General features: G+C 44.1%; 1 protein-coding gene across 1 annotated transcript; it reads right to left on the bottom strand.

Annotated features, from left to right (window-relative positions):
* Positions 1-28,208: 28,208 nt before the first annotated feature.
* capn15 (calpain 15) lies at positions 28,209-133,766 on the bottom strand (the record flags this gene model as incomplete). Its single annotated transcript, XM_080747871.1, has 16 exons — positions 28,209-28,433; positions 29,952-30,130; positions 31,653-31,822; positions 32,544-32,791; positions 35,019-35,180; positions 43,167-43,319; positions 51,840-51,965; positions 53,674-53,897; positions 56,848-56,937; positions 58,093-58,186; positions 66,406-66,614; positions 91,607-91,889; positions 94,844-95,007; positions 95,982-97,205; positions 98,943-99,153; positions 133,585-133,766. 16 exons carry the CDS (start codon positions 133,764-133,766, stop codon positions 28,256-28,258), a joined length of 3,897 nt encoding a protein of 1,298 aa, XP_080603997.1. The 3' UTR covers positions 28,209-28,255.
* Positions 133,767-144,179: the final 10,413 nt, after the last annotated feature.

Below are 144,179 nucleotides of genomic sequence, written 5' to 3'. Positions count from 1 at the left end.
TGTTGGCTGTGTCTGTGACTGGCCACTTGACATGGCCATAGCCTCTTTTCAACAGCAGGGGGCGCCCCTGAAGCAAGGACGAGTCACCACCATATAAAACAAAATCAGTGTAAAGAGAAGAAGATTCACAAGACAACAGGTAAAGCCAAAAAAATAAGTATCGACAATCGTGATCAAAAAACCTAAAACAAATCAAGCACGTGTAAAATGTAAAGTGAAAAAAAAAAGACAAAACAAGACACGACGCTTCATTTTGAGGTGCTTTTGATTTTTGCAGGTTATTCAGTGCAGGTTCAGTTTTTTCGACAAGCTAGTCCCTCGGGGCGGTCAACAATAAAAAGCCATAACTTATCACATTACATTTGTTTCTGTCATCCGTCAGTCCGCACTGCTGATTCAGCTGTTCCATCCACACACACCAGTCTATACTCCCCTGTCTGCAGCCTCTGACGTGCACTTCTCATCAGACAGCAGGGTACCACACACAGAAAAGATGTCCTTCTTTTGTTTTCCTTTCTTCTTTTCACAAATAAATATCAAGACAGACAGCGAATTGGCTACGACCGCATACAAGGGTGAGCCGTTCTGAAACTGGTCACTACACCATACATTTCTCTGTAAAACAAAAGTAAAGAGAATGAAAAGAAATAAAAGAAAAGAAAAAACATATCGACTCTGTCGGGTGAAAACCCTGTACGTCCAAAACCGTTCGTTTTTGCATTTATCATTTTAAAAATGATTTAAACTAGTGAAAACAGCCGATCTTCAAGCACACAACGCCTCGCGGTGCGAGGCGTTGTGTGCTTGTAGATCGGCTGTTTTCACTACTTTTGTGCGACGGCCTTGTATGATGAAGCAGGGCTTTGCTTTGCGAAAGAATTTACAAATTTGAAACTTGGAGATACAAGGTTTCTGCCCGACAGTGACGATTTACTTTGTCGGCCGCCCAGCCGCCAAAAAATGGAACGAAGGTAGACATTTTATTTTAATATTTTCTTCCTAACGGCCGGCCTGGACCGGCCGGGAATGAACCGGCCGTTCGGGAGTTGTCCCGCTTTTCCCAATGGCCAGCACGTCCCTGTGTGCCACTCGGGGTTGTCACACTTGACGTACATGACCAGGTTGCAGTCCCCTGCATCATGCACAGGCGGTGAACGTTGGGCCCCCGCCGTGTCTGATGACCACATGGGCTTCCAGCCGTAGATGACCAAATTACCGTCGTCCTGTAGGTTCAGAATGCATTCATTCATTAAAACCCATTCAGAACGGGTACACATTATTTTACGCTTTAACTATTGAAAAACAGCAGATATACAAGCTCGCAGCACGCCACAAGTGCCGCCCTGCGAGCTTGTAGATCTGCTTTTTTAGAAAAATCATGAAAATCTGAATTTTGACACGATTCTATAAGTGTCTTTTGAATCCTTCTAAGGTTTTTGGAAAAAACCTATGTCAGCAACCTGGCCAGCCATCGTCAAAGAAAAGGTCCTTTTCACTTAATCTGGAGCTCAGTTAGTCTTTTCTTGAGGGACTACTATGTCAGTGGTTCTGAAACTTTTTCATGTGAAGGACCCCCAAAATGATATGTATTTGGCCACGGACCCCCATCTCAAAATATTTAGTTCCAGGGACCCCCCAGAAGCAAATTTTGAGTTACAAACGTTCGCTTTGAAAATACATAATACACTCAGAATATACACAGACACAGCCTATAGATAGCCTACTGTGTATAGGTCATTACATTTTTCTCAAAAGGATTTTTGTTTTTACATTGTGAAATGATTTAAAAAAAATGATTTAAAAAATGTTATATAATAGGACTTGTTATTGCATTGGGTTCCGCCCTCTGTTCAACTCAGTGAGTTGAGAATGGAAACACTGCCCTCATGTGGATTCTTTCATATCACACTGTAACACTGTTAGTGAACAAACAAGAATGATTCCTGTCACAATATAGAGCCGTTTAACACTGTTACTGAACACTCTATAGCAAAGATTACTGTCACATATTTACCAGTGTGAGTGAAGACGTACAGGCGACAGAGCCACTCTCCTCTCCTCTCCTCTCGTGGTGTAAACACAGAGACAGAGAGGCACTTCCTGGTCAGGTGGAATTCCTTGGCTACAGCGCCGTCTGTTGATGGGGACCTACTGACCTTCTAGAGGCTTGCAGTCTACCGCACTTCCAGGGGGTTGAGGGGGTTGAGGGGGTTGAGGGGGCTGGGCACGCTGTCTCCGGGGGTAGACGCTGGGTAGACGCCGTGTCTGCCTGGAGGTTGGAAAGAGGAAAAAAAAAAAAAAAAAAAAAACAGCTGCTGGGCTGATGCATGCGTTCAATGCAATGTGAATGCATATGTGTAGAAAGAAAGACAGACAGATAGATAAATCCAATGCATTAAAATAGGAACAGCCAGAGTCTCATGACAGTACAGTTCACTGGTACAAGGTCAACTAAAAGGAGATCCCAGTAATGTTTTTGGCTTATTTCCACAGGGAAGTCATTCATGAATGAACGAATTATTGATATAGGACCATATAGGTACAGTGTCATTGACAGTACAGTTCACTGGTACAAGGTCAACTAAAAGGAGATCCCAGTAATGTTTTTGGCTTATTTCCACAGGGAAGTCATTCACGAATGAACTAATTATCGATATAGGACTGTCATAGGTATACAGTGTCATTGACAGTACAGTTCACTGGTACAAGCTCAACTAAAAGGTGATCCTAGAAAAGACTAAGTCAGGGGGAAACAATTTAAAAAATAAAACAATAAAAACAGCCGATCTACAAGGCTGCATGTGGGCTTGTAGGCGGCGGGTCAATAAGGCCAGGGTAGGCTGTGCCTTCCCAAATGCTACGCTGGGTATTTTGCAAATTATATAATATATGAACCGCGGGGCCCGGCCGTCAGCCTCCGACTGACAGTCAGTCTCAGTCCAAATGAACGTCAATCTGCCTGACCGTCATCGCGCTGCCTCTGTTAAGGCCCATTCCCACTGGGCCAGATAACAGATATCTGGAGATATTTCTCCAGATATTTTTCAATGCAAAGTGGATGGTAGATACAGATAAAAAAATATTTGCCACAGATAAAAGTATCTGTGGCAAATATCTGTGGTAGATTTTTTTTTATCTGTATCTACCATCCACTTTGCATGGAAACATATCTGGAGAAATATCTCCAGATATCTGTTATCTGGCCCAGTGGGAATGGGCCTTTACACCTATTTCCTGTTATTTTTCTGAGTAAAATGTCACGCATTGGGAAGAAGTAAAGGGGGACACTTTATTGTGAAGGACAACAGGAAGAGCATTCACAGACAGACAATGTTGTTTTGTTTACGTTTAGTGAGAAGTGTAGTGATGATGGCTGCAGTGGACCGCGCACTTTCAAAACCTTTTGTAATTTGTATCAACTAAAATATACCACAGACACTTTCAAATGAGACAGGCAGCGATGCACAAGCAAACAAAGGCATTAATCATGACGTCGACATTGGACAATTACGCCAGCGAGGAAACTATACAATGATATTATCATCATCACGGATACTTTCTGATTCTGGAAGTGGAACACTTCATCTGTGAGTATTATTGCAGGTCAACTGTTAGGACTTCTCCTCTCTATCGCGCAGCTGAAAGCCTGTATCAACAGAATAATTGTGTGTGTGTGTGTGTGTGTGTGTGTGTGTGTGTGTGCGCGCGCGCGGCTGCGCCGTCACCGTGCGTAATTTGGTTGCATAAGATGTGATGTGTGTGCATACTGTTGTCTATTGTGTAGACCTACAGATTGTTGTCATTGTGTCAGATAGGTCTGTAACTGTTTGGGTCGCTGTATTCTTGTATATAAATGGCATGGAGGCAGTGTCTGACACAGCCGGTGGAGGCGCGGGGGGGGGGGGGGGGGGGGGGTTCGGCGGGGTGCAGCCTCGCCAAACGTTTGGCTCACCCGCCGCCTATTGTGGATCAGCTGTTTTGGGTAAATGTGGGTTATTTATCTAATGCAGTATTGATCCCTTTATCGAGTGATTGATTGAAGACTTTATGACAAGTTTCATGACAGTACAGTTCACTGGTACAAGTTACTATCGAAACCTCGACCAGCTGTCTGTCTAATTGATTCATTTAATGAATTATTTCCCTGTCTGCACCAGGCCGAAAGGACACATTGGCCCCGGCATTGGCACTGGTACAACTAACTTTCCCCCGACTGCGTACGGATTCTTTAATTAATTACTTAATTAATTAAATTAATTTTTAAATTAATTTAAATTAATTATGGCCCCGCCCCCTGCATTGGCTGGGCTCACTGGTACAACTAACTTTCCCCCGACTGCGTAGGCTACTGATTCTTTAATTAATTAATTAATTGCCTCCTCTTTCTTTCATTCTTTCTTTCTTTCTTTCTTTCTTTCGAAATAAATAAATAAATAATTAAATAGCGGGGGTCCACGAGGGTGTAATCGCGTGCGGGGCGGCGAGCCTGATTATTATGTATATGAGGCTGCATTAATTATGCTAATGAGGTTGGGGGCGTGGTCTGCATTAATTAGGGGCGTGGTCTGTGTTAATTATGTTAATGAGCAAAAAAAAACAAGTGGTCTGCATTAATTATGTTAATGAGCTTGGGGTCTTGGTCTGCATTAAATATGTTAATGAGGTTGGAGGCGTGGTCTGCATTAATTATGTTAATGAGGGCCATGGTCTGCGTTAATTATGTTAAGGAGCAAAAAAAAACAAGTGGTCTGCGTTAATTATGTTAATGAGCTTGGGGGCTTGGTCTGCATTAAATATGTTAATGAGGTTGGGGGCGTGGTCTGCATTAAATATGTTAATGAGGGGCGTGGTCTGCGTTAATTATGTTAATGAGCAAAAAAAAACAAGTGGTCTGCGTTAATTATGTTAATGAGCTTGGGGGCTTGGTCTGCATTAAATATGTTAATGAGGTTGGGGGCGTGGTCTGCATTAATTATGTTAATGAGGGCCGTGGTCTGCGTTAATTATGTTAATGAGCATAAATGCAGACGACCCTATGTAAATGAAGGGGAGGAGCTTAGTCGAAGTATGCAAATTTGGGGCGGGGCGTGGTTTGGAAATGCGTTTGGGTGTGGTTCGCATACATTATGCTCGCATACATTATGGTAATGAGGGCGTTAAGGTGGGTTTTCCAGCGCGTAAAAAATGCAGACGACCGTATGTAAATGAAGGGGAGGAGCTTAGTCGACGTATGAAAATTGGGGGCGGGGCATGGTTTGGAAATGTGTGTGGGTGTGGTTCGCATAAATTATGCTAATGAGGCTGTTAAGTGGCGTTTCCCAGCGCGTAAAAAATGCAGACGACCGTATGTAATTGAAGGGGAGGAGCTTAGTCGACGTATGCAAATTGGGGGCGGGGCATGGTTTGGAAATGCGTGTGGGCGTGGTTTGCATACATTATGCTCGCATACATTATGCTAATGAGGGCGTTAAGGTGGGTTTTCCAGCGCGTAAAAAATGCAGACGACCGTATGTAAATGAAGGGGAGGAGCTTAGTCGACGTATGAAAATTGGGGGCGGTGCATGGTTTGGAAATGTGTGTGGGTGTGGTTCGCATAAATTATGCTAATGAGGCTGTTAAGTGGCATTTCCCAGCGCGTAAAAAATGCAGACGACCGTATGTAAATGAAGGGGAGGAGCTTAGTCGACGTATGAAAATTGGGGGCGGTGCATGGTTTGGAAATGTGTGTGGGTGTGGTTCGCATAAATTATGCTAATGAGGCTGTTAAGTGGCATTTCCCAGCGCGTAAAAAATGCAGACGACCGTATGTAAATGAAGGGGAGGAGCTTAGTCGACGTATGCAAATTGGGGGCGGGGCATGGTTTGGAAATGCGTGTGGGCGTGGTTTGCATACATTATGCTCGCATACATTATGCTAATGAGGGCGTTAAGGTGGGTTTTCCAGCGCGTAAAAAATGCAGACGACCGTATGTAAATGAAGGGGAGGAGCTTAGTCGACGTATGAAAATTGGGGGCGGTGCATGGTTTGGAAATGTGTGGTTCGCATAAATTATGCTAATGAGGCTGTTAAGTGGCGTTTCCCAGCGCGTAAAAAATGCAGACGACCGTATGTAAACCCGGGACCCCAATTTGCCAGGTATGTGCGCTGACCAGTCAGCCAAAGTGCCAGGCACGTTAGCGAGAGCCAACGCACATACCGTATGGCCTACAGTCGTCCCCTCTACCTGGAAGCGCAACCACGCGCGCCGGCCAGGATTTAAGATTGACTTTGAAACCGGGGGGTTCAAACGCAACTCAGGGGGGGACAGTCCGTCGTCGACTACCAGCCGGCCAGGTGTACAACGCTGTTAATTACTCCTACTTGTACCGCTGCCACCAATGTAGCGTCACGGCCGGGAGGCGAACCCAGGACCCCGATTTGCCAGGTATGTGCGCTGACCAGTCAGCCAAAGTGCCAGGCACGTTGGCGAGATCCAACGCACATACTGTACAGCCTGCACTTATACTTAATTTAAGTACAGAATGGGAGCACTTCTTCCACCCCTGGCAAATGAATCAGTAGTAAATGGAACGTCATCGATGTATGTACATTAACGGAACACTTGCAAGACGGGCTATAGGTGAGGCATCTCATCTCTGTGACGTCTTAAGGCGTACCTTTGCGATCCAGAACAGCAGCGAATCCCTTCTAGAGGATCCTTGAGGGCTCCTGGTCTCAAGCAGGTCTTCCTCTCCCTCTCTCACCCTCACAGCTCAGACTGGGACCACGTTGAGTGGCTTGATCTCGAGCTGTGTGTTGGCCTGGTGCTTGGGGTCAGTGAAATCGACCCCTGAAAAAGTAGAAGGGGGCTGGGGGGCAGTTGTCGCCTCATGGAAGGTCGCTGGCATCTGAGGCTTTTGCTGGTAGCAACCCTACCGGCTTGCAGGGGGGAGATGGAGAAGGGGAATATGGTGGGAGGGAATACTGGATTGGCTTTGTAAGGTGGGTGGGGTCAGATGGAGAAAGGAAGACAGAGGGGTTAGGGGATTTGGAGGCAGGGGCATCACAAGGGGGGGGGGGGGGGGGGAAGTGGGACTGAGTTACTAGGGCCCAAGTTGGAAGGGCCTTAATTATTTTATACTTCAGCTATTGAAAAATAGCAGACCTACATGCTCACAGCTTATAGATCTGCGATTTTTGAAAAGTTCTCAAATTTTGTGTAAATCTTTGAATATATGTAAACTGAAATTTTGCTTCTGGGGGGTCCCTGGAACTAAATATTTTGAGATGGGGGTCCGTGGCTAAATACATATCATTTTGGGGGTCCTTGACATGAAAAAGTTTGAGCACCACTGACATGGAAACATCGGTTTTTCAAAAAACCTTAGATGGATTTGAAATATTCAAAGACTTGCACAAATGTTCACGATTTGTCAAAAACCGCAGATCTAACCGATCACAGTGCGGCGTGAGCTTTTACATCTGCTATTTTTCAATAGTTGAAGCACAAAATAATGCGTAATGATGATGCGTTCGTTCCCAGTCTAAATGGGCTAAACCCCCTCCCCCTATGAAGAACATTCATATGTACCCAGGGCCCAGAATCTGGTGGGACACCCCTGTTTGGAGGAACCTGAAACGGGATGGTGTGTAAACCAAGATGGCAAGTCGGGTGGGACAAAAACAAGCCTTTTCTTTTCATAATTGGGCTGTAGTCTGCCGGGCGCTATTATTCCAAACGTAGGAGACGGTGTTTGAAGGAGCGCTTCTTTTCCGTTCACGCGCGCCGAGGTTAGGGTTAGGTTTAGGCATAGTTTTACTGAGGTTAAGGTTAGGGTTAGAGTTAGGCATAGTTCTACTGAGGTTAAGGTTAGGGTTTGGGTTGGTTTAGGCATAGAGGTTAACATTCACACCCGCGCAGTCCAAGTGACCACAGCCGAGCGCTCCAGACCTCCGCTCCAGCCAATCACAAGCCGCACCTTCTAATTTATGTAACCCCGTCTCCTACGGTAGGAATACTTGCAATATGTTATTGATACACGCAACAAATGTTCTGACAAAACCCAATAAAGAAACATTTAATGTTTTGCAAAAAAAATGTTTGTTTTGACTTTGCAGGTTATTCTCAACCGAACACGTCGTTTTCCCAGCCTAACACAAAGCTAGCCAGTGGCGTCCGTTCAGCCGGCAAAAAGCTAAGGTATGGCAACATGACTGGTGTCTTGCAGTCATGTTGCCATACCTTAGCAACAGGCATGATGAATTTATTTTAAGAAGTACATTTTATTGTTTTCCCCCTGTAGCCAAGGTATGGCAGCTGCCATACCGTGCCATGCCCAACTGATGCCTCTGGAGCTAGCAGAGACCTCCTGTATTCAGGGGCGTCACAAGGGGGGGGGGGGGGGGGTAAAGTGGGACTGAGTTACTAGGGCCCAAGGTGGAGGGGCCCTAGTAACTTAAGCTATTGAAAAATAGCAGATCTACAAGCTCACAGCGCGGCACTAGATCAGCTACTTTTTTTTAAAGTCGTGAAAATGTGTGCAAATCTTTGAATTATGTATTTTTTAAGCAAACATTTGTAACTCAAAGTTTGCTTCTGGGGGGGTCCTTGGAACTAAGTATTTTGAGATGGGGGTCTGTGGCCAAATACATATCATCTTGGGGGTCCTTGACATGAAAGAGTTTTTCTTCCTATCGCCAAAATAAAAGTCTGGGTTTCCGAGGCTAGAGCACCACTGACATGGAAACATAGGTTTCTTGCACACATTTTCACAATTTAAAAAAAAAATAGCAGATCTACAAGCTCGCAGCGCGGCACTCGGTGCCGCGCTGTGAGCTTGTATATCTGCTATTTTTCAATAGTTAACATTCATGGAAGTGAATCCTTGTACCCAGGGCCCAGAATTTGGTGTGACGCCCCTGCCTGTATTCAATGACGCTGGCGGTGGGGCAGTCGCTAAGAGGAGGCGGCGAGAGAATGCACGTTGTAGTCCATGGTATTAAGAACAAATAGTTTCCAGCGCAAACAAATATACTGTGTCAGGGCCCCAGGGGGGAGACGAAACAAAACGCCTGAACGCTTCTCGGGAGCCGACTGAGTGAATTCAAACTGCTCAGTAACACGGCAACACTCACAGGGTGAGAAGTGGAGTTTCTGAGATGTGGAGAGAAGCAAATACTTTTTTTTTTACATTTCTTTCCAGATTTGTTTCCACTAAAGTTTTACCAGGGTTAAAATGATCATTTTTATGGGGGAACGGTGGCTCAGTGGTTAGCGCATCGCCTCACAGCTAATAAAGGTCCTGGGTTCGATTCCCCAGCCGGGGGGACAAGGGCCGTGTTCTCTCCCTCACGTCATCAGCGCCCACACCCTAGGTGGGGTTGGCAAAAGAGCCTTTCTGTGTGCAGTTTGCATGTTCTCCCTGTGTCTCCTCGGGTAGGTACCATCACAAAAAAATGCAATAATCCTGGTCACTATAATGCCTCCCCCTGGCCAGCCTGATGGAGGGGAAAGGAACTGGTTGGAATAACGTGTTCCTTCCACGTGCTTACGTCCAAACCGGAGAAATACCTACTGTCTGGAGAAAAGAAGCAACTTGGACTCCTCATGCATAGAAGGAAGCATGAGGTCAGTCTGTTCTCTCCCCGGTCGCGGCAGAGGGAGAGCAGAGCCCAGGATTACAATAGGCAATTGGCATCCACAATCGTGGGATAAAAAAAAAACACACTTTTATGTTGTTCTGCATTGGTGGTTTAAGAGACGGTATCCTTTCCTCCGCCAAGTCATAGGCCTTAAAGGGATAGTTCACCAAAAAAAATAAAGATTATTTTTCTATTGATTACTCATCCCATGGGAATTTGTGGATATTTCTTTGGGCTTGTCGCATTCCTAAGTCATTAATTTGATGACTAGCAGTGGTTCCGTATGGAGACACACATAGCCTGCTTTGTTCCCTATGGAGACACAAAAAAGAAATATCCATGAATTCAAGTCTCCATGGGTTGAGTAATCGATAGGAAAAAGAGTCATTTCGGGGGTGAACTATCCCTTTAAGGATGAGAGCCGCTCCTCTAATAGGGCTGTCACGATTATGACATTTTACATGACGATTAATTGTCACTTAAATAATTGCGATTGACGATTTAATTGTGTTTTTGTCGTTGACAATTACATTTCTGTTTGGCTTTTAGGCTTTGAAGTTGCACATGGTAGATATGACACATAACCTAAATATACAAAGACATTACTGACATATTTGACAACTTCATACTTCAAAAAGAACATTGATAGTGGAAATAGCCGATCTACAAGCTCACAACGCGTTGCGATGCAACGCGTTGTGAGGTTGTAGATCGGCTATTTCCACTATTTTTGACTTTTTTTTAAATATATGAACATTTTTCAACAACATAAAAATAATCACAATTATGTCAAAGAATTGCGATTAGACGATTATGTAATAATTGTGACAGCCCTATTCCTCTACTTTACAATACCTATGTATTACTGTAGCTGACAGGAACACCATGTCATTGTACAACACTGTTAATAATAAGAACACTTTAGAGTTTTTCGTTAAAAAAAAGAAACAAAAAAAAAAAACTTTATTTGGTCCAATGGAACCTGAGATTGAAAATTAAACATACACAGGTTTGTATACATACTCATATATTCCCCCCTGGAGAAGATCAATAAAATACTCTATATATCACATTCTTCTCAAACAGAGTTCCATTTTGTTTCAGCATTAGGTTTGATTTATTAACTTTTTTTTGTTTTATTATTCTTTTCTTTCCTTTTGTACTCGTTTATTCAATCTTTTTTTTCTTCTTTTCTTTTTACAGGGTTAAGAAGGTCAGTTCACTGCTTTTTTGGGTGGCATAGGCAGTAGAGTCCGTCTGTACAATTTACAAGAATAACAGGACAAAGGGAGAAAACGGAGAAGAGGCAATGTGTTGGCTGTGTCTGTGACTGGCCACTTGACATGGCCATAGCCTCTTTTCAACAGCAGGGGGCGCCCCTGAAGCAAGGACGAGTCACCACCATATAAAACAAAATCAGTGTAAAGAGAAGAAGATTCACAAGACAACAGGTAAAGCCAAAAAAACAAGTATCGACAATCGTGATCAAAAAACCTAAAACAAATCAAGCACGTGTAAAATGTAAAGTAAAAAAAAAAAAAGACAAAACAAGACACGACGCTTCATTTTGAGGTGCTTTTGATTTTTGCAGGTTATTCAGTGCAGGTTCAGTTTTTTCGACAAGCTAGTCCCTCGGGGCGGTCAACAATAAAAAGCCATAACTTATCACATTACATTTGTTTCTGTCATCCGTCAGTCCGCACTGCTGATTCAGCTGTTCCATCCACACACACCAGTCTATACTCCCCTGTCTGCAGCCTCTGACGTGCACTTCTCATCAGACAGCAGGGTACCACACACAGAAAAGATGTCCTTCTCCTTCTTTTGTTTTCCTTTCTTCTTTTCACAAATAAATATCAAGACAGACAGCGAATTGGCTACGACCGCATACAAGGGTGAGCCGTTCTGAAACTGGTCACTACACCATACATTTCTCTGTAAAACAAAAGTAAAGAGAATGAAAAGAAATAAAAGAAAAGAAAAAACATATCGACTCTGTCGGGTGAAAACCCTGTACGTCCAAAACCGTTCGTTTTTGCATTTATCATTTTAAAAATGATTTAAACTAGTGAAAACAGCCGATCTACAAGCACACTGTGTGCTTGTAGATCTGCTGTTTTCACTACTTTTGTGCGACGGCCTTGTATGATGAAGCAGGGCTTTGCTTTGCGAAAGAATTTACAAATTTGAAACTTGGAGATACAAGGTTTCTGCCCGACAGTGACGATTTACTTTGTCGGCCGCCCAGCCGCCAAAAAATGGAACGAAGGTAGACATTTTATTTTAATATTTTCTTCCTAACGGCCGGCCTGGACCGGCCGGGAATGAACCGGCCGTTCGGGAGTTGTCCCGCTTTTCCCAATGGCCAGCACGTCCCTGTGTGCCACTCGGGGTTGTCACACTTGACGTACATGACCAGGTTGCAGTCCCCTGCATCATGCACAGGCGGTGAACGTTGGGCCCCCGCCGTGTCTGATGACCACATGGGCTTCCAGCCGTAGATGACCAAATTACCGTCCTCCTGTAGGTTCAGAATGCATTCATTCATTAAAACCCATTCAGAACGGGTACACATTATTGCGTATCATTATTTTACGCTTTAACTATTGAAAAACAGCAGATATACAAGCTCGCAGCACGCCACAAGTGCCGCCCTGCGAGCTTGTAGATCTGCTTTTTTAGAAAAATCATGAAAATCTGAATTTTGACACGATTCTATAAGTGTCTTTTGAATCCTTCTAAGGTTTTTGGAAAAAACCTATGTCAGCAACCTGGCCAGCCATCGTCAAAGAAAAGGTCCTTTTCACTTAATCTGGAGCTCAGTTAGTCTTTTCTTGAGGGACTACTATGTCAGTGGTTCTGAAACCTTTTCATGTGAAGGACCCCCAAAATGATATGTATTTGGCCACGGACCCCCATCTCAAAATATTTAGAAGCAAATTTTGAGTTACAAACGTTCGCTTTGAAAATACATAATACACTCAGAATATACACAGACACAGCCTATAGATACTGTGTATAGGTCATTACATTTTTCTCAAAAGGATTTTTGTTTTTACATTGTGAAATGATTTTAAAAAAATTATTTAAAAAATGTTGGCAAAAAGAGAGGGAAAAAAAATGCTGACATTGACGTGACTCCTTTCTAAATAATAGGACTTGTTTGTTATTGCATTGGGTTCCGCCCTCTGTTCAACTCAGTGAGTTGAGAATGGAAACACTGCCCTCATGTGGATTCTTTCATATCACACTGTAACACTGTTAGTGAACAAACAAGAATGATTCCTGTCACAATATAGAGCCGTTTAACACTGTTACTGAACACTCTATAGCAAAGATTACTGTCACATATTTACCAGTGTGAGTGAAGACGTACAGGCGACAGAGCCACTCTCCTCTCCTCTCCTCTCCTCTCCTCTCGTGGTGTAAACACAGAGACAGAGAGGCACTTCCTGGTCAGGTGGAATTCCTTGGCTACAGCGCCGTCTGTTGATGGGGACCTACTGACTGGTTCTAGAGGCTTGCAGTCTACCGCACTTCCAGGGGGTTGAGGGGGCCTGGGCACGCTGTCTCCGGGGGTAGACGCTGGGTAGACGCCGTGTCTGCCTGGAGGTTGGAAAGAGGAAAAACAAAACAAAAAAAAAACAGCTGCTGGGCTGATGCATGCGTTCAATGCAATGTGAATGCATATGTGTAGAAAGAAAGACAGACAGACAGACAGACAGACAGACAGACAGATAGATAAATCCAATGCATTAAAATAGGAACAGCCAGAGTCTCATGACAGTACAGTTCACTGGTACAAGGTCAACTAAAAGGAGATCCCAGTAATGTTTTTGGCTTATTTCCACAGGGAAGTCATTCATGAATGAACGAATTATTGATATAGGACCATATAGGTACAGTGTCATTGACAGTACAGTTCACTGGTACAAGGTCAACTAAAAGGAGATCCTAGTAATGTTTTTGGCTTATTTCCACAGGGAAGTCATTCATGAATGAACAAATTATTGATATAGGACCATATAGGTACAGTGTCATTGACAGTACAGTTCACTGGTACAAGGTCAACTAAAAGGAGATCCCAGTAATGTTTTTGGCTTATTTCCACAGGGAAGTCATTCACGAATGAACTAATTATCGATATAGGACTGTCATAGGTATACAGTGTCATTGACAGTACAGTTCACTGGTACAAGCTCAACTAAAAGGTGATCCTAGAAAAGACTAAGTCAGGGGGAAACAATTTAAAAAATAAAACAATAAAAACAGCCGATCTACAAGGCTGCATGTGGGCTTGTAGGCGGCGGGTCAATAAGGCCAGGGTAGGCTGTGCCTTCCCAAATGCTACGCTGGGTATTTTGCAAATTATATAATATATGAACCGCGGGGGCCCGGCCGTCAGCCTCCGACTGACAGTCAGTCTCAGTCCAAATGAACGTCAATCTGCCTGACCGTCATCGCGCTGCCTCTGTTACACCTATTTCCTGTTATTTTTCTGAGTAAAATGTCACGCATTGGGAAGAAGTAAAGGGGGACACTTTATTGTGAAGGACAACAGGAAGAGCATTCACAGACAGACAATGTTGTTTTGTTTACGTTTAGTGAGAAGTGTAGTGATGATGGCTGCAGTACCGCGCACTTTCAAAACCTTTTGTAATTTGTATCAACTAAAATATACCACAGACACTTTCAAATGAGACAGGCAGCGATGCACAAGCAAACAAAGGCATTAATCATGACGTCGACATTGGACAATTACGCCAGCGAGGAAACTATACAATGATATTATCATCATCACGGATACTTTCTGATTCTGGAAGTGGAACACTTCATCTGTGAGTATTATTGCAGGTCAACTGTTAGGACTTCTCCTCTCTATCGCGCAGCTGAAAGCCTGTATCAACAGAATAATTGTGTGTGTGTGTGTGTGTGTGTGTGTGTGTGTGTGTGTGTGTGTGTGTGTGTGTGTGTGTGCGCGCGCGGCTGCGCCGTCACCGTGCGTAATTTGGTTGCATAAGATGTGATGTGTGTGCATACTGTTGTCTATTGTGTAGACCTACAGATTGTTGTCATTGTGTCAGATAGGTCTGTAACTGTTTGGGTCGCTGTATTCTTGTATATAAATGGCATGGAGGCAGTGTCTGACACAGCCGGTGGAGGCGCGGGGGGGGGGGGGGGGGGGGGGGGTTCGGCGGGGTGCAGCCTCGCCAAACGTTTGGCTCACCCGCCGCCTATGCTTGTGGATCAGCTGTTTTGGGTAAATGTGGGTTATTTATCTAATGCAGTATTGATCCCTTATCGAGTGATTGATTGAAGACTTTATGACAAGTTTCATGACAGTACAGTTCACTGGTACAAGTTACTATCGAAACCTCGACCAGCTGTCTGTCTAATTGATTCATTTAATGAATTATTTCCCTGTCTGCACCAGGCCGAAAGGACACATTGGCCCCGGCATTGGCACTGGTACAACTAACTTTCCCCCGACTGCGTACGGATTCTTTATTCTTCTTTCTTTCTTTCTTTCTTTCGAAATAAATAAATAAATAATTAAATAGCGGGGGTCCCCGAGGGTGTAATCGCGTGCGGGGCGGCGAGCCTGATTATTATGTATATGAGGCTGCATTAATTATGCTAATGAGGTTGGGGGCGTGGCTGCATTAATTAGGGGCGTGGTCTGTGTTAATTATGTTAATGAGCAAAAAAAAAACAAGTGGTCTGCGTTAATTATGTTAATGAGCTTGGGGGCTTGGTCTGCATTAAATATGTTAATGAGGTTGGAGGCGTGGTCTGCATTAATTATGTTAATGAGGGCCGTGGTCTGCGTTAATTATGTTAAGGAGCAAAAAAAAACAAGTGGTCTGTGTTAATTATGTTAATGAGCTTGGGGGCTTGGTCTGCATTAAATATGTTAATGAGGTTGGGGGCGTGGTCTGCATTAAATATGTTAATGAGGGGCGTGGTCTGCGTTAATTATGTTAATGAGCAAAAAAAAACAAGTGGTCTGCGTGGTCAGCACGTAAAAAGGTTTATGTTAATGAGCTTGGGGGCTTGGTCTGCATTAAATATGTTAATGAGGTTGGGGGCGTGGTCTGCATTAAATATGTTAATGAGGGGCGTGGTCTGCGTTAATTATGTTAATGAGCATAAATGCAGACGGCCGTATGTAAATGAAGGGGAGGAGCTTAGTCGACATATGCAAATTGGGGGCGGGCGTGGTTTGGAAATGCGTGTGGGCGTGGTGCGCATACATTATGCTCGCATACATTATGCTAATGAGGGCGTTAAGGTAGGTTTCCCAGCGCGTAAAAAAAGCAGACGACCCTATGTAAATGAAGGGGAGGAGCTTAATCGAAGTATGCAAATTGGGGGCGGGGCATGGTTTGGAAATGCGTTTGGGTGTGGTTCGCATACATTATGCTCGCATACATTATGGTAATGAGGGCGTTAAGGTGGGTTTCCGAGCGCGTAAAAAATGCAGACGACCGTATGTAAATGAAGGGGAGGAGCTTAGTCGACGTATGAAAATTGGGGGCGGTGCATGGTTTGGAAATGTGTGTGGGTGTGGTTCGCATAAATTATGCTAATGAGGCTGTTAAGTGGCGTTTCCCAGCGCGTAAAAAATGCAGACGACCGTATGTAAATGAAGGGGAGGAGCTTAGTCGACGTATGCAAATTGGGGGCGGGCATGGTTTGGAAATGCGTTTGGGTGTGGTTCGCATACATTATGCTCGCCTACATTATGCTAATGAGGGTGTTAAGGTAGGTTTCCCAGCGCGTAAAAAATTCAGACGACCGTATGTAAATGAAGGGGAGGAGCTTAGTCGACGTATGAAAATTGGGGGCGGTGCATGGTTTGGAAATGTGTGTGTGTGTGGTTCGCATAAATTATGCTAATGAGGCTGTTAAGTGGCATTTCCCAGCACGTAAAAAATGCAGACGACCGTATGTAAATGAAGGGGAGGAGCTTAGTCGACGTATGCAAATTGGGGGCGGGGCATTGTTTGGAAATGCGTGTGGGCGTTGTTTGCATACATTATGCTCGCATACATTATGCTAATGAGGGCGTTAAGGTGGGTTTTCCAGCGCGTAAAAAATGCAGACGACCGTATGTAAATGAAGGGGAGGAGCTTAGTCGACGTATGAAAATTGGGGGCGGTGCATGGTTTGGAAATGTGTGTGGGTGTGGTTCGCATTAATTATGCTAATGAGGCTGTTAAGTGGCGTTTCCCAGCGCGTAAAAAATGCAGACGACCGTATGTAAATGAAGGGGAGGAGCTTAGTCGACATATGCAAATTGGGGGCGGGGCGTGGTTTGGAAATGCGTGTGGGCGTGGTGCGCATACATTATGCTCGCATACATTATGCTAATGAGGGCGTTAAGGTAGGTTTCCCAGCGCGTAAAAAAAGCAGACGACCCTATGTAAATGAAGGGGAGGAGCTTAGTCGAAGTATGCAAATTGGGGGCGGGGCATGGTTTGGAAATGCGTTTGGGTGTGGTTCGCATACATTATGCTCGCATACATTATGGTAATGAGGGCGTTAAGGTGGGTTTCCGAGCGCGTAAAAAATGCAGACGACCATATGTAAATGAAGGGGAGGAGCTTAGTCGACGTATGAAAATTGGGGGCGGTGCATGGTTTGGAAATGTGTGTGGGTGTGGTTCGCATAAATTATGCTAATGAGGCTGTTAAGTGGCGTTTCCCAGCGCGTAAAAAATGCAGACGACCGTATGTAAACCCGGGACCCCAATTTGCCAGGTATGTGCGCTGACCAGTCAGCCAAAGTGCCAGGCACGTTAGCGAGAGCCAACGCACATACCGTATGGCCTACAGTCGTCCCCTCTACCTGGAAGCGCGACCACGCGCGCCGGCCAGGATCTAAGATTGACTTTGAAACCGGGGGGTTCAAACGCAACTCAGGGGGGGACAGTCCGTCGTCGACTACCAGCCGGCCAGGTGTACAACGCTGTTAATTACTCCTACTTGTACCGCTGCCACCAATGTAGCGTCACGGCCGGGAGGCGAACCCAGGACCCCGATTTGCCAGGTATGTGCGCTGACCAGTCAGCCAAAGTGCCAGGCACGTTGGCGAGATCCAACGCACATACTGTACAGCCTACACTTATACTTAATTTAAGTACAGAATGGGAGCACTTCTTCCACCCCTGGCCAATTAATCAGTAGTAAATGGAACGTCATCGATGTATGTACATTAACGGAACACTTGCAAGACGGGCTATAGGTGAGGCATCTCATCTCTGTGACGTCTTAAGGCGTACCTTTGCGATCCAGAACAGCAGCGAATCCCTTCTAGAGGATCCTTGAGGGCTCCTGGTCTCAAGCAGGTCTTCCTCTCCCTCTCTCACCCTCACAGCTCAGACTGGGACCACGTTGAGTGGCTTGATCTCGAGCTGTGTGTTGGCCTGGTTCTTGGGGTCAGTGAAATCGACCCCTGAAAAAGTAGAAGGGGGCTGGGGGGCAGTTGTCGCCTCATGGAAGGTCGCTGGCATCTGAGGCTTTTGCTGGTAGCAACCCTACCGGCTTGCAGGGGGGAGATGGAGAAGGGGGATATGGTGGGAGGGAATACTGGATTGGCTTTGTAAGGTGGGTGGGGTCAGATGGAGAAAGGAAGACAGAGGGGTTAGGGGATTTGGAGGCAGGGGCATCACAAGGGGGGGGGGAAGTGGGACTGAGTTACTAGGGCCCAAGTTGGAAGGGCCTTAATTATTTTATACTTCAGCTATTGAAAAATAGCAGACCTACATGCTCACAGCTTATAGATCTGCGATTTTTGAAAAGTTCTCAAATTTTGTGTAAATCTTTGAATATATGTAAACTGAAATTTTGCTTCTGGGGGGTCCCTGGAACTAAATATTTTGAGATCGGGGTCCGTGGCTAAATACATATCATTTTGGGGGTCCTTGACATGAAAAAGTTTGAGCACCACTGACAGACATGGAAACATCGTTTTTTCAAAAAACCTTAGATGGATTTGAAATATTCAAAGACTTGCACAAATGTTCACGATTTTTCAAAAACAGCAGATCTAACAGATCACTCGGTGCCGCGCTGTGAGCTTTTACATCTGCTATTTTTCAATAGTTGAAGCACAAAATAATGCGTAATGATGATGCGTTCGTTCCCAGTCTAAATGGGCTAAACCCCCTCCCCCTATGAAGAACATTCATATGTACCCAGGGCCCAGAATCTGGTGGGACACCCCTGTTTGGAGGAACCTGAAACGGGATGGTGTGTAAACCAAGATGGCAAGACGGGTGGGACAAAAACAAGCCTTTTCTTTTCATAATTGGGCTGTAGTCTGCCGGGCGCTATTATTCCAAACGTAGGAGACGGTGTTTGAAGGAGCGCTTCTTTTCCGTTCACGCGCGCCGAGGTTAGGGTTAGGTTTAGGCATAGTTTTACTGAGGTTAAGGTTAGGGTTAGAGTTAGGCATAGTTTTACTGAGGTTAAGGTTTGGGTTTGGGTTGGTTTAGGCATAGAGGTTAACATTCACACCCGCGCAGTCCAAGTGACCACAGCCGAGCGCTCCAGACCTCCGCTCCAGCCAATCACAAGCCGCACCTTCTAATTTATGTAACCCCGTCTCCTACGGTAGGAATACTTGCAATATGTTATTGATACACGCAACAAATGTTCTGACAAAACCCAATGAAGAAACATTTAATGTTTTGCAAAAAATGTTTGCTTTGACTTTGCAGGTTATTCTCAACCCAACACATAGTTTTCCCAGCCTAACACAAAGCTAGCCAGTGGCGTCCGTTCAGGCAGCAAAAGCTAAGGTATGGCAACATGACTGGTGTCTTGCAGTCATGTTGCCATACCTTAGCAACAGGCATGATGAATTTATTTTAAGAAGTACATTTTATTGTTTTCCCCCTGTAGCCAAGGTATGGCAGCTGCCATACCGTGCCATGCCCAACTGATGCCTCTGGAGCTAGCAGAGACCTCCTGTATTCAGGGGCGTCACAAGGGGGGGGTAAAAGTGGGACTGAGTTACTAGGGCCCAAGGTGGAGGGGCCCTAGTAACTTAAGCTATTGAAAAATAGCAGATCTACAAGCTCACAGCGCGGCACCGAGTGCCGCGCTGCGAGCTTGTAGATCTGCTATTTTTTTTAAAGTCGTGAAAATGTGTGCAAATCTTTGAATTATGTATTTTTTAAGCAAACATTTGTAACTCAAAGTTTGCTTCTGGGGGGGTCCTTGGAACTAAGTATTTTGAGATGGGGGTCTGTGGCCAAATACATATCATCTTGGGGGTCCTTGACATGAAAGAGTTTTTCTTCCTATCGCCAAAATAAAAGTCTGGGTTTCCGAGGCTAGAGCACCACTGACATGGAAACATAGGTTTCTTGCACACATTTTCACAATTTTTCAAAAAAATAGCAGATCTACAAGCTCGCAGCGCGGCACACGGTGCCGCGCTGTGAGCTTGTATATCTGCTATTTTTCAATAGTTAACATTCATGGAAGTGAATCCTTGTACCCAGGGCCCAGAATTTGGTGTGACGCCCCTGCCTGCATTCAATGACACTGGCGGTGGGGCAGTCGCTAAGAGGAGGCGGCGAGAGAATGCACGTTGTAGTCCAGGGTATTAAGAACAAATAGTTTCCAGCGCAAACAAATATACTGTGTCAGGGCCCCAGGGGGGAGACGAAACAAAACGCCTGAACGCTTCTCGGGAGCCGACTGAGTGAATTCAAACTGCTCAGTAACACGGCAACACTCACAGGGTGAGAAGTGGAGTTTCTGAGATGTGGAGAGAAGCAAATACTTTTTTTTTTACATTTCTTTCCAGATTTGTTTCCACTAAAGTTTTACCAGGGTTAAAATGTATGTCAAAGATCATTTTTATGGGGGAACGGTGGCTCAGTGGTTAGCGCATCGCCTCACAGCTAATAAAGGTCCTGGGTTCGATTCCCCAGCCGGGGGACAAGGGCCGTGTTCTCTCCCCCACGTCATCAGCGCCCACACCCTAGGTGGGGTTGGCAAAAGAGCCTTTCTGTGTGCAGTTTGCATGTTCTCCCTGTGTCTCCTCGGGTAGGTACCCTCACAGAAAACATGCAGTAATCCTGGTCACTATACTGCCTCCCCCTGGCCAGCTGGGCGCCTGATGGAGGGGAAAGGAACTGGTTGGAATAACGTGTTCCTTCCACGTGCTTACGTCCAAACCGGAGAAATACCTACTGTCAGGTGAAAAGAAGCAACTTGGACTCCTCATGCATAGAAGGAAGCATGAGGTCAGTCTGTTCTCTCCCTGGGCGTGGCAGAGGGAGAGCAGAGCCCAGGATTACAATAGGCAATTGGCATCCACAATCGTGGGGAAAAAAAAAACACACTTTTATGTTGTTCTGCATTGGTGTTTAAGAGACGGTATCCTTTCCTCCGCCAAGTCATAGGCCTTAAAGGGATAGTTCACCAAAAAAATAAAGATTATTTTCCTATTGATTACTCATCCCATGGGGACTTAAATGTGGATATTTCTTTGGGTTTGTCGCATTCCTAAGTCATTAATTTGATGACCAGCAGTGGTTCCGTATGGAGACACACATAGCCTGCTTTGTTCCCTATGGAGACACAAAGGGTCTCCGCAAATTATTGGCTTAGACAAAAAAAAAATATCCATGAATTCAATCTCCACGGGGTGAATAATCGATAGGAAAAGAGTCATTTCGGGGGTGAACTGTCCCTTTAAGGATGAGAGCCGCTGCTCTACTTTACATTACCTAAAATATGCATTACTGTAGCTGTCAGGAATATCATATGTTAGTGTACAACACTGTTAATAATAAAAACACTTTAGAGTTTTTCGTTAAAAAAAAGAAACAAAAAAAAACTTTATTTGGTCCAATGGAACCTGAGATTGAAAATTAAACATACACAGGTTTGTATACATAGTCATATATTCCCCCCTGGAAAATATCAATAAAATACTCTATATATCACATTCTTCTCAAACAGAGTTCCATTTTGTTTCAGCATTAGGTTTGATTTATTAACTTTTTTTTGTTTTATTATTCTTTTCTTTCCTTTTGTACTCGTTTATTCAATCTTTTTTTTCTTCTTTTCTTTTTACAGGGTTAAGAATGTCAGTTCACTGCTTTTTTGGGTGGCATAGGCAGTAAAGTCCGTCTGTACAATTTACAAGAACAACAGGACAAAGGGAGAAAACGGAGAAGAGGCAATGTGTTGGCTGTGTCTGTGACTGGCCACTTGACATGGCCATGGCCTCTTTTCAACAGCAGGGGGCGCCCCTGAAGCAAGGACGAGTCACCACCATATAAAACAAAATCAGTGTAAAGAGAAGAAGATTCACAAGACAACAGGTAAAGCCAAAAAAACAAGTATCGACAATCGTGATCAAAAAACCTAAAACAAATCAAGCACGTGTAAAATGTAAAGTGAAAAAAAAAAAGACAAAACAAGACACAACGCTTCATTTTGAGGTGCTTTTGATTTTTGCAGGTTATTCAGTGCAGGTTCAGTTTTTTCGACAAGCTAGTCCCTCGGGGCGGTCAACAATAAAAAGCCATAACTTATCACATTACATTTGTTTCTGTCATCCGTCAGTCCGCAATGCTGATTCAGCTGTTCCATCCACACACCAGTCTATACTCCCCTGTCTGCAGCCTCTGACGTGCACTTCTCATCAGACAGCAGGGTACCACACACAGAAAAGATGTCCTTCTTTTGTTTTCCTTTCTTCTTTTCACAAATAAATATCAAGACAGACAGCGAATTGGCTACGACCGCATACAAGGGTGAGCCGTTCTGAAACTGGTCACTACACCATACATTTCTCAAAAGTAAAGAGAATGAAAAGAAATAAAAGAAAAGAAAAAACATATCGTCTCTGTCGGGTGAAAACCCTGTACGTCCAAAACCGTTCGTTTTTGCATTTATCATTTTAAAAATGATTTAAACTAGAGAAAACAGCCGATCTTCAAGCACACAACGCCTCGCGGTGCGAGGCGTTGTGTGCTTGTAGATCGGCTGTTTTCACTACTTTTGTGCGACCGCCTTGTATGATGAAGCAGGGCTTTGCTTTGCGAAAGAACGTACACATTTGAAACTTGGGAGATGCGAGGTTTCCGCTCGACAACGACGATTTATAGCCATTACAGTTACTTCAACCGTGATTCATCAAGCAGACATTACATTGTGGTACGTTGTAGTAGGATTAATAGGAAGTGTCCGGATGCATGCCAGTCTTGATAGAAGTAGTCACATATCACAAGACTTTGTGCAATCCGCGACGCAACGTGACACCGACCAGGCTATTCGTCATGAGCGGTGAAAGGGCCCGGCGCAAAGGGACAATGAAATATTATAGTGCTTCCTTCAGCATGTTTAACACCTGCAGCTCTCAGGGCAATGAGAAGTACACGATTCAGGCGGACTTGAATATCATCATTATGAATGGATACGGAAAAATGTCAATCCGCAGCCAAAAATCATTCGGCGCGCGTGCCTCGGAGATTTCGCTTTTCGGGTGTCAAGCTACTCCCGTCGACGCCAGTAATCTTAATCAATACTAGGATCCACGTTCAACCTGGCATTCCTATTTTGGGCGTGTCATTATGGGTGAAAAGTCTACATTTTCTTTAACAAATTGCAGATCTACAAGCTCACGAGATGTGACGTGTTGTGACTCGTGAGCTTGTGGATCGGCCATGTCGTACGAAGACGTATAAATTAGGGTTAGGAGTTTTCTGAAGTTGTTAACACAATTAGTGCCTCTTAATCTGAAGGTTGCTTGGTGCCTCGGTGCCACGCAGTTTCCTCCATAGGCCGCCGCTATTATTTTGAAGGGCTGGAAGGGGGTTGTTTTTGTTTTTTTGGATTATCACTTGACGGCAACGATTACGTCATCTAGTCACATGACAGTGTGGGACAAGAAGAGGAAGATGGCTGCGCCCTGCCTTGTGCCTTGTTTACATTTAGATCTGCTGCAAAATGTCTCAAAATGGCTATTTTGTTTAAATTAAGTTTCTTTATGGGCCTCTCCATTGACTTAACATTGAGGAGCTTCACTTCGCGTGCACGGCCAACGTGCGTTGTAAACAAATCGCCGACATTACCGATGCGGGCGGGACCGGAGCGACGTACAGTAAGTAATAATATCTTTACTGTATATACAGTAAGATTCACAGTCCTCACCGTCAACGGCGCCATGGTATTAACCCTTTCAATGACGGTGAGCGCCGTCAACAGCAGCAGAACAGTTAAGAAATGCATCAATTCCAATTCCAGCCAGTTAAAGGAGAATTTTGGCCTGGAGGGCTATCTATCTTACCATTAGAAGTAGGGCGGTCACGATATACCTAATCCACGATTCGATTCCACCTTCGATTCTAAGGTCACGATTCGATCCGATTTTCGAAACAATATAGGATATACTCTTTTTTTTTTTTTTTTTTTAAACCTCCTTTTTTTCTCAGCACTGAGAGCTATATTGATTTAGGCTATTGTCTTGATTCATAAAGAAAAACACTTGTTTATCAAAAGTAATTTTCACAAATATGGACCATATGGACCATTCTTTCGGGGAGCAAATGAGGACTTCTAAACGTTATCCTTCTAGTTCTAGGCTGAAATTCTCCTTTAATGAAGTACCATGTTTTAAGTAGTTTCTCTACTATTCACCCCTTTCTTCACTAGGAGATCCGTGTTGTCTCTTGTGACCTCGAGTGGCAGCTTTTTGACACTGGGGGGGACATCAAATGAGGACACATGGGGGGGGGGGGGGGGGGGCAAGCATATGCCCTAAAACAGTGTTTCTCAACCACTGTGCCTGGGGACCTTTGGTGTGCCCCTGAGAAGGGTCAAGTGTGCCCCTTGAAACTGCTTGAAAGCCAGTATTGTATTTATCATTTGTGCGACAGCCTTGTATGATGAAGCAGGGCTTTACTTTGCGAAGAAACGTACAAATTTGAAACTTGGAGATGCAAGGTTTCTTCCCGACAGTGACGATATTTACACCCCCGTACTATGCTGGTGTCCCCATGGATTCTTGGGACCTGAAAAGCGTGCCCATGCAGAAAAAAAGGTTGAGAAACACTGCCCCTAAGAGACCCCTCAACCGCGACGTCTCGCTGATCACAGTGCATCCTGGGAGATATGGCACACAATGCACCAGGAACGGGAACCCGGGATGAAACATTAATCTGCGTTGCCACAACAGGTCTCCAGGGGGCGCGTGCTTTCTGCCTGTCCCTGCGTGCGCGCACGCGAGTCAGACAAATAGCTTGTTTGTTATTCAAAAGACGAGGCTTTGTTCTGCAACGTGCCGTTGGGTGTATCCTCAGGGGGGGAGCATGTTCCAAGTGCTTATGATGAACACGCACGCACGCACGCACATTTTCCTCCTCCACCTCACAAAGCTCCACTTTAAGAACTAAACCAATGACAAATCCACTGTTCCAACAACCAAGTCCTCTGCTGCCCCAAGTGAAAGCCGACATGCAGGTGAACGGAGGCATGACACTTAGAATGAATACAACGTTGAGCGGTACAAACTCGACGCGGAAACAAAAGTGCGCGGTTTAATCATTATGATTCTGAAACCTACGGTATATTCACAAGCAAATTCAGGGTTTTCTCCCTGCAACGACGAGGACTGAAACTGCGGAGGTTGCTGGCGTTAACGAGCTCTCTTATCTGCCAAGGCAGATTATCCCCAAAGTGCGAGTTCACGTTTCAACGCGCAAGCCAACAGACCGACGGACAGGATGTGAAAAGTTAATGTGCCCAAGGTAAGTAACACCTCGGCAAGTAACACCTCGGCTCCGCATGTGCGAAGACCCGAAAGGAGATTGGAGACTGAAAATCTTTTCTTCTTTTTTTTTTTCTTCAAATGGAAAACACGTGAAGAAAAGATGAGGTACAATGGTGGTTTTCTGCAAAGACAAAACAAAAAAACTAAAGGCTACTGTAGTTTGTATTCCATCCTATCACCGTGTAAAGCAGGGGTTTTCAAACTTTTTGGACTCGGGGCACCCCTGTAAATAACCTTTTCATCCACGGCACCCCTGAATTAAACTGTACATTTTTTTAATCTTACATCGTATTGGAGAAATAATCGTTTCCATCAGAACTGACTGAAAATGACCTTATACTTGACATTTAACCACTTGAACCCCAGCATGCCTATTCTGGGGGGAAGGTTCACCAAAAATAGCCGATCTACAAGCTCACAACGCGTCACAACGTGACGCGTTGTGAGCTTGTAGATCGGCTATTTTTGGTGAAGAGTGTTGTCGTAGATAGCAAAAGAACTCAAGTACAGTGCAAATCAGGTCTGTTTTACTAACATAGTGAAGTGATATTGATGTAGTGATATTGATGAATTCCAAATATTATCAAATGATCTCGCGGCACCCCTGGACTGGCATCACAGCACCCCAGGGTGCCCCGTCACCCACTTTGAAAACCCCTGGTGTAAAGCATAATTTATAAAGTGTATAAACTAGGCTCGACAGGACAGCAAGTACATGTCACTCACAACAGCATCACCCTGACAGACCCGTCAACTGCCACTCGACGGACCTGGGCTACTAAACGCACCGACGCACTAGAATAACCGCAGCGCCAAAAACAAACGAGCATCCCCAGGCTGCTCTCAAGTCATGCCACGGTTATGACCACCCGGCGGTCAAAGGTGAGCCTTACGTTTTCCAGCTTATGGAGACCGGTTTATTGTAAGACAATGGCGTGGGTTTGGTCTTCAGCTACAAAGAGAAAGATAGAGAGAGAGAGAGAGACACAGCTAGCTGCACAGCCAGTACTTGCAGTGAAGAGGGTTCAGAGTACCGTATGTTTGATGGCTTGTCCTGTGATCTCCAGCTCATAACGACACGGACGAGACACGAATATGTAAAAAATATAAGACCGATATTGACAACATGTAAAATGTATGTGTTTTAAAAAAAAGTTACATCGTCAGGTAATGTGTGTAAAACTGCTAGTTGGCGTTTTGGCTGATGAAGTACCGTTATACTAAGGGCTGGCGTGGTGTGACCTGTGTGAACTGGTCCCAATAGGCTCCATGCGCGGCAGCCATATTGGAAAGAGCTTGGGCCCCTTGCTTACTTCCTTCACAGGTGTTGCCAATGACACTGATTAAGGCTGTGTTCGATTCTGGTCAGACCGAGTCGGGGCTGCTGATGTTGTGGCATGTTGGCTCAACTGGGAACACTCTGCTACACCGGTGGGTCTCAAAGGGGCCTTTCTACCAAAGAACCTTGGTTCCAGAACCAGTGCCGGTTCAACTTTCTTGGAACCTTGGTTTGTTCTTGAACCGGCTTGCGTTTCCACCAGATTGAACCAGAGCCATTGTCCCCCAGTTCAGATGGTTGGTTCACTGGAAAAACCAAGGATTTTGTGGTTCCGGTCCGGAACCAACTTTTACGGTTCGTAACCAACTCCGGTTCTCGGTGGAAAAGCACATCTCTGGTTCATCCCATAGGCGGGAGAAAGAACCGGTTCTTTGCTGGTGGAAAAGGCCCCAAAGTGTACTTGAGGGGGTTCCAAATGGCCCCTTATGGGTCTGTAACTCTAAGAGTGTACAAATGGAACCAAATGGAGTTACGGCGGTCCTTGAAATCACTAACCCTAAGGAACACTGTGCAACACTAAATGGAACAGAGCCTTAATCGGAGTCATTGGTAACACCTGTGAAGGAATTACGGAAAGGGGGGCCCAATTCCTTTCCAACATGACTGCCGTGCAGAGAGCCTATGCCTCCCGAGGTGGCTCGCCGACAGTCATGTGTCGCCGTGTCCGTCGAGGTTTTGCGGCCCGAACCGGCTTGAGAGGTGCGTCTTCAGAAGGCAGGATGGGTAGAGGGGGCTCTGGAGCTCCCTCTAGAGGCGGCGGATTGGCTCAGCGGGCGTGAGGGGAGGGCCAGCAAATCGGCTCAGTAGTGGTAGTTTTTTTTTATTTATTTTTTCCTCCAAGCACTCCGGCGTCCACCTTTGTACTCAGATGCTTTTGTCTCGGAGGCAACGGACGGGGCCGTCGTCTCCCCTAGTAGTCCAATCCGAGGCCACCTCCAGGCGTGTGAAGGGGAGATGTACCTCCTAGGGCCAACGTCTTCGAGCGGCGGAGTTTCTGCCTCCACAGCGAGTGCTTCCATGAACGTCACAAACTGAATTGTGCAGGGTAGGGTTCAAGTGAAATTCCAGGGTGGACTTTTCTTTTAGCGGAGTGGGTGCAAGGGGTTCATCGGGTAAAAAAAAAAAGATTCAAGTTCAGACGGAGCCACGTTGGCCCCTGCTCCCCTTTCGTCCCGTTCCGGGGAAAATGGCACGTCCGCTTGGGCAAAGGGACGGGGCGTCATCGGAGTACCGTTCAGCAGTCAGCAATGGGAGGAAGAGAGGCGTTTGAACACATTTAAAAACACATACCCCACAGTCGCCCTCTACATTCAGGTGAGTTCATACAGAAATACATACGCACACCCACACACACACACGTCTCGTCACATTGCTCAGACGGCCCGTCTCCCTCTGCCCCGCCCCCTCAACCAGCCCCTCCTCCTCCCCCTGCAGTCTATGCCGAGTTCAAGTTGAGCGGAGGAGCGCGCGAGCAGCGAGGTGGAGGGCGGTGGTCATAGGGGCCTGGGCCGGTGCAGGCCGTCTATGTCCGGGGTGAGCTGCGGGCTGTGCGTGGCCTTGGTGGGCGTCCAGTCGCCGAGGGAGGCCTGGGCGGCCTTGCGGTGGGCCAGCCGGTGCGTGATGGAGAAGCCAGCGTTGCCCTCCAGCTGGGAGAGCACCACCAGCACCTGCCTGCGGGGGGAGACAGAGGGCAGAGGCTCGGGTTTAGGGTGGGAACGGCACAGTCTGGGGGAAAACGGTTATAGTCCGGCTGCCCCTGAAGTATGAAATTTGGTATGTAGTTTTTTTTTTATTGGCCTAAAATATTGTCTAAATATTGTCAGCATTGAGCAATTCTTTTTATAGGGAGTAAAAGTTTGGGGCCCATTCACTTACATACACTATACTATATAGGAAAACAATACCCAACATCTGCTTTAAGTAGCATGTGAGGGGACTGAACCACAAAGGGTTGCCCGTAAAAAGAACGATAACTATTAACATAACTATAAACATGTCATTAAAAAGTGCGGATGGATGTACACATTATCGTAATTTATTTTCTTTGAACGTACACGTTTTTTTTGTTGTGGCGAGTGTGTGGGCCCTGCGTGTTTTCACCTTTTCAAAGTTCAATATCAATTCCAGATCTTGGGCTGGATATTTTCTGGTGAATTACTATAGCTCCCAGAGCCAGTAGAAGACCTTCCATTTCTCAAAGGTTTTGTTAAAAATGTCTTTTCCTCCCCCAATAAATTCCCTGACTTTCCTGTTGATTTATGAGATAAAGTCTTGAACCTTTTCTTTGGGGAGGGGGGGTGATACACCGATTTGGAGAAAAAATGACCAACATCGACTAGGAAATCCAATGAGAGCGAGTGCTCGACCTGAAGATGGGAGCCACGTCGATGTCCCTATAACTCTCCGCAGTGAGACGGTAATAAAACACTGGCTGAACGAGAACAATAGTCAGGGGCGTCACACACAAGGTGGGGAAAGGTGGGACTGAGTTACTAGGGCCCAAGGTGGAGGGGCCTTAATTATTTTCTACTTTAGCTATTGAAAAATAGCAGATCTACAAGCTACGAGCTTATACCACGGTTCCCACACATTTTTACCGATTAATTTCCAAAACTTTTCCAGAATATTTAACCCGATTTCCAGGACTATGTAACAATAATTCAGCTCAATAACAGGTCGCTTACTCCTATGCGCAATGCCCAAAGACAGGTAGTGTATGCCAGTGGTTCTCAACCTTTTCAGGCCGTGACCCCCTAAATAATCATGTTTTAACTGGGGACTCGGCACCCTGACGAGCACTAAGAGTTGAGGAATTTTGTATAACACGGTTCTATTGTGAAAATAGCAGATCTACATGCTCACAACGCCTCGCGTTACGAGGCGTTGTGAGCATGTAGATCGTCTAATTTCACAATTTCTGCCTCTAATATTTTGACAATTTGGCCCATGCTTAATTTGTCATTTCAGAGGTATTAACAAAATCAATAACCAAAGACAATGCATAGATATTTTTTTCCAGGACCTTCCAGGACCCTTGATAAATTCCAAAACCTTACCAGTACAGGAAAAAAATATTTTTCTAATTTCAAAATATTTCCAGGAATTTCATGAGCGTGGGAACCCTGTTATACTTATATACTCCGGTGTGCGAAGGAGTTGAAGGAGGGGTAGACGAGCGGAGCTGCTTACCGGTGCAGTGGCGGAACACTGTCGATGGTCTTGAGGCTGCCGCGCGTGGACACCACGTTGAAGCTGTCGGTGCAGTCACAGGACACGTGGAGGTAGTACTTGGGGTGGCGGTTCTCCACCACCACGATGAGGCCCGCCCAGCCGTGGGTCAGGTAGTAGCAGGTCATGCCCTCGCGACCCTGGGGGGCACGCAAACACATTATTATTATTAGTTATTTACATTATTATTTATATCACATTTATGCATTATGTTTGAAAAAAGATGTCTTCGCCCCAAAACGGGGATGTCAGGGTTAAGTGGTTAAACCAAAAAAAATTTTGGTTAACACAAACTCTGCCATCAAAATACCCCTTTGTACCCCTTCTCTGCCATGCCCGTAGAACCCGTAAATGTAATAAAAATTAATTAAAAAACATTTTTTTATCGAAGCGCAACTAAAATAGGCCGGAACTAATGCTCCGTGATCGGTTTCTACACGGACACATTATTGAGCGGACAACTTTAACATTGGAGTCCCTGAACCGGAAGCGGAAGTCCGTCCTCTATTTTGGCCCGTTAGCATACTGTCTGAACTCCGCGGCTTACAGATGGAGAACTTATTGATCAATTGAAAAAGTTTCAACGGATTTGAGAAGCTGATGGAATACGCGAACACACGAGCAGTGTCCAATCACGCACGATGGGAACTGGACGAGCGCCCACGTTAACAGGTAGGACTCGGAGAAGCCGGCAGTGAAAGACATAGAGAAATTAACGGGCTTTACGGCCGTAAACTACGAATGAGTTAATGAGAATACGCACAAAGAGTTTTCCCCTACCAAAGAATTTGACAAATTAAAAAACACACACATATACACATTAGAACTTCACGGTCCCTGTGGATGCCATCTCACAAGGTGCTTGGCGCCGTGGCTAAACGCCTGAATTGTGAACAGTAAATTGGCGTATTGGATATTAGTCTGGACTAGGGATGGGACGATACGCGATATTTTAACGTTTCTCGTGATTAAAAGATAAAATAATAATTTATCGTGATATCGTCCTCCGTCATGCACTGGGATCAATTCACCTTTTTATTTGCCGAGCTGCATATCCGGTACCATTTAAACCCTATAATATAATTATTGATAAAAGGTACTTATAATATACTATGTACTTGATACAGTCTTTTTTCCCACTCTCTATCAAATGTCGATCTACAAGCCCACAACGCGTCGCAACACAGCGCGTTGTGAGCTAGTAGATCTGCTATTTTTTGGCAAATGTTTCTGCCCCAGGATAATGGATGTTGGGAGATACATGTATTTTGATTATCGCGATGATATCCTAAATCGTGATTTCTTTGGTCACAATAATCGTAATCGCCCCATCCCTATAGTTTGGACTCGCGAGCAGAATTCTCATTTCCAAGGGGTGGGTTAAAAAAATGGCTCTGGACACGATTGGTTAGACCAGACCAATGCTGGGCCCTGACTGGTTCCCCCAAATTTTGGGGGAGAGGAAATGGATTCACAATTGAGCGGGGCCAGACCCATATTCGCCAAGGGCACGTTTTTTTGACCATGCGGATTGGTCTGGTTCCAGGCTACCGTTAAAGGTCCCCTCACCTCGTGGTAAAAGAGTTAAAGGTCCTCTCACCTCGTGGTAAAAGAGTTAAAGGTCCTCTCACCTCGTGGTAAAAGAGTTAAAGGTCCTCTCACCTCGTGCCTCTCGCCCTTGTTCTCGGTGAGCAGGATGATGGCGTCGGCCAGCGTGGTGGCGGTGGCCTCCACCTGCTCCACCATCACCTGCCGGGAGCTGTAGATGGCCAGGATGTAGCCGGGGAAGTCCTGCACGGGCCGCCGCCACGCCAAGCTGGTGGGACTGGACACTGTGGGGAGAGGCAGACCGGCCGTGGCTGTCACCACTACCGACTTTAACCCATACCCCGCCATTTGCAAATGCCTCCGCAAATACCTCTGTCTCCATAGACTTCCATGTAATTCATAGTGCACTGATGATGTCATGTCCATGCCTAGATCATGCACCACTTGTATGCATAGGGATGGGTATCGTTCACCTTTGAATCGATACGATACCTTTTTCGATACCTGGGAATCGATACGATACCCTTTTCGATACTTTTTATTTAAGTTTAACTGCTTTACCGCAGAGGTGATGATGATGATGATCACACAGTGTGGCGGAGCGGAGAGTATAGACGTTGGATAATCATCATAATAATAAACATTATAGGCTATTGTCGGCTATTTTCCACAGTAACAAGTGTAGCCTACTAAAGCAGTCATTAAACTCTCAGTAGCCCAACTGTTACAGATGCGACCGGCCAGGGGTGCGTTCCAGAGTATCGAAACAAGGTATCGTTCGTTTTTACGTGAACCGATACCCGATAGTATCGACGTCATGCAATCGATACCATTAAAAGTATCGCAGACGATACCCATCATTGGGTTTTATTTTCTAAAGAGAAAACAATAAAACAATAAAAAAATAAGCAAATATTTGACTTCAGTGAACAACATCGAATAGTGACTTTGATATTCGAATATTTGGTGAACGCCCTAGTGTGCGTGCATGTGGTGTGCACCCACCGGGCGTGGGCGGGCCCGGCGCCGCCGCCGCCGCGCCGCTGACGTTCATCTGCCAGTGGTTGAAGGCGCAGCAGACCACGGCGTACTCGCCGGGCTCCAGCATCACGTCGCAGCCCACAAACTTCTTGACGGCGCGCTTGCTGTGCGCCAGCAGGCGGCCCAGCGTCAGCTTGTTGCCGCTGCCGAAGGAGGCGCGGAACACCATGATGCACAGGTCCAGCAGGTGGCTGTCGGCCGTGTCTGAGCGCCTGGCGGGGGAGGGGGAGGTGAGGGGGAGAGAGAGAAAAGAGTTTTAGACCATGGCTACACGGAGCTGGATATTTCATATATCCAGGTTTTTCAGATATCCACATAGAAAAACATCTAGGTCCACACGACAAAGATATCTAGGTCTAACAAGCACAAACACAGTAAAGTCTTCAGAGATATCCGGGTTCCATGTCTACACGGATCCAGTGAATCAGATATTTTTCAGTGTCTCCACTTATTTATATTATTAACATTTCTAGATTCACAAATATCCAGCTCTGTGTAGCCATGGCCTTAGTCATAGTCTTTTGAATACAATGTTGTTTAGTTTTAGTCGTAATTTAGTCACCTGAAAAGTATTAGTTTTAGTCTAATTTTAGTCGACTAAATATCATAAGATTTTAGGCGACTAAATCTACAGTTGATTTAGTCGACTAATATGTATTTTGGCGGGCCTTAATGGCATCGTAATGACTGATTCTACACTTGGTTGTGTGCTGAAAATAGCCGATCTACAAGCTCAACGCTGCGACGCGTTGTGAGCTTGTAGATCGGCCATTTTCAGCACAACACCTGAGAGCAACCAAACATAAAATGACTCTCTTCTTTACTAGTCCCTCCCTAACGTTTTAGTCTAGTTTTTATTTTGTTGACGAAATTGTCAATATATTTAGTCTTAGTTTTAGTCACCACAGCTTAGTTTTTGTTTCGTTTTTATTTAGTTTTCGTCAGTGAAATAAACGCAGTCGACAAACATTTTTCGTCATAGTTTTAGTCGACAAAATCAACACTGATTGATTGATTATTCTATTAGACAAAAATGGGGAACAAACAGTATAAGTATAGTCATTACAATTGAAATGTAGTACAAGTACAGTTAAACACCCTGCCTAAAAGGGGGCGGCATAGCTCAGGGGTGGAGTTATTAGAGCACGAAGGGTTCCCGAAGGGTTCCCAGTTCGAATCCGGGCTCCCCCTGAGTTCATGTCGAAGGGTCCTTGGGCAAGACTCTGAACCCCACATTGCTCCCGGTGAGCAGGTTGGTGCCTTGTATGGTTTCCTCCGCCACCGGTGTATGAATGTGTGCGTGAATGGGTGAATGTAATGCACAATCTCTGTAAAGCGCTTTGGATAAAAAGCGCTAAATGCACCATTTACCATTTACCATTTAAAAGGAACATCCCAAATAAGTCCTTGTATGGTCTTTTTTTATGTTGGAAGCCCTCAGTATTTAATTCATGGACATAATAAATAGCAAGCAAAGAAAACATTCAATAATATTGCAGCTACAAAAACGCTATATGTACAGGATAGGGGAAACAAGTGGGTGGGGCTAAGGTAAAGGGGGTGCTCACTTCTCGCCTGTCTATGGGAGAAGTGATAACTACCTCCTTCTCTGGCCTCCTGAAAGGTGAGTTTTCAGGGCAGTTTTGTGACGAATGTGACGTCGAAGGGGGGGGGGGGGGGGGGGGGGGGGTCCCATGACATGGGAAAAAGCTTGAGCAACCACAGTTTTACTATAGCCTCGCAAACGGCCCTCTTCCGGATAGCATTCTCATTTGTTTGGATTACGGAAGTTGGTGTTTTTACAGCAGTGGTTCTCAACCTTTTCAGGCCGCGACCCCTAAAATAATCATATTTTAACTAGGGACCCCTCCCCCCCATCCTGACGAGCACTAAAGCTGATTGCACACTGCTGCGTTTTTCGGGCCGAATATCGGAGTGAATTTCGGAGCGTGAAAATAAAAAATCAACCTCACGTTATGTCATTCACGTTTGCACACTGCAGTCCGTTTCGCGCACCACTCGGTCCCTTGCTCTCTCTATCTCTCGCTCTCTCCTTGCCCTGAAAAACGCATTTCGCAACGAAAAACGCAGCAGTGTGCAAAGACCTTAAGAGGGATTGCATTTTGTTGCGACCTTCAGGTCGCAGTTACTATCAAAACCTCCACCGGCTGTCAGTCAGTCAGTCAGGTCACACTTTTCCCCTACTCATCAGTTACTGCCTCTAATATTTGACAATTTAGCCGATGTTTATTTTTATCAGGTAATGAAAAATCCTTAAATTGTCACTTTAGAAATGTGCAGATACCCTCCATACACTTAAACTTTATGTGGGTTTGTTTACTGTCGAGTGAGAAAACAATGTTGCACATTAAGTTAACCATCTGGGGGCCCCCCAAAATAATGTGGGGACCCCCCCCAGTGTTTTACAGCACACGGTACCTGCTGCCCTCCTGGAAGAGGGCGAACTCCAGCGCGGTGCGCTCCAGCACGGTGAGCGCGGTGACGCTGACCGGGCCGCTGGCCTTGCTGGGGAAGCAGCCCTGCAGCCTCACCTCCTGCCAGTCTGAATGGATCTTACAGATGTCCACCGAGTCAAAGTACCTGGACGGTGGACCGCAGGGAGGGGGAGGGAGGGAGGGAGAGAGAGAGAGAGGGAGGGAGAGGGAGAGAGAGAGAGAGAGAAAATCAGAATCACTTTTATTTGTCACTTTCTCCATATACTCTTTTTTCTTTTTTTGTGCTTGCTCTTTGGACTGTACACTACAGTACTCTTTTTCTTTCTTCTCTGTAACTTGTAACCTTAATCCATTTAGTGCTCCAGACATGAACGGGTTAAAAGTTCAAGCTGCCGTTCACCTGCTCCGTCCACGGCCAGTCTCTTATTTTGAAGGCCGGAAGTAGATCGCGCTCACAATTCCTACTTGACGACCTTTCGGAATTTACCCGGAAGCGTTGTCGTCCAAAGCGTAAACAGTAATGGCGGATCGATGCCTTTCAGCTTGTACTATTTTAGCGAGAATCCAATGCCATCCTTGGCATTAAAAGTGTTTTTTGGAGAAAATGTTAAGGGATCACTATTGTGTGCACGTGGATGCGCGATGATGATGAATCGGCGAGTCCACCAGTGCCAGCACTTTCCAACGGACGGTACGTAGCCCTTGCCAGCTTTACTGTATATACAGTATATTTCGCGAGTATTCGCGGGATCAGCACTATAAATACTCGAGTATATTTCGCGAGTATACTCGGGATCGGCTACAAATGAGTTAACTGCTGTGCTGCTTCTGGGCAACTGAATTTCCCCCGTGGGATAAGAAAGGTATCTATCTATATATACTTGCATGCATCGTTCGTCCTCAGTCACTTGCAACATAAAAACATCAAACCTATCATAACATAAAAGGTCCTAAAACTAAAAACAACATTTAAGAATCCCCAAGATAGTAATTTTCAAAATGTGACGTGCAATTCATCTAAAAGGTTACCAACACTCATATTACTGTAGGTAAATGTTTAAGAAGTAGTGAAAAAGAGCAGATCTACAAGCTCACCAACGCGGCGTGAAGCGACGCGTTGTGAAACCATCTAATAAGTCCTGGTCTCAGGGTTCCCACGCATTTTAAACAATGACATTTAAAAATTTCTAAGCGACGCGTTTAGATCTGCTATACTTTAGCCATTGCCCAAAATATTTGATTCCTGGAGGCCTGGAAAACTGTTTTTTCGAATTAAAAAATATTTCCAAGAATTTTCGTGGGAGGGAGCCTGTGTGATCTGTATTTGTGTTATTGTTTTTATTTATTTATTTTATAAGTACTTTTGGCTTCTTCAGTGCAGCACTGTTGGAACTGAGGTGTTATGGGGCTGTTAACTCATTTAGTGCCACCCCTTTCACCACTAGAGGGCGCCCAGTGGCCAGAGAAAATCCCATAGAGATATGCTGGTATATGCAGAAGCCCTGCAGCCATGACTTGCCTGAACACTTTCCTTTGTGCATGACTGCATGTACAGGAAGAGGATGAAGTTAGCTTGAAGTTAGCTATTGGCTACCAAGCATTTTAGAAGCCTTATTTTCGTCAACTTAGCCATGATTAAACCTTGCACACCTCATGCATGGGAAAAAAACAGAGAAGAATGAGCTCTGAAAAATCCAATGCAATCCAGAGTGGATTTGTGCAGTTTGTTCACAGCTTTCAAACAAAAAAATCCGATTGGAAATCCGTTCAGGCATTCTTGAGATAATCGCCCTTATGTTTTACATGTAATGTAAACAAAAATGGCTGCCCTGTATGTTAGATGGGGTTGTATGGGGGTGGAACATGCAAAATCGCGATTGAAATCATGTTCACCAGATTTGATGGGGTCCAAAAAAAAAAAAAAAAAATTCAAAAAAATTTTTTTCAAAAAAAAAAAAAAAATTTTTTTTTTTTTTTTTTTTTTTTTTTTTATATCCCGAACTTGTTCGGGATAGGCACCCTGTGATACGATCATATATCCCGAACTAATTCGGGATAGGCACTCAATGAGTTAAGTATGACATCATTTTGTAGGCAGAGGAGAATTTCTGCCCCCAGTTTCCGTGAATCTTTTTACTATTTTTACTATTTACACATTTTTCTTCTCTTTGTTGTTGAAAGGAAAGTGTTAGAATTATACTTTAGTCGTTATTTTTTAGTCGTCGTTTTTTGAAATAGCAAGGGACAGAAAATGCTCTGGGGGCAGATTCTCCTCTGCCTACAAAATGATGTCACGGCTTAAAAGCCCCATACTTGTAAGGGAGGTCCAAATGAGAATTCTAGGAGACGGATAAAAGCAGTAAATAGTTCCCCCTGGACGTTCTTTGCTCAGCAGGGCAAGGCCTCCGAAGCTGCATTTAGACTACTAGTGAGTGAAACTCTCCACTGATACAGATGCAAATTAAATATTCATATTCATATTTGCCCTGTGGCAGCTCGCAGAGGCGGGGCCACCTATGAGCCGCTGTGAAAGCTGTGAAGCGTAAACACTGCAAAAAAAAAAAAAAGAAAAAAAAAAAGAAGAAGAAAGAAATAGAGACGGGTTAGGGATGCTTATCGCATATCGTTAGTTCAAAGTACCCAAGGGAAAGTGTGGGTTCACCATCAAGACTCCTGCATAATTCTGGGTCTAAAGGCAATGAAAATGCCTTTACCAAAATATGGAAACCTCTACTTGATCGCTTACCATCTGATACAGTTGCTCCAGACTCATGCATAATAATATACTATACCGGAAAATAAGCAGATCTACAAGCTCACATTGTCAGCTAAAAACCCCAGGGCAAAAATCCACTCGTCCGAAACAGTTTGCCCTCCTGGCCCCAAAGTTGTGGAATAAACTCCCTGTCGCACTTAGAACAACTGACTCACTCGCTAGCTTTCGCCGTGGACTGAAGACTCACCTTTTCAGAATCCACCTAAACCCTTAGCACTACTGAAACACTCAATGACCATACATGAAGCTAGTTAGCATTTGTTTTTTAGTTGTTTTTTTTAGAACAGTTTTTTTTTTTTTACTGATTATATTGTTTTCTAGATAGATATTCATTTGCATTTGTTATATTGCTGTTGATGTACTGATATATTATCTTGTTTATTATTGTGATGTTTTATCTGCTTATAAATCGCTTTGGATTAAAAGCGTCTGCTAAATGCCTAAACTGTAAACTGTAAACTGTCAGCCTGTAGGATCTGCCATTTCCGGCGCGCGAGGTGACGCGCAAACCGAGCACAAGTTCGGGCTCCGAGACTGAGTAAGACACACAACCAACGTACTGCAGGCATAATGGTGTGACACAGCATTAGTCACAAACACACAGACGCGGGTGACAAGTGGTGATTGGAAATGCTAAATGTCAGCGGTTACACGTGAGCTCAGCGGACACTGTGTGTGTGTGTGTGTGCGCGCGTGTGTGTGTGTGAGTGTTGTTTTTGACAGCAAATTTTGATTTAGTTTTAGACATAGTATTTTGAATAAAATGTCATTTAGTTTTAGTCATAATTTAGTCACCCTGAAAAGTTTTAGTTTTAGGCGACAAAAATCTACAGTTGATTTAGTCAACTGAAATGTATTTTGGCAGGCCTTGATGGCATCGTAATGGCAGATTTTACACTTGGTTGTGTGCTGAAAATAGCAAATCTACAAGCTCACAACGCGTCGCAACGCTATTTTCCGCACACAACACCTGAGAGCAACCAAACATAAAATTACTCACTTCTCCACTAGTCCCTCCCTAATGTTTTAGTCTAGTTTTTATTTTGTTGACGAAATTGTCAATACATTTAGTCTTAGTTTTAGTCATCACAGCTTAGTTTTTATTTAGTTTTTATTTAGTTTTCATCAGTGAAAAAAACGCAGTCAACAAAATCAACACTGGTGTGTGTGTGTGTGTGTGTGTGTGTGTGTGTGTGTGTGTGTGTGTGTGTGTGTGTGTGTGTGTGTGTGTGTGTGTGTGTGTGTGTGTGTGTGGCACCCCCTAAGCTGGTGGAGAGGACTGGGTTGTTAGACATTGGCGCTGACAGAGCAGTTAGGACACCGCTGTGCCTATGTCTGCTAGCAAGTGTCCAAAACGGCCCCCCACGAGGCTGTGTGTGTGTGTGTGTGTGTGTGTGTGTGTGTGTGTGTGTGTGTGTGTGTGTGTGTGTGTGTGTGCGCGCGTGTACACACCTCCTTACAGCTCAACAGGCTCAAGCCTCGGTCATGCTTAGTTGCGCGCCGGTGTAGTGCTCTGTAAATAGCGGATGTACAAGCTCGCGACGCGTCACGCATGTGATGCGTTGCGAGCTTGTATATCTGCTATTTACCGCAGGCAACATTTTACGATGTTGATTTCAGTGGTTGGGGGCATAGCTTACAAGTGGCAAAATATGTATTTTTAGACACAATATGCCCATTCCCAAGATGCACCGCAATCTTTCACGGGCAGATGTGACTTATGGGGGCTAGTAGTGTTACTGTAAATAGTAATAAAGACATTGCCATCTTGTTGTGTCTAAAAATACCTATTTTGCCACTTGTACGCATGCCCCCACCCACTGAAATCAAAATCGCTAAAATGGCTAAAACGATAGAAAGCAGTAAATGAAACATTTTAACACTCATCTTGCCTTTTCTCTAATTTCAATCTAAAATATGAACCTTTGTTGTAAAGAAAAACAAAGTTTAATGAGTCCAGTGCATGTCAGTGACAGACTGTCCCAACACCTCACGTCCAGTAGCCCCATCCGTCTCCTAATCTCTCAAGACAGATGGACACAATCCAAGTGCTTGTCAGGGTTCTTATGACTTCCTATCTAGCCAAGCTTTATAAACCATGAAGAAATATAGATACAGTATTTTGAAAGACAAAAAAAAAAAAAAAAAAAAGAGAATATATTCGATTTCGGTGAACAACGTCGAATAGTGACTTTGATATTCGAATATTCGAATATTTGGTGAATGCCCTGACACAAACTGGCACCCCAGGCGGCCCTCGCTCGACAATAACCTGACTGGGGACGAGAGGACAGCCGACAGACGGAGGACATGGACTCCTAGGCTGTCTGTCCCTGTGTCCCATGGACTGAAGGAAAGACAGACAGACAGACAGAGAGCTCCCGGCTTTGTTATTGTGCCACACTCCCATGAATGACAGGAAGGACAACTATAAGCCGACGGGGGCGCACACACACACACACACACACACACACACACACACACACGCACGCACGCACGCATGCAGAGATAGCCAAACGTCACCTTTAGGTCATGAACATATTCTCAACTAATTTGAGAAGTAGTACACGCAGGCAGGCATATACATGGAACGAATGAAGCTAAATTAAATATCACAAGAGAAAAATGTTACGATGATGTTTATGTATTATTATCATTCGCTGCTGTTCTACACCTAGTCTTTTAAAGCGAGAATGCCAGTCCTGACTCATAACTCATGACAAGAACAAGCTTCTGCCTGCCAATCCCATGGCAACCAGAAACAATGGCAAACAAACCCAAAACAAACCGACGACCACAACGACTAGACACAAGTCACTTCCTCAGCCACAGGGCATGTGAACAACGGGTCACACCTAGAGAGTGATCTATTTATTTGATTTATATTCTGATATTATTTGCCTGCTATATTAAATGTATATTTTCGGGTTTATTTGATCATTCTATGAATTTGAAGCTTGTACTTAAGTACAGTAAGGACGACTTTGCCACTTTTCAACCGATCTTCTGAACTGCCCACAGCCCTCCTCTGAGACACAAACCAAGTAGAAAAAAATTATGCTATCATGAACATTAGTGTGGACCAATTATATGAAGATAGGTTGAAAAGTGGTGAAATCGTCCTTTAAGTAGGCTAAATTTACTTAGTTACTTTACACCACTGGGCAAAGCCATTATAAGCAGAAACATTTAGCCTATAAAGACATGCCCGAAATGGAGACGCCATGGTTAGACGAGTATTCCAATTTTCATTTCACTTTCACTGACTTAATGTACAGTATAGTGTGTCAGCAAAATGACCGCAGTACTCTTCACTGGGCTGCTCGTTAGCTTGCCTCGTTAATGCGAAAGGAGACACTGGTCGCACACATTGACGGTCATATAATTGTAAATGCCAGTGCTGTTGCAGCGTTATGGACGACTGGTTCAGATTACCAACGAGGACAATGCAGCACATCACAACAGGTGGTTGCTTGGAATAAGGTCTCGGAGCTTTAATTGCCCTCGTAAAAAAACAGGCAATTAACATGAAGCGAATGCGATTGTGTTGCGCTTTAAAACAGGCTTGGTCATACCCCCATGTACTGTACACGTTGTGGACCACAGACAGACAGACAGACACACACACACACAAACACACACACACACACACACACACACTAGGGGTGGGCGATATGGTGATAATTATCATTGAGACGACACAATGTCTCCACCATATGCCTTTTCAGAGGTATCGTATACTGTATATCGTGATACAATGACAGAGCCTTATAAAAAGTCCTGTTTAATCGTCAATACAGAGATTCATTGCAGAATTCAATTTAAACCTGCATTTTGGTCAAAATCAGTAGTTCTCAAAATGTAAAATGTCAAGGTCTCCAATTAACTCTGACAGTTTACAGATGAAACCAAATGGACCCGTAAGGGTCCATTTGGTTTCATTTGTATACTGTCAGAGTTACATACTTGTAAAGTTCAATTTAGACCTCCCAAAAGGAACCCAGAGAGTCTAGTTTTTGTCAAGTAACTTGAAAAATAACCATAAAAAACAACTTGAAAAATCGTGTATCGTGATACAGCTTGGGAAAATATTGTGATATTGTATTTTTCCATATCACCCACCCCTAACACACACACACACACGCACACGCACACACACACACACACACAGCTTATCTTGTGCAACCGCCGCTGGTGGAGCTGTACGCGCCATAGAGTTGTAATATATCTAGAGAAGGAGCACCATTTTGGTGCTCAAAATGCGGAAGACTTGAGCAGCGAGCGGGCATCAGTACCGTTTTAAAAGTCTTGCAGTCCCAGATTTGACCGGCAGGGGATGGCAGCTTCGCCAATCCACCGCGGTTCTGGGGGCCTTGGTACACACTTCACCAGGGGTGGGCAACTTTGATGACGTAGAGGGCCACTATATTTCCACACTCACTCCAGTAGGCCATGTCGCATATTGTTACTGTCGAGCAGAAACCTCTCATCTCCAGTAAGATTAGCGAAAATAGCAAAACGTCGCGCTGCGGCGCGTTTTTTGAGCTTGTAGATCGGCTATTTTTCCTACTTTTGAATTGGAATCCTGAATTATTTTTTTTGTTATTTTGTTATTGGAATCCTGAAATGTAACATTTTGATTTAATTTCAATTGAATTTAGTTGTACTTATGTTAACTTTATGAACTTAAATACTACTATACTAGTCATTCAAACTAACGAATATAGACTGTAAGTAATTAAATGTTTGCATGTTTGGAATTTTAACAGCGGAGATCAGTAATATATCAGTATTCCAATGTGGGCCGCATTAAGTGAAGGTGGGCATGTGGCCCCTGGGCCGCCAGTTGCCCTTGTATTCACTACACAGTGTAGACCAGGGTTCCCCAAAATTTGCAGCCTGCGGGGGGCTACTATCAGGCCCACACCAAACCCAGTAATAATGGTGGTATAAGAGCAGCAACAACACTAGTATATCGTCGTTGTCGAGTGGAAACCTTGTATCTCCAAATGTGTATGTTCTTTCGCAAAGTAAAGCCCTGCTTCATCATACAAGGCCGTCGCACAAAAGTAGTGAAAACAGCAGATCTACAACGCGATGCGAGGCGTTGTGTGCTTGCAGATCGGCTGTTTTCACTAGTTTAAATCATTTTTAAAATGATAAATGCAAAACAAACGGTTTTGGACATACAAGATCTTCACCCGACAACGACGATATCTGAACTGTCGCTGGAGTACTGGGAACGCCACCGTCGCCCCCTGCAATGCTGTGGCCCTCGGCTTGGTACCCTATAGACATAATTCGGCCCTTGGGGAAAACTAATTGGGGAACCCTGGTGTAGACAGAAGTCCTTACTTGATGAAGTCGCTGTACTCCATCCAGAAGACGCCGTCACTGCTCCCGTGCGCCATCAGCTCGTGGCGTAGGTGCTGAGGCCAGTCCGTCCACTCGTCCGACCAGCTGCCGTTCCACGAGAAACGACCCCACGGGTTGCGCAACCGCAGCAACCTGGAGGAGAGCAAACCCATTCAGAACGGGTACACATTATTGAGTATTATTATTTTATGCTTTAACTATTGAAAACTAGCAGATATACAAGCTCACAGCGCGGCACTGAGTGCCGCGCTGTGAGCTTGTAGATCTGCTATTTTTTTTAAATCGTGAAAATTAGAATTTTGACACAATTCTATAAGTGTCTTTTGAAGATTTTTTGAAAAACCTGTGTTTCTATGTCAGCAATCTGGCCAGCCATCGTCAAAGAAAAGTTCCTTTTCACTCGACTGGAGCTCAGTTAGTCTGTTCTTGAGAGACTACTATGTCAGTGGTTCTCAAACCTTTTCATGTGAAGGACCCCCAAAATGATATGTATTTGGCCACGGACCCGCATCTCATAATATTTAGTTCCAGGGACCCCCCAGAAGCAAAATTTTAGTTACAAACGTTCGCTTAAAAAAGACATATATTCAAAGATGTTCACACATTTTCACGACTTTTCAAAAATAGCAGATCTACAAGCTCACAGCGCGCTGTGAGCTTGTATATCTGCTATTTTTCAATAGCTAAAGCAGTCAATAATTCTAGGCCTAAATGGGTTAATGTGTAGACAAACAGACAGGGAGATTGAAAACAGGGGAGGACAGAGCGACTTAGCACAGTGTCAACGTCTTGCTCCTTGTGGATGATTCTTTTGCAACACAATGATTTCCCCTGCCTTTTACCCCTGAGCGTCAGACTTAACCCATTTAGGCCTAGAATTATTTAATGCTTTAACTATTGAAAAATAGCAGATATAGCAGCACACAGTTGGTAGATCTGCTATGTTTTTGAATATATCTTTTTTAAAATATAACATTTGTAACTCAAATATTTGCTTCTGGGTGGTCCCTGGAACTACATATTTTGAGATGGGGGTCCTCGGCCAAATACATGTAATTCTGGGGGGTCCTTGACATGAAAAAGTGTGTGTGTGGGGGGGGGGGGGGGGGGGGGGGTGCCAAATAAAAAATGATGTACATATATGATTTTGATAATGTTATTTTCGTCATTTCTTTTTTAGCATGTTTGCAATGACCAAACCTGCCTCGCGATGATGTCACTGGTAGGCAGGTTTCTGAACTGCCCACATTCTTCCTCTGAGGCTCAAGTTACACGGCCACGATCAGAACAGAACGCGGTAAAGTGCCGTTGCGTAGTCACTTTTTATTCAGCATTTACAAGTAGACGTAAACCGCTGTAGTGTGCATGCCATGTGGCTAGGTGGCACTGACGCCAGAGCCGTTTCTGGCTCCTCGGGGGCCCTAAGCGAGATTCTGGTTTGGGGGCCTCTGATTGGTGCATAGTGTGTGCCGGAAAATTTGGGCTGTTTGAAGGTAGAATTAGAGGAATATTAACATTAGGATTAGACTGTTGTAATGTCCAGTGGCGTAGGGTAGTCATGACAGTTACAGGGGTGTAGTGTAAGTTTAAGAGTTGTCAAAAGCCACGAGGGTAGTCCTGAACACACATCCAACATGATCAAGTGGAGAGAACTTGATCTACGCCTACATCGTGGACAGACGCTTGACCATGTTCAGATGTTTTGGTTGAGCTATGGAGTGAGTCTGTTGTTCTTAGTGCAACAGGGAATCTATTCTAGGACAAGTTGACTTTTGACCTGTTTTTTTAGCGAGGGTTCTGTCAGCATCTAAAATAATAATAATTTTAAAAAGTATACTATGGCTTGGCCGAATACTTGGTCATTATACAATGTCATCATTCAACTGATCAATGTGCATCCATACAGCCCAGTATGCCCATACTATTTTATTTGATATTTAATCAATAGCTATTAGTCAATGCCAATACCTTGCTTTCCATCTTGCATCAGTGCATTACTTATAAAAGTATCAATACTGCAATATAGAAATACTCTGCTACTAAAGTCCACAATTGAAAATGTACTTGAGTAAAAGTATGAAAGTGTTGTCATCAACATGTACTTCAAAAAGTACCAAACCAACAGTAAAAGTACAAAATGTTTGAGAATAGAAGATCTACGAGCTTGTAGATCAACTATTCTCAAATCCCAAGGTAAAACATAGGGCTAAATATAATATAATATATTAATATAATATTACAATTAATGTCTGAAAACAAAGTAACTAAAGTTTTCAGATTATTGTGTAGTGGTGGAGTAAAAGTACAATATTTGGATCCAAGAGATGTAGTGGAGTAGAAGTAGAAGTATAGGAAAAATTAAAATACACAAGTAAAGTAGCTACAAATACCTAAAATTGTACTTAAGTACTTAGTTACTTTATACCTCTGTATAGTGTATACACACACACACACCTCAAAATCTCACATTCACAACTAAGAACCAGCAGCAGCAGCAGCTGCAGCACCAACAACAAACAAACTGGACCTAAAAAACCAACCAAACAAAATCAGAAACAAAATCACAAGCTGACTGCAGCGAGTCAGACAGGCAGCAAGTGATGATGAGAAAGATCAGATTACACAACAAGCCAGCACGCAACAACGTGGCTGAGACGCACAACACAGCAAGTTAAAGCCATACTGTGTAAGATGCCCAACTAGTGGTCATTAGCCCTATAGCAAACCGCGGTCGCGTCCGCGTCTTTCGGACGTTTTTCGTACCTTCAGACCCCCGCGTCTGCCTCCACCTCGCTGAGATCTATCTTTTAAGGGGTCCCTTGTTCCTGTGCGTTCAGTAATTCCAGAGATACGGACTCCTTCACCCTGCCTGGTAGGCGAAATTACCTAGAGAAGGGATGGTACAAACGGGCGACAACAAATATGGCTGCCATAGCGACCCCACTTCAAGATGCGCTGTGATTGGCCGGCAGTTGTATAACCCTCGCTGTGATTGGCCGGTAGTGTGATGACGCAATTTTGGCGCGAGATCCGGTCCACGGCAAGGATCTCAGTTTACATACAGAGAAGGCTTTACAGGCTGAAATTCACGGCGCGGATCTTCTAAAACTTTTGTGATTTAATAGTTAGGAGAATTTTAAGATTTGTTTTATAAAAAAAGTTACATAGTACAACTTTAAACAACACAGTGTGCAAGTTGAATCTTTATTTACCTGATTGCTGCTGCCTGCAGTTCTTTTTTTTTGTATCCAGATAGATAAACGCGCTTCATTACGTGTCAAACGCTAAGTCGCTAAAACCGAAACAAACACACTGTCACGTCACAGCTGTGAGCCTGTGAGACGCTGGGGCTGCACTGCACTCAGAAAGAGGGGCGGGTTCCCAAAGAGTGTACAAGTAAAGCACAGTGCTGTGACACAGTGACAGCCAATCAGAAGACGTCTCTGATTCAGAGATGTCTAAATCAGGAAAGATGGCAGTAGACTGCCTGCGCTACACTCAGTGCGCTTTGCGCTGTTTCTGATCAAGGTTGGTACATTCTTTTCAGCATCGCGGGGGGCCTTTTGACGGCGGGGGCCCTACGCATTGTGCGTAGTGTGCATGTACGGCCCGCCGGCACTGGCTGACGCACTGCCCGATAGACCAGCGACCATGGCCGCTGTTGCCCCTCAGTTTGGCCTTGTGCCTAACCCTCAAACCAATGGCATAACCTGAGGCCACAGTGGCCTTAAAAGACAACTTCTCCCTAAATCACTTCTAGGCTTATTTTCCTACTTATCCCTGCAAGGCCCAGCGTTGCTTTTTGGCAACATTTTTTAAATCATTTAAAAAAATATATATAATTAGTTTTCCTGTTCTTTTTTCACATTGACATCACCATTAAATCATATTGTTTACCATTACAATGCCATTGGCCACGATATTTGCATATAAATAACCCCCACAGAGGCTGACATTCACACCTCCCAGAGAAGTTGAAATTCCAGCGCCTGGACGAACAACATCTCACTTTTGAACTGAAGCTATTCCTCACTAAAACATAACACGATTTATGATGTATGGCTATAAAACCTTACAAAAACATTATTAATTTTTTAACATTACATTTTCCTGTGATTAGGACTGCTACAACACCATCTTATTTTATTATTATTTTTTGGCCAGTAGAAATTAATTCGGGTCTTGCAGGGATTTATATTGATCCAAAAAGACTGTCCATGGGGTCCCAGCAGCTCTCATAGCTTAGAGTGGAGCCCATAAGCCTATCGCTTTTACGCTATTTGTTGTGGTCAAAATAGTTTTTATTTTTCATGAATGTGTTAGTAGTTGTCATCACAAACACATCCATGCCATGGTTGTCCCACACAAGCCACCACACTCTGCTAAACAGATGTTAGGCCTTTATGTGTTTTGCCAAGTCCCGGACAAGAAAACCCTGTGATTGGCCAGGACAGTCACTTTGATTGGCAGTTGTGCCAAATGCTCACCCCAAAACATTATTTATGAGATTGTGGTGGCTTGTGTGGGACAACCAAGGAATGGATGTGTTTGTAATGACAACTAGTAACACGTTCATGAAAACAGATAGTGTAAAAGCGATAGGCTTATAGGATCCACTCTATGCTATGACAACTGCTGGGTTCTGCTGGGCAAACTGGAAAACAGAATCATCTGTGCCTAATAGACCCCATGGACAGTCATTTTGGATCAACATAAGTAGGAAAATGGGCCTAGAAGTGATTTAGGGAGGAGTTGTCCTTTAATGCCCCAGACTGCGCCACTTTCTCCTCTGTCTCTTTCTTGTCAATATGTAGACAGTAGACACCGGTGTCTCTTTCTTATCACGTAGACACCAGTGTCTTTTGTTGAGATTCTGAAATATTAACTCCCCCGAGTCCCCATCTTTAAACCGATCCAGTGACTTTGAATGGTGCTGGGCTGAGCATGGATCAGACTGTAAATACAATCATTTATCTATTTCACTGCAGATTAGGCCCATAAATAGAGGGTATGCGCGTGACATCACTGTTGCTGGACGTTATGTGGGAACACGCCTACTGAGTGGCAAAAAGCTCATTTCTGCCATTGACAGCCCATACATCCAAACAGAAAAGTCCTATCTGATTGTATTAAACAAAGTTAACTCACCAACATTGCGGCTGTACTGAAAGCTTGAATTATCCTCTTTCTATCTGCAAAGTTTTTGTTCCATAAAAATCCACCATAGGCATGTTATGAGCTACTTTCTGTCAAGACATTCTGTGCAGGTTTTAATTTTTTCAAGTGTCAGAGTTTGGAAGCACTTGTTTTCAACAACACAACATCCTGCTGCCTCCTGCATTATGTGCAAATTATAAACAGGTGGTATGCAGGGCCGTTGAGTGATTTGCAACTAGCAAACTCCAACGCTCCATGCTGCTCAATGTTTTGCCACTCAGTCTAGATTGGGGGGGCGGGTCCCACTGGACGTGCATACCCTCTATAGAACAAATTATTCCAATGGACTAAAATCTTGTTTTATTTGATGGCCTTCCTGCCCTGGCTTTTGGCCTGTGTGCCCTCAAAAAATGGACAACACCGAAGGCCAAGTGGCCTTGCCCCTAAAATGACGAAATTCCAGGCTTGCCAGCGACGCACTTCCGTTCTACTTCCTATCACAGCTGTTTGTTTACATTCATACCTTAACCTCGGCTCAACGGAACTAATATACTTTTGATATAGCTTTCTTTAATATTAAAGTTATACCATGTAACTTTTTTTATAAAACAAATCTTAAAATTGTCCTAACTGTTAAATCGCTAAAGTTTTAGAACACCCACTCCGTTATTTTCAGCTTCTGAAGCCTTCTCTTTATATGTTTTCTATGAGGCGAGGCGGACGCGGTGGTCTGACGGCCCGGTCCGCGGCGAAAAACGGCCGAAAAAAGCAGACGCGACCGCGGTTTGCTATACTGCTACAGACCACTAGTTGAGCAACTTACACAGTATAGCTTTAATGTTATATTACCATAGAAATCGGATTATTTGGGGGCTTATCCCCACGGCCCACAGGCTGAGAACCACCGCTCTAAAGGTTTAACAAGACACTTCTGTCGCAGTGACACAACCCATGTGCAGAGCTGTACTGTCACCTGCGTGCCCTGCTGTCTTACCCTCGAGACTCATTTCAGATCAAGTGCTGCGCGGCAATCTTCCCGTCAGCTTTCTCCACCGTGGTTAAATTAAGCCACTTAGACCGCTGACCGGGTACGCATTATTGTGTATCATTATTTTGTGCTTTAACTATTGAAAAACAGCAGATCTACAAGCTCGCAGCGCGGCACCGAGTGCCGTGCTGCGAGCTTGTAGATCTGCTATTTTTGAAAAATCATGAAAACTTGACCCGATTCTATAAATGTCTTTTGAATCCTTCTAAGGTTTTTTGAAAAACCTATGTTTCTGTCAGCAATCTGGCTAGCCATCGTCAAAGAAAAGGTCCTTTTCACTTAACTGAAGCTCAGTTAGTCTGTTCTTGAGAGACTACTATGTCAGTGGTGGTCAAACTTTTTCATGAGAAGGACCCCCAAAATGATATGTATTTGGCCACGGACCCCCATCTCAAAATATTTAGTTCCAGGGACCCCCCAGAAGAAAATATTTGAGTTACAAATGTTCACTTTAAAAAGTACATATACTCAAAGATTTGCACACATTTTCACGACTTTTTCCAAAAATAGCAGATCTACAGGCTCGCAGCGCGGCACTCGGTGCCGCGCTGTGAGCTTGTATATCTGCTATTTTTCAACAGTTAAATCGTTCAATAACTCTAGGCCTGAATGGATTAAAGTGGCGGGGCCGCACGCGGCAGCCGTCGAGCAAATTGCGTCCGGGATTTACAGCCGCCTCTCATGTTCCGCTCGCAGGTGGGCTAGAAGCAGCACCTATTGTGTGGACTCACAATAGGAAGCGTGGATCAAAGTGGTCACGTTGAAACCGGTCTGTACCGCGTCCCTGTCCCCCTCCGCCCACTGCTTTAATCCCCCCCACACGAGTACCGCACACACACTTTCAACTGGTTCATCTTTATGCCATTTTTAAATCATTATGCTCTGATGAAGGCTGTATATTTTATACTACTACCACTAATAATATTGTGTAAAAATAATATAGAGAGGGCGGTCAGGTTTTGTGGAACCGATCACTGACCACCTAAGTCTGATCTCCCGATACAGATCAATCACCGAAAACACACTATGCATCCATTTATGGATATATTGTGTCGGTCTCATGTGGTCTATGACGTCAGACAAATCTATGATTTCAGACGACATATTTGGGAAAATAAGGCAACATTTTGCCTACGTTTTGTCCATCTTAAACAACCAACCAGGTCTGTAAATGTTTTTGGTCAAAGTTGATGCCATGCCAAAGGGCCAGCGCTCGTCCAACAGTCTGCAGTCACCCAGGTGGATGCGTACATGCGCCCATGTGAGGGCGAGGTCGCTTCTCGCCCTTAGGGTGTCTTACTAACAGTAAGACGCCCTATATAAATATACCTATATAATTGAAAATATACCTATGGAGGCATCAACATGCAAGGTATACATATCGACGAAGACAGTTTCAAATTTGGCATTGGTCTATGTGTCAAAATAGTTAACAGACACAATATGCATGCAGGTAGCACATGCCAAAAGGCAGTCCATCTGTAACCAGGTGTGGTTATTTCAATAAAACCTTTGAATATATATTTTTAAAAGTCAACATGTGTAACTCAAATATCTGCTTCTGGGTGGGTCCCTGGAATACAAATTTTGAGATGGGGGGGGTCCACGGCCAAATACATGTAATTTTGGGGGACCTTGACATGAAAAAGTTTGAGAACCACTGATTTAGAAGAAGGATTCAGAAGACATGTATAGAACCAGATAAAAAAAACAGCAGATCTACAAGCTCGGGGCCGCGTTGCGAGCTTGTAGATCTGCTATTTTCCAATAGTTAACCCATTTAGGCCTGAAATTATTGAATGCTTTAACCAGTGAAAAATAGCAGATATACAAGCTCACAGCGCGGCACCGAGTGCCGCGCTGCAAGCTTGTAGATCTGCTATTTTTGAAAAAGTCGTGAAAATGTGTGCAAATCTTTGAATATATGTATTTTCAAAGCGAACATTTGTAACTCAAATTTTGCTTCTGGGTGGTCCCTGGAACTAAATATTTTGAGATGGGGGTCCGTGGCCAAATAAATATCATTTTGGGGGTCCTTCACATGAAAAGGTTTGAGAACCACTGACATAGTAGTCTCTCAAGAACAGACTAACTGAGCTCCAGTTAAATGAAAAGGACCTTTTCTTTGACGATGGCTGGCCAGATTGTTGACATACAAACATCGGTTTTTCAAAAAATCTTAGAAGGATTCAAAAGACACTTATGTAATCGGGTCAAAAATCAAATTTTCACGATTTTTCAAAAATAGCAGATCTACAAGCTCACAGCGCGGCACTCGGTGCCGCGCTGTGAGCTTGTATATCTGCTATTTTTCAATAGTTAAAGCATAAAATATTGCGTCATAATGTGTTCCATAAAATAATGGTTAAAGTGGTTCAAATCTAAAGTGACACAGATGTGCGCACACAGTAAATGTACTTGGTTCCTCTTCCAGCAGCGCTCCATACCTGTAGCCCTGAACGTCCCTGACGTCCAGCACAGAGTAGGCGTGGCGCGGCCGCAGCCCCAGAGACTCGTACACCACGTCGTCCACCTTCATGTTCCCTCCTCCGCACGACGCCCCCATCAGGAACCTGAGAGCACAACAACAACAACACGGTCACACCGGGGCTCAGGGACGTGCTGGGCCCCTGATTCAGCCCGGGAAAAAGAGTTGGAGAGGCCCTCATTGCGCGCTATAGAGAGAGATCTCTCTGGTCTGCCGAATGGTCTGCCCCAGGATAATGGGGATTATCGTGATAATGTTGTAATTCACAATTTCTTTTCTGACAATAATAACGATGACATTTTTCATATCGTCCAATCCCTATTCCACAGACTAGAGGTGTTTAGACAGATATCTTATGTTGTGTTTATAGACGGTTGCATCCCCTCTCTAAGGAGCACTTGTCCGGTTCGGGGAACCCGACAGCAAACTCCACCTGCCCCAAAGTTTTATTTACCTGCCAGGGCCAGGTGGGCAACCCTTAGTGTCAACAAGTGCAGAATACATACATTCAGTAGAATAAGAACACATCTACATACGACTGTCATGAATCCAATTTGTATTTACATTTTCCTTAAGGACAGAACCAATGGTAGGAATGAATACAAGGCAATCTAGATGTTTAAGTACCGCATCTAAATCCTATATCTTACATGGTATATACAGATTGGACAGCATACAGCAGAGACGCACGCGCACGCGCACACACACACACACACACACACACACACACACACACACACACACACACACACACACACACACACACACACACACACACACACACACACACACACACACACACACACACAATGACAGATGACAAAAAAAAAAAAAAAGCGATGACCTAGATTCAATCCTCCAGCAGTGCAAGCACGTGTCATCCAACCATCCACCCACCTTGTGCTCAACTTAAATTCTGCCATACTATGAAAATAGCTGATCGACAAGCTCACGATATACGTTTTCATTCTTATTTCTAGTTAACTGGTTCGGCTGTGCATGGGCGGTTTATTGTTGTCATGTTTATTGTTTCCCCTTCTATTAACACATTTAATACTGCCACAACCCGTGGAACCCAAGAAAATGTATCTGTCTCTCTCCGCCAGCCCGAGGAACCCGAGCATTTAACACCTCTAGTCTGTGGAATTTAAAATAAGAGCACTGTCTACCTATAATGTGTTATTTTCACTGATGCTACACTTAATTAAAAAAAGTGAGTGATGCCTTTTATGAGTTAATTGCATTAACCATCCCGTAAAGCTTGGTCAATGCAGGACGGATATACATACATACATACATACATACAGACAAAACCGGAAGAATTAGTGGTTAGCACCACTCAAAAGTAAGATCATTTTAGAATGGACGATTTACTTTTTGGGCAAGTGGGCAATGACAGGCATGACATTTGGGAAAGTAGAACACGACCTGTGCAAGTGCCTCTGAGGCCTAGCCAACCCCTGATTCTGCGTCGTACCACAACAATAATATCGTAAATCGCGATTTATTTTGTCACAACAAGTTTAACCGTGACGTGAAACGTTCATATCGTCGTTGTCAGGTAGAAACCTTGTATCTCCAAGTTTAAAATGTGTATGTTCTTTCGCAAAGTAAAGCCCCGCTTCACCATACAAGGCTGTCGCACAAAAATACACACAACGCCTCGCGTGCTTGTAGATCTGCTTTTTTCACTCGTTTAAATCATTTTTAAAACGATGAATGCAAAACGAACGGTTTTGAACATACAAAGGTTTTCACCCGACAACGACGATAATGGTCCCACGGCTACTCACCCCGCCTCCTTGGAGCTGAGCATCTTGGCCCAGATGAGGTCGTTGTCGATGGGCTCCTCGCGGGGGTTGGTGGAGCTGACCTGCAGCATCAGAGAGTCGCAGGGGGCCCCGGTCAGCGTGGCCAGGCCCTCGATGGCGCGCCCCGCCTGCAGGGCGAAGTAGGAGCCGTGGAGCTTGGCCAGGGCCTTCTCGATCAGCGCCACCCACAGCTGCTTCCTCTGCGCCTGGGGGTTGCGTGTAGGGACGGGACGATAAGGGATATTATCGTTTATCGTGATAAAAAAACACTCGCGATAATCGTATCGTGGAGATTTAATTTATCGTGATGTCGTCCTCCGTCATGCACTGGGATCAATTCAGCTTTTATTTACCATTTAAACCTAGCCTGATTTCAGACTCAGCTCACGCTTTAGTCTGAAACTGTGCTCCATTCTGAGCGATTTACGGGGGACTTTTTTGCGAGCGTGCACGCGCGTGTCCGCACGCGAGTGATCGCGACGCACGGTGATCGAGACGCACGGTGGACGCGACGCACCGTCGGGGAGTGTGTGTGTGATTGTGTGTGTGTCTCTGTCTGTGCCAGTGACTGCTTCCACACAGAACTGCGACCAGAAACTTGTAATCAACATTAAACAGCTTGGTGAAATCAGTGCGCTCGTGCGTGTGCCTTCCTCAGCCTGCCTGTGTGTGTGTGTGTGTGTGTGTGTGTGTGTGTGTGTGTGAACTTCGTTTGAATCGTTTCAACTGCTGCGCGGATTGGATATTCGTTAGACCCACCCCACCCCCACCCCCTCATTGGACAGCCGAAAATAAAAACCGATTCATGTACTAAGCTCCAGACCAGAGAAAGAGTCCACTCTGAGAGTGGGCGGGGTCTCTGGTCTGGAAGCAGGCTAATTTAAACCCTCTATAATTGGTAAAAGGTACTTCTAATATGTGTACTTGATACAGTCTTTTTTCACTCTCTATCAAATGTCTTTGCCAAAAAAATAGCCGATCAGCCGATGTAAATCAGCTATTTTTTTGGCAAATGTTCCGCCCCAGGATAATGGCTTTTGATTATCGCGATAATATCGTAAATCGCGATTTATTTTGTCACAATAATCAAGATATGAAATGTTCATATCGTCCCATCCCTAGTTGAGTGGCAGTGGGGGGACCTATAAATCACACAGGTTCAACTTGGTGTTATCATCAGTACTGTTTAAGTCCAATGCCAAAAGAATAAAAGTACCACAATCGTGGCACTAGGTCTTGTAGGATCTATGTCTGGTCGCCGTTTTAAAAGACAACTTTGGTTTTATACAACAAGGGTACATATTTTAGATTGTAATTAAAGAAAAGAAGAGTGTTAAAATGTTTTAATTTACAGCTTTCTTTCGTTTTAGCCATTTTAGCGACCTTGATGTCAGTGCGTGGAGGCATGCGTACAAGTGACTAAATATGTCTTTTTAGACACAATAAGTCGTCGATTTCTTTAATACTATTTACAGTAACACTACTAGCCCCCGTAAGTTACATCTGTCCATGAAAGATTGCGGTGCATCTTTGGAATGGGCTTATTGTGTCTAAAAAGACATATTTAGCCACTTGTACGCATGCCCCCACCCACTGAAATCAACATCATTAAAATCGCTAAAGCGATAGAAAGCAGTAAATTAACACTCATCTCTTATTTTCTCTGATTACAATCTAAAATATGAACCATTGTTGTCCTTTCAACGCAGACATTTTGGACCGGGTTGTGAATAGAAGTACGTCCTAGACGGCTACCGTGTTATGACAATGGAACGGTGGTTTGGGCGGGGGTTGTAGATAATACTGTACAGACGAGAACACGTTCTTGATGCTGACCTAGTTGGAAATCGCTAATCACTTTGTCGGGCTTCCTGGCACCTATTAGAGAAAGGCTATTGATTACGCTGTCCCTCCTTTTGGAGTCTAAATGGAAGTTAAAGAGGGCCATGTGAGAATAATCGTGAATACACTCGATATTCTCCCATTCTTTACCCTGGACTTTAATTTCACCTCTCTGGATGTCCCTCCGCCTCCCTCCACAGCTCTCCTCCTCACTACAAGCTTGTAGATGGGCTATTTCCACAACCATTAAGACATAAGGGAGGTTCTACAAAATGTCTTCTAAATCCTAAGTTTTCTGAAAAACTTATGTCTCTATATCTGTGGTTTTCAAAATTTTTCATGTCAAGGACCCCCAATATTATATGTATTTGGCCGCTGACTCCACCCATCTAAAGATATTTTGTTCCAGGGACCACCAGAAGCAAAAATGTGTGTTAGAAATGTTTATGTTTTTTGCACTAATTCTCAAGACTTTTCAAAAATAGCAGATCTACAAGCTCATGAGCTTGTTGTTCTGCTATTCTTTGTATAGCCAAAGTATAAAATAATGCTTTTTTAGCTGAAATCTAAAATGACATGGATGCTTTCCAGATGTTTTAATGGGTTAATGTTATTAAATACAGTCTGCCAGTCATCTCTTTGTATCTGTCTCGATTACCTTCAAAGCCTGAAAGCCAATCATTTTTATTCGTAATGTTCCAGTGTTCGAGGCCAAAAATCACTTCAATTAAATTTATTGGATGCTTTAACTATTAAAAAATAGCAGATATACAAGCTCACAGCACGGCACCGAGTGCCGCGCTGCGAGCTTGTAGATCTGCTATTTTTGAAAAGTTGTGAAAATCTTTGAATATATGTATTTTCAAAGCGAACGTTTGTAACTCAAATTTTGCTTCCGGGGGTCCCTGGAACTAACATTTTTGAGATGGGGGTCCGTGGCCAAATAAATATCATTTTGGGGGTCCTTCACATGAAAAGGTTTGAGAACCACTGACATAGTAGTCTCTCAAGAACAGACCAACTGAGCTCCAGTTAAGTGAAAAGGACCTTTTCTTTGACAATGGCGAGCCAGATTGCTGACATAGAAACATAGGATTTTCAAAAAATCTTAGGAGGATTCAAAAGAAACGTATAGAATCGTGTCAAATTCAAATTTTCATGATTTTTCAAAAATAGCAGATCTACAAGCTAGTGCCGCGCTGTGAGCTTGTATATCTGCTATTTTTCAATAGTTAAAGCATGAAATAATGATACACAATAATGTGTACCCCGTTCTAAATGGGTTAAGCGTCGCGCGGCGGCATCAGCCCTGACCTGGGAGAAGAGCAGGTAGCCGTAGTCGTCGCAGGGCAGCATGTCGTCCACCAGCACCGTGGTCCACGTGCCGTCCTTACACAGCCTGACCTGGAAGGTAGATAGATAGATAGGTAGGTAGGTAGGTAGGTAGTTATGTAGGTAGGTAGGTAGGTAGATAGATAGATAGATAGATAGATAGATAGATAGATAGATAGATAGATAGATAGGTAGATAGGTAGATAGGTAGATGGGTAGGTAGATGGGTAGGTAGATAGATAGATATAGGGGTGGGCGATATGGTGATAATTATGGTTGTGACGATACAATGTCTCCACGATATGCCTTTTCAGAGGTATCGTATATATCGTGATACAAATGAGGGAGCCTTGTAAAACATCCTGTTTAATCGTTAATACAGAGATTCATTGCAGAATTCAATTAAACCTGCATTTTGGTCAAAATCATCAGTTCTTGAACTTTAAAATGTCAAGGTCTCCACTTAACTCTGACAGTTTACAAATGAAACCAAATGGACCCGTAAGGGTCCATTTGGTTTCATTTGTATACTGTCAGAGTTACATACTTGAAAAGTTCAATTTAGACCTAGTTTTTTAGAGTCTAGTTTTTGTCAAGTAACTTGAAAAATAACCATAAAAACCAACGTGAAAAAGAAAAAAGAATCGTGGTAAAATCGTGTATCATGATACAGCTTGAGAAAATATCGTGATATTGTATTTTTCCATATCGCCCACCCCTAGATAGATAGATACCTTTATTATCCCAAGGGGGGAAATCAGTCGCCCCGAGGCAGCACAGCAGTATAAGGTTACAAAGTTACAGAGACGTTTGTAGAGGTAGTAGGGATGGGTACGGTGATCGTTAGTAGCGTTTATCTCGATAAAGAAAAAAAACTCTCACAATAATCGTATCGTGGAGATTTGAATAAGATCGTGAAATCGTCCTCCGTCATGCACTGGGATCAATTCACCTTTTATTTGCCGAGCCGCGTATCCGGTGCCATTTTAAACCCGGAAGTAACGTACTTGATACAGTCTTTTTTACCCCACTCACAAAAAAAAAAACAATAGCAGATCTACAAGCTCACAACGCGATCCGTTGTGAGCTTGTAGATCTGCTATTTTTTTTAGCTAATGTTCCGCCCCAGGATAATGGATGTTTGGGGGATATTTTGATTATCGCGATGAATCGCGATTTCTTTGGGTGACAACAATCATGACAAGACGTGTTGGTGTGGTCCTCTACCTGGTAGGCCCCCTCTGGGCACATGGTGCGCGTGATCATCACCCTCTCCACCAGCTCTGGCCGCTCCGCCAGCACCGCCAGAGCACTCAGGAACCTGTAGAGGAGAGGAGAGCTAGATTGAGATCTCATCACAGCCTACTTCACTTAATCATTTTAAATAAAAGCTTAAAGCCCATGAATCAGACTGAACGATTCACATAGGCTTCCACTCTTACAACCCACACACACTTTCACATACTGTACAACCTTTTCAACTCATTTTTCTTTCATACAGTGTATTCAAGTAACTAAGTACATTTAACTAAGTAAGTGGTACTGTCACCTAAAGGGGTACCGTCACTTTAAAAAGTCATTTTAAAATATGAGTTAATATTTTTATGATGTCATTGTGGGAATGCGCAATTATAAGCCAATCAAATTACTTGACTTTATAGACTACTTACTGTACTGGTCAGCTGTTGTTGGGGGCGAGGGGCAGATTACACTGTGACATGAGCTTCATACGGTTTCAGACCGTTTTCAGAGATACCACTCCTACCTACTGTATCATACTATTATAATTTCAGGGGGTATCAGCGGGCCTTTAAGTAACATTTCTAGGTATTTGTATTTTGTACTTTACTTGAGTATTTCAAAACATACTTTAAAGGGGAATACCGGTCATTTTCAACATTGAACTATGTCATTAATATACCTTGGAGTTCTGTGTTGCCTAGAACTGGAGGACTGCTTGTGGGGTTTGGCTTGTGGGGTACACTTTGATGATAGGGGTGATAGTGCATTCACGTGCTGAACAAACGGCAATGCAAGAGAAAATAGAGTCTGCAACACTGGTAAATACTCAGCTCTGTTTTATTGCTTCAACGTTTGGATCCGTTTGGATAGTATGATGATAGATAGATAGATAGATAGATAGATACCTTTATTATCCCAAGGGGGAAATTCAGTTGTCCAGTAGTAGCACAGCAGTATACAGTTATTTACAAAGTTACAGAGACGTAAGAAAAAATAGATAAGAGGGAAAGAAACAAGAGAACAAAAAAAAAAGAGCAGTACAGTACCAATAAAGAGAAGGTGCATCAATAGAGGGGGCGAATAATATATAAGTATATATACATAAAGTGTCTTGCAAAAAAGACCATAGCAGTCAATGCTAGCTAGTGCAAACAAGTATCTCACTGTCATTGTTAAACAAAGCAAAAATACTCAGAAACTACCAACACAAACTAATAGTGCAAAGTCAAAAAAAAATCAGTGCGAAAAAAGAAGAAACTAGGAAGCGTGTCACCGCAAGACGCACATGAGCACTCTTCCTGGACGGTCCTTTTGGGTCAAAGTCAATACAGCAATAGTTCCTTAGAGGTCAATGTCAATACAGCAAAGGTTCCGTCAGTCTAAGTTAGGAAGGGAGACCTTTTCAAGCGTCCGTTATGTGTCTCGTTGTACAGCTTAAGGGCAGCCGGTACAAAAGATTTTCCTAATCTCTCACATCTCCGTCCTGGGTAGGTAAAGCGGTCGTTTCCTCTCTTACTCCAGTAACTGGTGATCTCTAGATGGAGGGGGTGGGAGGAGTTCTCCAAGATGGAATCCAGCTTCCTCGCTGTGCGCACACTGGTTACTTCCTCCACCCCCTGCAGAGAGGACCCGACGACAGAGCCTGCTTTCTTCACCAGTCTGTTTAGGTTAAACGTGTCACCTGCTCTGTTGTTGCCACCCCAACATGTTATACCAAAAAAGAGGACACTTGCCATGACAGACTGATAGAACATCTGAAGCATCCTATTGCACACCCCAAACGATCTCAGTCTTCTCAGGAGGAACAGCCTGCTTTTCCCCTTGCTGTGAATCGCCTGTGCATTGTCCGACCAGTCCAGTGAACTATTCAGGTGTACTCCGAGGAATTTGTAGTTATCCACAAGCTCAACCACCTCACCGTTAATGGTGCTTGGCACCGGGGGGACTCTCTTGGAGGTGCGGAAGTCCACCACCATCTCCTTGGTCTTGCTTGCGTTGAGCCTGAGATGGTTAGCCTCGCTCCATTGCACAAAGTCCCTAACCACACCATCGTGCTCAGCCGTGTTGTCACCCGAGATCTTGCTGACCACCACGGTATCATCTGAGAACTTCTGCAGATGACAGGTCTTGGAATTGAAGATGATGATGTCATTGAAGATGATGATGTCATCAAAGTGTACTTTGCAAGGCAAAACATTATATATTAGTAACTAGACGGCACAGTGACTCCACTCATCAAACGTGAATGATTTTCAATAAGGGGGGATTATGCAATATTCGCTTTTTATTATTTTTTTTTATTATAAAAGGCGAATATGTTACATTTGCTTTGATTCATTTCCCATTTCCATTGTATTTGTTGTTGTTAAATGAGGTGAGATTAAAGGAGTAGTTCACCCCCAAAATGATATATGTTGTTTTTTTTGTTGCATTCCGAATTGTACATTTACCCCCATTGATTCCGGATGGGGACCCGAATGGATTTGGGTCCCCCTCCGGAATCAATGGGGGTACATTTCTTGCAATCAAAATGTTGTCTTAGGAATGCAACAAAAAAAAACATATTATTGAACTCAAGTCTCCATGGCGTGAATAATCAATAGAAAAAAAGTCATTTTGGGGGTGAATTACTCCTCGTCATAAACCACACAGGCTTTTCTGAAGCTTACCTGGCACAAGTCCGAAAGGAGCGGTTTTGAGAGAGAGGAAAGGAGGAGGGCGAGGGAGGGAGGGAGGGGAAGGAAGTGGAGGTTGAACAAGAGCCAGCGAGGGGTTGAAATGTCAGAGGGAAATGAGAGAAGAGAGCGAGCGAGAGACAAGAGACATAAGCGGCGAGGCGGCTAATGAGATGGTCAATCAGGGAGGACGCATTGACTTAATGGCTAGGGATGGGCCGAGAGTGATCCGTTAGGATCCAAGAGACTGGCTCAGACAAGGAGATGGATTTACAGATGATGGATAAAAAGAGACGGACACAGGAACAAAGGCTAGGTGGATTGGTTGGGAAGGATACAAGTTGACAGAAATGGACTAGTTGCCAAGCCACTGCGCGGGATTACACAGACAAAGCGACACAAGGGACAGGCCAGACGGACGGCTGAGTCGTCAACCTGTCTATAAATTAGGAGCTTTTATCGTCAAGTTTTGGAAGGTTCTTTATCTGGGCTTTTTTTTTTTTCATTCAAGCGCTCGTTTGCATAATGGACCAATCCCCAATCACATACACACCCATTGTAACAGTTACAATGGGTGTGTATGTGATTGGGGATTGGTCCATTCCCCCTTATTGAAAAATCATTCACGTTTGATGAGTGGAGCCACTGTGTGCCGTCTGGTTAGCGGCCTACGTTGCGGTTAAATTACCCAGCAGCACACGCCGAGCCCATGTTGCCATCCTTCATTTAACCTGCGAGTGAAATTAAGACGCTCAAAATGCGGATTCATCACAAAATGCAAGTTATTCAAGTAGTCCGGTAAAATTAAGGCAGAGGTTGGACAAAATTGTATTATTTAGTTTTTCAACTGATTCTGTTAGGAAATTAGGTCTACTAGCCAGGATACAAAAATCTACCACAATCTGCTCACTGCAAATACCCACAGTGGCCAAATCAAGTTGGGCTCCCATCGACTTTCTATACAGGAGGAAAATACCCAGAAAAAACATCTGCTTTAAGTAGGATGTGAGGGGGTCTAACTAGGGGTTTGTCATGATGCTGAATCCATTGCAAGCTTTTTTTTTGCACCAAAAACATTCATTGGCCCCAGAAAACGCCAACAAAAGATGAGTTTTTTGATGACTCATCACTTTTCATCACTAAACCATCATTTTCTGGGGCCGTTTTTAGCCCAATGAATGTTTTTTGTGCAAAACAAATGCTTGCAATGGATTCAGCATCATGACAAACCCCTAGTTAGACGCCTCACATCCTACTTAAATCTGATTTTTTTTTCTGGGTAGTTTCCTCCTGTATAGAAAGTCGATGGGAGCCCAACTTGATTTGGCCACTGTGGGTATTTGCAGTGAGCAGATTGTGGTAGATTTTTTTTATCCTGGCTAGTAGACCTAATTTCCTAACAGAATCAGTTGAAAAACTAAATAATACAATTTTGTCCAACCCGAGTGTATTTTTTCCCTAGATTTACTAGACTAAAGGGTCTAGGAAGCCAGGGACTCTGGTGGCCTTCAAAAGGCACTCCCTATTTCGAGGTGACTATTTTGCTGCTTCGCACAATCACACTACGGCAGCTTGTTATACATGAAGCTAGTTAGCATTTTTTTTAGCTTTTAGAAAAGTTTTTTACTGATTAGGTGCATGGTCTAGCTACCTATATTATTGTTTTTCTAGATTGATATTCCTATGCATTTGTTATACTGTTGTTAATGTACTGACATATTATCTTGCTTATTATAGTGATGCATTACCTGCTTATTGTAAGTCGCTTTGGATTAAAAGCGTCTGCTAAATGCCTAAACTGTAAACTGAAAACTTGTTTGTACAGTACTTGAGGAACGAGAGAGAAACCGACGACATGCATCCGGTTTTGTTTTTTCAGTCGACTCATTTACAGATATTAATTCAAACTTATAAAGACAATTATAAAAGCATCAGTTTCAGAATTGTCATCGTTGCTATTTACATTGTTAAAGAGGTGGTGCCATAGTTTTGAACTTTTTCTGTTTTGTATGTGTCTATGGAGTTAACATTACTCTAATAGACCCCCAGGTGTGGTTATAATATGCAAATATGTCTTCTCTGTGTATTTTTGTTACTTCCTGAAAGCTGAAAGCCTCTTGAGTCAAAAGGCCCGATCGAAAAACACTGAGTTAATGACATCATAAAATCATCCCCTCCCCTTTTACCATACAACCAACACTGTGGGTGTGGCTAACCTCAGCTGGGTGACCACCCACCTGACAATCAGGCATACTTAACTCATTCATAGCCAAGCCACGTTTCCCGAGTTATTTCAGTACTCCCAGACTTTTTTTTTTTTTTCTTTTCAAAAATTCTTTTTTTCAAAGAAATTTCCAAAAATGCCTAAAATGTATTAGGCATGATCACAATCGCGAAAAAACGTCCTCCTAGTACAATGATAATAACTGATCATCATGTTTTAAAGAAAAATAGACCGGTCTATTGCTTACTGTTGCTTTTGGAGCTAACAAAAGCAAACACATTCAACAGAATATCACCGTAACCACTTAAACTCCAGCATCCGTATCGTGGGGAGCGCTTTCGCTGAAAATAGCACACCAACAAGATTATAACGTGACGCAATGCTTAAGGATCCATTTGGTTACATTCGTACACTCTCAGAGTTACAGACCCTGTAATGGTCCTTTAGGGCTGGCTCTGAATGTGCTTGTGCACTAAATATCAGTGGCAAAAACTGAATTTGGACAAAAATATCCACCACAAGCCAACCTGGCGATGACCCCTGTATGGTGGTTCCAGTGGTTATTGAAGCAATAAGCCACAAGAGGCATGTGGTTACCTGGTATTTTACACCGGCTGAGAGGCGTGGTGAGACACGAGGCGAAGCCGAGTGTCTCCAACCCTCTCAGCCGTTATAAAATACCAGGTAACCACATGCCTCTTGTGGCTTATTGCTTTTCTAAAACGGTTACAATATGGCAACATGAAAAATCATAGACATGTACCAATTAAAACTGTTCTATTTCACTAATAATTTACAACAAGGTCTGCAAGAAAGTAGTTCCCAGCTACAAGAAAGTAGTTCCCAGCTTTCTTTTTGCCAACAACACAGGTGCAGATAATTGGTACACTGTGGAACACTGTGGAAAGAAATAACGCACCTGGGTTTGATATAAACTGATTCAAGGTGTGGATTATAGTCTCATATACCACAGCAATTAAAGGGAAACCAGCCAATCAGAATCAAGGAATGCAGGGGTTGACACTAAGGTCTCAGAGGCACTTGACTTGTACTTGCCTGTCGGGCAAGTACAAGTCATGTTCTACTTGCCCAAAGGTCATGCCCACTTGCCCGAAAATTAAATTGTCCGTTATAAAATGATAGGTAACGCTCAATTTAACAAATTTCTTTACTTTCTGGGTCTGTGCGATTAAAAAAAGTCATACTGTACCTCAATACTTCCAAATCCAAATATCTACATAGCTATGATTGAATATGTCTATGGTTTCACACTAGTTATTTTATATTTTTAAGTATCGCAATTCGCAACAGTAAAAACAGCACGTTATAGGTAAACAGAGCTATTATTTTACGTTCCACAGACCAAAAGACAGAGCGCTCTGGCCACGTTCAGGTATTATAGACGGTATTATAGACGGTTGTGTCCCCTTCTCAAATGAGCACTTGTCCGGTCGGGTGACCTGAAAGCAAACTTCACCTGCCCCAAAGTTTTATTTACCTGCCAGGGGCAGGTGGGCAAGCCTTAGTGTCAATCCCTGGAATGGAACTAGAGGTTTTAGAAAACTAATTCTCCACTTTGAAATATGTCTCGAGTCACGAGTCTTCTTTTGCCTCCAGACACACAGGGACTCCGTCGTTCAGGGAGAGGGACTCTCTTCCGTTTGTTTTATTAACGGCGCTCCATCTGCTCAAGTGGCAGCCGAGCGGGACCGATCAGCCCCGTCGGCTGATGACGGAACATCCAGTTCCCTCAGAAAACAATCGAATCAAAGTCTAATTAGCCGACGCGTAACGAGAGGGCGGACGAGAGGTCACGTGCCCAACCCCTCCTCCCGCCATGATGCCAGGCGACCAAGGTGAGATTGTCCGGAGGCTGCTTTAATTGGTCGGACGGACGGGAAGGAGTCAGTTGGACTGTGTGTGTGTGTGTGTTGTGCTTCAGGCCACGACCCCCCAAAATAATCATATTTGAACTGGGGACCCCACCCCCCCCCCCCACCATGACCAGCACTAAGAGTTGAGGCATTACATTTTGTACAATATAGTTCTATTGGGAAAATAGCAGATCTACATGCTCACAACGCCTCGCGTTGCGAGGCGTTGTGAGCATGTAGATCGGCTATTTCCACAATTTCTGCCTCTAACATTTGACAATTTGGCCAATGTTTAATTTGCCATTTTAGAGGTATTAACAAGTCCTTAAAGTGTCACTTTAGAAATGTGCAGATACCCCCTATACACTTAAACTTTATGTTGGTTTGTTTACTGTTGAGTGAGGAAACAATGTTGCACATTATGTTAATCATCTGGGTACCCCCCCAAAATAATTTGGGGACCCCCCCCCCCCCCCCCCCCCCCCCTTGGGGATCCCGACCCACAGGTTGAGAACCATGTGTGTTAAAGAGACAGAGAGAGACAGGGGATGGGAATTTGGGTTACGTTCTGTTGCTGGTGAGTGGCTTTGGGCCCAAGGGAGTGCTATTTTTTGATAAGCTGCAGTCCGTGTAGGTGTGTGCGCGTGCGTGCGTGCGTGCGTGCGTGCGTGCGTGCGTGCGTGAGCGTGCGTGCGTGTCGGCGAGTACAGCATATGCACATGGCGGTGACGTGAACGTATGTGGTACCCGGCGAGTAACCACGTTTTCGTTGTGTGCGTCGCATGTGTTCACGTGGGTTCGCGCAAACCCCCAAGGACACAAGGGCGTGGAGATAAAAACACGTGCGTTCCAGACCCACATTCTTCCCATGAATAATCTCCGCGCTACAGTATGTACACGTACTATCTGTACATCGGTACCGCTCTTTTTTCCCTCATCTTTTTTTCCACGCTCGTTCTCCTCGCCTCTTCGCGGCGGTCGGCACGTTGACAAACAACCCTACCTCTGGAGGAGGCCCCGTGTGTGCTCGCCATCGCACTGACCTTTCAAACGGAAAGGGAGGGGGGGAGGGCGGGGTGCCAATAATATACCAATAATGAACTTGTAGATCTGCTATTTTTTTTTAAGTCGTGAAAATGTGTGCAAATCTTAAAATGTTGCTTCTGGGTGCTCCCTGGAACTAAATATTTTGAGATGGGGGTCCGTGGCCAAATACATATCATTTTGGGGGTCCTTCACGTGAAAAGGTTTGAGAACCACTGACATAGTAGTCTCTCAAGAACAGACCAACTGAGCTCCATTTAAGTGAAAAGGACATTTTCTTTGACGATGGCAGGCCAGATTGCTGACATAGAAACATAGGGTTTTCAAAAAATCTTAGAAGGATTCAAAAGACACTTATAGAATCGGGTCAAAATTCAAATTTTCACGATTTTTCAAAAATAGCAGATCTACAAGCTCGCAGCGCGGCACTCGGTGCCGCGCTGTGAGCTTGTAGATCTGCTATTTTTCGGTGTGGACTCACCAGCAGTTCCCCAGGAGGCCCTGCAGGATGTCGGAGGGCCGCGGCGTGCGGAAGACGGACCACTTGACGCCTCGCTCCTTGAAGTTGCTGCAGTTGATCTCGTGCGGGCGGAGCCACTTCTTGATCCGCTGCTGAACGCTGTCGCCGTCGGGAAAGCCCACGGAGCGCGGGCCGGGAGGGAAGCTGTCGTCCACGAAGTTCACCACGTTCTGGGGAGCAGAAGAACGCAACGTACCGGTTAGGTACACAGAGAAAGGGGCCTGGGGAGCCCTGGCTGGCCAGGGAGAAGGAATTCTAGAAACCAGGACTACTGCATGTTTTTTGTGAGGGTACCTACCCTAGGAGATACGGGGAGAACATGCAAAATCCACACAGAAAGGCCCTTTTGCCAACCCCACCTAGGGTGTGGGCACTGAGGATGCGGAGGAGGAAACACACACCCAGCGCCCACAGCGTCCCCCAGCGGGAATCGAACCCAGGACCTTCTAGCTGTGAGGCGACAGCTAGAAGGTCAATTCTTTCAAAATAAAATGCTCCATTCAAGTTCAGGAGAGTTTGGATGAGGCAATTCTTTAATACTGCCTTCAGGTATGGCATAGAAAGAGGGCATTTGCATTTCTTTCACCATAGTAAAATTGCATTCATGTTTTGGAGAGGGCACTTTTCAAAGACGGATAAAAGGGCAAGCCTCCTTTGATGTCTATGTGTGCACGTGCCTGGATGGGACGATATGAAAAATGTCATCGTCATGATTATTGTGATCAAAAATAATTGCGATTTACGATCTTAGCGCGATAATCGAAATATCCCCAACATCCATTATCCTGGGGTGGAACGTTTGGCCCTAAAAATTGCAGATTGGCAATTTTTTTGGCAAATAGATTTGGTAGAGTGGGAAAAAAAGACTGTATAAAGTACGCTATTTCCAGGTTTTATTACTTATAGGGTTTAAATACAGAGGAATTGACAGAGGATAATGTCACGGTACATTTAAATCTCCACAACACGATTATTGCGAGTGTTTTTTTTTTTGGTCACGATAAAGGATCGTCCTTTCTCAAGTACCGGTACAGGGAGAGACGGAGAGAGATGAAATGGAAAGAGAGAGAGAGAGAGAGAGAGAGAGAGAGAGAGAGAGAGAGAGACTGGCAGACAAGGGTTAGGTTGTTCCGAGGTGATCAGTCATCATCAGGACAGAAATGACTGAACTGATGCAGAGAGAGAAAGTTCAGTCAATATGGTCAAGGTGAACTCAATTCCGAGTTAATCGGATTAAAAAAAAATGACCAGAAAGAGAAAATGAAAACAGATGGGCTAATCTATCTATCCAAGATATTTCACCTCCTCCGGGAGACCAGAAAAAAAAAGACTCTCTTGTCCTTTAATTATCTTCAAATTGTCCAACAGAGATAGCCTAGTTCCAGACCCTGAATCGCTTTAATTTTTTTGTTTCGGCGATTCAGGTCTAGAATCGCTCTCAATGAGGAGGCCTGCCTCGGTTGAAAATCCAAACGGGCGAATCAGCGTCGTGAATCAGCGTCTTGTGATCAGCGTGGGTGGGGGTTTCCCAGAACTCATGTGTGTTTCCAAGTACACCAGCGCCGCCGCCGTACCGTAACCCACATCGTGTCGCGGTAAAATGCGATCGTATCGATCTCGCTATGAAACACCAGTAGCAGGCATGTTATGTTGTGTTTGATTACTAGTTCGTAGTGCTCCTATTCTGACTGTTTCTTTGGTTAGCAAGTAGCACTAGCAAGCAACAGGTTAGCCACTAGCCAGCCAGGCACACATAACAACACTATGTCATGTGTTGGTCGGTGAACCAATCGCTGAACAGTGCCTCATTTTGGCAACGCCCATCCCTGCAAACGTCGTGGGCGGAACTGACTTCAGACTGAATAATGAAGTGAAACGAAATGTCAATTCAGGCTGAGTGTCAGGCTACAACAGAGAGGTGAGCTGAGATGTTCACCATGGGGCTTTAATACCTCATCTACACTCACGCCTAAAATAGAAGATCTACACGCTTAGCCTGGCGTTGCTCATACTAATTCCTCACTGCGTGTCGGATATTAGTCTGGTCTCGGGAGCAGAATTTATTTCCAAGGGGTGGTTTAAAAAAAATTAAGTTGACTTGCTCTTAATTGCTCCCTCTGAACTTCAAAGGGCTTGTGAGCTGCTGTAATTGATTGAGCCATACAAGTGTCAATAGCTCGTTAGTCACTGAAAGCATCAAAGATGTCTGTAATAAGAGTGGAGGGGGGAATGTGTTTGAATACACACAGACTCGCCTGATTGGCTGAATGGTTTTGAACCAGGCCCACCACGTGCCCCAAGCCTACAGCCCTGATTGGCTCGCCCTTTCTGAGGGCTGGTGGAAAAAGCTTATTTAATGTGAAGGGCCAGACTACACAACACCACCACTACCAACAGGGTAGTACAAGAACGTCTGTTTTTGGTGTGAGACAACCATGTTTTGACTGCGCTCGACTACATTCTTGTCTAATAAAATATTCAATCAATCAATGCAACCAAGTACAAATCGGGCACACATTTTTGGACACTGCTCCTCCAGATTTTGGCCTAAAATCACGCAAAGTGGTACACAGTATCTCTACAGAAGGGGTCCTCAACGTTTTCAGGCCAAGGACCCCTTAGTCGAGAGAGAGATGAAGCAGGGACCCCCACAACCCATAGATACTAGTTTCATTGTTTGACAGCACAATTATCGGTGTATTTCGGATACATGTCAATTTGTGTTTTCAGATATTGAACCACTTGAACTGTCAACACTTAATAAACTTGACCTTTCACTCTGTACCTAGTCTGCTCTTTTTTCCCCTCTACACCAAAGCTCTTTGCCAAAAATAGCCGATCTACAAGCTCACAACGCCTCGCGCTGCGAGGCGTTGTGAGCTTGTAGATCTGCTATTTTTGGATAAAGTTCTCAGAATATGGACGGTAGGGTTCAAGTGGTTAATATAAAAAAGGAGAAAAAAAGCTTCTATCAGACAAAGATTCGGAGGCCCCCCTGTAGTGACTCTGAGGACCCCCTAGGGGTCCCGGACCCCCTGTTGAAGACCCCTGCTCTACAGTCATGTCATCAACATGGATCTGTCCCATTTCCCATATTCCCTCCTGATTGGCTACCATTGCCTTCTAAAATCTGTGTATGCGACGTGACGGTCGCTTATCTCCCGATTAGGGAGTCTTAATGGTCTAATAAAATATTCAATCAATCAATGCAACCCAGTACAAATCGGGCACCGTGCTCGCTTGAAGGACACATTCTGCTCCGAGTTCCGTCCATTAACAAACGCACACTCAATCACTCGTGCTCACACACACAAACACACACACACACACACACACACACACAGTCACACACACACACACACACACACACACACACCCCCCTCTTTTTCATGATGTGACGGCTGTTGTTGATCATTAATCCAGGGCCCTGCAGGCCACCATAGCAGCTCCACGGCGGCGGGAGGAACAAGGACGAACTGTGCCGCTCCCGAATTCATCCACGTGGCTGGAGGAGAGTTGTTCCCTGCCGCCAGTGCATTAGCGTGCACGCGCACGGCGGGAGGCCTCAGCGCGGGCACGCCAACATGCCGCAGCCAACAACGGCCGCATGCAAATCACTATCAAACTGATGAAACCCCACGTACTGTATACACGCGCACACTAGGGATGGGACGATAAGCGATATTATCGTTTATCGTTATTAAAAAAAAAAAAACACTCAAGATAATCGTATTGTGGAGATTACATTTATCGTGATATATCGATATCCGTCATGCACCGGGATCAATTCACAATTAAACCCTCTATAATTGGTAAAAGGTACTTCTAATATACGTACTTGGGGCGCCCGCTGGCCTACTGGTCCAGGCTCATACCACTTAGGCATTGCCACATAGGCATGGATGCCTGGCGGCGTCGCCGGTTCGATTCCCGATCCGGACGACTTTTGACGCGTGTCGCTCCCCATCTCTCCCCCCCATTTCCTGTCAGTCTACTGTCCTATCTAATAATAGCGAGTTTAAGCTAGATGGTTTTCAATACGGCAACGCCAGGCGGACTACGGCTGCTATGACGTAATCACCGTAGCGATCAAAATGGTTAAGCAAAGCCTCGGCGGCGACGGGTTCCCACCCCTTTGCCTGAAGCGTTATTGGAAATCACACCCGAGTTACACGCAGCAGACGGAGTAGGCGCTACGTGGGAAGGGACCTTCTGCCGTAGTAGAGGCGGCCGCGGCGACGGCAGGTTGATCTATCGAGCGCGGATCATTTCCGATTACCGTTGTCATCTGCCGTTGCCGTAGCGAGCTTAAACTCGCTATTGGCATAAAAAGCCTAAAAAACACAGCTTTAATATACGTACTTGATAGAGTCTTTATTTCACTCTATATCAAATGTCTTTGCTAAAAGAAATTACGATCTACAAGCGTTGCAACACATTGTGAGCTTGTAGATCTGCTATTTTTGGCAAATGTTCCGCCCCAGGATAATGGATTTTGATTATCGTGATAATATCATAAATTACAATTTCTTTTGTCGAAATAATCGTGATATGAAATGTTCATATCGTCCCATCCCTAATACACGCGCACACACATACGCACACACATTTTGGACTGTATAACGCGGTAGGAGCAGCCTTGAAACGCAGCCCAGGAAAGGAGCCGAGGCGACGCGGCTACACAGACAGACTAAAGAGTGCATTTAGCAGAGCGAGACACCCAGCCGACACACTATCGGCCCATCTAAAACCCTGCTGTACTCCAGAGGGCACGCGGCCACAGACGCACGCACACACAAACACACACACACACACACACACACGCAGTGTTGTTGGCCCCTATCCGGTTTCCCGTTACGCCGGTGCCAGCCAGGCGTGGGACTGACTGCAGGCTGCAGTCACTTCGCCCGAGGACAATGCAGAGGGTGGGGGATGGGGGCGAAGTGGGCATCCACGGGTGGGGTGGTGGGGTGCGGTTGGGGAAGTTAAAGTTACATGTAACTGAGTTACGTAACTAAGTTACATGTTGCTGTAACTTGCTGGTAACTGAGTTACATTCATATTTCTGTAACTCGTCAAGTAACTAAGATACTTTTTGGGTCATTCTTGGCTCAAGTTACAAGTTACAAGAAGTTACAAGCGAAGTTATAATTTTACATTTAAGTTTTGTTAACTCTCCTACTGCCAGATTATTTATTTATTTATTGGGTCTGGTGCCATCAAAAAGCGGCTTACCTTTGCGACGTTATAGCAGATAGACAGACATTTATTTATTTATTTATTTATTTATTTTTTATTGTGCAATAGTGCACTTTGGTCTGCCAGGCAGCAGAGGGCGGCGTCATGCGAGAATGAATGTGAATTTGCCTGTTATGTGTTGAAGAAGAAGAAGACCAGTCACTGGCCACAGAGCCTTACAGCCAGCGGAAATCAACAAGGAAGTGAATTGTTCTCCGTTGATCTAACGCATAATGGATTTTTTACACCATCACCGCGGAAAATGTGTTTACAGTACACGGCCGCGCGACCCCTCATCAGCTTACAGTCATCAGACGAACGAACCGAACGAGCGCCGTATTGGCGCAGAGGTCTCTGGAGAATTGGGGCGAACGTGAACGTTCAAAGCGTGGGGAGAGTTAAGATTGACGATCAAATGTCATTTAAGAGTTTAATTAATTTGTATAGCAAAGGTGTCGCTATCACTATACAAGGCACCAGTCTTTTTCTATTTTTTACAGTTAAGTTACGCGAAATGCATGTTTGACCCCCATATGTAAATGTTTGTTTACTTATGAAGAAAACATTATGGCCTCTATCTCCTGAATGCCTGAACGGATTTCCAAGCGGATTCTTTTGTTTGAAAGCTGTGAACGGCGTGCACGCACGTGGTGCATGATCCGTGCATGATTGTGCACCATTGTGCACGTTAAAAGGTTAAAAAAAAACTGGCAGTGAACCCTGTAAGTCGCCATTTTTTTTAATGGCAGTAAATGAGTTCATCTCATTTTGCTCTTATGTCATACTCAGTGCACGCACGCACGCACGCACGCGCGCGCCGAACACACACACACACACACACACACACACACACACACACACACACACACACACACACACACACACACACACACACACACACACACACACACACACACACACACACACACACACACACACACACACACACACGTGTATGCCTGAGGCCTGAATCACATCCCATATATCTGTACATAATGTTATGTGCTCCTCTCCTTCTCAGGAGGCTGTGTGCACTGAATGTACCACTGCATCAGTCATAATCATGTCTTCCCATCTACCCTGCAATCGAGATACGTTGTTGAGTGTAATCTTAATATTTAAAGGAGCCACAGTCAACTTTTTCTTGAAAAACTGACGCTAAAATAAAAATAACGTTTTGAAAATATTTTATAAAAAAGATTAAGCTTCATACATGTGTTTCTATTAAAAAAGGACCACAAAAAGCGTAAAATAATGACAAAATAATCGTTTTGGCAGACTGACACTTTGTTTACATCCCTTATCAATCCATATAAAAGAATAGAAGAGGGATATAAACAAAGTCAGCCTGACAATGGCCAAAATGATTATTTTATAATTATTTTACGCTTTTTGTGGTCATTTTTGAATTGTGAAGAAATGTGGGGATACCCTCTGTACATTTAAAATCTTGTTACGTGTGTGTGTGTGTGTGTGTGTTTGTACTTTTACATGCATTTTACTTGTAACAGAGTATTTTAATATTGCGGTTAATAGGGACGCAAATGATCAATTCATTCATTTATTGATAGGTGATGACCTATCGATCGATTAACCGATTAATTGATAAGCAGAGTTTTATCTTTTGGAAAAAAATAATTGTAATTGTTTATTTTAATCGATTAATTCCTTAACGGAAATTGCTCGACTTTAGATGAATTGTCAACATCCCCAATTGTGGTATTGCTATCCGAGTACCGATAACCTGCACATGGGATCAGCTGTCTGGGTGGAATTGTTCAGGTCCAGTTGGTCTGGACGGTGACTATCTCGCTAGCATAAATGTCTCTCCACAGTGCGGGAACCTGATGCTGCAGTATCACTAATGCTCCGCCTTGGGCCAATGCCCGTGTGAGAAAAAAGAAAAAAGAAGAACCTTGGCTGAATCCAGCCAGTTCAGTGCCAAGCTAACCAACACTAACAAAACCCACTGGGCCGCAGCGAGCGAACACACTGTATAGAGGACTTTTTCTCAGAGTCCAGGATGATAGTGCTAGCAAGTCCACGCTATCTAGGCCAGGGTCTTCAACAGGGGTTCCAGGACCCCTAGGGGGTCCTCAGAGTTACTAAAGGGGGTCCTCCAAATCTTTGTGCGATAGGAACTCGTTTTTCCCCCCTTTCTTATATTAACCACTTGAACCCTAGCGTCCATAATCTGAGAACTTTAGCCAAAAATAGCAGATCTACAAGCTCACAACGCCTCGCGCTGCGAGGCGTTGTGAGCTTGTAGATCGGCTATTTCTGGCAAAGAGCTTTGGTGTAGAGGAGGAAATTGAGCAGACTAAGTACAAAGCGAAAGGTCAAGTCTATTAAGTATTGACGGTTCAAGTGGTTAAATATCTGAAAACACTAATTGACATGAATCCAAAATACACTGATGATTGTGCTGTCAAACAATGAAAGTATATGGAATCTATGAACAGGTTGTTGGGGTCCCTGCTTCATCTCTCTATCTCGACTAAGGGGTCCTTGGCCTGAAAATGTTGAAGACCCCTGATCTAGTCGACAGATTATCGATCTACACACAGTAAGTAGACGCGGTGACAGAGAACAATCGAGTCGTACTCGAGTCGACAGCGGCACACTTACTAAATTAGAAAAACAAGCGAACATTTGCAACGCGAGCGCAGCAGCCGTTTACAGTAACGAGAAATGCAGGTCACAACAGCATCCGTCGCAAACTTGCACCAGATCCAATTTCCAAGAAACAAAAGCTGGGGAAAATACAAGTCCATGAAACAAAATGAACTGTACAAGAAGTAACTAGGGATGGGATGATATGAAAATTTCATATCACGATTATTGTGACAAAAGAAATCGCGATTTACGATATTATCACAATGATCAAAATCCATTATCCTGGGGTGGAACATTTGCCAAAAAATAGCCGATCTACAAGCTCACAACGCGTCGCAACGCTTTGTAGATCGGCTATTCTTTGGCAAAGACATTTGAAAGAGAGTGAAAAAAAGACTGTATCAAGTACGTACAGTATAAGTACCTTTTACCAGTTCTTGATGGTTTAAATGGTAATTATTAAATTGTTACATTAGCCCAGCTTGTACAAGGAGAAAGGAAAATCCTTGACATGGAATTATCTCTTTGCAGCTCGGCAAATAAAAGGTGAATTGATCCCAGTGCATGACGGAGGACGATATCACGATATATTAAATCTCCACAATGCGATTATCGTGAGTGTTTTTTATCACGATAATATCGCATATCGTCCCATCCCTAGAAGTAACTAGGTCAAAAAATAAATTTAAAAAAGTGACAATTAAGCTTTTCCTGCTTAGCATGCATTGCCTCTCCCAGGGAGGGTTAACAGCTGTAGTGGTTACAGCTATGCTGGGTTTAGCAGCTGAGGAGTGAAGCCAACCGGCCTTAAGCCATTTAGTTCTACAATTATTCAATGCTTTAACTATTGAAAAATAGCAGATATACAAGCTCGCACCGAGCTTGTAGACCTGCTATTTTTTGAAAAGTCGTGAAAATGCGTGCAAATCCTTGAATATGTGTGTTTTTAAAGCGAACATTTGTAACTCAAATTTTGCTTCTGGGGGGTCCCTAGAAGTAAATATTTTGAGATGGGGGTCCGTGGCCAAATACATGTAGTTTTTGGGGGTCCTTGATATGAAAAAGTGTGAGCACCACTGACACTGAAACATAGGTTTTTTTGAAAAACCTATGTTAGAAGGATTTAGGGAGACACTTAAAAGGATTTAGGGAGACACTTATACAAAATATTAATATTAAATATTAAGACATTCTTCACGATAAAAAAAAAAATAGCAGATCTACAAGCTCGCAGCGCGCTGTGAGCTTGTATATCTGCTATTTTTTCAATAGTTAAAGCAAAACATTACGCGCAATAATGTGTACCCCCGGTCTAAATGCATTAACGGTGTGTGTGCTTGGCAGAAGGATGCAGGCAGTGAGTGAGTGAGTGAGTGAGTGAGTGGACACACTTGAGGCCGCTGGCAGCAAACGGACACCTTCTAACTCTTCAAGACGAAGGGCCAAAGGTAAGCTGAGTGGAAAAAGACGAGCAGTGTTTAACCTATTTAGAACGGGTACACATTATTGTGTATCATTATTTTATGCTTTAACTATTGAAAAATAGCAGATATACAAGCTCACAGCGCGGCAGCGAGTGCCGCGCTGCGAGCTCGTAGATCTGCTATTTTTGAAAAATCGTGAAAATTAGAATTTTGACCCGATTCTATAAGTGTCTTTTGAATCCTTCTAAGATTTTTGGAAAAAACCTATGTTTCTATGTCAGCAATCTGGCCAGCCATCGTCAAAGAAAAGGTCCTTTTCACTTAACTGGAGCTCAGTTAGTCTGTTCTTGAGAGACTACTATGTCAGTGGTTCTCAAACCTTTTCATGTGAAGTGCGACACGTTTTGAGCATTTCAAAATATCTAGTTCCATGGACCACCCAGAAGCAAAATTTGAGTTACAAACATTCGCTTTGAAAATACATAGCAAAGATTTGCACACATTTTCACGACTTTTTCAAAAATAGCAGATCTACAAGCTCGCAGCGCGGCACTCGGTGCCGCGCTGTGAGCTTGTATATCTGCTATTTTTCACTGGTTAAAGCGTTCAATAATTCTAGGCCTGAATGGGTTAAACAAAAACTATCAATGCACACCTGTTCTTTTACACCGTGGCTCTGCAGCAGGGACGTGCTGGCCATTGGGGAAAAGCGGGACAACTCCCGAAACGCCGGTTCATTCCCGGCCAATCCATGCCGGCCATTAAAAAAAAAGATGGCCGGCGCACAGTAAATATAACTCATGTAATTGGCCCACTGGCTTGTCTCTCATGATCTGAAATGGCCAATCTTTGAGTAGCAGCAGCTATAGAGAGGGATCTCTCTCTATAGCGCTGAGTAGCAGCAGCCCACAGAGCCATCACATTGGCCCCACTGGCTTGTCTATCATCTGAAGGCCCACTGCTCCCTAGCTTCCTTGACTACTCCTAGATGGTCTACATACAACATCATTATACCAGAAAGACCATGAGACCTAAAATCACAGTAACCGCTAATCGGTTAGCATTTGGGGCCTCGCGGCGCATCCGGAAAGGCGAAAAGGTCAGCCGCACGCAATGAGGGCCTCTCCAACTCCTTTTCCCGGGCTGAATCAGGGGCCCAGCACGTCCCTGCTCTGCAGCGTCTAAAAGAGTGTCTGTCTGTCCGGAGCTAATCTCACAAACCGCTGGACCAGGAGTGGGCAACTTAAATGATGGAGAGGGCCACATTATTTCCACACTAACATAGCATATACAGTACTGTATACTATCGGGCAGTTTTCTCGTAGTTTAACTTTTTTCGTACATGAATGACCTGCTCCATCATATTCTACAAAAGTAGCAAAAATAGCCGATCTACCAGCTCAAAACGTGTCGCACTGCGACGCGTTTTGAGCTTGTAGATCGGCTATTTTTGGCAATTTCTCAAGTGGAATCCTGAATAATATTTTGCTATTTGAATTGGAATCCTGAAAGTAACATTTTCATTTCAAATGCATTTAGTTATACTTATGTTAACTTTATGAACACAATTGACATAAAAGACTATTTTTTAATACTTGTCATTAAACTACTAATACAGACCGAAGTAATTAAGCGGGTCGTGTTTGCACGTTTGAAACTGGAACCGCTGAAATCAATAATATATCAGTATTCCGATATTAACCTGCGGGCCGCATTAAGTGAAGGTGGGGGCCGCATGTGGCCCCCCGGGCCGCCAGTTGCCCATCTATGGGCTGGACAAATCAGCACATTTCTTTTACACATTGTGTAATCTTCAACTTAGATGTTATACAGTAAGTCAATGGAGCTTGAATTTGGGTCGAAATCTTGCCCGTTTTCTTGTGGATCCCGGGAGAATCTGTGTGTGTGTGTGTGTGTGTGTGTGTGTGTGTGTGTGTGTGTGTGCGTGTGTGTGTGTGTGTGTGTGTGTGTGTCTCATAACGTGTCCCTGCCACAACTTGGACAGCGTCCAACAGTTCGATCTCAAACTTGCCGTGTGCAGAGCCGAACAACAAATCTGAAGAAATTCTGAGAAAGAGGCAGAAATTCTGAGCGTGTCCGGGAGATTGTAATGCGCGGCTTCCCTGACTCGCCGACCCGAGCCACTGTGGCTTTACGGATTGGCGTGGCGTCACGTCACATTTTATGCCCCTATAAGCCAGTCTAAGTCCCTGATTGGCCAAGCCCGACCCCCTCGGCTTAACCGATTGGCCGTGCTTCAGATAACATTTGTGCCGCATAGCAGCGGAAAAGGAATGTCTTGCATCGTTCCCGCCATGCATGGCGTGCAAAGACGTATGGGCTGTCACAATTATTACATAATCGTCCAATCGTGATTTTTTTTACATAATCGTGATTCTTTTTCATAATCGTAATAATCGTTTCCATGTTGAAAAATGTTCATACATTTAAAAAAAGAACTCAAAATTAGTGGACATAGCAGATCTACAAGCTCACAACGCGTGTGTCACACGCGTTGTGAGCTTGTAGATCGGCTATTTCCACTATCAATGTTCTTTTTAACTCATCTGGTGCCGATCCCGAACTAGTTCGGCTTTATTTCAATCCAATACAATCTTTTTTTTATTAATTCACTTACCCCGAGCTGCTTGTAGAGTCGTGGGTGGTCCTGGCTCGCTAGCCGCTAGCCAGCTAGCCGTTCTACTCTGTCCGACGATATATTCCATTAAAAATGGTTTAAAATACATTTTTGAGCTCCCCAATGTTCACCCGATGTTCGGCGCCGCTTCCAAAGAGTACACGAGTGTGCCGATCCCGAAGTAGTTCGGCTTTATTTAATTAAATGAATAAAATGATAAGAGGCCTTCTGAAGCCTGGCCTGATTTTTCTAGCTACTAGCCGAAAGCTAGCAACCTCCCGGCCGGCCGTAATTTGCGAACGCAATCGCCAATCTCCGCCTAATCCAATGAAAGACCGCATCTTTAAAGGCTTATATCTCTTTTTTGTGTTTTAGGGAAGCGGCGCGAGGTTTATTTACGGCGAAATCGCCCAAAAATGATCTTTTAGATGACAAAATGGGAATAGCCATTCTGTTAGCATCTTCATCCGGGACATTTCCATGCCGTGCATGAACGTGAGCACGTCAGGTCCTGGAAGGTGAAGTCCTGGAAGCTAAAGCGCTCGCCTATGAGAGATGCGCTGGCATTCTTTGGCCCCTAGAGGGCGCTGGCACTCAAAGAGTTAAAGTATAAAGTTGTCAAATATGTCAGTAATTTCTTTGTATATATTTAGGTTGTGTGTGTCACATCTACCATGTGTGTCATATCTACCATGTGCAACTTCAAAGCCTAAAAGCCAAACAGAAATGTAATTGTCAACGACAAAAACACAATTAAATCGTTAATCGCAATCATTTGAGCGACAATGAATCGTCATGTGAAATGTCAAAATCGTGACAGCCCTACAAAGACGTGCAAATCTCTAAACAAACATCTTTGCGTCTGGAGGTCCCTGGCACAAGATAGTTCTGAGATGGGGGAACGCAGGCAAACATATCATGTTGGGGGGTCCTTGACATGAAACGTTAGAGAACCACTGTTATACAGCAGATATACATAGGAGATACTGTAATATATTCTGGCTTTTTTGATCACTGCTTCCAGGTCTACTGAAACAGGCCCTGCGCTGGCATCTGCTATCGCCTAACAAGCACAGACAAGAGAAGCTTGACCAGGGAAAGAAGATGTAATCCACACCTCCCGGTAGCAGCTCATGTTCGTCTGCGGTGTGCTACTCCCAGAGTCAGTGGTGGAAAAGATACTCAAGTGTTTTACTTAACTCATTTAATGACCCAGACGTAGATCGGCGAGAGTCATTAATTAGGCATTTATGCCAGCGACGAAGATTGACGAGAATAGGCATTTTTTGGTTATAAAACAACTCAAAAAACATAATTTTTGAGTTGTTAACAGTGGTTTCATCTGTTACCTATGTTTGCATCCAGCGGCGGATCATGTGATTGAACCAGAACCCGGAAGTGCGCAATCCGTTCTGGGTCGCCTTTGTTATGATTCTAACGCTGCGAGGCGTTGTGAGCTTGTAGATCTGCCTTTTTGGCTAAAGATTCATATAAAAAAGTGGGAAAGAAACAAGTTGCTATCACACAAAGATTTGGAGGACCCCCTGTAGCAACTCTGAGGATTGGCATCAAAATGGACTTAAAAAGCTAAAGTACTCATTATAATGTCCCATTTCAAGTTTTCAAATATATATATAAATATAAAAAACCTTTTGAAAATAGCAGATCTACAAGCTCACAATGCGTTGCATCGTGGCACATTGTGAGCTCGTCGATCGGGCATTATCAAATGGCCGAAAAGTACGGTAGGTAGGGTTGACGTGGTCAATGTATGTTTTCTAATAATAATCATATAAATTAAATGTATTATTATTATTATTTATAATCACCATAAGCAAAGTAACTAATACATGCAGTGGAGTAAAAGTACAAGCATTGGACATATTATAAGTTAAGTAAAAATCCCTCAATATTAGGTACAGTACTTAGGTAAATGTACTAAATTACTTTACACCACTGGTCAGAGTGCAAACTGACAGTAAATAGTTTGCATCTCACCAGCAATGCACCGCTGGCATAACCAAGGGTATTTTGGTGTGCGCTCGAATGCTACTGTACCGAGGCCGTCACTTTTAGGACACTTCTCACATATTTTACCAACTGCACTCGTCCTCCACACTCGTAGTTTAGAGCGTGCAGTGTCGTCACGGATAACTTACACCGTGGGGATGGTGAATAATCGCTACTCCTCTCCGCGCCGGCTCTGAGGCTAAAAATAGAACGCCCCCATGTTCACCTTAGCATGCAAACACACGCCACACAGCTACGTTGTGTGTATACACACACACACACACACACACACACACACACATAGTTAAGAGTTTAGTTACAAAGGTAGGCGGAGAAATGAGTTGGAGTAGGAGTAGGGGGAGAGAGAAAAAAAACGCCTAGTGTGAAGTGAGCGGTGCTACTGTAATTCGTCACCGTCGGGCAGAAACCTTGTACATGTATGTCCAAGTTTCAAATGTGTACGTTTCTTTTCGTAAAGTAAAGCCCTGCTTTACCGTACATGACTGTCACACAAAACTAGTGAAAATAGCCGATCTACAAGCACACAACTCCTCGCATTGCGAGGCGTTGTGTGCTTGTAGATCGGCTATTTTCACTACTTTAAATTGTTTTAAAAATACTAACAAAAAAAGTAAGGTTTTGGACATACAAGGTTTCCAACCGACAACGACGATTTAGGAGTTAATTCAATCAAGTGTCACACGAAGCTTGGCCAATGTGACCCTGGGCGTACCCAATAACTTTGAGCGCTTCGTTCACAAGATGTAGGCCAGATGTAGGCCACGCCTCAGAGCCCGGACAAAGCCGGATGTTGGAGCTTAAAAATCGGATAGACAGACATTGTGTGGTTTGAGAGGGCAGAGAGCTAGGAACAAGATGAGCAGGAAATTACACTCATGACTACCACTTGATTCCAGTCGGCAGATTCGTCGCACTCTGTGGCAAATTCACACCGGAAGTTCGGTGAATGAGAGTCTATGAGAGCCGGCTGGACCAGCTCATGAACAAAAACTATTTATGAACGACTGAGACCTTTGTCGTATAATAATTGAGTGGTTCTCAAAGTGGGTTCCAGGGACTCTGTGGGTTCATTTATGGTGGTCTAAATTGACCCATACTAGTCTGTAACTCTGACAGTGTACAAATGGAACCAAATGGACCCTAACGGGTCCATTTGGTTCCATTTGTACACTGTCAGAGTTAAGGGGAGACCTTGACATTTGAAAGTTTGAGAAACACTGGTATAATCGGTTCAGGAATATAAAAGAAGACATATCACAGGTATTTTCGATGTGCACAGCACATCATTTTATTGAGGGATCTAAACAGCGGCAGGTATAGTTTCTGTCTCGGAGCTAACACGAGATTTGGTTTCCAGACTGGAAATGGTGGAGAGTCTCGCGATACTAGCTAGTTCAGAAACGTACTTTGTGCTCTTTAGATATCTCTATAAAGTTATACAGCGTACACACCGAAAAGCAACACAGCAGAAAACAATGTGTGACATTTTTCCTTTTATATTCCCGAGCCGAGTATTTTATAAAGGTCTCTATCGTTCAGAGGGTTTTTTTGGTTCATTGAGCTGTCCAGCCGGCTCTCGTAGACTCTAATGTTATTCATCGAACTTCCGGTGTGAATTTGCCACCCAGTGCGATGAATCTGCCGGGCAAGGATTGCGGGGAAGAGAAAATTACGTTGGTGACTCTTCCTGCAGAGACGCTCATTGGCAGAGAAGAGGAATAAGAGCAAGCAATAGTCAGGGAAAATTATCAGAATACCTGTCAAATCTGGGAATACATTCCTTACCAAACAATTTCTTCACCAATGTGTTCGTAAAGGTGTCTAGTAACATATCTAACAAAGATTGACATTCAACATCCCTAGGAAAATCTTTGTCAGCTAGGGTAATTCTGGGTCTCATTCACGTACTATACACTATACTATAAAGGAAAAAAATGACTCCCAAAAATATGCTTGAAGTATGTGAAGCATGTGAGGGGTTTAACTAGGTGTTTTTAATTATTCTGAATCCATTGCAAGCATTTGTTTTGCACGAAAAAACATTCCTTGGGCTAAAAATGGACCCCCACATCACTGTGAAAAGTGATGACTCATCACTAAACCATCATTTTGGGTTTTTTTAGCCCAAGGAATGTTTTTCTTGCAAAACAAATGCTTGCAATGGATTCAGAATAATCAAAAACACCTAGTTAGACCCCTCACATCCCACTTAAAGCATATTTTTTGGGAGTGATTTTTTCACTCCCAAAAAAATGTCCCATAGTGTAGTGTATAGTAAGTGAATGAGACCCAGAATTACCCTAGCTGTCAACGATTTTCCTATGGATGTCGAATTTCAATCTTTGTTAGATATGTTACTGGACACCTTTACGAACACATTGGTGAAGGAATCGTTTGGTAAGGAATTTATTCCCAGGTGTTTATTAACTCATTCACTGCTTTTTCTGCTTTTTTTTTTTCTGCAAAAGTCTTCAAATGTAAACAAAGATGGCTGCCATTTTGAAAGATGTGTTTGTTATGGGGCTAAACAAGCAATTTCGCGATTGCGATCATGCCTACTACATTTTAGGCATTTTTGAAAAAAATAATTGAAAAAAGATTTTTTAGATTTTTTTTTTTTAAACGGGAAAACTCGGGAAACTCGGGCCGTGGCAGTCTGGGGGTACTGAAATAACACGGGAAACTCGTGCCTTGGCTATGAATGAGTTAATATTCCTTGACTACAAGGGGGAAAGATGAACAAGAGCAGTGGTTCCCAGGGGGGGTCCACGCAGGATTTTGGGGGGGAGGGGACCCCAGATGACAGTAAAGTCACAATTCAAAGGGATAGTTCACGCCCAAAGTGTTTGCTTTTTTCTTCCATCGATATACTCACCCCATGGGGACTTGAATTCATGGATATTTTTTTGTTTTTTGCCTGAAACAAAGAGGCAAAAGGCAGGGGGTGTCATTTGGGGGCGTCAGGCGATGGCAACTTGCTACCCCCTAGTGTTCACTTTTTAACCCATTCAGAACGGGTACACATTATTGCACATTATTGCGTATTATTATTTTATGCTTTAACTATTGAAAAATAGCAGATATACAAGCTCACAGCGCGCGCTGCAAGCTTGTAGATCTGCTATTTTTGAAAAATCGTGAAAATTAGAATTTTTACCCGATTCTATAAGTGTCTTTTGAATCCTTCTAAGGTTTTTTGAAAAAAAAAAACTATCTTTCTATGTCAGCAATCTGGCCAGCCATCGTCAAAGAAAAGGTCCTTTTCACTTAACTGGAGCTCAGTTAGTCTGTTCTTGAGAGACTACTGTGTCAGTGGTTCTCAAACCTTTTCATGTGAAGGATCCCCAAACTGATATTTATTTTGCCACGGACCCGCATCTCAAAATATTTAGTTCCAGGGACCCCCCAGAAGCAAAATTTGAGTTACAAACGTTCGCTCTGAAAATACATATATTCAAAGATGTGCCCACATTTTCACAACTTTTTCAAAAATATTAGATCTACAAGCTCGCAGCGCGGCACCGTAGATCTGCTATTTTTCACTGGTTAAAGCATTCAATAATTCTAGGCCTGAATTAACCTGCAAGTTCTGCACTTTCCACTTTCAACGAGGCATCCCAATTTTGGGGAATGTGATCATAGGAAAACATTCGCAAACGTTTTCCTCTTTTCGCCCCCAAAACAAATAGTGAAAATAGCGATCTACAAGCTCTCGACGCATAGAGAGCTTGTAGATCCACTATCCACCGAAAGGCATGGCAGAGATTTTGTTTTGCCCTCTGTCCGTCTGACGGTCTGTCTGTCACCAGCTATCTCTGGCGCCGTTGCCCCGGTCGCTGCCAAACTGTGCGACACACTCCCTGAATGCCAATTCAGAACCTCTGCCCCACATTTTTCACATGGTCCTGTTCTATCGCCACCATGAGGCAGATTTTTTGCAAAACACATTTCTGACACAGATCATATACAAAAATCATGTAAATTATTAGACAGTATCTCTACAGTCGTGTGATCAACGTGGATCCGTCCCGATTTTCCATATTCCATCCTGATTGGCTAAGATTGGCTTCCAAAGTGTGCAGGATTGGTCCGTTTTGAATGAAATGCCTCAAATCATGAACACTGTGTGCACAAGTGGTGAAATTGTGCATGCACATTCCCACTAGGCCGAGGAAGAAATAGCACTTGAAGATTTTCAAATCAGCCTCTTGGTAGAGCTATAACAGGCTGACTTGTGTTTCTACCTATAACTCCACAAATCAGTGTAAAACTGTATGCGCACTCCCTAGAGGCCAAGGAACAACCTTTGCACTGCTCTTTATAGTGCCACCAGGAGGCCGACTTATGTAATACACATTTTTTGATATTACTACTTCCGATTTTATCCAAAAATCACGACAATCAGTACACAGTATCTCTAGTCATGTGATCAAGACGGATCTTTCCGATATTTCATAATATCGGGGCAACCGAGGCCAGTGTTGCCAGATGTTGCGAGAGAAATAAGCTGGTTGCTTACGGTATGTCTACATACAGCATACATGGGCAACTGGCGGCCCGGGGGCCACATGCGGCCCCCACCTTCACTTAATGCGGCCCGCAGGTTAATACCGGAATACTGATATATTATTGATTTCAGCAGCTCTTACAATTCCAAACATGACCTGCTTTAATTCCATCAGTCTATATTAATAGCTTTATGACTAGTATAGTAGTATATAACTAAATGTGTTTGAAATTAAATCAAAATGTTACATTTCAGGTTTCCAATTAAGAAATAACAAAAAATAATTCAGGTTTCCAATTCAAAAGAAGCAAAAATAGCTTATCTACAAGCTCAAAACGCATCGCAGCGCGATGCGTTTTTGAAAATTAAAAAAAAAAAAAAAAAAAAAAAAACATTTTTTTTTTTTTTTTTTTTATTTTGACCCCAAAAAATGCGCCCATTTCAAAATTGTATCAGGGACCCCCAAGAAGCAAATATTTCAGTTACAAATGTTCGCTTTGAAAAAGATATATTCAAAGATTTGCAACCATTTTTCATGGTTTTAAAAAAAATAGCAGATCTACGAGCTAGCAATAGCTGCAATATTTCTTTTTTGAATGTCAGCCACAGAGGCTGACGTTCACACAACTTCAAGATCTCTGGAGTCCAGAGTCTGGACGAACAACATCTCACTTTTTCACTGAAGCTATTCCTCACAAAAACATAAGTAAAATGCCTGTAATATATTTTTTTGGTGATCATTAGAATGTCTAGAACATGTACATATGTTATTATTGTGAAAAATATCCCCAAAATGCTAATTAGAGCATGATTTATGATTTATGGCTATAAAACCTTTATTTTAAACATTATTAATTTTCCTCTGATTAGGACTCCTACAACACCATCTGATTTTTTTAGAGTGAATGGTTAGAGTGGTTAAAATCTAGAGTGACGCGAATGCAGGTCTAAAAGGGTTAAACAGCCGTGAGAGCGGGCGATCACAACCAATCAAATCTCCTTCCAAGAGAGAGATGACCGCGATGACCCCCCCCCCCCCCCCCCCCCCCTCCCCTCCCCCACCCCCCTATAGATGGCTGGGACATTAAATGCCAGGTGCAGCGGAGCAGGTGGAAAGCGGTCACTGTAGTGGATGTTCCAATCAGGGGGGGGAAAAGTGTTTTTTTTTATGCTCACTAAAAATGTGCAAATTAGTAAACGGCAGAAAACCCATTAAAGCAGTGGTCTTCAACGTTTTCAGGCCAAGCACCCCTTATTTGAGAGAGAGATGAAGCAGGGACCCCCCACAACCTTATCCTAGATTTCATATAGTTTCATTGTTTGACAACACAATCATCAGTGTATTTTGGATTCATGTAAATTTGTGTTTTCAGATATTTAACCACTTGAACCGTCAATACTTAATGACCTTGACCTTTCACTATACTTAGTCTGCTCTTTTCCCCCTCCAAAGCTCCTTGACAAAAATAGCAGATCTACAAGCTCACAACGCCTCGCACTGCAAGGCGTTGTGAGCTTGTGAGATCTGCTATGTTTGGCTAAAGTTCTCAGAATATGGACGCTAGGGTTCAGTTGGTTAATATAAAAAAGGAGAAAAAAAAAGTTTCTATCACACAAAGATTCGGAGGACCCCCTGTAGTAGGTCCTGGACCCCCTGTTGAAGACCCTTGCATTAAAGGACAACTTTGTTTTTTTACAACAAGCGTTCACAGTTTAGATTGAAATTAGAGTAAAGAAAATATGAGTGTTAAAACGTTTTCATTTACTGCTTTCTATTGTTAATGATTTTGATTTCAGGGGAAGGCATGTGTACAAGTGGCTAAATTTGCCATTGTACATACAATAAGCCCATTTCCAAGATGCACCGCAATCTTTCATGGGCAGATGTGACTTGTAAATAGTAATAATGAAATCGCAGGCTTGTTGCGTCTAAAAAGACGCAACAAGCCCTAAAAATCAAAACCGCTAAAATAGCTAAAACAATAGAAAGCAGTAAATGAAAACATGGGCATTGTGCGGCCCGGGGGCCGTATGCGGCCCTTTGGTTCACTCTGACCGGCCCTTGTAGGGTTAATGGCAAATTACAAAATAAACACATTTTTAAATTTTACCTCATGCATGGACTAAAGCTGCATTTCTTTTATTTTGAAGTTTTATTCGTGTACATATGGATGCAATGCGTACATCAGGTCGTGTGCGTGATCATTGGATGTTGTCTCAATAACAAGCAGGTGGTCAAACTGGTCACAAGTCAAGACGACCTGCCTTACCTTACCCATCAAAAATGGCTAAAGTGGATAAAAAAAGAAAGGTCGATGCCGAATGCCGGGTTTAAAAAAAAAATGGACTGCTAAGTATTTATTTACTGAAGTTGGAGGTAAAGCTGTGTGTTTAGTTTGCGAGGAGCACATCTTGCAGAGAGCACTGCCTTTTGGCCCGGCCCTCCACAATATTGAGCTCAATCTAATTGCATCTCATCAACTGATCCAGGACTTACAGTACCGACACAGACAGTCCTTGAATGCAGGTCATTACGTTTCAGAATTTGGAGGAGAGCTGAATTGCGTCGCTGATGCTCGCTGTATTCATCTGCAGTACATTCAGGGAAAACACATTCACCCTCTGGCCATTTAACCAATTTAGGCCTAGACCTATTGAATGCATTAACTATTGAAAAATAGCAGATATACAAGCTCACAGCGCGGCACCGAGTGCCGCGCCGCGAGCTTGTATATCTGCTATTTTTTGGAAAAATCGTGAAAATGTGTGCACATTTTTTCAATATATATTTTCCAAAGTAAACTTTTGTAACTCAAATCTCTGCTTCTTGGGGGGGTCCCTGGAACAACATATATTGAGATGGGGGTCTTTGGCCAATAATTAATGTAATTTTGGGGGTCCTTGACATGAAAAAGTTTGAGAACCACTGATTTAAGAGGAAGGATTTGGAAGTCAGGGTCAAAGATCGGGTCAAAGATATTCAAAGACTTGCACACGTTTTCACGACTTTTGAAAAATAGCAGATCTACAAGCTCGCAGCGCGGCACTCGGTGCAGCGCTGTGAGCTTGTAGATTTGCTATTTTTCAATAGTTAAAGCACAAAATAATGGTTAAAGTGGTTAAAATCTTAACACGACTCGCGGGGCGTTCCAGGTCTTTGAAGGTTAAAAGGCAACTAATGAACTGAGTGCAAACAGAAGCAACTGACAAAGCCTATTAGCATCTCTTGGCAGAGTGTGTGAAATGAAGGACACTGGGGGAGACAGGGCACGATGCCAGAGCCATAGAAGAAACAAAAAAGAAGCATAAAGATGAGGGAACTGTGCTCCCAAATCCAATGTGCACCCAGTGACACGTTAAACAATGAAACGTCCTCCGTGAGAAGTCGCTGGCTTTTGCACTCTGCTAAAAAAAATGGCGACGCACTGTGAGCTTTTTTCTTTCTTTTTTTGTTTTTTTGTTGCTCAGCTGCAAATGAACAAACGGCACCGGCTTGCAGACGACTACTTGTTTCCTCGGCAATGCTTCGGCTCACTCAACCTTTAAGAAACAAAGCGAGGGGGGGGGGGGGCGCCCGCTGGCCTGGTGGTCAAGGCGCATACCACATACTCGGCTATGATGCCTGCTGGCGTCGCCGGTTCGATTCCCGATCCGGACGACCTTTGCCACATGTCATTCCCCATCTCTCTCCCCATTGAGACGGGAGTAACTGGAGGCAAAGATGGCGGCGGATTCTTTGCTGCTGCGCAGAGTGGGAGCCAAGAGGGCGATAGCAAGAGGGTGCAAAAGACCTGTACTTCCCGTTTCTGTGTGACGTAGGTAGATACCTTTTTGGGAGACGGAAGCATGTTTGGAGTCTATTCATTTACAATGGGAGAGCTAACGTGAACACAGAGCAAAATAATAGTTCAGAAGCTATAGTCACTGAACTAAATATTGGACCAGATCATCACAAGCCACATAATATTAACAAAATTGTCATACTAAAGTGGCTTTTTTCAGTGACACAACAACTGAGAAAATCAACTTTATTATTGCTCTTTAGCTGTCCCAGCAACACACTCTCGCGGGATCTATAGCACCAGTAAACAGGACGTGCGCGAGATTTGCCGTCAGAGCCGGCACCCACTTAGGAGTCTATTTGTAGGATTTGTGTACCATGTCGCACTCTAGTGGATCCAATGAGGATGAGCTATCTTCATTAATTAAATATCTTTGGTGGGAGTTACTTGTGGGAGTGGGAGTTACTTGTGTCGAATGGGAGTTACTTGTGTGGGAAAGGTCTTCGGTGGTGCTGGGAGAGAGAACCAGCGGCTCGCCGCTCCACTCGCATCCGTCTTTGGGTTTGGGGTCTCGGCCGCGGACTGCCTCCAGGTACCCCTGCCCTGGCGATATAACAGGGGATATGGGGATATATATATAGAGAGAGAGAGAGAGAACCAGGGGCACAGGGCGGCAGCCGTTCTACTCCTATCCGACTTTGGAGCATCGGCGTGGGACGGCCGAGTGGCTCGTATCGCGGACCACCTCCGCCCTCCGGGGACCCCTGGAGGTATCGCGGAGCTCCGGGGATCCCCTGGCGGCGCCGCGCTACACCCTGTTTAGCCGGAAAAAGGACCAATTCTAACGGGGTGGCTCGCGGACGGCGCCCGGGGACCACCGCTCCGCTGCGGAGGACCGCTGCCACTGCAGCCCACTTCGGATAGGAGTGGAACGGCGGCCACCCCGTGCCCCTGGTTCTCTCTCTATATATATCCGCATGTCCCCCTGTTATATAGCCAGGGGTCCCTGGAGGTGGTCCACGGCATGCGTGCCACTCGTCGGTCCAAGGCTGACCGAGGCGGCCGCAAAGTCGACCGCAGTAACGGTAAAATGAGCCCCCGACCCCCGTCCAAAATTCGCTGCGCATTAAGTAGTGTAATTACGGTAGAAACTGCAAGTGCAGCGGCAAGCCGCTGGCCATAGGCTCTTGGCAGGTTTTCCCACGCCCATTCGAAGACCACACGCCACACCCCTCACACCACGCCCATTCAAAGACAACACGCCACGCCCATCTGCGACCCATCTGCGCAGATGAAAATATTAATTATAACAATACTGATACTAATAATAATAAATATACAGTAGCTGCTAATTGCGACTGTCAGGTCGCAGTTACAATCAAAACCTCCACCGGCTGTCTGTCAGTCTGTCCGTCACGTCACACTTTTGCCCTACTCATATCTCCGCCACCGTTGCCCCTATCCAACTTTGAATACAAACCCCTTGGCTGCAAAACACATTTTTTTGGACACTGCAACTACAGATTTTGCCCTAATATCATGCAAAGTGGTACACGGTATGTCTAGAGTCATGTCATCAACATGGATCTGACCCATTTAGCGCCACCATCAGGGCGATTTTTTCAAACACATTTTTGGACACTGCTCCTACAGATTTGGTCCTAAAATCACGCAAAGCGGTACACAGTATCTCTAAAGTCATGTCATCAACATGGATCTGTCCCATTTCCCATATTCCCTCCTGATTGGCTACGACTGCCTTCTAAAGTTTGTGTATGCGACGAATAGTGACTTTGATATTCAAATATTTGGTGAATGCCCAACTGGTTGGTCAGTCAGGGACCAACCAGCAGGCTGATAAAGGCTCAATCCCTCCCCCTCCAAAACTTTTCCAAAACTTTTCCAGAATATTTAACCCCGATTTCCAGGACTATATAACAATAATTCAGCTCAATAACATGTCGCTTACTCCAATGCGCAATGCCCAAAGACAGGTAGTGTATGCCAGTGGTTCTCAACCTTTTCAGGCCGTGACCCCCGAAACCATCATATTTGAACTGAGGACCCCCCACCCTGACGAGCACTAAGAGTTGAGACATTTTGTATAACACGGTTTTATTGTGAAAATAGCCGATCTACATGCTCACAACGCCTCGCATTGCGAGGCGCTGTGAGCATGTAGATCGTCTATTTTCACAATTTCTGCCTCTGATATTTGACAATTTGGCCAATGTTTAATTTGTCATTTCAGAGGTATTAACAAAAATCAATAACCAAAGACAATGCATAGCTATTTTTATCCAGGACCTTCCAGGACCCTTTGATCAATTCCATAACTTCTCCAGTACTGGATTTTTTTTTTTTTTTTTTTTTCTAATTTCAAAATATTTCCAGGAATTTCATGACCGTGGGAACCCTGTGATGAAGGCTCAATCTAGCCTGACTGCAAGCGTCAGACTCTATCACACACTTCGTTTTGGGAAGAGAGTCTTAGATTTCGGGCAGACATTCCACTTCTGGGGGGGCGGGCAGGGGGTGGTTTAAAAAAATGTTACGTTGATTTGCTCTTAATTGCTCCTTCTGAACTTCAAAGGGCTTGTGAGCTGCTGTAATTGATTGAGCCATACAAGTGTCAATAGCTCGTTAGTCACTGAAAGCGTCAAAGACTACAATCTGTTTGATGTCTGTAATAAGAGTGGAGGGGGGAATGTGTTTGAATACACACAGACCCGCCTGATTGGCTGAATGGTTTTGAACCAGGCCACCACCCACCACGTGCCCCAAGCCTACAGCCCTGATTGGCTCGCCCTCTCTGAGGGCTGGTGGAAAAAGCTTATTTAATGTGAAGGGCCAGACTACACAACACCACCACTACCAACAGGGGGTGGTGTTGTGCAGTCTGGTTTATTAACCAGGCTAGGCTCACCTCTCGGCAGAAGGTGACGATGTTCTCCCAGAGTTCCTTGGCCTCGCCCTCGTCGTTGCGGCGCCGTGCCTCCACGTGCATGCTCTCCCTCCTCTTCAGGGGCTTGGCCACCTTGCGCAGCGTGAGGTACTGCTGCGGCGTGTGGCACGCCGCGCAGTTCTTGGCCTTGACGTCGTTGAGCAGCGTGCACGCCGGGCAGCCCCACTGGCACGCCTTCTCCTGGACGACGAGGCCCGCCGCCGCCGCCGCCGAGGAGGAGGGAGACGACGACGACACGGAGCAGCTGGCGGGCGGAGGAGCGAGGTTATTATAGTTAAAGTTATACCATGTAACTTTTTTTATAAAACAAATCTTAAAATTGTCCTAACTGTTAAATCGCTAAAGTTTTAGAACACCCACTCCGTTATTTTCAGCTTCTGAAGCCTTCTCTTTAAATGTTTTCTTCTTAGCAGTGACAGGGGCGGGATTTCCCGGCAAAATGACGTAATCTGCATCATCTGTATACGTTGTGTATACGTTGGCCAATCACATCGCAGATCATACACACATGATACACTACCGGCCAATAACCGACTATTCAGGAAGTAGCTTACCTCAGCAACCAGTGTTTATGATGGTGAAGGATTCTTAACCTCTTATTCCCCAAATCCTGCTCAGAAAATTACGTTCTACCACTCCATGGATTCGTATCGGTTGCGGTGGTTTGCGGCGCCGCTCCGGTGGTCCGCGGCGGTGGTCCGCGGTGACTCCGGGCGAAAAACAGGTGAAAAACGGACGAAAAAAGCAATACCGCGACTGACCACTAGTTTAGCAACCTACACAGTATAGCTTTAACGAATAGTAGTTATAGTTTTTGTTACCCCCTTTATAAGAAGGGAATATTGTCAGAAATAGTGTCATATCCTGGAATAAATTCCTTACCAAAAAACCTCTTCACCAATGTGTTTGTAAAGGTGTCTAGTAACACATCCCAAAAGGCTGAAATTGTATGGGGGCTGTTTCTACCCCAAGGAATGTTTTTTTTTGTGCAAAACAAATGCTTGCAATGGATTCAGAATCATTAAAAAACCCTGGTTTGACCCCTCACATGCTACTTAAAGCATATTTATTTTGGTGTGTTTTATCCTGTATAGTTAATTTAATGGGACTCCAACTTTCATCAGCTATCAAGGATTCTCATAGGGAAACTGAATTTCAGTCTTTGTGGGATGTGTTACTTGACACCTTTACAAACACATTGGTGAAGATTTTTTTTGGCAAGGAATTTATTCCAGGACTTTTTACAGTATTCCCTTCTTATTTAGGCCCAGAATAATTTAATGCTAAGCAGATATACAAGCTCACAGCGCGGCAACGAGTTCCGCGCTGCGAGCTTGCAGATCTGTTATTTTTGAGAAATCATGAATCTTTTGGCAAATCTTTGAATATGTCTTTTTAAAAGCGAACATTTGTAACTCAAATATTTGCTCCTGGGGGGGGTCCCTGGAACAACATATTTTGAGATGCGGGTCCGCGGCCAAACACATGGCTCATTTTGGGGGTCCTTGACATGAAAAAGTTTGAGAACCACTGATTTAGTAGACATTTATGGTGTGGCACTCAGTGCCGCGCTGTGAGCTTGTATATCTGCTATTTCTTTTATAGTTAAAGCATCAAATAATGGTTAAAGTGGTTCAAATCTAGGTCTAAATGGATTAATATAGTTAACGAAAACTAACAAAATGAACGAAAACTACATTTGGAAAAACACTTTCGTTAATTGAACTAAATAAAAAGTATAATAAGATAGATTAAAGATAACTAACTGTATTGTGTGTTTACAAAGCTAAGTAAAACTAATTGGAAATATAGACAAAATATAGACAAAATATGGACTTGTAGTGTTTCTCAGTAACTTTTATTACACTTTTTGAATCCTGCACCTAAAAATAATCCAAAGGATAAAAAAAAAAAAAAAAAAACAAGAATAAAAACTAGCAAACCCGCTCTAAAACATATTAAAACTAACTGAATTAGCAAAAGAAAAAGTCAAAACTAACTCAACCGTATAATGAGAAATCCAGGGTTCCCACAAATTTTTACCAATTAATTTCCAAAACTTTTCCAGAATATTTAACCCAATTTCCAGGACTATATAACAATAATTCAGCTCAATAACAGGTCGCTTACTCCTATGTGCAATGCCCAAAGACAGGTAGTGTATGCCAGTGGTTCATCATGTTTTAACTGGGGACCCCGGCACCCTGACGAGCACTAAGAGTTGAGGAATTTTGTATATCACGGTTCTATTGTGAAAATAGCCGATCTACATGCTCACAACGCCTTGCAACGCGAGGCGTTGTGAGCATGTAGATCGGCTATTTTCACAATTTCTGCCTCTATATATTTGACAATTTGGCCCATGTTTAATTTGTCATTTCAGAGGTATTAACTCTTTGAGTGCCACCCCGTTCACCACTAGAGGGCGCCCAGTGGCCATAGAAAATCCCATAGAGATATGCTGGTATATGCAGAAGCCCTGCAGCCATGACTTGCCTGAACACTTTCCTTTGTGCATGTACAGGAAGAGGATGAAGTTAGCTTGAAGTTAGCTATTGGTTACCAAGCATTTTAGAAGCCTTATTTTCGTCAACTTAGCCATGATTAAACCTTGCACACCTCATGCATGGGAAAAAAACAGAGAAGAATGAGCTCTAAAAAATCCAATGCAATCCTGGATTGCATTGAAGTGGATTTGTGCAGTTTGTTCATAGCTTTCAAACAAAAAAATCCGATTGGAAATCCGTTCAGGCATTCTTGAGATAATCGCCATTATGTTTTACATGTTATGTAAACAAACATGGCTGCCCTGTATGTTAGATGGGGTTGTATGGGGGTGGAACATGCAAAATCGCGATTGAAATCATGTTCACTAGATTTGATGGGGTCCAAAAAAAAAATATTTTTTAATTTTTTTTCAAAAATTTCTTTTTTTTTTTTTTTTTTATATCCCGAACATGTTCGGGATAGGCACTCTGGTATGCGATAATATATCCCGAACATATTCGGGATAGGCACTCAATGAGTTAACAAAATCAATAACCAAAGACAATGCATAGCAATTTTTTCCAGGACCTTCCAGGACCCTTGATACATTCCAAAACTTTTCCAGTACTGGAAAAAATATTTTTCTAATTTCAAAATATTTCCAGGAATTTCATGACCGTGGGAACCCTGAAAATCCCAAACTATGCTCACCTTGTGGCGGAGGAGGAGGAGGGGGAGGGGGAGGGGAAGATCCGGGCCTGTTTCCGTGCTTTGTGGCCCGACGAGGAAGAAGACGACGACGAGGAAGAGGAGGTGCAACAGCAGGTGGCGCTGTTGGGGAGGCCACAGTGGGGACAGCAGCGAGGCAGGGCCACCTAGATAGATAGATAGATAGATAAATAGATACCTTTATTAACCCAAGTAGGGATGGGACGATAAGCGATATTATCGTTTATCGTGATAAAAAAACACTCGCGATAATCGTATCGTGGAGATTTGATTTATCGTGAAGTCGTCCTAGCCGATCAACAAGCTCACAACGTGTCGCAAGTTGTGAGCTTGTTAGATCTGCTATTTTTTGGCAAATGTTCCACCCCAGGATAATGGCTGTTTGAAATATTTTGATTATCGCCATAATATCGTAAATCACAATTTCTTTCGTAAAACAATAATCGTGATATGAAACTTTCATATCGTCACATCCCTAATCCCAAGAGGGAAAATCAGTCGCCCAGAGGCAGCACCGCAGTTAAGGTTACTAAGTTACAGGAGTATGAAGAGAAACTAGAAATGTAGTTCCTGTAGAAACTGCATGGGCTTGCTGAAAACATGCACAAAATAGGCTGTATTATGTACTGTAGAAAATGTACACATCCCTCCTCCCTCCTCAAGAGAGTAAGAGAGAGTAAGCACAGCAGTACAAGCTATACCGAGCCCACAAACAGAAAGATGGAATTCTGGGAAATTGCAGGTGTGGCTGCCGTGAAACGATTGACACTTACAAATAAAAGCACTAAGAGTAGATGAATTTTGTATAACACAGTGAAAATAGCAGATCTACATGCTCACAACGCCTCGCGTTGCGAGGCGTTGTGAGCATGTAGATCTGCTATTTTCACAATTCCTGCCTCTAATTTGACAATTTGGCCAATGTTTAATTTGTCATTTCAGAAGCATTAACAAAATCAATAACAAAAGGCAATGCATAGATATTTTTCCAGGACCTTCCAGGACCCTTGCTCAATTCCAAAACGTTTCCAGTACTGGAAAAAATATTTTTCTAATTTCAAAATATTTCCAGGAATTTCATGACTGTGGGAACCCAGAGTGTCTCGTCATTAATACGCACCTGCTGCTCCTGGAAGCCGTGCAGCTTGGAGGAGCCGCAGGCGGAGCACTTGGCGGCGCCCGTGGGGTTGCGCAGCGTGCACTTGGAGCACGCCCAGGTGCTGAAGTCCGGGCTGGAGGGGCTCGCCGGCGTGAAGCGCACCGCCTCGCAGCCCACCAGGTCGATGAGGTCCGTGCCTCCCCGCGACGACGAGCGGCAGCTCTCGCACTTGGCCGCGCCGCCGCCGCCCGGGTTGCTGTTGGGCGACGAGCAGCTCGGGCACTTCCAGGTGGGCAGCAGGGGGGGCGGCGGGAGGTGGTGGAGGTGGTGGTGGTGGTTGGCGGTGTCCTCCTCTTCCAACACACTGAGGCGCTTGGCGGGGTAGGAGGAGGAGGAGGAGGGCTCCTGGGGCTGGGCGTGCTTGGGCTTGGGCGGCCGGAGCTGCGGGACGGGCTGCTGCTGCTGGGGGGGCACGACGGCCGTGGCGGCGGGCGAGGGGGATGTGGGGCTGGCGGCGGCGGCGGCGTTGGGCGGCCGCCCGGGAGGGGGCACCTCTCTCCGGCTGCGCGGCACCGGGTTGTTCTGCAGGGAGGAGAACGGCGTGAAGGGCACCGCGGAGGAGGACAGCGGCGGATGCGAGGGCAGGGCGACGGCGGCGCTGCCCGGGGTGGGGGGCTCCTGGGGCTCGCAGGAGGCAGCGGCGGAGGAGGAGGCCGGGGGCGAGTCGTCGGTCAGGTCTATGAGGATGGGCGTGGTTCCGCCGCCCCCCGACGACGACGACGCGTGCACGGGGAACCCCGACACGGGCGTGCGCACCTCGGGCACCACCAGAGCCTCGGGGGGGATCTTGGGCAGCGACAGTTTCCGGGGCCCCCCGCACGCCGAGCACGACAGGGCCACCGGCGTGTTGTGGAGCGTGCAGCGGGGGCACGCCCAGCCACCCGAGCCGGAGTGGTGCCCGCCCCCCACCACCTCCGAGAGGACGCACACCTCACCGTTGCTCTCTGACCTCCGCGGCGGCGGCGGCGGCTCGTCCTTAGGCGGCGCTTGATGCTGCCCGCGGGGCTCCAGCAGCACGGTGGTGGGGGGGACGGGGGCCGCGAGGGGGTCCGGGGCCAGGGCCGCCGGCGGCGGCAGCAGGAGGCCGTTGGCAGTGGCGTTGTTGTTGTTGGCCATGGTGGTGGTGGGCGGCGTGGGGGTGGCGAGCGAGGGGCCGAAGCCGCAGACCGAGCAGGCCCCGGAGCCCTGGGGGGGACACAGGGATGCAAAGTATCCATCAGTCCATTGAAAGTCGATAACCTCATCGATCGATTAATTCAGTGTTTCGCAAACTTTCAAATTTCAAGGTCTCCCCTTAAAGGAGCTATAGTCAACTTTTTCTTGAAAAACGGATGCCAAAATAAAAGTAAGGTTTCGAAAATATTTTATAAAAAAATATGCTTCATGTATGTGTTTCTGTTGTCCACAAAAAGCGTAAAATAATGATAAAATAATCATTTTGGCAATTGTCAGGCTGACACTTTGTTTACATCCTAGTCTATTCTTTTATTGATAGGATGTAAACAAAGTGTCAGCCTGACAATGGCGAAAATGATTATTTTATCATTATTTTACGCTTTTTGTGGACATTTTTGAACAGAAACACATATTTGAAGCATATTTCTTTTATAAAATATTTCCGAACATTATTTTTAATTTAGCATCCGTTTTTCAAGAAAAAGTTGACTGTAGCTCCTTTAACTCTGACAGTGTACAAATGGAACCAAATGGACCCGTTTGTACACTGTCAGAGTTACAGACTTGTATGGGTCAATTTAGACCCCCCTTAAAGGAGCCCACAGGGGAATCCACTTGGAGAAACTCTGAATTAATTGATAAGCTGCGTTTTCTTTTAGGACTAAAAGGAAAATTATTGTCCAAAACCAAAAATGAGTGCAGAAACATAATTGCCTTGATGTACGTAACATTAACGAGTGCCAACGAGCTTCAGCTGGACACAGACACGCTTGCTCTTTGCAGTGCTGAATGTTTCATTTCTCTCCAAAAGCCCTTGAATGTGATGGAAGGATTACTGTGATTATGCTAAGCTCACATTTGACGATCGCACAAATCATATCTGTAACACCAGTAAGACTCCCTAAACCGGAGATAAGCGACCGTCAGGTCACATGTGTACACAAATAGGCCTGTATTGAGTTCGGAAAAATCGGCCTGATGGTGGCGCTAAATGGGATAGATCCATGTTGATGACATGACTCTAGGCATACTGTGTAACGCTTTGCGTGATTTTAGGGCAAAATCTGTAGGAGCAGTGTCCAAAAATGTGTTTTGCAAGAATCGGCCTCATGGTGGCGCTAGAAGAAGGCCATGTGAGAAATGAGGGGTGGAGGTTGTGGTTTGGTAGCCAAGGAGTGTATCCATGCCAAAGTTTGGCATGGATAGGGGCAACCGTGGCGGAGATGTGAGTAGGGGAAAAGTGTGACGTGACGTGACTGACTGACTGACAGATGTCCATATATGGGCATTCCAAGATAATCCTGACAGTCGCAATTAATTACCAATTTTTTAGATTCCTTGTTACCATGCCTACCTGGGGGTAGGGATGGGACGATAAGCAACATTATCGTTTATCGTGATAAAAAAACACTCACTATAATCATATCGTGGGGATTTAATGTATCGTGATATCGTCCTCCGTCATGCACTGGGATCAATTCACCTTTTATTTGCCGAGCTCCATATCCGGTACCACTTAAACCCTCTATAATTGTTAAAACGTACTTATAATATACGTAGTTGATAGTTGTTTTTTCACTCTCTATCAAATGTCTTTGCCAAAAAATAGCCGATCTACGAGCTCGTAATCTGCTATTTTTTGGCAAATGTTCCACCCCCAAGGATAATGGATTTTGATTATCGTGATAATGTCGTAAATCGCGATTTCTTTTGACAATAATCGTGATATGATCGTTCCATCCCTACCTGGGGGTTGTTGAGGGTGCAGCGTGGGCACGCCCAGCGCTGCTCCTCGGAGCTGCTGAGGCGCAGGATCTGGTTGAGGTCGGGCTTCTGTCGCGGCGCCTCGCAGATGGAGCAGCGTGGCGCCGCCCCGGCGTTCAGGAAGGTGCAGCGGCCGCACGACCATTCGCTGCTTCGCACCGCCGCCGCCATGGAGCCGGGAGAATGGGAGTGGCTGGGAAAAAAAAGGAAATAGAGAGTGTAAAGACAAATGTGTAAATCAGGGGTTTTCAAAGTGGGTGACGGGGCACCCTGGGGTGCCGTGACGGCAGTGCCTCAACATAATCACTAAAATATCGTCACTGTTGGGAAGAAACCTTGTATCTCCAAGTTTCAAATGTGTATGTCTTTTGGTAAAGCAAGCCCTGCTTCATCATACAAGACTATCGCAAAAAACTAGTGAAAACAGGCAACTAATCTACAAGCACACAACACGGTGGGGGCACGGTGGTGCAGTGGTTAGCGCTTCGCCTCACAGCTAGAAGGTCCTGGGTTCGATTCCCGCCGGGGGACGCTGTGGGTGCTGGGGGCATGTTTCTCCCTGCGCGTCATCAGCGCCCACACCCTAGGTGGGGTTGGCGATAGGGCCTTTCTGTGTGGAGTTTGCATGTTCTCCCTGTGTCTCCTAGGGTTGATACCCTCACAAAAACATGCAGTAATCCTGGTCTCAATAATGCCTCCCCCTGGCCAGCCGGGGCGCTTGATGGAGGGGAAAGGAACTGGTTGGAATAACGTGTTCCTTCCACGCGCTACGTCCATCCCGGGGAAATCCCCCCTGTCAGGTGAAAAGAAACAACTTGGACTCCTCATGCATTGAAGGAAGCATAAGGTCAATCCGTTGTCTCCCCAGGCGCGGCAGAGGGAGAGCAGAGCCCAGGATTACATAGACAATTGGCACTGGGTGAAAATGGGTTGCAAAATCGTGGGATAAGAATTTAGAAAAAAAAAAGTAAAACCATTCGTCATTATTATTCTCCGTTCCGCGACGGCGCCGCGTGCACAGAACGGCCGAGAACAGCAGACCTCCAAGCTCACATCACATCTGCAACGAGCTGTGATGAGTTTGTACTGTATATCAGCTGTTATCGTGCTCAATGCTCAATGGGTTGTGGGGTGGAGTGTCTTCTCTTCTTCTCTCTCTTATTTTATATATGAAATCTATAGGCTGAATAGCCCTGGGTCAGAGTGCATGTTCAATAATGTCTCTCACTTGACTGGAAAAATAGCGCCTGTCCGACTGCTTATTTCATGAACTATCTTCCAAGAATCGCATTTTATCAGTGATCGGAAACAGGCAAATGCGCAATTGCGCATGCTGGGGCATCAGGGGTAGAGAAACCATTATTAGAGCACGAAGGGTTCCCAGTTCGAATCCGGGCTCCCCCTGAGTTAATGTCGAAGGGTCCTTGGGCAAGACTCTGAACCCCACATTGCTCCCGGTGAGCTGGTTGGTGCCTTGCATGGTTTCCTCCGCCACCGGTGTATGAATGTGTGCGTGAATGGGTGAATGTAATGCGAAATCTCTGTAAAGCGCTTTGGATAAAAAAGCGCTATATAAATGCACCATTTACCATTTACCATTTAAACGCAACTAATGCCTGATGATTGAAAAGTACAGTCATGCCAACATAAAAAAAAGAAGAAAAAAAAGAAAGTGTCATTTTAAGGATCTGCTTAGATCCACATTATGCTGTTATACACATTATATGTGAGGGCCGATAGTTTAGGCAATCCCCATTACATGCATCTACGTCAATTGTTTATAAAAAGGCAGCCGGGGTGGCTGTGTAATCACACAGCTCTGAATGCAGCCAGTCGTATCCAAGACTGCCTGAAATTAAACACTGGGAGAGAGAACTAGAAGACAAGGGAAGGAAAGGTCTGAGAGACGGGGTTGGAGGAGGACAAAAAAAAAAAAAAAAAAAAAAGGAGAGAGAAAAGGATGAAGAAGTGAGCAAGCATGAATAAGCAGCGCACCAAAGGGTTTCGGGGGAGACGGGCAGGCACAATGGAAGAGACGAGTCGAGTCAAAAGTTTTCTGAGTTGAAAAAGAGAGGTGACAGACAGTCAGAGGGAGACAGAACGAGGTAGAGACTAGCAAATGGGAACAGAGGAGAGAGAGAGAGAGAGAGAGAGAGAGAGAGAGAGAGAGAGAGAGAGAGAGAGAGAGAGAGAGAGAGAGAGGGGAGATGAAGCAGGGACATGCTGGGCCCCTGATTCAGCCCGGGAAAAAAAGAGTTGGAGAGGCCCTCATTGCGCGCTATAGAGAGAGATATCTCTCTATAGCGCTGCTGCTACTCAAAGATTTGCCATTTCAGATCATGACAAGTGACAAGCCAGTGGGCCAATTACATGAGTTATATTTCGTCATTGTCGGGTGGAGACCTTGGATGTCCAAAACCATTTTAAAAATGATTTAAACTAGTGAAAACAGCCGCTCTACAAGCACACAACGCCTCGCACCGCGAGGCGTTGTGCGCTTGTAGATCGGCTGTTTTCACTACTTTTGTGCGACAGCCTTGTATGATGAAGCAGGGCTTTGCTTTTCGAAAAAATTTACAAATTTGAAACTTGGAGATACGAGGTTTCTGCCCGACAGTGACGATTTACTCGGTTGGCCGCCCAGCCCCCAAAATGGAACGAAGGCATTTTATTTGTATTCATTTTTTTCCCCTAATGGCCGGCCTGGACCGGCCGGGAATGAACCGGCCGTTGGGGAGTTGTTCCGCTTTTCCCAATGGCCAGCACGTCCCTGAGATGAAGAGATGAAGAGATGAAGAGGGAAGAGAGGAGATTAGCTAGTGTAGGGGAGAATCAAATCTCCCTCCTGGGGCTACGGAGGGCAGCAAATCCATACACAATGCTCCTGTGATGAGAGGAGAGACAGCAGAGAGGACAGACAGCAGAGAGGAGAGACAGTGGAGAGGGCTACCGCCTCAGAATACTGAATGAAGCCCTTCTCAGTACTCTCCAAGTGACTGACACTTATTAGAGGCCCGCGCGCACGCACAGACGCGCACACACACACACACACACACACACACACACACAGGGGCGTCACAAGGGGGGGGACTGAGTTACTAGGGCCCAAGGTGGAGGGGCCCCAGTAACTTTAGCTATTGAAAAATAGCAGATATACAAGCTCACAGCGTGGCACCGAGTGCCGCGCTGCGAGCTTGTAGATCTGCTATTTTTGAAAAGTCGTGAAAATGTGTGCAAATCTTTTAATATATGTCCCTGGAACGAAATATTTTGAGATGGGGTCCGTGGCCAAATACATATCATCTTGGGGGTCCTTCACATGAAAAAGTTTGAGCATCACTGACGTAGAAACATAGGTTTCTTGCACACATTTTCACAATTTTTCAAAAATAGCAGATATACAAGCTCACAGAGCTTGTACAGTATATGTGCTATTTTTCAATAGTTAACATTCATGGGGGGCCCTCAGTGAATCCTTGTACCCACTACCCAGGGCCCAGAATTTGGAGTGACGCCCCTGCACACACACACACACGCACGCACGCACGCGTGCACGATCGGTTCCAGTTCATATTAACACGTCTCTTCCGGGTTTCTTCAGTGAATGTTAAAGAAGGCTAGAGGAGGGGGCCAAGCAAAAGGTTATGTCAGTCCGGAACTACCATGGATTTTCAAATGAATGCTCAATGCCTGGCGGACTATTATTAATTGCAGCTGTACTGAATTTCAATAACATTATGGTTTCAACGGACACACAGCTCTCAAAAAACATGGATTTGTTGTTGTCCTCGATATCACGTGAAATGTCCAGCTACCTTTTATATATGTATTTGCATTTAGAATGCATTTCACAAGAGGAACGTGCGGAAGAGAGTAGTGCTATATTAAACCATTCATTATACTTTTATATATTTTTTAAAAGACCAACCCTGCATAGTAGCTACACAGAAGAATTTGCGTAACATGGGTTTTAGCTCCAGTCGCTTGTAAATAATATTGGTAGTTAGGGACCTGCTGCGTTTTGGGCTTGTTGCTTGAGTGCAGTTGATTATTTGGGCTTGCTTCCTAAATTTGTTTAAACCAGAGGTTCTAACCCATTTTCATGTCAAGGACCCCCAAATGAATATGTAATTGTCCGTGTAGGCACATCTGAAAAAGAAAAAGAAAAAAAGAAAAAAACGCTTGGTGCCAGCCTGCCAGAAACCCGTGTGTGTGTTGTTAAAATGTTAATCGATTAATTGATATGCGGCGTCCTTTTTAGGACTAATATAAGGCAAAGGGATAATTATTGTCCAAACTCAAAAATGAGTGCAGAAACATAATTGCCTTGACGTATGTAACATTAACGAGTGCCAACAAGCTTCAGCTGGACACAGACACAAACCTTTTAGCTTGAGGCCCAGAAGAGCCCTGGACCCAAACTAGTGAAAAGAGCAGATCTACAAATGTTTTCAAATTTGTCACCCTTTTCCAACAATTCTAAAATCACATCTGTGAGCTTGTAGATCGGCTATTTTCAAACAGCCGGTATATTGGTTTAAAGTGCTCACGTGTCGTCAGTAGTCGTTTCTTTTGGGCTTGGTCGGACACCTCCGGGGAGCAGGGGGAGAGCCCCCCAGGGGACAGGCGCGGTCGTGCCGTCTGAGCAATCCCATAAATGTCACCGCCAGTCAGCCGCTCATGTGTGAACGCTGACCCAAGGGGCAGGGGGTTGGCGGCGGGGGGGAACCGAGAGTGACTAGTGGCAATGACTGAAGTGCTAAGAGCTAGCGTGCTGTGCAGTGCAGTGCCCCCCCCCCCCCTGCCCCCGCCCCCGCCCCAGCATGGCCCGCGACAAGCACGACTACAGATCTGGCTTGTTTGGTCACATCTGTTGCTATTAATAATACAGTATTAGAGCTCTCCGTCGCTGGTAATAGAGTAGGGGTGGGCTATGATAATTGATGGGTGTATGATGGGTGTTGATGATTATCGTTGAGACGATACAATGTCTCCACGATGTGCCTTTTCAGAGGTATCGTATATATCGTAATACAATTGAGGAAGCCTTGTAAGAAATCCTGTTTAATCGTTAATACAGAGATTAATTACAGAATTCGGTGCCGCGCTGTGAGCTTGTATATCTGCTATTTTTCAATAGCTAAAGTATAACATAATTGGGCCCTTGTGCCCTAGTAGTAACTCAGTCCCACTTTCCCCCCCCTTGTGACGCCCCTGCTCAGGCTGGTCTGAGGCTTGCTCCTCTCCCTTGCAGTACTGTGCATCTTGGCCAGCTAATTGCCCTCGGTTCAACTCTATTAAATTCTTCTAGGTCAGAGCAGGCCTCACAGAACCCAGGGGAGAACCAGAGGTTCTCTGCCTCGGGTCACAAGTCTCCCTCGGTGCTAGTCTGCAGAATGGTCTGCACCCAGCGTCACAGCGTTAACAGTTTAATACGATAGGTGAGGGGTCTTCAACAGGGGGTCTGGGACCCCTAGGCAGTGGTTCTCAACCTTTTCAGGCTGCGACCCCCAAAATAATCATATTTTAACTGGGGACCTCCCCTCTCTGACGAGCACTAAGAGTTGAGGCATTACATTTTGTATGACGCGGTTCTATTGTGAAAATAGCAGATCTAGATCGGCTATTTTCACAATTTCTGCCTCTGATATTTGACAATTTGGCCAACAGTCCAGTTAACTAAATATTGAGGGTTTGAGCCCAACAAAAGCAAAAGAAGCCATCAAGCAATCAAAAACCGCCATCCGCACCTTTCACCAAGGCTTACAAAAGCTGACGACTTGTGCCGAGTGTCAACAACGTGAATTAACCTAGGAACGAATGACCCCTCTGGCTGGATGCATATCAATGGGCCATTGTTATGGGATCTGTTGTACTGTAGGTGTATTAAGCTACAGCCAGATGTCCTGAAGCTGTCCAAAAGAGAACGTTTTGATAATTATTCATGATGCTACGATAAATGTTAAATGTTAATTCAGCCTATGCCAGTGCAAAGCACCTCGCTTACTTACTCCCAAATGAGGAAGGGAGCTTCTAGAGAACGTTTTGATAATTATTCATGATGCTACGATAAATGTTAAATGTTAATTCAGCCTATGCCAGTGCAAAGCACCTCACTTACTTACTCCCAAATGAGGAAGGGAGTTCTGTCAAATAATGGTTGGGTGACCGAGTGCTGATGCGACGTCATGACATCGGAGCGTTGGTCACTCACAAGTCTTATGCCAGCCAATTGATAATGCCCAGAGTTGTGAGTGTTCTGCCCAGCGGCAGCTGGCGCAGTTTCACCCATAGTGTTAACATACCCACTAGGTCATACCATTTTCAATTAATGCAGCCCGCAGGTTAATACCAGAATACTGATATATTATTGATTTCAGCTTTTACAATTCTAAACATGACCTGCTTTAATTCCGTCAGTCTATATTGGTAGCTTAATGACTAGTATAGTAGTATTAAAAGAATATATATATATGTCCAATGTATTTGCATTTAGGTTCATAAAGTTAACATGAGTATATAACTACATGCGTTTGACATGATTCCAATTAAGAAATAACAAAAAAAAAAAATCAGGATTCCAATTCAAAAGAAGCAAAAATAGCCGATCTACAAGCTCAAAACGCATCGCGCTGCGATGCGTTTTGAGCTACATTCAGTCCCACAGATAAATATTGTGAAAATAGCTGATCTAGCTTGTAGATCGGCAAAGCCGATACCGATCAAAGCCGACAGAGGCATTATCGGCCGATCGCGATCACTCACCGATCTCTGGCACCACCAGCCGGTCGACTTTTGTAAAACACGTTTTTTTGGAACAGAATGCCTCAAATCATGAAAGTCTGATTGCCGAGAAAGGCCGAAAAAGACATGGCACCCTTTTCTCATTGGCCTATTGTAGCACCACCAGGAGGCCACAATAACCTACAGTACCTGACCTGGCGGAGACCTGTGCTCAGAGGAGCACTGCTTCTAGTTGCCCGTGATTTATCTCACGAGCTGCTCATGAGTCTGTATTTGTGTGCACAGGTGTGTGTGTAGTGTATTTGGGGGTGTGTTTGTGTGTGCGTATCTAATGCCTATATACTGTAGTGTGTGTTTTTACCGTCTAAGTATATTTACGTGCATGCCTGTGTGTTTTCCTAGCCCCGAGGGCAGTGAAAGAAAGATAGAAGTCCCGGTACTGTGTGTCAAGAACCATTAGCAGTGTGTTGGTTCTCCCCCCGGGCCTGGCCAGCTCTCCAAGGTGAAAACCACAGTCCTAGGAGGACAACTCCCCCTTCTGTAACACTAACAAAACGCTGCTTATTATGCTTACTCAGCCCTATCGCCCCACAATGTTATCTGTTGGGTCCTGGGAGAGATACGCATGCACACAGGCCTGGGTTAAATAATGTTACCCCTCTCCAACACTAACAAACTGCAGCTTAGCACTTACTCACGCCACACTGTTATCTCTTGAGTCTTTAACACATCCACTGCCTGGTATATCATTAATTCAGTAGCCTCTGCTGGGGGTTTTCAGTGTTTTTACACCACGAATGCTTCTTGAAGTCTAAGAAGTCTTTTCTTTCACGCGGTAAAGAAGAATTACGGTTTACAATAGCGTTTTTTTGTTGTTGTTTTTTTCTCTGTTTGCTGCATGAATAAAACGCATTGGATTTGGTGTGTAAGGCTGTGCGGAATCCACACTGCGGATCCGAAAAGGAGTCATAAAAGGAGTCAATGAGTTTTCACCGCATGCCACAAGACGCACAAATCAAACTGGGTTCGATCGGGGAAAAAACGCACTGCCGCAGCCACCTGCCGCATGGCAAATTCAGAGCCGGTGTGCATGAGGTAGAGAATCATTGTTTTCTTTAAAAAAATAAAAATCGTCCGTTTTTTTCCGTGCGCGTCAGGCAAAGCGCTTCAGGCAGTAAATGTATGTAAGAGTCACTGTGGTATATCGTCTAGTCTCCACAGCAGTGAAAAGGATGATAAAAGGTTTAATAGCAGCTGCTGGATGCCGACTAGAAAAAAACAGGCTTTATACATTTTCTCTGGTATGGAATAGAGAGAGAGAGAGGGAGAGGAATCTGTCCTCAGACAACCCATGCAGTACGTGTATGTCCTTAAAACCCATTTAGGCCTAGAATTATTGAATGCTTTAACCAGTGAAAAATAGCAGATATACAAGCTCGCAGCACGGCACTGAGTGCCGCGCTGCGAGCTTGTAGATCTGCTATTTTTGAAAAAGTCGTGAAAATGTGTGCAAATCTTTGAATATATGTATTTTCAAAGCGAACGTTTGTAACTCAAATTTTGCTTCTGGGTGGTCCCTGGAACTAAATATTTTGAGATGGGGGTCCATGGCCAAATAAATATCATTTTGGGGGTCTTTCACATGAAAAGGTTTGAGAACCACTGACATAAACAGACTAACTGAGCTCCATTTAAGTGAAAAGGACATTTTCTTTGACGCTGGCCAGATTGCTGACATAGAAACATGGGTATGTTTTTCAAAAAGATTTAGAAGAAAGTCAAAAGACACTTATAGAATCGGGTCAAAATCTGAATTTTCACGATTTTTCAAAAATAGCAGATCTACAAGCTCGCAGCGCGGCACTCGGTGCCACGCTGTGACCTTGTAGATCTGCTATTTTTCAATAGTTAAAGCAAAAAAAATAACGATACACAACAATGTGTACCCGTTCTAAATGGGTTAAGACTCAGCCTAGATCCCCTGCACTGTTTACATTCACTGCACTTGAATAATGCAGCCGCAAACAAGCGTAGTTGGCATATGCTCACGTTATGCTCCACAGGTCTGCCTCCCCGCCGGTTCGCGCGCACAATGACAGCGACAATAAAGGCAGCGATGCTCAGACACCTCTCGAGAGGGCTGACACGGGTCCCTCACCGGCGCTGCCGTTTGAATAACTCTCGCTTCTTTCATCTCTCCGAGGCGTGGGATCAAAGTGGGTACTGTACGCCACCAGGAGTCCGTAGTCATGGCGATTGATTTGGGTTACGCGGGCAGAGCAAAGGGATCGCAGAGCTCATTAGATATCGGTAGTCTGTGGCGGGCCGTCTGGGGAGCCCTCCCTATCGATTTGATCACATATTTTAAGCCATTTAGAACGGGTACACATCATTGTGTATCATTATTTTATGCTTTAACTATTGAAAAATAGCAGATATACAAGCTCGGTTCAAGCTCACAGCACGGCACTCGAGTGCCGCGCTGTGAGCTTGAACCGATTCTATAAGTGTCTTTTGAATCCTTCTGAGATTTTTTGAAAAACCCTATGTTTCTATGTGAGCAATCTGGCCAGCCATCGTCAAAGAAAAGGTCCATTTCGCTTAACTGGAGCTCAGTTAAGGTGGTTGCACACTGCTGCGTTTTTCGGGCCGAATATCGGAGTGAATTTCGGAGCACGCAAATAAAAAAATCAAACTCACGTTATGTCAGTCACGTTTGCACACTGCCGCCCGTTTCGCGCACCACTCGGTCCCTTGCTCTCTCTATCTCTCTCTCTCTCCTTGCCCTGAAAAACGCATTTCGCAACGAAAAACGCAGCAGTGTGCAACCAGCTTTAGTCTGTTCTTGAGAGACTACTATGTCAGTGGTTCTCAAACCTTTTCATGTGAAGGACCCCCAAAAAGGATATTTATTTGGCCACGGACCCCCATCTCAAAATATTAAGTTCCAGGGACCACCCAGAAGCAACATTTGAGTTACAAACGTTCGCTTTAAAAATACATAGGCCTATGTTCAAAGATTTGCACACATTTTCACGACTTTTTTCAAAAATAGCAGATCTACAAGCTCGCAGCACGGCACTCTGCAGCTGCGCTGTGAGCTTGTATATTTTTCACTGGTTAAAGCATTCAATAATTCTAGGCCTAAATGGGTTAATGGCCGTCCATTCGGGGGATGCAGAATAGCGCGAGTGGCTCGTTGTGTTTGCAAGCATCAAGGCTTATCAATATCAAATGTTAAGTAGCAGCACGTCACAAGTGGACTCCGGCCTGAAAGGTGCGTGTTCAAGTGCAGGGAAGCAACGTGCGAGTCACACAAAACATACGCAAGCACACATATGCACATGTTTTGTCCTTGCCCCTGTGTTCATTGGAGCCGCTTTAAACCCATTTAGGCCTAGAATTATTGAATGCTTTAACCAGTGAAAAATAGCAGACATAGTGCCGCGCTGCGAGCTTGTATATCTGCTATTTTTGAAAAAGTCGTGAACATGTGTGCAAATCTTTGAATATATGTATTTTCAAAGCGAACGTTTGTAACTCAAATGTTGCTTCTGGGGGGTCCCTGGAACTAAATATTTTGAGACGGGGGTCCTTCATATGAAAAGGTTTGAGAACCACTGACATAGTAGTCTCTCAAGAACGGACCAACTGAGCTCCAGTTAAGTGAAAAGGACCCTTTCTTTGACGATGGCTGGCCAGATTGCTGACATAGAAACATCGGTTTAAAAAAAAAAAAACCTTAGAAGGATTCAAAAGACACTTATAGAATCGGGTCAAAATTCAAATTGTCATGATTTTTCAAGAATAGCAGATCTACAAGCTCGCAGTGAGCTTGTGTATCTGCTATTTTTGAGCGGTGGTTACACCGTCTCCTATACGTGGCCGTGTGTGTATGCGTGCGTGTGTGTGTGTGCGTGCGTGTGTGTCTGTATGTAGCCTGCAGAGCCTGCAGTACCTTTTCTGACCACACATGTTAAGGGAGGGGCGCTGTTGTTCAGGCCAGAGACACACACACACACACACACACACACACACACACACACACACACACACACACACACACACACACACACACACACACACACACACACACACACACACACACACACACACACACCGACCACCCCTCAGTTCACACAGGTGTGATTTTTAATAGTTAAAGCATAAAATAATAATACACTATAATGTGTAACGTGATGATCACACAAAACATACGCAAGCACACATATGCACATGTTTTGTCCTTGCCCCTGTGTTCATTGGAGCCGCTTTAAACCCATTTAGGCCTAGAATTATTGAATGCTTTAACCAGTGAAAAATAGCAGACATAGTGCCGCGCTGCGAGCTTGTATATCTGCTATTTTTGAAAAAGTCGTGAACATGTGTGCAAATCTTTGAATATATGTATTTTCAAAGCGAACGTTTGTAACTCAAATGTTGCTTCTGGGGGGTCCCTGGAACTAAATATTTTGAGACGGGGGTCCTTCATATGAAAAGGTTTGAGAACCACTGACATAGTAGTCTCTCAAGAACGGACCAACTGAGCTCCAGTTAAGTGAAAAGGACCCTTTCTTTGACGATGGCTGGCCAGATTGCTGACATAGAAACATCGGTTTAAAAAAAAAAAAACCTTAGAAGGATTCAAAAGACACTTATAGAATCGGGTCAAAATTCAAATTGTCATGATTTTTCAAGAATAGCAGATCTACAAGCTCGCAGTGAGCTTGTGTATCTGCTATTTTTGAGCGGTGGTTACACCGTCTCCTATACGTGGCCGTGTGTGTATGCGTGCGTGTGTGTGTGTGCGTGCGTGTGTGTCTGTATGTAGCCTGCAGAGCCTGCAGTACCTTTTCTGACCACACATGTTAAGGGAGGGGCGCTGTTGTTCAGGCCAGAGACACACACACACACACACACACACACACACACACACACACACACACACACACACACACACACACACACACACACACACACACACACACACACACACACACACACACACACACACACACACACACACACACACACACACACACACACACACACACACACACACACACACACCGACCACCCCTCAGTTCACACAGGTGTGATTTTTAATAGTTAAAGCATAAAATAATAATACACTATAATGTGTACCCGTTCTAAATAGGTTAAAAGTGCCCACTTCAGCTCCTCAGTGTCGCAGGCCTGGGCAAGGAGCCAGGAACTTACAGTAAGGGGAGAGAGAGAGAGAGAGAGAGAGAGAGAGGGCAGGCAGGCCGATGATCACCGTCCATCTAAAAGCCCCTTCCTTCCCCCTCTCTGAGCTTCATCGGCCATGGCGTCTCTGTGACAGCAAGGTTGTTCATAACATACCAACCCCTCACTTAAATTCACTTTAGAACGAGCGCCGATGACCCCTGACCAGTTTCTGGAACGCGTCAGTGGGCTTAATAAGATCGTAGAGCACTTTGGGCCAGCATATTAGAGGCACTGCGAGCGAGCCCTGCTGCCGCACCGAACATCCACGAGGCAGGACTACGTACGGCAACCCAGCAGCGGCTGAAAACATTGGGACTAAGGGACTCCTTGGCATATTAGGTCTCGTTGGCGAGATGCAAGCCAACACGAAGCCTAGAGGTAAAAGGAACCTGGGAGAAACAAACAGATCAGGCAACCCTGGAGATCATCACCACATGAACCTTCATATTGGGGCATCCTGGGGGTTCAGCATGTGGGTATGTGTGGCTGTGACAGACCCCTTGTTGTCGGTCTGTCTCTCTGTTGCACTGCATTTAAAGATGGGGTGCCATTATGATTTTTTCCCCCCTAAAACGTGATGATCAGGTATTGTACTAGGAGGAAGATTATTTTCAAAAAAGTGTACAGAAAGTGTTAAAATGATGTTTTATGTGGCCACACCCAACTCCTTCATTAAAGGGGAGCTCACACTGGTATCGACGCACGTGAAGTGCCGTGCGGTAACCCCAACTGGATGCGGAGCGCTGCCACACAGCACATCCATTTCCCCCGGTGGGGAGAACCATGGGAGAACATGTTCACTGCGCGGCAACGCTGGAAAAATAGAACAGCGGCGTATCGGCGCGGCAGGCGAGGCGGCAGACCCGCGGCTGCGCGCGTCTTACGCCGCTGGTGTGGGTTAATTCATTGAACATAATGGGGATGTATGTTTTGATGCGCCGCTTCCGCGCTGCCTCCGCGCCGCGTCCGGTGTGTGTTCCCCTTAAGTATGCCTGGTTGTCAGGTGGGTGGTGACAAAGCTGAAGTTAGCCACACCCACAGTGTTGGGTGTAAGGTAAAAAAAAAGAAAAAAATAGACACTGATCATACCTGTGAGGAAGGTGAACAGGGAATCTGAATCCACGCGTGTCTCATTTGTTTGTTCGTTCTGAGAGCGTTCATCCCAGAAAGTGTTTCAGTAATGTTGGAATTCACCGCAAAGCACATAGAAAGGATTTACTTGACTTTCCTAGATCACGTTACAAATAGACATGCAAGCCTTTAAACTCTGCTAGCGTTACGACACCCATCTCTCTACCCTCCCTTTCCCATTCATGTAGACCAGGGGTCTTCAACAGGGGTCCGGGACCCCCAGGGGGTCCTCAGAGTTACTACAGGGGGTCCTCCAAATCTTCCAATCCTTTTTATATTAACAACTTGAACCCTAGTGTCCGAACTTTAACCAGAAATACCAGATCTACAAGCTCACAACGCCTCGCGCTGCGAGGCGTTGTGAGCTTGTAGATCGGCTATTTTCGGCAAAGAGGTTTGGTGTAGAAGGGGAAAAGAGCAGACTAAGTACAGTGAAAGGTCAAGTTTATTAGATAATGACGGCTCAAGTGGTTAAATATTTGAAAACACAAATTGACCTGAATCCAAAAATACACTGATGATTGTGCTGTCAAACGATGAAACTATATGGAATCTATGAACAGGTTGTGGGGGGGTCCCTGCTTCATCTCTCTCTCAACTAAGGGGTCCTTGGCCTGAAAACGTTGAAGACGCCAGGTGTATGAAAGCAGAAAGGCATAAAGGTCAGTTCCAGTCTATGGGCGCGGCGAGCCAGTGTTGATGGAATGTGTGCCACCATTTTGGGCACGTTTGGGCACGCTTCGGAATGAGATCAAATGATCCGAGTAGCGCCGGCCGAACCCTCCCCTCCTGGCTTGCCAAGAGGACACGTGTGGCCTTTGTGCGACAGTCATTAATCCTTCCAAGTCGGCCATCCCCACCCATGACCCAGGCCAGGACCCATTAAAATTGCATTATAACACTGTGAGACAGCCTTTCCAAGGATGGCCACATGATGATCCTGTGTGTGAATCGGTGGATGAAATGCACAATTTAAAAGTGCCATATCATCATTGTCGGGTGGAATCCTCGTATCTCCAAGTTTCAAATGTGTACAAGCACACAACGCCTCACGGTGCGAGGTGTTGTGTGCTTGTAGATCGGCTGTTTTCACTAGTTTAAATTATTTTTAAAATGATAAATGCAAAACAAACGGTTTTGGACATACAAGGTTTTCACCCGACAATGACGATATATTATAAATGCACCATTTATCATTTATGATTAGGGATTTTGTTTGGCACAATATGCAAAACATTGAAGGAACTATAAGGGTACTTTCACTTTAAGACTAAAATGAGAGGTTGCTGACTTTACATTGTCATGGATAATGTCATTGGTAGGCGGCGCTGAATCAGATCTACAACGTGATATAGCACGAGGTGGATAGATCTTTTTTCTTTTTTGGATGCAAGTATATTGTCATTGTCGGGTGGAAACCTCGTATCTCCAAGTTTCAAATTTGTACGTACTTTCGCAAAGTAAAGCCCTGATTCATCATACAAGGCCGTCGCACAAAAGTAGTGAAAACAGCAGATCGGCTGTTTTCAATCGTCTAAATTGTTTTAAAAATGATAAATACAAAATGAACGGTTTTGGACATTCAAGGTTTCCACCCGACAACGACAATATGGTGTATACGTACTTTCTGTGTTCTTGTGCAACACTGAGGCCGAGTTATAAGTACAAAAAAAGAAAAAAAAGAAAACTTTTAGACAATTATGGACCACCAATGATTTGAATAAATGACTCTCGGACCTGCTAATAAGAGTCCCGATTAGCCCAAAGCTTATTGATTCTGGGGTCTCAAAATCTGCAGAACCTGGGAACCAGGTCCGTATAAGAGCTGAGTTTAGTATTTCATCCCTATAATCATGATCCCAGTGCCAGAGAGAAAAGCGCACTACCCTCCATGGCCACCAGAGAAGAATCTGTACAGATTAATACAAACGTTAATACTGTATCACCATGGGACTGGATGTCACCTGAACAGTAATAACTGTGTCTGTGTTCATCAACAGCTACTTGTTTAAATCATTAAATCATGACAGGCAATTATGGCTTCCAATGGCATTCACTTGTAGTTATTTCTTGCCATATTCCATTCACTGGTTCAGCTAATGTTTCCATCATCTTAAAGGACAACTTGGCTTTTTTTTACAACATGGGTTCATATTTTAGATTGTAATTAGAGGAAAGAAAAGACGAGTGTTTTCATTTACTGCTTTCTATTGTTTTAGAGATTTTAGTATTTTGATTTCAGTGGGTACAAGTGTACAAATATGTATTTTTTAGACACAATAAGCCGGCAATTTCTTTGTTACTATTTACACCAGCCCCCATAAGTCACATCTGCCCATGAAAGATTGCGGTGCATCTTGGGAATGGGCTTATTGTGTCTAAAAATACATATTTAGCCACTTGCATGCGTGCCCCCCAGCCAGTGGCGTCAGTTCAGCAAAAGCTAGGGTATGGCAAAGATGGGAGTCCTCATGGAAAATAGGCATTACATTTTGGATAACACGGTTCTATTGTGAAAATAGCAGATCTACATGCTCACAACGCCTCGCGCTGCGAGGCGTTGTGAGCATGTAGATCGGCTATTTTCACAATGTCTGAAAAAAAAAAAAAAAAACGCGACTTTTGTCAGTTTTTTTACACAGGTTTCTTGGGCTGGATATGGCAGCCTGGAATGGTTTTTCAAGTGCAGCTAAACTTAGCATGTTAGTAAACGTGCCACAATTAACAATAATGCATTGCACCTGTGCAGCTGACCTGCGGAACCTGGGAATATACCATTTTGTCAAGCTGGGGAGAATACAAGTGTGGAGAATATAATTATAATACCTTGTTAAAGTGACCATTATGTTACATTTTGCATTTGTAGTAATTTTTTTGCTTTTATTTTCCCCCCTGGACCCAGGGTATGGCAGCTGCATACCCCTGCCATACCCAATTGACGCCCCTGCCCCCAGCACAAAAGTGCCCTCCTACAAAGGCTCACGTCCCCCAGGAGACATCCTGATAGCTGTTGTACTGTAAATCATTGGCTGCTCTTTCACGAGACACAGATAAAGAAGGCAGCAATTCACAATGTTTAATTGTTTGTACTGTCTGTAAGTCATCCTCAAATAAGTGTTGCATAAGGCTTCCCGACATACAGCCACATACTGTACACATTGTTTGCAAGACTAAATCGGTTCGACAATGTCCTACTCGGGAACCACACAAGCTGAAAATGCATGCCCCAGCCGGTTATGCAATACCCGTTCTACCCGTATGTCTGTATGCCTTTTTGAGCGGTGGTAAACCGCTCCATAGAGTGGCTGTGCGTGTGTCTGTAGCCTTTTTCCTCAGCGTTTTGCCATAGCAAAACGTGTGTGTGTAGCATAGCCTGTACATCTTAGACTCAAATCCTAGTCTGAAGACGTTATGCAAGCATGACCACCGCTCACTTCACATTGGGTGTGATTTTTTGCCCAGATATTGACTCAACACCAGGCCCGGACATTTATTGCGACCGTAGGTCGCAGTTTAGTTTGTGAACGGTCACAGCTTGTCCGTATGTATCTCTGTCTATAACGCCTGACACAGTGGTTCTATGGGTTTGTCGCTCTGACATCATGATGTCACACTAACAGAATCCCTTTTATGCCCATGCCATCAATATTAAAGTTATACCATGTAACTTTTTTTATAAAACAAATCTTAAAATTGTCCTAACTGTTAAATCGCTAAAGTTTTAGAACACCCACTCCGTTATTTTCAGCTTCTGAAGCCTTCTCTTTATATGTTTTCTACTTAGCCGTGACAGGGGCGGGATTTCCCGGCAAAATTACGTCATCATACACTACCGGCCAATCACAGCGAGGGCTATACACTGCCGGCCAATCACAGCGCATCTTGAAGTGGGGTCGCTATCACAATACGGCGGCCATATTTGTAGGCGCCCGTGTAGCTTGCCTCAACATAACAACAGCATTTACTCGGGTGAAGGAGTCCGTTTCTCCGGAATGCCTGAACGCACAGGAACCAGGGACCCCTCTAAAGATAGATCTCGGCGAGGTGGAGGCAGACGCGGGGGTGTGAGGCCCGGTCCGCGGCGAAAAACGGCCGAAAGACGCGGACGCGACCGCGGTTTGCTATAGAGCTACTGACCTCTAGGTGAGCAACTTACACAGTATAGCTTTAAGCCCATATTTCACATAAAGAATAACTCAGTAAGCATGTTTGGGCTCTCACAGCATATCTCCATATACAGTACATGGATCTCCATATATGGGTACCAGGGGTCTCCATATATGGGTAACTGGTCCGATATACATCACTGGCCAGATGGTCAAGAATTGGCGTGACCTCGCCCTTTAGGATGAGGTCGCATGTCGCCCAGAGGTGTCTTACTTGTAGTAAATAACATAAATACACATCCTTGTCCCTTTTATGTCCATTGTCCCTTTTATGTCCATATATGGAGAGCTCTGATGTCATCAATATTAAGCCCATATCTAGGAATGTCCATTTATGGATATATTGTGTCAGTCTCATGTGGTCTATGACGTCAGACAAATCTATGATGTCAGACGACATATTTGGGAAAATAAGGCAACATTTTGCCTACGTTTTGTCCAACTTGAACAACCAACCAGGTCTGTAAATATTTTTGGTCAAAGTTGATGCCATGCCAAAGTGCCAGCGCTCGTCCAACAGTCTGCAGTCACCCAGGTGGATGCGTACATGCGCCCATGTGAGGGCGAGGTCGCTTCTCGCCCTTAGGGCGTCTTACTAGCAGTAAGACACCCTATATAATCGAAAATATACCTATATAATCGAAAATATACCTCAACCACCATCAACATGCAAGGTATACATATCGACGAAGACAGTTTCAAATTAGGCATTGGTCTATGTGTCAAAATAGTTAACAGACACAATATGCATGCAGGTAGCACATGCAAAAAAGCAGTACATCGGTAACCAGGTGTGGCTATTTCAATAAAATTGTAGGAAAATGTAAAGAAGGCATTTAATTTCTTTATTCCATGTATGTGTTGTGTGCATGGATGGATATGCTATTCATTATCTGGGTCACGCAGGCAGTGGACCTAAAGCAGAAAAAACATAAAAAATGATGATGATATAATGGAATTGTTTTTACTAATATCGAGTAATATCGATACATATATATATATATATATATATATATATATATATATATATATATATACATATATATATATACACACACACAGTACATATAATTCTTTTTGTATGGCTCTGTATACTGTAGGCTGTCACAAAACAAACCCTAACAACCAGGCTAATTAACTGCAAGCTACCCTGCTGCAAGGCAAAAGTCTGTCTGTATTGCTAAGTCTTTCCCCATCAGTATACTGTATATGGCCGGGCTGGCTGCGGAGCTACCTGGCTTATCATTGGTGAGCAGTTCCAGGACCTTGCTCTGGTTCAGTGGGCGGCAGCTCCTTGTTAATAATGCATGATCCCATCCATAGGCCATAGGCGTCACCCTCAGATTGCTACAACAGGCTCTGACCGCAAAGAGGCTTCAGTTTCTTTTGTTAAACAACCTTCAGGACTGCAGTGACTAGCAATGGATTGTAACACAACAAGTGACTGAGTCCAATTAACTCATAATAACAATGCAAAAGTAGGGCTGTCACAATTTTTACATAATCGTCTAATCGTGATTTTTGGACATAATCGTGATTATTTTTCATAATCGTCATAATCGTTTCCATTTCAAATAAAAGGTCAAAAATAGTGGAAATAGCAGATCGTCGCGTTGTGAGCTTGTAGATCGGCTATTTCCACAATCATGTTCTTTTTTAAGTATAAAGTTGTCAAATATGTCAGTAATTATGTGACATATCTACCATGTGCAACTTAAAAGCAGAAATGTAATTGTCAAGGACAAAAACACAATTAAATCGTTAATCGCAATTGTTTGAGTGACAAATAATCGTCTTGTAAAATGTCATAATCGTGACAGCCCTAAAACATATGCATTGTCAGCTATAATGGGTGAGAAATCAAAAGCAGTATCGCTGGAGTCAGATAATCACATAAGTTGATAATCAAAATCAACCATAGCTCCTGGTGGTAAAAAAAACTAATAAAGATTGAGTCATAAAAAAATAAAAAAAAATAAACCATAGCGCAAGTATACAGCCATTATAACCGGAAAAGCATTTTGTGTCATTTTAGATTTTTGCGTTGGCTATTGAAAAACAGCAGACATCACTTACTAAGCTTGTAAATCTGCTATTGTTGATCAATTTCGAAAAGTCTCGATTAAAGTGTGAGAACTACTGATTTCGAAGGCCTTTGTAGAATCAGCCTGAGGTCTTAATGGGGCTAGGCGTGACTCGCAGCTTCGGGCCATTCTTGATCTGCCGTGGCAGTGGCGCTGGCTTCGGTCCTGGTACCCGCTGGGGCCAGACTGGCCGCGGACAGACAGAGGTCCACAATCACTGCCAGGGTAGGACTGAAACTAACTGCAGGCAATTAGCCTGTGTTATCTCCGCTCAGCTTAGTGTCTCTAGCCCATTCAGGCCTAGGATTATTGAATGCTTTAACTATTGAAAAATAGCAGATATACAAGCTCACAGCGCGGCACCGAGTGCCGCGCTGTGAGCTTGTAGATCTGCTATTTTTGAAAAAGTCGCGAAAATGCATGCAAATCTTGTATATACCATATGTATTTTCAAAGCGAACGTTTGTAACTCAAATTTTGCTTCTGGGTGGTCCCTGGAACTAGATATTTTGAGATGGGGGTCCGTGGCCAAATAAATATCATTTTGGGGGTCCTTCACATGGAAAGGTTTGAGCACCACTGACATAGTAGTCTCTCAAGAACAGACTAACTGAGCTCCAGTTAAGTGAAAAGGACCTTTTCTTTGACGATGGCTAGCCAGATTGCTGACATAGAAACATAGGTTTTTTCAAAAAACCTTAGAAGGATTCAAAAGACACTTATAGAATCGGGTCAACATTCTAATTTTCACGATTTTTCAAAAATAGCAGATCTACAAGCTCGCAGCGCTATTTTTCAACAGTTAAAGCGTACAATAATAATACACAATACAGTGTACCCGTTCTGAATGGGCTAGAGGAGGCGCCCAGGGAGTAAGGTTGCAGCCACAGGGAGTGGATGGGCACAACCTGCCATCTGTCAGGGCGTCACTCAGGTTATCAAGGTGCCCAAGCTGGGACTCCCAGGGGAAAAAAGGGAGGATACTTGAAGAATCAGTGGTGCCTTTGTCACAGTTCTCACACGTGTGACGATCACTGGCCAGCCGGTTCGTTGAAGCAGAGTACCCTTTTTTTACCCAATTTAGTCGCGATGCCAATCCTCCATGTTTATTGTCACAGCTACGTCTAACCAATATTGTTTGGTCTTGGGTCTTGAGTGTAGAGTCTACACTCTCCCCAAGATCAAACAATATTGTCTACAGTAGACCAGTGGTTAACTCATTTGCCGCCCTTTAAAAATGGACACTTTCAGGCTGAACCAGTGGTGCTTTGGCGTTTTCTTTTCAGGGCGGACGGTCATTTATTGACGTCACGTGCACGCGCGCCTTGAGATGTGTGCGTGCACCTACATGTGCGCATTGAGCAAATAGAAAATACGGCGCTGCAGTAGAGAAACTAAGAGTTTGCTTTGAAGGAATCTCAAACAGTACCTACCATAGTAATGGAGCCATGTATTGAGGACGCACGCACAATGCACATACAGTCACCGCTGGAAACCTACAGTAGGTGTTGAAGTAGCCTATCCATATGAAAAGACCTGTGAATCTATGGGGGATGCGCAAGCCCACCACTCACTGGTAAACTTGTTATGCAAATAGCCATTATGATTAGATAGGCTATGGTGCGTTGTCACTCGTATAGCCTAAAACTCTACGGTTCTAGCATGCACTGTTCCGTGCCTGCCATGCACAGATCATGCGCCACGCGTGTGTGCACGCCGTTCACAGCTTTCAAACAAAAGAATCCACTTGGAAATCCGTTCAGGCATTCATGAGATAGCAGCCATCATGTTTTCTTCAAATGTAAACAAACATGGCTGCCACGTTTGAAAGATTGGGTTCGTCTGGGGTTCAAACATGCAATTTTGCGATCTCGATCATGTAGGAAGTAAAAAAGAAATGTTAAAAAAAAAACATTTGAAAGAAGAAATTCTGCCCCCCCAAAAAAAGAAAATGCTGTTTTTGTTCCTGTTATGTCATCGACGAGTCAGGTGACCTTCCGCGTATGACGACTTAGAATACATAAAAATACAAATGTTTCTGAACACCAAAAACTACACAGAGATGAGATCAGTGGTCAAACGTATGCTTCAAGAATACATACATACTCAAAGATTTGCACATATTTTCACGACTTTTCAAAAATAGCAGATCTACAAGCTGCTGCACTGTGAGCTTGTATATCTGGTATTTTTCATTAGTTATACAGTAGCATTCAATAATTCTAGGCGCATCTTCTTAGTTTGATTATATTCATGAAAAAGAGAGCACATCATGCTTTGCCCAGCACTTTCAACTACCCCACAGCAAATGGCCACGGTTTTAGTTGTGAAAATCCAAGTTCTGTAGTGTTAACGGTTTCCTTGTGGAACGTTTCCTTGCTTTTCTCAGAAGGTCAAGGCAACCTTTCACTTTAAAATGTCATCTCCTAGTCCTACAGCGGGCATCATTCGTTTCCCGGCGGCCTCTCTGTCAACAGAGATAAGTCAGGTTTGTAGGGCTGAGAGCAGTGGCGGAAAAAAGTCAAATGATTTATAAGTAAAAGTATCAATGCTGTAATGTAGAAATGCTCTGTTACAAGTAAAAATCTGGAATTCAAAATGTAATTGAGAAAAAGTTAAGTATTGGTATCAAAATGTAATTAAAGTATCAAAGGTTATGCAGAATGTTTTTAACGTTTTTAAGTGTATAAAATGTATTAAAATCATTTGAAAATAGCAGTTATACAAGCTTGTAGATCATGTATTTTCAAATGGCCGAAAAGTATCCAATAGGGCTTAAGTGGTTAATGTATGTCGTGTAATAATAATCAAAATCTACAAAGTAACTAGTAACTCAAGTTTTCAAATAAATGTAGTGGAGTAAAAGTACAATGTGTGGATCCGAGATGTAGCAGAGTAGAAGTAAAAGTATTGGAAATTCGAAATGTTCAAGTAAAGTACAAATACCTCAAAATTCTACTCAAGAACAGTACTTAAGTCAAGGTACTTAAGTTACTTTACACGACTGGAGATAGATCAGGTTAAGGGCTGAGGGCAGTAGGTCTCTCCTCACTACCTTTCATGTAATATGTTCTGGCACCACACAACTCTGCCCCAATCGCTCTTCATTTCATTCTAGGGACGAAAGGGACATTTCTTTTTCTTCCTAGGATCTTCTCCACACGTTTAATTATTCGAACAAGCCGTTATGCTCCCAGAAAAGGACTTTTTGTCATAACTTGTGTTGGTGGTGGTAAGGAAAAGTGGGAGTAAATTTGTCTGGTTAATAACCCTGTGAAATTGTGTGAACCATAGCACCTCTATTCTGGTGCCATTGTGAGCTTGTAGGTGGGATATTTTTGCCAAAGACGTTGTATGTAGAGCAAAAACAGGTGGGGACCTAGTACAGAGTCAACTAATTAACTCTTTAAGTGGTCGAGACCGCTTTCAATTGACTATACTCATCAGTTTAGGATCACAGTAGCCTATGCATGGAAAGCACACTCCCAAGACAGGCTTTACACAAATCACTGGGCACCAGAGACTGCCATAGGCACTCCTTTTGTGAGTATGAGTCACTCCCTTCAGGTTACACATTCGGGCAACCATAAAGTCCGATTGAACCCTAGCGTCCCAATTCTGGGCCTATCATAATAGGCATACATTCAGCGAAAATAGTATAACATTCACTGAGAATAGCAGATGCACACGCTCACAAAGATTGGCTACTATGTTTGGTGAAGAGGCAAACCAGTGTTGAACTGATTGTTATTTTATTTTTCTATACAGTACCACCTCGAACATTCGTCTATGTCAGTGGTTCTCAACCTTTTCAGGCCGCGACCCCCAAAATAATCATTTTAACTGGGGACCTTCCACCCTACAAGCACTAAGAGTTGAGGCGTTACATTTTGTATAACACGGTTCTATTTCTGCCTCAAATATTTGACAATTTGACCAATGCTTAATTTGCCATCTTAGCGGTATTAAAAATTCCTTAAATTGTCACTTTATAAATGTGCAGATACCGTCTATACACTTAAACTTTATGTTTGGTTTGTTTACTGTTGAGAGAGAAAACAATGTTGCACATTTAGCTAAACATCTGGGGACCCCACAAAATAATTTGGGGACCCCCCTGGGGGTCCCGACCCACAGGTTGAGAACCATTGGTCTAATGCCTAATCGAAGACATTCTTTCCCCAACTTTCCTTGTTCGCCTCAGAATCCATTCATTCATTACTCATTCATTACTGACAGTGCAGAGTGATGAGCAGCTACAGTATCTGAGAAGTGAGGTGAGCGAGTTCCTCGCATGTGACACGACGAGACTATGGTGACATGATACAGAGGGCTTTGGTGACAGCGAAGCTTTGGTCACAGGACACAAGGCAGCGAGATATACCACAGAGTGTTATGGCGGAGTGCCCGCGAACAGGACTTTTTTGTGTTAAAAATATGTGAGTACAGAATACGGCCATGTTATGTAAACGAAGAACAGACTTAGACAGCACACGGTGCAGCACACCGGTGGCGGTAGTGCAGACTCCGCTCCTAAGAGAGCGAACCAGACAAAAAGGGTATTTCTTTTCAACAAGTGTCCTTAGGCCAGGAAAACCCACTGACACACATCGCTGCAGCTATAGAGACCGAAGAGCTTTATTTAGATCTTTTCAACAGATATGCCTCTTGAAAGAACGGAGCACAACAAGGGCTTAGGCCAACAGCTCCAAGCCAAATGTGATGCTGCAAAAAACAATGGGGATGTTGTTCGAGCGCACAATGTCATGTGTCAAGAGTGAGGCAATGCGCAAGGAATATGTGGGCCTGTGTTCATCCTTTTCTCATGAGGAAAAACCTAGCGATTTATCAAAGTTTGTTTTCAATGTTGTTGTTTTTTTGTATTTTACCTTGTGATTTGGATATCACAAGCCGTGAAATATTATCAAACTAGATCACAGGATAATAAACACACGGCTGGCAAGGCGGAGACAAACGCTAATGCCGGTGGCGAGAGAGAAAAGATTGCTCCTCCTGACCTCTGGCTGTACCCCGAGTTAATATTTCACGAGCTGCGCTCATTTTTGACGGCTGAATCATTCTGTCGGTGGCGAAGACAGCTTCAGACGCTTTAATCTTTAAACAGAGGAAACTGCCCGACTGGGTTTCAGCGCGGGGCAGCGGTGCGGTGCGGGGACGAGGGACGGGGCAAAGCAGGAAATCGTCAGGAAGCGGAAGTGGAACATAATACGGTGGGGTTCTGCGAACTAATCTGATGTTCCAGAGAAGCCAAAACCCTGCAGGGCTTTAGAGCAGCACAGCTCTGCTGACGTCCGCACTCGCTTCCGAACGGCAGTTTATTTCCTGGTCACCGCCTTACAAATTCAACAATTATCAAGCAGATCATTAAAAATCATGGGCCGTAAAATGTCCCTACTAGCTCACTGGCTCCCAGCCAGTATCACTAAATATTGACTCGAATAACGAGCATATTTCTGTAGGTGCAATTTGCCAGTTTAGGTTTCTCCCTTTTAGGGCTGTCACGATTATGACATTTTACATGACGATTAATTGTCACTCAAATAATTGCGATTGACGATGTAATTGTGTTTTTGTCGTTGACAATTACATTTCTGTTTGGCTTGTAGGCTTTGAAGTTGCACATGGCAGATATGACACAAACAAAATATACAAAGAAATGAAGGACATTTTGACAACTTTACACTTTAAAAAGAACACTGATAGTGGAAATAACCATACATTGATAGTGGAAATAGCCGATCTACAAGCTCACAACGAGTCGCATCGCGACACGGTGTGAGCTTGTACATCTGCTATTTCCACTATTTTTTGTGGAAATGTTTGAACAAATAAACATTTTTCAACACGTAAACGATTATGACGATTATCCCAAAATAATTGCAATCATGTCAAATAACTGCGATTAGACGATTATGTCATAATTGTGACGGCCCTGCTCCCTTTGTGAAAGATGTGCCAAGGTTGGCACATACGCTCCCCATCCAGCGCCTTTGCGATGGAACCAGGGTACTAAACATATGCTACGGATTTCCATGGCAACAAGAGCAAGGGGGGGGGGGGGGGGGGGACTCTGGGAATCAATAGTCTTTGCCACATCGGCACACTGTTGTGTTCCAGAGTAAAGCACAGTGTGAAGGAGAAGAGAGTGCGTGCGGAAATCCATTCTGCTGGCTTGGCGGGCTGTCCTGACGCCACCCTGCTCATCAGGCGGAGACTAACAGTGAGAGAGGGAAGACGCGCTGAAGTAATTCAGACATAAACACAGCCAGCGAGCGGCCCTAGCCGAGTCCAAGCGGACCGGTTTTAATCCAATTAGTGGGAGGAGAGCCAGTGGAACGGAGCCACGGTAAACGCCACCATCCATCACGCTGGGAGAGCCGGAGACACTGGGAGAAACTCAGGGGGGAAGAGCTAGACGTGGACTGGTACCGCTCCCAAGGCCTTGCACAGCCAAATACGCTATTAAAGGTGATACACCATGAAATTTCACTTTTCCTATTTTAAAACCTTTTTTTGGGGTCCCACTAGCACCGTCTATCCTCACAAAGTCCCATTTCTGACCGTTGTGTCCTTCTCTGGTTTTGAGAAGGCGAAGGTTAAAAGTATCCCACGGGTTCTCAAAACAGGCTATCCAGATTTGCTGCCGATTGTGATGTCATCATTAAAAAAAACTGTTTTTTTTTTTCAAAAAAATAAAAAAATAAAAAAAAAAATTCAAAAGGATTTTGGGGGGGGTGGCGCAGTTCAGGCCAAAGGTGGTACTGCAGCTGAAATGCTCTGAGGCGCCATTGAAAAATGAGAGAGGCTCTCTATTCAGGAGTGGTAATTTAGTCTCAAACCTTTTGAAAAACGTTTTTGGGACATAAACAATATGACAAATACTTTTTAAATGCATGGTGTATCACCTTTAAACCAGGGGTCTTCAACGTGTTCAGGGCAGAGGACCCCTTAGTTGAGAGAGAGAGAGAGAGAGAGAGATGAAGCAGGGACCCCCACAACCTGTTCATAGATTCCATATCCATATAGTTTCAGTTGTTTGACAGCACAATCATCAGTGTATTTTGGTATTCATGTCAATTTGTGTTTTCAGATATTTAACCACTTGAACAATATTGAATACATTTGACCTTTCATTCTGTACATAGTCTGCTCTTTTTACCCTCTACACCAGACCTCTTTGCCAAAAATAGCCGATCTACAAGCTCACAACGACTTGCGCTGCGAGGCGTTGTGAGCTTGTAGAACTGCTATTTTGCTAAAGTTCTCAGAATATGGACGCTAAGATTCAAGTGGTTAAATATAAAGAAAAGGAGAAAAATACTTTCTATCACTCAAAGATTTAGAGGACCCCCTGTAGTTACTCTGAGGACCCCCTAGGGTTCCCGGACCCCCTGTTGAAGACCCATGCTATAAACTAATGGGGCTGACTTTGAGTTGAAAGAGGCTGCACCTAGTTCAGAAGTGACAATCTCAAGCGGGCTTTAATCTGTAACGGTCTTGATCTCACCGCCACACTGCGCTAGCAGCCACAACGCAAGACAGAGCAAAGTTATCATATAGTCATTGTGTTATGCATCATGTTACACCAGGGGTTTTCAAAGTGGGTGACGGGGCACCCTGGGGTGCCACGACGGCAGTCCAGGGGTGCCACGAGATAATAATATCTGGAATTTATTTGGACACTTAAAAAAATTTTTAGTATCATTTTAAACTTGAAGTAGGCTACAAACATATTTTCAGTCAGTTCTAACAAAAATGGCTATTATCTCAACGTTTTCCTTGCAACATAATTGCTAAAATATGTTAGAAATATAAGGTGCTGGGAGTGAGAATTATGAATATAATGTAGGGGTGCCTCGGATGAAACACATATTTATAGGGGTGCCCTGAGCCAAAAAAAGTTTGGGAACCCCCGTGTTACACAAGGACAACTCTGGTGTATTTTGTACAAGTTCTCACTGTATGTAGTGTAGGTGTAGAGGCCGCCTGGGCTGTTTACCTGATGATTAGCGGAGTTAGCGCAAGGGATTGGACTATTAGTCCAGTCTCCAAGCAGATAGTAGTAAAGCAAAGAGAGAATGTAGTGTTCTACAAGACGGTATATCGGAAGGCTTCATTCTGTACAAGAGTGGGTGAGTTTAAGCTGGGCACACAGCACTCTGTTGTTTCTATATTTCATGCTCTGTTACAGCTCAGCAAGGCTTGCCTAACCTCGTTAAGCTCATGCAGGAGTGTGTGTGTGTGTGAGAGAGAGAGAGAGAGAGAGAGAGAGAGAGAGAGAGAGAGAGAGAGAGAGAGAGAGAGAGAGAGAGAGAGAGAGGGAGGGAGAGAGAGAGAGAGAGAGAGAGGGGCAGAAGAGAACATGTTCTTAACATGCACATTGCTTCTTGGAGGGGCTTTGTGTGTCTATGTAATGTATATAAATCGAACTGCTCCCAAAGCAATGCTTGTATGTCTAACTGTGTGTGCGCGCGCGTGTGTGTGTGTGCGTGCGTGCGTGTGTGTGTGCAGTGCACTGTACACGCTCAGCTGACAGCCTAGAGTCTGATTGGTGATGGAGGCAGAGGCTTGTTGCTATGGGGATGCACACCATGAACACAGGAAGAAGGTCTCTCCAGACAAAATTACCCGTTTACTCCGCGATGGAGACGCACGCTAAAAAGGGGGACGCCAGTGCACGCCACACCATATATGTTGCTCCTACATGGAGCAGCATTTGTTGAATGAACGTGGATGCACACATTAAGGTAGTGGCGCTTCTGCAGTAGCCGCCCGGTGAATTCTAAAACAACAATGGTGAAGCTTAAACTACGTATATGCCATACAAATAAACTCGCCTCGCCTAATAGAAGGCGTCGTGATGGCCTTGACTGTTAACCCATTTAGGCCTAGAATTATTGAATGCTTTAACCGGTGAAAAATAGCAGATATACAAGCGGTGCCGCGCTGCGAGCTTGTAGATCTGCTATTTTTGAAATAGTCGTGAAAATGTGTGCAAATCTTTGAATGTATTTTCAAAGTGAACGTTTGTAACTCACATTTTGCTTCTGGGTGGTCCCTGGAACGAAATATTTTGAGATGGGGGTCCGTGGCCAAATAAATATCAGTTTGGGGGTCCTTCAAATGAAAAGGTTTGAGAACCACTGACATAGTAGTCTCTCAAGAACAGACCAACTGAGCTCCAGTTAGGAGAAAAGGACCTTTTCTTTGACGATGGCTGGCCAGATTGCTGACATAGAAACATATGTTTTTCAAAAAAACCTTAGAAGGATTCAAAAGACACTTATAGAATCGGGTCAAAATTCACATTTTTACGATTTTTCAAAAATAGCAGATCTACAAGCTCGCAGCGCGGCACTCGGTGCCGCGCTGTGAGCTTGTATATCTGCTATTTTTCAATAGTTAAAGCATAAAATAATGATACACAATATAGTGTAAGTGTACCCGTTCTAAATGGGTTAAATGGGGAGCAACTGCAAGGAAAACATTGACAGAGGCAGGCAGGAGTCAAGAAAGATGAAAAGCCTTCCTGGAGAACAATGCTGAATAAATAATGACATCCATTGTGGGGAAATTTGATCGGGCCCTCTGAAAATCAATAACTAACAACCGGACCACGACGCCCCGAGTGACTCAGCAATAGCTTCAATACACCGGAGTGGTCAATAGCAAATTGCCTGCTCTTGTTCTGCAGGGCCCAAAGAAGCACGAGGAAGGCTGTCAGAAACGACAGCGAATACGTTTTCGAGGGGACCATGGAGAACGTTATATTTTTACAGTGGTCAAACACAAATTCTAAAACGGCTAGTTTCATTATTTGTTTCTGATTGGCTGGTTTCCCTTAATTGCTGTGGTATATGAGACTATAACCCACACCTTGAATCGGTTTATCAAAACCAGGTGTGTTATTTCTTTCCACAGTGTTCCACAGCTAGTGCGCCGATTATCTGCACCTGTGTTGTTGGCAAAAGGCTGGGAACTACTTTCCTGTACCTGGGGGCTACTTTCTTGCAAAGCATTCCTTATAGTGAATTATTAGTGAAATAGAACAGTTTTAATTGGTACATGTCTATGATTTCTCGTGTTGCCATATTGTAACCGTTTTAGAAAAGCAATAAGCCACGCGAGGCTTGTGGTTTCCTGGTATTTTACACCGGCTGAGAGGGTTGGAGACACTCAGCCGGTGTAAAATACCAGGTAACCACTCGCCTCTTGTGGCTTATTGCTTCATTAAACCACTTTCAATTATCAACGCCGACGGAAAGCCTGGTCACGTGAGCTCAGCTTCTTTGAGATCGTAAATACTGCTTTCACCATGCTGTCAATAATCAATGATTTGAGAAGGCAATGAGTTATAGCTGGGGGACAATTATTGATCACTATAACGTGGCTCTGGCTCGGAGACAGTCCAATACTGGCTTTTAATACCGTCAATACAGAGAAAACTGGGTCGTTCAATTATTGTGAATAACAAACCTCTCCTAGAAATCAGTTTTTACCCATTGGACATCAATGCCATTGATGTACACAACACAACATTACCAGTAGAACAATGGAACATTCGATTCTGGTGGTGCAGCGATGATGATAAGCCTTGGCGGTTCATAACTACAACAGCAGCACATCGGTTTGTATGAAGGACACAGCCATCTGCACGTTGGCAGCCATCTGTTGGCAGACACGGCACTTCCAGGTCAAACTCGCAGCGCCCCGCAGCGCCCGTACACTCCAACAAAGTGCAACATGGCACGGAATCAGAGGTTGTTTGGGAGAGCTCCTCTATAAAGCAGAGTGGCAAACAGGGGCGTCACAAGGGGTAGGAAAGTGGGACCGTGTTACTAGGGCCCAAGGTGGTGGAGGGGCCTTAATTATTTTATACTTTAGCTATTGAAAAATAGCAGATATACAAGCTCACAGCGCGGCACCGAGTGCCGCGCTGCGAGCTTGCAGATCTGCTATTTTTGAAAAGTCGTGGAAAATGTGTGCAAATCTTGGAATATATGTATTTTTTAACCCATTCAGGCCGGGTACACATTTTAGTGTATGGGAGGGGCTTACAGTACATGTACAGTATGTATCAACATATTTGTTTTTGTAGGCTAATTTCTGATTTGGGCCTAACTATAGGTTAGGCCTAAATGGGTTAAGCGAACATTTGTCACTCAAATTTTGCTTCTGGGGAGGTCCCTGGAACTCAATATTTTGAGATGCGGGTCCGTGGCCAAATACATAACATTTTGGGGGTCCTTCACATGAAAAGGTTTGAGCTCCACTGACATCGAAACATAGGTTTTTCAAAAAAAAAAAGAAAAAAAAAACCTTAGAAGGATTTGAAATATTCCAAGATTTTCATGATTTTTCAAAAAATAGCAGATCTACAAGCTCGCAGCGCGGCACTCGGTGCCGCGCTGTGAGCTTGTATATGTGCTATTTTTCAATAGTTAAAGCGCAGGGGCCCCGCAGTGAATCCTTGTACCCAGGGCCCAGAATTTGGTGCGACGCCCCTGGTGGCAAAACATACTCTAATCGCCCTCTGGGCTGGCTCACGTTGGGTTCACCGAGTTCCCAGAGATCAATCTATCGGTCCAAGGCAATCAACTCGGGCCTGCTATGCGTGGAAATTTTGCATTTTTGGCTGCGGGGGAGGTACCCAAGAGGCATTAGCTACATAGCTTAACTACATTTCTAAGTAGCGTAACAGAAACTTGCTACATTTCTCTGGGGATAGCTTGTAGTGTAGTTGAGCTATATTTAATCAAGAGTAACTAGTAATGTAGCTTACTACATTTTCTAAGTAGCTGGGCCATCACAGTCGGGATGAATAAATAGATTAATAGAACAGTCATTACAATAGTGTCCCCAATAGTGAGGGGTATACATTTTAATTTAAAGCCAGACAGAAGGTTTCCAGTTTCAGTCTGTTTTATTATAAACATTCTTTTTGACATATTTTTTGCCTGCATGCCCATTTGTTTGGTGGAAAAAAGAAAGAAAAAGTAGTGTTGATGTAGCTAGCTATTTTTGTCCTGTAGCTTGTAGTGTAACTTGCTAAATTTCTCTGGGGATAGCTTGTAGTGTAGTTGAGCTATATTTAATCAAGAGTAACTAGTAGTGTAGCTCACTATATTTTCCAAGTAGCTTGCCCATCACTGCCAAGAGGGTACTTGGTATTTCAGACTGCAAATCCGGCTTAAGCCATATTTTGGGTGCATTTAAAATACCGTATATACTATTTAAAAAGATGAAACGCATTAGAATGCAGGCTCTGATTAGATAGATGCCCTTTGGCGAGACAGTGGAGTTTGATTCGTCAGTTACGGAAGGGTTATTGAATTATCCTACACGGTTATCTTTTCCATCTCATTAACTGAAAGGGGAAATATTACACAACACAACACAGTATAAGCCCCTTTTCCACTGGCCCAACACCACACCACTCCACTCCACTCCACTCCACACCGCCCTCTTGAGCCAGGTTATCCACTACAAGTACCCAGGATATGGTTGTAATACATGATAATAAATTCTATTGTGTTATAACCACTATTATAATCTATTATATTGTATTATAATTATCATAGTAATACATTAATACTGTATAGGGTGTTATAATCACAGTTATAATCCATTATAGTGTATTATAGTTTAGGATAGTTGTAATACAAATTTGTATTGTATTATAATCACAGTGAAAAGGGTCAATTTGTTTCTTGCCGATAGGGGTACTTTTGTGTAATGGAAAATGTAGATATTTGTATGTGGTGCGGTGTGGTGTAGTGTGGAGCTAAAGCTGCAGTCTGTGAGACAGACAGTAGTAAGTGTCACATCACAAGTGAACAACTCCTGTGAATGGTCTCAGATTACTGCACAAAGCACACACACCGCTGTGTGACCGGAGGCAAAGACAACACCCATCACAACAAGACCATCCTTAAAACCCATTTAGAACAGGTACACATTTTGTGTATCATTATTTTATGATTTAACTATTGAAAAATAGCAGATATACAAGCTCACAGCGCGGCACCGAGTGCCGCGCTGCGAGCTTGTAGACCTGCTATTTTTGAAAAAAACGTGTAAATTAGAATTTTGACCCGATTCTATAAGTGTCTTATAGAACCTATGTTTCTATGTCAGCAATCTGGCCAGCCAACGTCAAAGAAAAGGTCCATTTCACATAACTGGAGCTCAGTTAGTCTGTTCTTGAGAGACTACTATTATGTCAGTGGTTCTCAAACTTTTTCATGTGAAGGACCCCCAAAATGATATTTATTTGGCCACGGACCCTCCATCTCAAAATATTTAGTTCCAGGGACCCCCCCAGAAGCAAAATTTGAGTTACAAACGTTCGCTTTGAAAATACATACATTCAAAGATTTGCACACATGTTCACGACTTTTTTCAAAAATAGCAGATCTACAAGCTCGCAGCGCGGCACTCGGTGCCACGCTGTGAGCTTGTATATCTGCTCTTTTCCACTGGTTAAAGCATTCAATAATTTTAGGCCTAAATGGGTTAAAATAAAGATGTCTTGTCATTTGTCCACCGTGGCTGCAAGCATAACGGTATCCCCCCACCGTGTAATACAAGCCCACGCACATCTCATTTCTCCCTCTGCTGCTCAACCACTGGCCATGCCAGGCCCAAACCCTCCCGGTGCCTCGGGTGCACTCAACTGGGAGATCTATTAGTTTAAACCCATTTAGGCCCTAGAATTATTGAACGCTTTAACCAGTGAAAAATAGCAGATATACAAGCTCACAGCGCGGCACCGAGTGCCGCGCTGCGAGCTTGTAGATCTGCTATTTTTGGAAAAAAAGTCGTGAAAACGTGTGCAAATCTTTGAATATATGTATTTTCAAAGCGAACGTTTGTAACTCAAATTTTGCTTCTGGGGGGTCCCTGGAACTAAATATGTTGAATGGGGGTCCGTGGCCAAATAAATATCATTTTGGGGGTCCTTCACATGAAAAGGTTTGAGAACCACTGACATAGTAGTCTCTCAAGAACAGACTAACCGAGCTCCAGTTAAGTGAAAAGGACCTTTTCTTTGACGATGGCTGGCCAGATTGCTGACATAGAAACATAGGGTTTTTCAAAAAAACCTTAGAAGGATTCAAAAGACACTTAGAGAATCGGGTCAAAATTCTAATTTTCACAATTTTTCAAAAATAGCAGATCTACAAGCTCGCAGCGCGGCACGAGCTTGTATATCTGCTATTTTTCAATAGTTAAAGCATAAAATAATGATACACAAAATGTGTACCCGTTCTAAATGGGTTAAGCGTTGGTTACTGGCCAACAGAATGTACTTCAAATACAGTACTCTGTCCTCGGCCTGGCCCAAAAATGCAATCCCACTTAAAAAGGGGATCCGGTTCAAGCATTCGAGGAGGGGACTGTGTCAAGAATAGGATGGGTTTACGAGCCATCTTTGCATCAGTTGATGGAATTTGGACATGCATTGAAGGCCCTAAAAGCTATGGGTCACACCGATGAATGAATGGTCATAGTCTGCGATAACCCATCACCAATCAATCACACGTAAGAATGTTGCATGGGAACACATCCCAGAGCGAGTTGGCTTCGGTCCGAGATGTCAGTGCACCTGTAAACAAACTGACCAGGGACATGCTTGCTGGGCCTCGGATTCAGCCCGGGAAAAAGAGTTGTAGAGGCCCTCATTGCGCGCTATATAGAGAGAGATCTCTCTCTATAGCACTGCTGCTGCTACTCAAAGATTTGCCATTTCAGATCATGACAAGTGACAAGCCAGTGGGCCAATTACATGAGTTATATTTTGTCATTGTCGGGTGGAAACATTGTATGCCCAAAACCATTTTAAAAATGATTTAAACTAGTGAAAACAGCCGATCTACAAGCACACAACGCCTCGCGTTGCGAGGCGTTGTGTGCTTGTAGATCTGCTGTTTTCACTACTTTTGTGCGACAGCCTTGAATGATGAAGCAGGGCTTTGCTTTGCGAAAAAATTTACAAATTTGAAACTTGGAGATACGAGGTTTCTGCCCGGCAGTGACGATTTACTTTGTTGGCCGCCCAGCTCCCAAATGGCCGGCCTGGACCGGCCGTTCGGGAGTTGTCCCACGTTTCCCAATGCCCAGCACGTCCCTGCCACTGACTGCTGCGTATGCAAACATGGTTCTGGCATCGAACGGTCACTCCACTCCTGCAGGATACGTCCCGGGCCCCGGCGGGTTGGTTCTTACCTGCGCTCTCGGTGAGGCAGCGCCGGGTGCTGCTGCTGGCGCGTGATGAACGTGGTGCCCCACACGGGACTGCTGTGACTGTTCCTGAGCCAGCCCATGGGAGGGGAGGACGGGTAGGGGGTGCTGCGGAAGCCATGGTCCGACTCGGTCTCCGCCGTGAGAGACGAGGCGGAGCTCCCCATCGCCACGGTGAAGAGGGGCGACCGCTATCGGCCTGCAGTCCAGCTGGGGGGGGGGTGGCGGGGGGGTTGTGGTGGTACGAGGGGGAAGGGGTGGTCAATTTGTCACAAAAACTGACAAAGCATGGGTCCTCGAGGGAGGTAAGATGTCACACCCGTCGTCGTTGTTTTTCAACACTGTTCATAGTCAGGTTATGTCTTCTGCAAATTTCTGTCCTCTTGCAAAACAGAGTCAGTGATGCTTGAAATTAATAAAAAAAAATACATGTAATTAAAACGCAGAGCTATAAAAAAAAAAAGTAGCTCTCTCAGACTGCTAAAACTGCAGATCATAGTGGATTTCCCCACAGTGTGCGGAGGCAAGAAGAAGCAGTCAATCCAAACTGTAATTGGATGCCCCGAGCGCTGATTCCAATTCGGCAGTCAGTCTCAGAGAGGAGAGAGAGTGAGAGAGAAAAACTCCTCTCTCGGTGGTGGGTTTCAATTCTCTTCCTTGTAGACGTCAAGGCTTCTGTGTCAACAGCCCGTCCATACTGTGTCTTGGAGAATGCCGCTCATAAATTCCTCCTGTATTGCCTGCCTCTGACACTTTTCTCCCTGCTAGCCTCATGCCTGGTCATTACTTGACGCATGCTGCTGAGGTGCCCAGTCAGAGCAGAAAGACAGGCATGGGGATCTGGGTTCACAGCCGATCAACATCTCTGTCACTAGGCAGCACCTATCTGGCACGCTTGTCGTCTAAAACAATTACAAAATGCATCTTATTATGAACTGTGAAACGTGCCATTTGTCGCTTATTCCTATAAAATCCCCATATGCAGAACATCACATTAGATTTGATGATCTGGGGATAACATTCAGAGCTCTTAAGTATATAAAAGAGGGGTTAATAGGAACAAATTAGAGCAGTGTGTAGTTTTGTAGAAATGAATGCATTGCCGTTCTGGACATTGTTGGCACTGACTGCCAAGTACACCAATAGCCAAGGCTCATCTTTCACATATTCCGCCTGACTTGCAGCTGCCGAGGATTACCAAAAAAACATCTTGATGGCAACACCCAAATGCATTTCTCACAGGACAAATCTTTATACACAAGCGATTGCGCAACTATCGCCCATGTTTGCAGTTTCACCACACGAGGTAGCCTAATAGAAATAGGATTTCCACTTGAACAATTAACAAAAGACATGAACTTTGGAATGGACCAACAAAGTCCCTTCACAACTGCAAATCTCAGCCTGAGCTACATCAGTGGGTCTCTATACTCTCTGCATGGAAATGTTTGCTGATCAACCAGAATTGAAACTCCCAAAGAGGAGCACTGTGTTTTAGGTTAGGCTGTGATGCTGTGCCTATTTGATCCCAGTTTCCACAGTTTGACAAGAGACTCGATCGGCGGTGTGGTCCCGTCGGCGAGGCCAGCCAGTCTAGTTGGTCGGCGTGCACCACGGATTGACGTGCACGCGCCAGCCTGTCATAACTGTAACAAGTCTGTACAAGACGAACAGCTGAGCGGAACAACTAACGGGGTGCGCTGCATGGGCAGAGGGTTGGCGTAAAAAAGGCGTAAAGTGGAGCTTTAAAACATTAATTCAACATGCAGTTGGCGTGGATGCAGTGGGTGGGTGGCCTCTGTTAGAACCAAACGCCAGGCTTCTGACATGAATGTTGAGTTGATCACTTTCCGCATGAGGATTAACCACTATTACGTTTCGAATTAACGTTTAAATATGACAGTTAAAACAACAGGATCATAGCGCCCAGGCCCCGGGTACAAACGCCACGGCCTTTCCAATAAACGTGATGTCTGGACAAATAGCGAACAAACGATAACGCGAGCTTGTGTGCTGGGCTTTCAAACGACTGTCAGTGCGGCTAAGCATTTTTTTTGGCTCGATGATGCTGCTGCTGCTGCTGCTGCTATGATGAATCTGTTCCTCCCCGCGTGCACGGGAGTCATGAAAACGTGAAAATACCAGGTCCAGTCCACAAAGTGCTCTCTCAGTCAGTCGTAAATTCCACCGCGTTCGGGGCCAGGTCCATTACCAAACCGTGTGTGCTCATCTCATCATCTCATCCAGTGTTCTGGTCTCGCTGAGTTGTGTGTTATAGGACAAGACACATCCTTTGCTCCAGTCCCCGGCGTCGCTCCTTCGCAAAGAAACGTGCGTGCATATAATATCATCCTACTGCAGCGCTACACTCCGCCCCTTGCATCTTTCAATGTAGGGCTGCTATTGATCCTTTAAATAGTCCGTTTTCCTGCAGGGCTTTTAATTAAAACATCTGTGATTATGCTAGAGTGCAGTGTTGTGGACGAGGATGCAATCTCTTCTTCCCAACACAGCGGATTACGGAGTGTCAACTGCGCGCAGGCGCAGTGGCGTGTCCAACAGAAAAAAAAAAAGCCAGAGGGCTGTGTTCAAGAGATCAAAATAAGCCCCAACCCTCTTAGGTCTTATTCAATAATGTGTACAGGGTGGCCTACCATAGATCGATCTAATAGTATTTGAAAATCAAAATATAGCATAGCAAAAAGCAGCATTGGAGAAGGAGAGAAAAAAGAAAACAGTTCTGGATAAAACAATGTCTACTACATTTTAAAACGTCATTTTGATAGGCCTATACCACACTGTGAGTGACACAGCTTCTGCTAACCCCAATCTGTCAACATCAACTTAATTGGTCTGTTATTACAAGCTAATACAACCTATATGTGCCTGTTCCAGTGGACGTAGGGAAGGGTTAAATAGAAGGCAGTGGATATGACTGTGTAACGCTCATCATTGCTCAACTGTCCCTTCACATTACTGAGATAAGCCCTCAACTTCCCCTCTCCTGTCTCGCTTCCTCCATCGTGTTCTTTCTCCTCGCCTCCTTTATCACTTTGCTGACCCCGTTCCCCCGCCACACATTCCGCTTTGCTTAATTTGCACAGAATACTGACACAAACAACGTATATACTCGAAACTGGTCAAAGAAAACAAAGCCTATCCCTTAACTCCCCCTGACCTTTCTATTGTAAATACTGTAGCCTACCTTTTATTATGCATTGTGTTTTACAACTGTTTTAATATATATATATATATATATATATATATATATATATATATATATATATATGTGTGTGTGTGTGTGTGTGTGTGTGTGTGTGTGTGTGTGTGTGTGTGTGTGTTTCTTTTTTGCATAGTAGTACTGTGTTCTATTTGTCTGCCATTCTATGTGATATGAGCTCAAAAAGGACCCCAATTGAAACAAGCCCAAACGCTTTTTTGGGGTATCCTTTTAGTTGAACCGTAGGCTATATCGTCATGAAACTGTACCTTTTCCTATGCAAACTTCTAATAAAGTCTTCAATCAATCAATCAATCAATCAATCAATCAATCAATCAATCAATCAATCAGCTACTGCATGTTTAAGACTAAACCTAAGGACTCATTATTACTGCCCTTTTTCTTCTTCTTTTTTGCCAAATAACATACCGGGGAGGGGGGAAGCTATTAGCCATAAATTAGCTATGGAGCCACTACTGCAAAACAAGCTAGACTGGCTGTGTGGGATAGTGCTGTAGGCCTGTACTTGCCTGAACTGTCTGCAGATGTTTAGTCAGGCTCACATGGTACAGTATATACAGGAGTAGGCACATGCAAATCTCTCTGTGACCTTTTCCTGTAACATCAGCGGCAGTGAGTATCTCAAACTGGTTGGACCATGACTAGTTCATTGACATAGTGCAATCATGTCTTCTGCAAGCTCCCATGGGTGTTCGATCGAAACTTATTCTAATGTCAAATACCACGGCAGGGAATGGAGGCTGTAGCTGAGTCACGCAACCAATCATATGACTAGTGTTTGACTTACAACTAAGCCTGGCATGAGGTGGTCAATGGTTCATTCTCTAATATTACACCACTCCAATGTCCATGATGAGATTAGTGATTATTAGCACATTTCCTAATATGTCTAGAAGTTTAACACAGTTGTCTGTGTCATAAGTCATACAGTAAATGACTACGATTAGGCTAATGCATGGGGTATTAGGTGGGCACCTAATTTACAGCAAATTACATCCTGGACATAATTCTACATTCATTAAAACTCAGTACTTTGACTGGGGAGGGAGTGGAGATAGGTGTATTATTGCTCTGCATGAGTCTAATGATCGTTATAACAATGTCCTGCCAATCCAAATATGTCAGAATGTTTGATGGGATGACATTAAAATGTATGTTCATAGACAAGATTTGTGTGCACATCTCAAGCCTATATTCAGGCCAGGTGTTGGACATCAAAGTATCAGATAAGGGATGGAGAAGAACGCCCACGCACTGTTTATATGCTCCAAAAAACGTACTTTTATTATAGGCAACTGCAACGTTTCGACTTTACGTCTTCATCAGGCAAAAAACTTTTGCCTTGATAAGTTTTTTGGAGCATATAAACAGTGTGCGGGCGTTCTTCTCCATCCATTAAAACGTATGTTGAAATGGCACAATGACTATCTAGAAAATACAAACATGGCAAAAAGGTTGCTGACCCGTGGGCTAATGCATACTAAAAGCAGACAGGAATCAGAGAAGGAGAGAGAGAGAGAGAGAGAGAGAGAGAGAGAGAGAGAGAAGTCATGGGACAGATATTAAGCAGCTGGCATGCAACATAAGGGCGTGTAATCAGAAAAATCCTACAACTCATTGGCCAATGGAAACCAGAGGACTGTAACCCTTTGTTACATTTTGCACCTGCCCCTGTTAAGACCACCTGTCCCCTCTCTGCAAGTCCTCGCCCAGAGAGACGTGCCAGCTGCCCCAGTCAGGGGAAAGGAGAAGGAGCGTGAGAGAAAGGGAAAGAGATGGGAAAGGGTGGAGAGAGAGAGAGGAGCTTACATTGCCATTAACCTCGCCTACCAGGCTTGCCTGGTGTTCGTTCACAACAGGCCGTTTGGTTTCCGCCCAACGCGGAAACCACTAGAAGAAGCGGCGACACTTTGACAGTGATGTCATTACGTGCGCATCCCGCATCAAAAACTCATTCAAGTCACCCAGGGACTCATTCATGTCATGGTCCTGGGGTCCCGGGGATGCGCCTCCATTGGAGTCCATGTTAAAATAATTTACCGGGTCGCGGTAAAAGAAAAACTTTAAAATTCCACAGACACCACCATTGTTCATGGGTGAAAGCATCCTACTTTACCCTACGTTAACACAAATAAAATCCACGTAGAAAGTCTTAAACAGGCGATAGAAACGTCAATGTTTTGATTCCTCCGACGTCCAACGCCATTTTGCGCGCCCGAATTCATTAGGGGCACATGTTTTAGTAGTTTTAGTAGTTCTAAGTTCAAACATTAGCCAAATTGTAAAATAAATATAAGAAATAGGCAAACATTTTGAAAATAGCCCATCTACAAGCTCACAGCGCTTGAAAACATTGTATTGAGGACTCATAAAACTTTTCTGGGACCCATTTGAATGACCACCTGTGGGTCCCGGGACCCATTACATTGAAAACCTAGTAACATCACTGCTTTGATTTGGTTCCCTCCGTTTGTTTCCCCAATCCCTATTAAAATGCTTGAGTAGCCTAGTTAGTCTTTCCAGTCGCAAAGAGTTGGACTAAAAGATGCATATACCAAACGAATTTTTCAAAAGCAAAACTACTCCGCATTAAGGAGTTTATTAGGTAGGCCCTAAAAGTATGTCCTTGAGCGCAGGGGAATTATTTTGGGTTAAAACTGTTTCCGGTGGATAGTTCCGGCCAAATTGTAGTCTTTGAGTACTACAACATGACGTGTTGTGGTTTCCGCTCCAGACCGGTTACAAGCCCGAAAAGTGAAGTGATCCCAGACTACATTGCCATCTACCTACCAAGTGGAGAGTACACAGTAAAATGCTCAGTGTCAATTTAACCCCTTTGACACTCTCAGTTAAAATGCACACTGCACTGTAAAGTGAGAGGATATGAGTTGATTTCATGGTGCATTTGACAGTTGTTCTGTAGACTCACTTTCACATATCCGATTACAAGCCCACCAAACCGCCCCAAAACAAGCACGCTGCAAGTTCACACTCTGCCTGTCTTCAGATCATGCAGCTGCCAGCTACATGTACATTTTGTGCATTGTATAGCCTACTCGGTTATTGTTAGCCTTCTTGAAGGGGAGGAACTTTGTGGCTTGGTGGGATGAGAATCTGCTCTCCATCTTATTGGGTCAAAAATGAAAGACTGATTTCAGAAAGTCACAACCCAGCTAGACTCACAATTCAATCAGTAAACTTAGTCTCAACTAGAGACTATAAGGACAATCTGCCAGCTTTTTCTGGCACGCAACTATAGGTATAAATCAGGCTTAAAGGACTATTGACATGCTTACCTTGTACATTTGCACACAAGCATGCTATATATATAATATATATATATATATATATATATATATATATACTCATTACGACTAGTTCATTATGCTGGGGTCCGATATGTTCCCCAGGTTCTATGTTCCCCGCTCTATGTTCCCCACCACCTCACAGCATTAGTTTTAGTGAGGTTATGGTTATGGTTAGGGTTAGGGGTAGGTTTAGGTGGTAAGAAAGTGGGGAACATAGAACCTGGGCAAGTGCAGCAGTCAGACTCTTATACATATCTTTGTCTTACTTTTTTATTCTAGAACATAGCTGTATATCTTCTCGTAGGCTGTCTGTCTGTCTGTCTGTCTGTCTGTCTGTCTGTCTGTCTGTCTGTCTGTCTGTCTGTCTGTCTCGTGTCACATGCCTACTGGGTGATGCCAGTGCTATGATGACACCTGAATCTCCCCCACAGGTATCAACAACGGTCTATCTACTTGGAATAACTTCTTCCATTTCCGAAATACAATAGCTCTGTGATTTATTGTGTTGATGTTGAAACCTGGCTGCAAAACAATAATCTCCCTTAGTGAAATACCATAAAGAATATATTAATCTTGAACCTACTCTATTTTGTTCTAAGCAGTGAGTCCAGTCTTAAATAAGCAATCCTTCATCATACCCCTGATAAAACATCTAAGAAGCTGCTTGTAGGGAGGAAAAAACAATTTGTACGAAAGATGCAACAAAGTTTCTCCTTGGGAACAGCTGTCACTGAAATGAGCAACAATGTATCCAGATTAGAACAGTGGACAATCCCATTGGATGACAGGAGACAGCGGGAGTCGAGGACGCCGGGGACATCGTAAACAAAGACAGTCTAATTCAATCTCTTCACTAGAATGATCGCTATGGACAGAAAGCCGCGTAGTTCTTTAAAGTCCAACCGGTAACATTCTTACCTCAAAATACTCTGTTGGTCGAAGGCAGATTGGTCTTTTTTTGTGATTCGGGAACGCGTTAACTTTCCCCAATCGTCCAAAAATGACAAGTTCTTACCGAACTGTACTTTGGCAGCAGGCGTTAGCTGCCAGCTACCGTTCCCGACGGCCGCGTTGCACTCCAGTACATGTTCCAAGCTTTTATTTCAAAAGCACATGATGTTGAACATTGTTATCACTACACCGAGCACTGGCGAGACCGATGCGATCTCTCGGTACGTTTACCTCAAACACCCCAGGAAGGGGACTCTCCAAGGAGCAAAGAGAAAACTGCACGTACGCCAGATGCGCAGCGTGAGGTGAACACAGCGCGGCGTACGCGGAAGACTGTGCGTAACGTCCATGCGTGAATAGCTGGTCAATAAACTACATTTCCCGCGTTCAAGCAAGCCTACATTTTCAACGAGGATATCCGGAGAGATCGTCATCTTTTGACAGGGGATGGTGTTTTTTACTGGTGTTTCAGTCCGAGTGTGGGGAAAGGGTGCGTTCGGAAATGCGCACCGGACTGCGCGGGCGTTTATCGTGGGCATAAATATAACGATTGCATTCACCACGGCTTCGTAACTCGCGCGGCGCTCCGCCGGCCGCGCGGCCCTGGCCCGCTCTTCGCGGCCACTCGCGCCTGCGGCGCTCGGGGGCGAAGAGCAGGACCAAGGTCCGCTGGCCTTCGCGCCGCTTGCAATGTCGTGGACAATAAAACGAGCGCACCCTTTCATACACTCGGACTGAATCACCAGTAAAAAACACTCTCTCCTTTTGACAGATTGCTGGGATTAGAAAGAAAGGAAAAGTAATTAAATACAAATAAAGGAACATAATTATGGAAAAATTAATCGTCCCATAAACTTTTACCAAATTAATGGAATTAAATATTTTAGTAATAAAATATGTAGTCACATCTGTAATTAAAGTGTTCTATATAATGATGAGAGCTTTACATAGCGAACAGGATAGGAAAAGACACCATCAAATAGAATAGTAGAGTAGTAGGGTATTATTAGCCTAGTAGTTGTAAATAAAACATAATATTAATCATAATCATAATGATAATAATATACCTTGCTCTATGAATATACCTTATTCATAGAGCACTTCTTTTATAAGTGCTTTGGCCTACATTAAACTAAAAACAAAGAACAGATCGAGACGAGTTCTATGGTAACTTGTATTGCAGGAAATAAAAGCAGTAAAGATTTCCCTTTCCCTGAGTAAGAATGTGAGAAATCCTCGCCAAGCAAATTATAGAATCCCTTCACAGACCAACAGTGACATCTAGTGGCACCCTGTCAAATTGACCCATTGTTTTTCTGAGAGCAGAAACAAAACTAAAACAAAACACTTTTTTTTTTAAACAATATGTTTATTTTCTTTTTCTTTTTTTACATACAAAACAACACACACAACACAACAAAAGCAAAGCTCAGACAAAATAAACAAACAAAAAACCCCACAAAAAACAAAAACCCAAAGAATACAAAATAATCATGACACAAAGAGCACGCACATCACATCAGCATCCCGATTCATAAGCCACAAGGCCAGACAAATGACCGTAGAGAGAAAACAAAACAAACAAAACACTTTTACTCATTTACACATTTAAAGGAGTAGTTCACAGTCACACCCAAAATGTTTTTTCCCCCTATTGATTAATCACATCATGGAGACTTGAGTTCAATAATATATATATATATATATATATATATATATATATATATATATATATATATATATATATATATATATATTTTTTTTTTTTTTTTTTTTTTCTCTTTAATATATATTTTATTTTTTTATTTTTTTAATCGCATTCCTAAGACAATAATTTGATTATAGTAAATGTACTCTGGTGGTTTCCCCATCCAGGGCCATGCATTTGGGTCCCCATCCAGGGCCATGCATTTGGGTGCCCATCTGGATAATCTGGTAATATATATATATATATATATGTGTGTGTGTGTGTGTGTGTGTGTGTGTGTGTGTGTGTGTGTGTGTGTGTGTGTGTGTGTGTGTGTGTGTGTGTGTGTGTGAGTTTGTTTTAGGTCGAGTTTTCCTGTAGTTTGCGATAGGGGTCCATCCGTGGAACAAAATATTTTGAGATGATAGGCACATTCTACAAATGTCTTCTAAATCATAACAATATTCTGAAAAAAAAATCTTATGTTGCCATCAGTGTTTGTCAAACTTTGTCATGTGAAGGACCCCCAGGAATTATATGAATTTGGCCACGGACCACCATCGCAAAATGTTTTGTTCCAGGGACCCCAGAAGCAAAGATTTGATTTTGGTCTATTCTACATTTAGTTTAAGGCCACAGACCCGTTGGGAAACGAGTTTCGAGGTCGAGCTTTCCTGTTACCGGCTTAGGGCACTAGAGTCCTCGGGCAAGGACCACTTGCAGGTTGAAAAGACACTTAAAGGGATATTCCACTTTCAAAAAAACTTTTGGTCATTTTATCGTCTAATCAGGCTTTTATGAACACCCTGAACAGTTTTTAATTTGCTAGATTCAATATTTAGATATTTGATGTAAATCCCTCCAGGCCGAGTTCCTCTCCACATACACACCCATTGTAACTTCAAACTCCATGGTGACTCATAATACCCTCCTAATACGTGAGCAGGCCGTGTTTTTTCAATAACCTTTTTCATTTATTTTTAATAATTCTTTTGGAAAATGGAAAAAATTAAATACAATAAAATATTATTAAAAATAAATAAAAAAAGTTATCGAAAAAACACGGCCTGCTCACGTATTAGGAGGGTATTATGAGTCACCAGAAAAAAATAACGGGTGTTTTTAATGAATCTATCATGGTTAAAATGGAATTTGAAGTTACAATGGGTGTGTATGTGGAGGCGTCCTGCAGGAGGGCCTGGTAACATTTACATCAAATATCTAAATATTTAATTAAGCAAATTAAAAACTGTTCAGGGTGTTCATAAAAGCCTGATTAAACAATAAAATGACCAAAAGTTTTTTTGAAAGTGAAATATCCCTTTAACTCTGAACTAAGATCTGCACATGGCTTAACGACAACAAATTATCAATTCACCTGGGAAAAACTGAG

The sequence above is a fragment of the Nannobrachium achirus genome, assembly GCF_963921795.1.
Source record: "Nannobrachium achirus genome assembly, chromosome: 18".
In the NCBI taxonomy this organism is placed as follows: domain Eukaryota; kingdom Metazoa; phylum Chordata; class Actinopteri; order Myctophiformes; family Myctophidae; genus Nannobrachium; species Nannobrachium achirus.
The sequence above is the reverse complement of the archived record's forward strand: the minus strand, read 5'-3'. Positions and strand labels throughout refer to the sequence as shown.